This window comes from Rhododendron vialii, chromosome 5a (assembly GCF_030253575.1).
Source record: "Rhododendron vialii isolate Sample 1 chromosome 5a, ASM3025357v1".
Lineage (NCBI taxonomy): Eukaryota > Viridiplantae > Streptophyta > Magnoliopsida > Ericales > Ericaceae > Rhododendron > Rhododendron vialii.
The window spans coordinates 8,292,813-8,425,501 of NC_080561.1; the positions used below are offsets into that span (position 1 = coordinate 8,292,813).

Below are 132,689 nucleotides of genomic sequence, written 5' to 3' on the forward strand. Positions count from 1 at the left end.
TCATTTTCTTTACTTTATTGATAATGCAATAAACCTAGCATAAAAGTTGCTATATTTACTTTTTTTCACGTTTTCTTTACTTTATGGAGTCATAGACACAACTAACATTCAATTAAGCATTACGTGCACATCAACAAAATAAAGATTATAAAAATGTACTATGATGGTTGACGAAATTATTCTATCAACGTAGTTATTTGCATATGCTGTCCTCCTTAAATTTTCAATTGACAAAGGTCAAGCTCATCCATCAAAAGACTTTTGAGAGCATCTTCAATGAAAGATATCAAAAGTAACGTGGAGCAAGCAACGGTTCCTTTTGACAGCTAGAACCCATCCAAACCAGCGAAACAAAGTCGCATTTGTTTCGTTTGAAATTAATACTATTATGACCAGCTAAACCAGTTCTTAATTAATTTGTCGTAGAGAAAGGCCATTCACGCCGATCAAAAAATAAAAGCCACTCACTTCATAATCGCAACGTAGAATACAGATAAGCACACACATACATAGTTGAAGTTATGAGATAAACTCGAATTCCTGATACAATTAAGTGGAATTCACATGTATTAAACAATTGTTGTATATTCACACGTAGAGTATTAAAAAATTAGTTTCGTCCGAAGCATTTTGTCAAATCTATATCTCATCATAGTACTATTACGCAATCAAGATCTCCACTTGGCTGTATAGGATGTTACGTATGTTATTTTGGGCACATAGCGTGTGTATTCCGTTCCGCCTGCACAAGGAGTAATTAGGTCCCTTTCAATTTTAAGTTTGTTAACTTATACATTACAATTTTTTGGTTTTGTTCTTATTCAATTTTTTTTGGCGTTTGCTGTTAGTGTTACGCTAAATTTTTTATTTGATATGGGTGAGTAAGGATAAGAGGCATCAGAAAAGTAAAAAATTTAAACTTTTACACAAGTATTTTGAAAAAATTCAAAAGAGAAGCTCAAAAAGTCAGTTTTTGGACTTTTCTCTCGTCATTGTTTATCCATATCACATAAAAGTTTGACGTAAAATTAATAAATGCAATTTTTTTTGAATAAAGACAAAATCATAAAATTATTCTGCATAAGTTAATCACAAGCGTAAACAATAGTTCAGGAGTACCGCCACGTGATATTCCGGATCACTTTACAACCATACGTTTTTGTGGAATCCATACAATTAGGGATAGACCCCATACAATATGAAGTGCTCCGAAATACCATGTGAGAGCAGTCCCGGACTATTGCACAATTTCACTCAAGTGAGACATGAGTGTTTGACTTTAAAAAAGGGTCGATTTTATGTGTCGTCAAGGTGAAGATTTTTTCGAGGTGGCTTTAAATGCAATTGGGAAAAATCAATTGCTCGATGCAAATTTCTACTTTAGGACCATCAAAGCATCCACATCTGAGGAGGCAAAAACCCCAGTGCGCTACTTTTTAATGAGGAAAATGCTGAAAAGTCAGCAACATGCAAAATTTTTATTTTTGCTACAGTTGCTCGCAGCTTTACACGAGCAACTGTTCACAAGTTACATTATATTTTACAGTACTATTTTGTTACGATGTTGTCCCCACCTTCCCTTCTTTTTTTTATTGGTTTGCTGCCTCTCTTTTTTTTTTTCCCCCTAAGAATAAAGAAGTAATATTTTTAATTGAATAATTTTAATATAAAGAGTTTGATGCAGTAGATATTTTGAAAGTTAGTAGCTAAAATAATAATGTGACTTTTTAAGGTGTAATTTGGTCCAAAATATAAAGAGGGTGATGCGAATGCTCTCATGAGTGCAATGTCAATAATCTGAGCCATTCATTTGAAGAGCTCGTCAATGAAGTAAAATTTGTCTACTCTATTTTATTGTGGACCGAATTTTCCGAGGCAAATATTTATGATGGCTAGGCTAGGCATTATCCGATTTACTTTCTAGCCCTAGGTGATTTCTAATGGAGGTCATCAGAAAGGCATTAGAAAACAGACCAAATTCTCTGAATGTAACTCCACAGAATATATAAATGCAGTTCAATTTTTGGGTACCCTACTGACAAGGGCACAGTCCTACCTTCATTTGAAATTCCTTTTTTATTCGGAATCTCGAATGAGAGGGACTGCCTGTCTATCATTAGGACTGTGTCTGTAGTTCATGGAAGAGCCCCGAAATAAAGAAAGATCCACACAATTCTTTCAAAACTACCAGCTGATTCGGGTTGCCAAGTCGTTGGATTCAGATCAACAGCAAAAAAAAAAAAAAAATTGGATCAGGCTCGTACGATAATTGGGCATGTCATGGGTTGGGTTGGGTAGGCCTGATTGTCTAGGGCCAGAGCAGTCACGTGACAAGATTCAGAGGCAACCAAGCTCGAGCTCAAGCCCAAACCACCAGGTATCTATTGATAAATGCGCAAAGAACAAGATATTGTTCAAATATGTTCTGCACTACGAGGCCTACAAGATATCAGGTTCGAATCGATGCTGAATAGCAGTAGTTTGGAGGGTTATTGAGTGATTTTTGGGGAGAGGAGTTGATCCCATCTCCTCATTTTGTTTCTATAAGTAGTTCCACATGTACTGGAGCAATGGATAAGTGATTGAGACTGGATTACGTACACTTGTAAACAAGGAAAAACTTAAATCTTGAAAAACAAAACAGATTACCACAACATATTTAAACCAACTTAGTCCAAGATAAGTAGTTTAAACTCGTGTACTTATTGATATCCAATCAACATCGTTAATGTTTTCGACAAGGTCTGAAAAAGTAACGGTTCCGATCAAAGTGGGCCAGGAAAAGACGCATATGGACCAACTGGATGGCTCAGTCCGATGGTGCCTGACCTACACTGGCACTGGAATAGCCCATCAAGCATCATAGAAGAAAGTAGAAACACTGCACAAACAAGGATGAAGGATGCTTCCATCCATGATCAAAAAACACCAGCAAGTATCATAGTGGGAGTCCGCCTCAATAATCAAACCAAAACCTGCTATGGAAATTCAGATCTGTGGCCTCAAGATCAAACAAACAAGACATACAATCAATATACAGAAACCATCCAATTCACTGGAAGTAGTAGATTCTAATGCCCGGGCAACTTTCAAGCTTACCGAAAGTATATACAGAGTAATAGTCAGACAATTTCAGAACTTCATGGAAAAACAAATCAATGCATCATTTCATTTTGAGTCAATCAGGCAACATATTCTGATTCTGCAAAAAAGAGATGGGATTACTTCTCACAAGCAACCACAAAAGATTGGCCCAATTCATGTCGTTCATGAAGCTTTCCTTTAACTGCTGTCAACTACAATTTTACAAGAAAAAGAAATGATATAATCACCGCCTTTTGTTATGCATTCCTTATCGCAGGTATTCAAAAACGAAATGACACAATATTGTCACACTGAAGCATGGAAATGGTGCAACCATCTATCAGATACATGAAATAAGCAACAATTACTTTGAAAAGGTATGTATTTACGGCAAATTGAAACAGCTGTTTCCTGTACAAAGACAAATACCCTAAACTGGCAGATCCAGAACTAGTCAAGAGTCATTTCTTCGCCACTTTCACAAAGCTTAATGAACATCAAAAGGGACTTTTGCAGTTTTCTGGCAATGCAAAACGGCCAAAACCTTACATATGATCAGTTCAAATACCAACGCATCTACAAGAAATATTGTTGCAAAATGACCACACTAAGCTGCCTGTTAGAATCCAATGGTCAAAACCTACGCCTATAACCCCATACCTCGGCCCAATGTCCCATATTACCTGAAAAAAGGAAAAAGGTAGAATAATTCAGGGATAGATCACGGTTAAAAAAAATTCACTCATAAGTGGGTAAATTTTGACCAACCTTTTGAACAGAGCTTTCACGTCTTCACTCAACTTCGACGACCCCAAGAAATCATCCCCACAGTCTCTCACGTCCACAGTCTCCATTTCAAACTCGTTTTGACCACAATACTCATTCCATTCGAACCACATCTTCGCAATGGACTCTTTTCTGAAACAAGTGGCATGGTCTTCCTCTTCAGGTGACTCTGCGGCAACCAATCTATATGTATAGACTTTCCTCACTTGACCAGGTCGGAATGCACGACCTATTGCTTGGCGGGTAACTGATGGATTCAAGTGGACATCCAGTATAATGATCCGAGAAGCACCCACAAGAGATATTCCCTCCCCACAAGCTTTTATGGACCCAAAAAAGACCCTAGCATCAGGTGAAGTATTGAAGTGATCCATGGACCATTCCCTATTCTCAGAAGTGGAATCACCGGTGATTACGAAAATCTCTTTTCCAGGACTCCATCCCTTGACTTTCACTGCTAGCCTTTCCAAGAACTTTAGTGGCTGTAAATACGGGCTGAAAACTAGTAGCTTCTCACCACCTGATTCACACAACGCTAACAAATTTAGAAAGAATTTTGCCTTCACTCCTTCTTTAACATCCAAATTTTCCAAAATTTTATCCATTTTTGCATCGTCGATTCCGTCTCTTTCTCTAGACCCATTATTCTTCAAGTTATATCTCAACTGCGGGTGCACATAAAGCGCACTCCCATCGGAACTAATTTTGAACTTCCTGTTTAACAGCTTCAACTGTTCAACTTCACGCTTCTGTGTAGAGCTGAGATTGAGAAACACTGTGAAATCAACGAGTCCCGGCAGTTCATCCAGAAAATCCCCTTTGTAAAAATGGAGGACTTTTCCAGTCATTTCGCGTAAATCCTGGATCACAGTCACCTTTCTCTTGAAGTTCTCATCTTTCTGTAGAGTGAGCTCAACTGATTCGTAAAAAACGTTGTCTAAACCCTTTGCCCTCACATGTTTCCTCATAAAAGGCACTCTGCTCAATATCCGCCTGATAATGGCGCGTGAAGTATCCATCTTAAGGAATTTCGGACGAACAAGATCAAAAATATTGAACACTTCTTTCACATGATTCTGGTAAAGGGTTCCAGAAAGTACAACTTTCCTAGGTGTCTGGACTTTCTTGAGGGAGTTGAGGACATCGGTCTCCTCATTTCTGGGAGTGTGGCCTTCATCCAAAATGAGAATGGATGGGTATGTCAGAAGTATCTCTTGGCAAGCAACTGCAGCCTTGTTCGTTTCATTATCACATACTATGGACGAAAACTGCTTATACCCCAAAAATAGAATGCTTCTGTGGTCCGCCCACTTTTTTAGCACTTCAAGCTGTTGGGTTCGACTATCTGCTTTTACAGTGTAAAAGTCATACAGCGGAATGTCCTCCACTTGCCATCTTCGAAATTCCTTTTTCCAAGTAGCAAGGATACCTCTTGGCAGTACCACCAGTGGTTTAGCCTGGGGATACTTGGCAAGAAAACTCTGCATGAAACTGATTATCATGAAAGTTTTGCCCGACCCTGGGGCATGGGCAAGGATGCAGCCACCTGGATTGTCTGACACCAAATTGCTTAGAAGAAAATTAAAGCCCTCAACTTGATGGGGCTTCATTTGCTTCATGTGCCTGGGATGAGCCGCGATGTCAGTGATTATGAAATCCTGTCCAGATGATTTAGCACCGTCAAAGATTTCAGTGGGGTCCTTGTCCTTTGCATTACGGGCTTCAGAACTGTATGTTCGTATGTTCCTTGTGCTCTGAATCAAACAGAAAAAGAGACAATTGGTCGAAGAAATAGCAATAGGCAAAATGTTGTAGATCCTACTTACAACTACACTCTGAAAAATAAGAGACTAATATCTCCAATACACAGAACAAATATGTAAGGAAAACTTGGATAACGCAAACACAGAAAACATAAAATATAGCAATAAAGGGATAGACATCGATAACAGTATATATATATATATAAGCTTCTGTAGATTTTTCCGCAAAAGCTAGCTACTTAAAAGTGCCGATTGCTTATCTTCTTAACTTATCAAACTTTTGGGATATATAGTCATTGGTCATATATACATAGATAAATCTCATCCGATTAACCTCAAATATTAGAGCCACAATGAAGCTACAAGAGGGTGTATTCCAAAGCCTGCACAAACAGATGCTTCAATTACATTCTACAGCAAATGTAGTTAAGAGACTAATGACATAAGACCCAAAATGGATCTTGGAAACAAGACAGTATGGAATGTGGTGAATGTTCAAGTCAGAATTACTTAGAATATTACATGACAGTTTTAAGAAAGTTGGAGATATTTTCTATGGCCTAGAGAAGATGAAGGCTCTTCAATTTGGTTGAGGGCTGGAAAACAATCCAACCTCCTTGGAAATGGCAAGAATATTCAGAAGAAGAGGAATATTCATTCTCATCTAAAGAAAATAGTAGAGCTTATTTAAGAAAACCATGTCATGGATACAAAACTTTGAGCTAGGGATATTGGGAAAAATTTCTGATGATTATATACTGTTTAGCAATCCATGTGGGCCTCTGGGTAGCCTGGTCATACATGTCGATATGCAAATATGGATTATGGTCTTGATAAACTTTGCCGGTTACGGATTTCTAATAGCGGTCTGGATATGAAACATGGATTCCTGGACCATCGTACATACCTTAGCATACTGGTACTCGATAATGGTTTCGATTCCTCTTTGGATAACTCCACAAATCCGACAAACATAACCTAGATCGTCTTTCAAGACAAAACTATGGTCACATTCATCTTCTCCTTCATGTTCCTCAGGCGAATCTTCAACATTATCCTGAGAGAGTATAAAATTGAAATGAATACAGGAATGTGAAAAGAAAGCAAAACTTGATCATCGTCAATAAGATGTGAAACTGATATGCATAATTCCAAAGTGAGGGATGATTTTTGTTAACCAAACTATCAGGCAAAGCAACCCTTAAAAACATTTATTTAGCATCAACAGATCTCAAACCTTAAAATAGTGAAAAAGTCTAACATACATACTAACCAAAAAAAAAAAAAAGAGAAGAAGAAACACTCCAAAACCTTTCCTTTGACCGCACGGTTCAACGATTACCACACTGGTGAATTCATTTCAAGTACAACATGCAACATGTATGCCCATCAAAAGTCTATATAAACAGTAGAGTTGAATAAAATTAAATTATAGCACTGATATTGGAAGCTGAAGCGTCATGAAGCACCTAACTTAAAAATAGACTTTGCACAGACCAGCCAATCACCCACTATTTCAGGCGCTACGACAGAGGATGACATAAACACGAAGTACCTTGGAACATTCCATTGCAAAATTCATCTCCTTCCAAATATCAGCCAGACCATCAAATTCAGAATCAGTTTCCATCTCATCTTCAACGCCAACGTAAACTCCTTTATCTTTTGGGGTTTCACTTTCTTTTGGGGTTTCACTTTCTTCTGGAAGCTTTGCATTATTTTTTCCCGAACTTCGTTTAGGAGTACAATCTCTATCCTGTATCTTTCAATGACGTGAAACAATTAGCAGATAGCATAAAAAATACTAAAGAAACTATGGACTCGTGAAGGACAGAGGCACATGGCAAAATGTTGGTCCAATCCCAAATCATCTAATAAAAACGTTGAATGCAAGGAGAACTTTCCCAGGTCCAAATGACTCTCTAATAAGCATATTTCCTGATACATTAATTTTATTCTGTACGTGTAATTTTTTTTGGAAAGGTTTCCTAGAGCCTTTCATGTGTACTGGCATAGTTCTAGGAAAGTTTGATGATAGTTTTTCCTCTATCTTTTGGTAACTATAGTCTAAAAATGCTAATGAAATTTAGGAGTGGTACCACTGATAGTTAAAGCTTTGTGATGTCTTGTGACCAGAGTTTAATATAATAGATTGTTCAAAAGTTGAAAGTGCTAATCACTTTCAGTTTTCATTTACTCTACTATTTAGCCTTTTGTACCAACATGATTCTTTGGCAGGACTAAATCAATAGATTGGTAGCTTTGTCCATCTCATTGTTGTTGACTTCATACGTTTTCAATGACTAAGGAGAAAGGCAAACGGGATGTTCGTCCTTATGCTTTGTATTGGTTCAACCCAAACATGAAAATTAGGGAATAGTCCACAACACAGATTATAAGATCCTTTTCTTCAAGGGCAATCATACAACACCCCTTTTAAAGGTTGTTTCTCTTTCGAACAATTGTTTAAGGTTTCCATTCTTTGCGAATAACTTCTGTTAAAAGCAGGGTGGTACCTTCTCATCACATGCAACTGTGTAGGGGGGGTACTCACTAGGTAAGTCAATACTCAATACGATTACTGTGAAATTTTCCCTTGCTGGTTATGTCAAGTACTTGGTACCACTCAAACTCAAAGTTCAGAAGTATAAAATGCAATTACCAGGAAATCCTTCATTAGAAAATCCTTCATGAGAAACTCTCCAGGTGGCTTGGGCAAGATAATCTGCTGATATGAATTAAAGGGTTTGCGATCTTCTGTATCTTCATCCTCTGAATCAAGAACTACAACCGGCGATCTATGAACTACAACTGCCAATCTTTCTGCTGAAACATCATCGGTATCATCATCATCCAATTCAATCACATCCCGGCAAGCCAAAGGAGTAGCCGGCTGCTGGTTCACCTTTGCAGCCTCTTTCACCAGGTTCACTTCCAAATCTACAAGTGTAGGATGCATTGCAAAATAAGGATTCAGCATCTGCCTCTTCCGAGCAAGAAGATCATTTATTTCTTTTGTTACGCTCCCGTATTTGCCACAGTCAAGATCCTCCAACAAGTTCCGCACTGCGAATGGATTGGAATAGTCAATAATTTGCAGAGAAGTTCTTGCTTTCTTCTGCTCACGTTCATCACTCGTATATCCAGATGAAGTCAAATTGGCATGATGATTTTCTTCGCTAGATGATCTCATCCTCTTGCGTCCCTTCTGATGCAAATCTGTTTGAAAATTCCCGGGGAGGGGGAATGAAATATAAATAAGAAAGAAAAAAGACATGTTTTACTGTAAACAGTAGAGACCTGCGGGGGCTACTTTCCCACCAAAACAATACACATTCCTTACTTACAGTTCTACACTTCTATGATATACCAAAAAATCACGTTTCAATAAAATGCAAGGACCCAATTCACTACGAGTGAACTTAAGCTTGAATTTATCCCCTACTTCGCATCTTGAGTAAGTTAACTAGAATTATTAATCTAGTTATCTTAAGATTCATAACCAAGTTGGTGATTCTGAAAGACTGAAACTGGAGTAAGATCTGCCAGAGAAGTGATGTCACATCCCACAAAAAGTGATATCACATCATCATTGATATGTCGTATAAACATGCAAAGGTAAACAGGGAAGAGTGAATGATATCATCGCAATATCGAATTATAAAACAGCGCGTGGTTGGTGACGTGGTATCAACAATCTCCCGAGATTTTTTCTCCAATTTCTGAAATTCAGGTAGAACCTTAGAGAACTGAAATCTAACTTCGAAAATCATACTTGAAAAAAAGTTACCTAAAACCTCAAAAGACTGAATTTAATTTTTCAAAATTATACTTACAAAATTTCTACAAGCTAGTTTGGTCACCCTTGAGTCCAAATCCTGGTATTTATTTGAACAATTCGTAACATTGTAATTCTCACTGCATACAAACACATAGGGTCTGTTTGTCTGTTTATTTGACCGGATATGAGCATCAAATTGGACCATATATCCAAATGTGACTAAATATTCAGTATTTGGTTAAAATATTTACTATTCAAATTAAACATGCGATGAATACACAATCCGACAAAGTGTGAGCATGTGATATATACAATATCAGGCATGCGGTATTATCAATCGGGTCCGCTCACAATTAATCTATACAATGTGATTATATCTACAATATTAGTCCCGTCAAACATACACTCAACCAACATGAAACGAAAATATAAGGGCGAGAGAGAGAGAGAGAGAGAGAGAGAGAGAGAGAGTACCAGTAGGGCTACAAGGTGGAAACTTGGCTGCAAGCGGGAAAGCATAACTGTTTGGCCAACCTTCCACTGTCGACTCCATGATCACTACATTTGCCACAAAACCATTGAGAACAGGATAATCGGAGAAATTAAAATCAAGTAATCAACCCTTACAGACAAACAAACACAGATATACAAAAAGCAACAATTCTCTAAAGCAGCAATTGCATGACCGGCTCTGAGTTTTCGAGGCCAATGCGACTTTTTAAACTGGCCCTCTGATAAAGTAAAAAACAAACAAACTTGACAACCCATATATCATTAGTTCGAAAATCTTACTCCAACAACATTCTTCTGGCATTTTTAGCGCGCAAAAGTAGTAATTAAACCCTCGTATTGATCTTGTAAACGGGCACAATATAAGAGTAGACAATTTGGGGGCTGATGCAGCCGTAGCCTCAGCGTATGCCAATTTTTAGCAGCAAAAGTAGTAATTAAACTCCAATAGTCTTGTACATAGCTATGTAAGAGAAGACAAAATTTGGGGGGCCCACATGCTCGGCGTGTGCCCAAAGCCGGTCTGAGTAATTGCTAGAATTAGAACGAGAAAATAAATCCCGAGAATTTGAAAACAAAGAAAAAGGGTGCCGTAATTCGCCAGGGGATGAGCCCAAGGTGGGAAATGAAACTGGCTAAATTCAACACTGAGGAGGGTCGGATCCCAACTAAACCTAAATTCGACAGAAAGGAAAGGTCAACTAAGAGTGAAAATGACTCACATTGTCGACCACGGCGCTTTAACTCTCTCTCTCCCCTACTCCGCAACGAAGGCGATTGAAGTGAGGTGTGTAGTTTTAGAGAGAGAGAGCAGAGGGATTGACAAGACAGCTGCTGGAAAAGCCCTTCGGCCTTCACAGGTGCCGCTCTGTTTTACTTGAGCCCGAATCGTATAAAACCAACCAAGACCATCAAACTCAACTAATGTAAAGTATACTCAATCTAGTCTCCAAGCAAAAGAATATTCAAAAACACTAGCGTGTACGTAGCAAGTATCTAAAGTCCACAAATCAAGAACTTCTTTCCACCGACTTTCTCAACGCAGAAGGAATAAAAAATATTATACCAGGTATTCTAAAATGCCCATCTAAGTTTACTCGCATTTCCCCAAACGCATAGTGAGCAAAATAGTAACTAGTTCATGCTCTACTATAACTTAATTTCCGAATTTTCACACTGTAAGAAAACCCACACAATGAAGATCGAGAATATCAAAACTGAATAACTTCTATCACAATCATGAATAACTATACAAATCTTCAAGCCAAAACTCATGCGTACCAAGCATATCCAAACAAATCAATTAGGGCTTACTCTATCCTTGGATTAACTCTAACCAAAGCTCAAATTAAATGCACACCAAGGCATATACACACCCATATTTATCATTTAGCATAAATCCTACCTCAAAGAGTGAAATCCCCAAAATGCAAGAATCTCGAATTTTGACCGATTGAGATTTTGTTCGGATAGATGTGTAGCCCTCTGTCCGTAGATCACGCTTTCTACTTGCCTTTTTGCGAGATTCACGAGCCTTGACCTTCGATTTTGGTGTTGAAGCATGAGGGTTTATTGAATAGAGTTGGAGAGAGAGAATGAGAGAGGGAGGGAGTGAACGGAAAAGAAAAATAAGGTAAAACAGAGAACTCGTGAGTTCTCTCTGGGAGCTTGCACATTTTAAGTGCAAAATTGCACTATGGCCGTTCAAGAATCAAGTTATTGCTCCATCTTCTAAAATGTTTTGAGTCATTACACTAATGCCCATAAGCTAACAATTAATAATAATAACTCTAAAAGCTTATATATATAAAAAATAAAAAATAAAAAAACTCCATCTCATATGAGTCCCATGCACTCGGTCCATAGCACACAACTCATACCCGATCAACTAAACACACATGGACAAGTATATGCACGTCTATATAAAAAAAATCCATGCATTACTTACTAAATATAGTTACACGCGGTCACATTAATAAAATAAATTAATATTTGGGACGGATCACTACAGTTGCACTACGAGGGTGTAGAACGTCTCAGTGTGTCCAATTGAATTCTTTTTGTTATGATCTGAATTGTTCAGTTTGCAAAATTTGTTGAACACTACAATTTAGGGCAAAAATGAAATTTATCGGACATTGATATCTGCATAATCCAATTAAATTTGTATCATATTACATGATTAAAATTAGACTAACCATTCATTTTTGTATACCTAATATTATCCAACTAAGAAGCTAATGATATTCGATTAAGATCGCAATGACAAATTTTTTATTTTTATTTTATCAAACCACAAACATATCATATATGTAAGAAATGTTTGTGGGTTTGATAAAAAAAATAAAAAATTTGATTGGACACAATGAGGTGCTCTACAACCACGTAGTGCATTGGCACACAACAAGATCCCCTTATCCAAATTACACTTACCTTCCCAATGTTCTCTTCGATTACATTAGTATCCTTACGAGCTATTTGGATGGGGGATTAGCCCCTGGATATACCAAGCGGCCGGATTACAAATCCTTCCCTTCCTCTTCTCCGGTCTTCAGCTGGCAAAAACGGAAGTCAGATTAGAGGTGACTCTGGATTACATATCCACCCGCGGGGTGGATGCGGGTGGATTACCAACGACAAGGGTACCCCCCATCGTTGTTGAAAGACGAGGTTGCCCTTTTCCATTCCTATTCCTCATGCCTTTTGCTCACTTTTCTTCATCCCACAAACCAGATCAAGAAGAAGAGAGAGAGGAGAGGAGGAGGTCGCCGATTCAAACTCTAGTGACTCCCCCGCCGTACGTCGACGGTTCCAGTTCTCTACCTCGTCTTCCTTCTTCTTCCTCAGGTATTGTTAAGCTCCATTGTTGTAAGGTTTGAACTGTTGGTAGTTTCGCGATCTGAACTCATTCTAGTTTGGCGATTTGAATTTCTATTTATGAAAATTTTTGTATATGTTGGTTTGTTGAACCTACTACCCACATGGTTAAACTACCATTTACATGATCCAACAATCATCTACCTCCCATTCAACTATGAAGATTTAAAAAAAAAAAACGATATCTGTTTTTTCATATAAGTTTCATAATAATTGAATTATTTTACAAATATGTTATCTTTTAATCCGTTTTTCTTTAAAAAAAATATTAAGGTTTAAACATTAATTACCTAAATTGATTTATTTTTATCCAATTTTTTTGGATAATTATGTATTTATTTTTGTTTTAATTAAATTAACCTATATTACCCATTAAATTAATAAAATGAGGGCAATAAAGTCATTTCACATCTTATCCCATCATATCCACCCTCCAAATCCCTCTTCCGAAAAAACCATCCAAATATTGGATTACAAATCTACCTTTCTTAGGAGGTGGGTCCACCCTTCTTACATATTCATCCTCCTTCTATATCCACTCAAAATCATATCCTCCATCCAAACGGCCCGTTAGGGTTTGTTTGAAACCTGTAGAAAATGAGAAAAATTTCAAAAACGAGTTATCATCTATTGTTTTGGTTTGAGAGGAAAGTGAAGAGAAACTAGCAAAATCAAGTTTTGAGCGCACTGAATTTTGCTCTACGTTTTCCTTCTTGATTCTTTCCTTTTCTTTTCTCTTTGCTCCCCTTCTCTCCTCTTCCACAAGTTCCAGACAAAATGTTAAGGTCACATCCATTTGCTTGAAGTTTTTAGCGACCATTCAACGGTAGTACAGTACACCGTTAAAAATCAACTAGTAATAAAATAGTTGTTTCTATCATCAATGAATGTTTTAAAAGTGCCGAGTTTAATGTCTTAACATGCTTCATTTTTTATGCACATGGCTAGCGATTGATTTTATTTCAAAGTGATAACCAAAGTTTGTCTCACAATTTACTCATTTTATAATGTCTTCGATCTAAGGTATGCATCAAACACGCAAATTTTATCCTCAATTGTTATTCTTCCCGTCAAAAATAATATCGAAAGAAGATAGGGCAGAGTATCTGTGGTTGCGATGGCAAAATGGTAACTTTTTGTGTCGTTTGGGGTGGGTAATCAAATGTTGATTTTGGTTACAGAAAGTCTACTGGCACAGCAAATCTTTGCACAGATTTCTAAATGGGGTCCACCACGGGTCTCACACAAGTGATTCGAGCCGTTCATTATATTTAAAATATTTTTTCAAGGGCCCTTGCGATAAATGGGCTCAATCCGATACCTATAAGTACTTGATCTAATCGTCTAACTTTTCATTCTCTAAAAATCCGAATGAAAAGTTAGATGATTATCAAGCACTTATAGGTATCGGATTGAGCTGAATTTTATGTGGGGACCCTTGAAAAAATGTTTTAAACATAATGAACTGCTCGGATCACTTGTGTGGGACCCGTAGTGGGCCTCACATAAAAATTTGTGTACAATCTGTGCATAGATTTGCTGTGCCTGAAGACTGGTTCTTTTGGTTAACAGGTTGAAAAGGATGTCGGACCATGGGCTTGGGTAACATGGTAATTTATCTTCTCTGGTAGTTCATTTTAAAGATAAATTTTGGCCAAAAATAAAAACTTTAGCGGAACGGGACAAGATACATGTACATTTATTGCCCCATGTACATTTCGAGCTCGGCTCGTTTAGACTTGAGAGCCAAGCCCTTAACGAGCCGAACTTAATCATTTACTAAACATGTTTCTCTTAAAGAGCCGAGCTTTTGTCAAACGGGCCGAGCTCCACTCAGCTCGTTTACTAAACGAGCCGAAAACTCGAACCCGAGCTAAGCTCGTTTACCAAACGAGCGTTAACGAGTCGAGCCGAGCACGCGAGCTGCTCAATTCATTTAGGGAAAATGACGGCCAAGGACGTGTTGTAATAATAATACTCGCCAAGGACACTTTCAGCAATAACAAATGTTCTTAACTTATCCTTAGCGGGTATTAATTATCAAAATACGTCCTGAACTGTCATTTTTCCATTCATTTACAGCATTCCCTTGTTACCCCCCTTCGATCGGTCCGGATCAAAGGAGACTTGGCCTATAAACCAATCCCTCAAAGAATTGTTCATGGAATTATTATTGATGAGATTGTCCAGACCATATTTCCGATTATCATCCCGAATGTTCATTATTATGAGAAAAACATTTTTACGGCAGAGCTATGAAAATAATTTGCCGCGCTTAATCGCGCGCATTCAAATGTCTTTTGGATGGTCCGGATTTTGAAAAAACTATTTACTAGACGAATTTAACTCTTCGCACAATTTTTTTTTTTAAAATTCGGACTATTAATTGCCGAAACAGACGTCTGAAATTGCGTGGAGCCGTAAATAAGTTATTATGTGCCCTGTTATACTCAATGTACGAGGTACGTACGTAGTAGTAGATCCACGAACTTAATTAACATTTTCAAAACGTTAAGTGCCAAGATCTGCAATCAACAAGAATATTTGATTCTGCTTCTAGTTAATTTTAAATTCTTCAATTATGTACAAAATCTCCGAAAAATTCGTCCTGGAAAAAAGGAAAACAAAACAACAAAATTGGAATTTACAGGTAGCAAACAAAATCAAAATCGCTATTTACACTCCAAAAATAGGTGAAGCACATTGGGTTCTACTTGACACGCCACGACACGACAATGGTGATGAATGCTTCTTCCTCTTCTTCGGGCGTTCTTCTTTTTCCAGATCTTCCACAAATTCAACGTCGGCCAATCTCTTAAATGATCTTGATTTCCCAGAATAATATCTCGACAATCCTCTCCTGCGCTCAACAGCGAAGAGAGAGATTAGGGGCCGAACAGAGAGAGATTCATGTTGTTGCTTGCAATCATCATTAACAATAATTGTTACGAAGATCCAATGAAACAAATAGAGGGAAAATGCTAAAATTAATAAGTTGAAAATTATGATTTATTTTCATTTTTAGTGCTCTTTTACCAAAGTGAGCGTATATATTTTTCCGATTCAAAACTGCATTTTGTTGTTTGCGATCAATTATTACCAGTGTGTTCGGAATTGTCCTATGAAACAAATAACGGAAAAAGATGCTAAAAAACGTTGAAAATTTTGGTCCATTTTTTTCATTTCTATTACCCTTTCATCAAATTGAGTTTATATTTTCGCGATCTTCCTCGGTTTGAAAGGATAAAAACAATTCAACCAAAACTCAAAAAAAAGCACACAAAAAAAAAAAAAAATTGAAACCAAAGGAAAAGTGTCCGAAAGGGAGACAAATACAAAGAAGAAAATATCTTACTTCTGTGGTAGATTGATCTTCAGTGTATCCATGTCAAAGGTCCTCATGTTATCGGTTTCTTTCTCCATATGCTTTGAGAGAGAGAGAGAGAGAGAGAGAGAGAGAGAGAGAGAGAGAGAGAGAGAGAGGGGCTAGATGTTGATGGTGAGAGTTGAGAGAAAGAGAGAGAGAGAGAGAGATATGAGGAGTGAGGAGGATAATGCATGTGGAGAAGATATATATAGAGGGTTGGTTATGAATGGGTAAGAGAGCTTGTGGAAGTAACGGTTGGATATAATGGGGGCAATGAGGATAAGTGTTCACACGTCATGGGCAGAATGTTAAGCACAAGAATTTGGAAACGTGAACCCCAAGTTGTGAAATTATTCACGATAGTCTGGAGCACCATCACGTGTTACATTTTCGAATTCACAACTAAGTGTATGAACCCTACATAAATGTGTGGTTCTAAGGGGGTCTGAACTATTGAATAATAATTACTTAGTAGTGCTCCTAAACTACTGAATACTTACTCCCAAGGATAAGAATGGGGCAGAGGGAATTAAGGCCGGGGTCACGTGCTCCCTGGATTTTTATTTTCACCTACAACCTTTTTTTTTATACAACCTACTCAAAAAATGTTGGAGGAAATTGAAAATTTTGGGTGTTGGGCTTATTGTCTATTGTGTTGTCGTGGATTTCTAATGAAATCAATAGACCCTTTCAAGAATTAAATGCTTATTTCATCGAAGCAAATGGCGAATTGGCATGTTTTGAATCCATCCAACTTATTTTCTAGCTTTTTGAAGTAAAAATTGAACAATCGAATGCGAAACCAAATGAAAGATGGTTGAGCAATGACTTGGTGAAATACATAGAGCGAGATGTTTTTAATGGGTTTGGTAAGACGAAGCCATCATTCAGAACTTCTAAAAGATGAAAACTCACCGGGTCAGTTGTAAAGAAATTTAGCGACGAATATTTACTCTTTTGCTTATGTTGGAAGCTTTTGTGCCTAATGGAGAATGTTTGTACTTTTGTGTTTAGTACTCCGTATTTCTTTATTATATTTTACGATAATTTTTTTTATTTACTGTAAAAAGGTGTTCCTCTTAATGAAATTCCTTATAAACTTAGGAGTGGTTAAAGTTTCAGACTTATGAGTTCGTTTCCTTATAAACTCTCAGGTGATATTAATTTCTTGGACCAACTTATACAGAGCTTTGGTTTGCTTTTAATTTGGACCCTGAAAAGTCTTGGCCGGTGAAATTAGTCCATCCAAATTAAGTCGAGGTGCATGTAGTTGACCCGAACACCTAAATGGTAAAGAAAAGAATTTTGCAACGTTTTAATCGGGGGTAGACAAATCGCATGTCTTTTTTTAATTTTTTTACCTTTTTCGGATTTGGATGAATGAAGACACACACATCCACATCCTTATCTAAACTACACTCACTCTTGTTCGTTGATCTATAACTCACCCTTTTTACCCTTTTTGAAGCCTTCTCTTTCCAAAGTCCTCTCTCTCTCTCTCTCTCTCTCTCTCTCTCTCTCTCCTCACAATATGGGACGTTGGTTCTCTTCTTTCATTGGTGGTTGACAACAAAAGGTGCCAAACACCGTCCATGTGGAATTGGTTTGGACCCATCTCTCCGAGTTCTTATTCTTATTTGTTTCTAATCCTGCCATGCTTTTGAAAATTAAATAAGTCTAGAAAAGAAGATATCTGTTTAATTTTTTCTTTTTTTATCATCGGCAAAGGAAAATTTTAGCATCTTAGTATAGAAATATGGCATCAGAGTAGGTAGGAATTATGGAGATTTGAATCTAAGTATTGAGCGAGGAACTCTGAGTACTTACCCATTGAAACCAATCACTTGGTGGTAGAGATCCTTCTCATATGTAATTGGAGGAGTTCTGGTTGGTGCTTTGCAGTGAGGTTCACTGCACAGCCCTATGTTGCGCACCTCCGAGCTGTCGGATCGTGTATCCGACGGCTCGTATCTCATCTCGGCAACCAATGATCGAGAGCCATTTATTGCTGAGATGAGATCCGAGCCATCGGATGCACGATCCAACGGCTTAAAGGTACTCAGCACGGTGCTGCACACACCACTACACAGCACCATCCCCAATTCGATGGGTGCTTCCCAACAAGTTCAGCACCGACAATGTAAATGGCACATTGAGTGTCCATGCATATAGCCAGAGCACGTTGATGAATCAAAGAAAGAAAAGGAAAAAACGAGAAGGAGAGCAAGAACGGAAGCAGCTTCACAGACGGAGAAAGACGAGCTGTGCACGATTTGGATACGCGTAAACCCTTATGTATATGCTGCACGCGTATAGAATTCAATCTCTTATCTAAATCCATGGGAAGAGAGAGAACAATTTACTGTATAAGCAAAATAACGGTTACGACCTCCGCTTACTTTGATACAACCTCCGTCTACTGCTCTCTCTATTCCTTATTGTGTTCTAACAGCCTCGGCCTTCCGCTTCCGTGAGAAGGCCCTATTCAATAACTTTGGGAGATTAACAGTACATACAAGACGTCTCAAAACACTTACTTTGTCGCTGAACAGAAAGAGAGGAGAAGCACAGTCCAGGAAATCAAGTACACGAAAACAAATGAACCGTGTGAATCTGGACGGTTCATTTGTTTCCGTGGACAATTTCATGTACTGGATTTCCTGCATCCCAACACTTTTGGAACAAAATAGATAAACTGTTCTCCCTATGTTCAAGTACCAAACACCAACACATAACCATAAACCACCAAGCAATAGAGAAATATGTAGCAGAGAAAATGAAAGAGAGAAATTGGGTTGGGTTTCCTGTTTTGGGTTTTGGTGAGTGAAAACCTTTTGTAATTTCCCCATAGTAAAATCCGCTACCCGGGGAGTAGGCGATTGCCTAACCACGTAACTGTGGTTGTCTTACCATCAGGGGTGATAGCCTAGTTGGTCAAGGCCTACTCCTGTTGGGTTTGGGTGAGGTAGGAGGTACCAAGTTCAAGTTATGCCAGCGGTGCCCCTCAAATTTGGTCATTCTCCTCTGTCCGGCTTTGGCCCGCTAGCCCTTGGTGGGACGGTAGTTGCTATGACTCTCTGGTCCCTCTTGGGATCCGCTGCTGGTCTAGAGTCCCTATGGTCACGCCCAGGGGAGAGTTGCTATGCCCGGTTTAGCTTAGCAAAAAAAAAACTGTGGTTGTCTCTATGTTTGGGTGTCTGCGTGCGTATGTTTCTGGGTGTCCTTGGGCATCGCACGCATAACATAGAGAGACAGAGAAAAAAATTAACCTACAATAGGAGAACTGTGCTTTTCATTACATAGAAAATGCTGTTCTAGGAACCTTTGATTTTGTCACAGTGAAAGCAACCACCACCACCTCACTCAAAGTGGAAGAAACACAAAAAACCAATGCCCCCACCACATGAAGTTTTTAAGTATGTATATACATCTATATATGTCTCTATATAGTTATGTCATGATTTATCGCGAAGTCGTAGAAGAAGTAAATCAAGTCGAGAATTCAGGACTTCATCTCCCGTTAATGGCAGCGAAGTGGGCAAACATCGCCGTCCCGGAGTGCTCATCGATGACCGGAACCTCAGCCGGGGGAACAACGGCGCCAGTGGCACTTGCTGTGTTTGCCTTGTTATCAACCGGGGCAACAACAGCGGCAGCGGCACTTGCTGCGTTTGCTTTGTTGTTCTCGTCCTCCTCGGCTGCCTTGCCCTCTAAGGAGGCCTCTTGCAATTGCAAAGCATGCTCCAGATTCCACAGCACGTCGCCCATGGTTGGCCTATCGACACCGTATTCTGCCAAACACTTCTCTGCTGCCTCGGCAAACTTGTTCATCGATTCCGGGTTGATGGCCCCGGCGAGGCTCGGGTCCATGATCTTTTCCAGCAACCCCTTTCGCTTCCACTGCATCGCCCACTCTGCTAAGTTCACCTGTCAAAGACGGACGCAGAACTTTATTCGAAGCATACGATATATAGGCGCAAACCGATATAATTTAAGGGCGAGTTTAGACTAAAGGTGCATCTTTTCGCTTTTCGTCAAAAGTTTTGGGATCAATGATTCTTATCGTTCGGAAAGTATCATACAGGTATTGAATATGAATCGAAGTTGAAAAAAGTTTAGAGACGAACAAAGAGAGTACTAGACAGTTACCTGTTCTCTTGGCAGGGCGGGATTGAGAGCGGGTCGAGCGCACAAAACCTCCAACAACACCACTCCGAACGAGTATACGTCCGACTTGTCCGTCAGTTGTTGCTTCCTGAAGTACTCCGGGTCGAGGTACCCGAAACTCCCCTTGACCGCGGTGCTGACGTGAGTTTGCCCCGAGCCGTTAGCAGCCCCGTCCTTGGACAACCCGAAATCGGCCATTTTGGCAACGAAGTTGTCGTCCAGCAGAATGTTTGTGGTCTTCACATCGCGGTGGATGATCCCCTGCGCTGACCCCGTGTGGAGGTAATGCAGCCCCCGAGCCGACCCGATGCATATTTCCAACCTTTTTTTCCAGGACATTGGAGGGAGGTTTTTGCCGTATAGGTGGTCCCTGAGTGGCCCGTTCGACATGAACTCGTAAACGAGGATCATTTCCTCATTTTCGTCACAGTAACCAATTAAGGACACCAAATGACGGTGCCTCAGCTTCGATAGCATCTGAATCTCCGTTTGGAACTCGTTTATACCTTGTTCTGACTGTGGGTTTCCGCGCTTGACAGCGACTTGTATTCCATCGTCAATCTCCCCGATATAAACGTTGCCAAATCCACCAACGCCTATCACCGCGTTGGGGTCCCAGTTCTTTGTCGCCTCGCTTAATTCTGCGAAAGAGAAGTACCGGCCTAGCCCCGTTGTCGATGAAAAGAATTGGCTCTTTTTAGACCCCATTGAGTTCTTGCTGTTCATGAAACTATTGTCGCCGGCGTGGAGTGGAAGTAGCCACGACGAGAACGAATTCCTCTTTTGCCAGTCATGAGGCCTTTTCTGCCACTTGACAGCGACGGCACCCAGCCCCACAAAGGCTCCGAACATCATCGCGAACCCTACCGCAGCCACCGTGACTTTGTTAACGCCACCCCTGGCAGTCTTCCCGTCCACGCCAAACTCGCCATCAAGACTATTAACCGAGTTGTTCATTTTCAAAACCTCAATGCCATTAAGAAGCGCGTTTATCGCTCCTGTCCCTTGTGTCCACGGGCCAATCTGGATACTCAGGGGGGTAGAAACCATGGTGGAGTTCACAACGAAATCTTTGTAATACGCAGTTGCCAAACCACCGGTGAGGGTGGACAAATCAATCCCAGAAATGGCCGTCTTTCCATTGATGAACACGTTGAAGTAAAGGTCGTTGAGCGAATCGGATATTATGTCGCAGAAATGGAGACGGACCAAGTACTGGTACGACAAATCAATGTCCAAATTCCATGTTACATTGAAGTTGGGGCTTTTGGTGTTTGCATTGGCCATCTCCACGGCGGAAGCATACACAGATTGCGGTGCTATCAGCCGTGAACCACCTGTTGGGTATTTAGCAGTAAAACTCTTAAGCATTAAACCAGCACAATCACAACGAATCGACGAAACAAATGAACTGCAGGAATGAAGAAATTTTTTGCAGTACCGTACTACCGTGCATATCAAATAGCGTAGGGATAGAAAAATAAGGTCTTTGACACCGATGTGAGGATCAAGGAGATGGTATTCTAAAGCCGTATCCGTTCCCTTCATACAAATTGAATAATGCTTCAACGTGAAACTTATGAATCCACAATTCTCGTGCTTCACAATCGGTCCATCTTCCACCGATTGTGAACCACGAGAATAGCTTGGACCAATTGTGAAGCACGAGAATAGCTTGTGAGAGGTCATGTATTTGCACACAAAAAAATGCCCTTTGATAGTTTGTTTGGAGTTTCCCAAGCAGTGCTAAAACAACAAAAGCCAACCAATCCAACCCCAACCACCATACTTTAAACTTAAAATCCATACCCCCCTATTGAGTGTGTAAATCTTGATTCGCTTCGGATTGCGACGAGAATCAGTTTGACAACGCCTTCCAAAACCTAAATACGAGTATTCCGGTTTTTGGTGATGTAAAACCTATGATAACAATATGCTATATGCAGTCGATGTAACCGTACATACAAGGTAAAAACGGGGGGTGAGCCGTGCAGGTATCCAATTACCCAGTTAGAGAACCACGTAAATTTTTTCGCGCATTCTTTGTGAATCCTAGAATGATTTATTCTTTGTGCAATTAGTGTGTTGGTTTGGGTGGAATCCTCAGCAAACCACAAGATCTTGGAATACAAATTCTTAGTTTTGATAAAAGGAAAAAACACATGACTATTCCTTGAAAACAATCTAACTTTTGCAACTTTATTTTACACACCTTCGGGATACTTGATGGCAGAAGGATCAACAGACACATTCTGACACATCTGCTTGGGCGCTTGGTACTGCAAATCGGGCATCCACGTCCTGCCCAACGAGTCGTTTCGCGACGTGATTTCAGGGCCACCAACGTTCAACCTATACACGGTTTCGTAAGATTGAATCCCCATGTCATTGTATTGGGCAACGGGAAACAGAGTCGAACCCGTTTCGGTTATCAACAAATCAGGTGCAGAAACCACCTCAATCCCATTGATAAACGCCGGAGCCCCCTTCACAGGTTGAAATTTCAACGAAAAACGCTCAGTCGTCACGTTGATGAGGTACTCTTTGAAGAACCAACTTGTGTTACTACCCACATTGAATTCGTGGAGGAGGACTAGATTATCGGTTGTTAACGTGAACTTTGCGTCAAAGAGATTGTAATCTGTGGTTTTGAAGGGGTAGAAATGGAGGCGAATCCAATGCCAACCAGGTCGAGAAATGTGGAAGCTGTAGGTAGCCGTTTCGGTGAAAATCCTAGCTGAGAGATAAACAGGAGAGGGGACATCTGCCGAGGGGACAGAGACGAGAATGTCTTTGCCTTGTGAGGAGAAGTATTTTCCGGAGCTTTGGTCCGACAAGAACTGCCTGCCGTCAGAATGTGTGGTTTGGGCATTTGAGCCGCAGTCGATCAGGTAGTTGTCCTGTGGGGTATAGGAAACCGCGGCCGAGGAGGCCGTCGCAGCCGAGACAGCGGTGATTGCGGCGGAGACGAAGGAAAAAACCAGGAGGAGGGTTGCCATTGGTGAGGAGAAAAATGAGGAGGAAAAAAGAGAGAGAATTGGGTTGGTTTGGAATAATCCTCTTGGTTTGTTTTCCATCTCCCAGCCCTCATCTATGAGGGGGAAGAACTGTTTGAGAAAAGGGTTTGGTTATGGAGTCATTTGGGATATCGAAGAGGAAGGAGGAGACACCAGAATGCAGTATATTTTGGGATGGCCAATATTATCGCCATGTTTCAGAAATTCTGGGTTGTTTTGGTGCTCTATTTTTGGAACTTGGCAACAGAAATAACAGGGACCATTGGTTTGCAATAGCATTCTTTTGAAATGGTCAAACAGTGGCTGCCCTGTTTGTTTAAACATTTTAAGAAAAAAACTGTTTCCAGATGATTGATTTACGCGAAATGCGTTTTCGGCTTTTTGAAGATGAAAAATGATTTCTGGTTTTGGCACACTACTAAAACAACCACCGCCCTGCCACCACAAACTCAGCAGGTGCGGTGACCAGGAACATCACTTTCAGGGTTGCAAGAAAGACAACTTTTACGACTTAACGTCTCGTCGCATTGTTATCAGAAATGATAATTGAATACTACAAATTTCTGTCAAACAGAGTGTTAATGTTATGAGCAAACAAGAAAAGAGAGAAACCGAAAGGAAACGTGAGGTAAAGCAACCGTACAAGGAAAGGTATCCGGTAACAAGGATAATTAACTTGCGCCAACAGCACTGTCTAGGTATTTGAGTAAGAACAAATACAGGAATTGAACAGAAACTCGTGAAGAGAAGCAATCCAGTGTTCCTTCCATACCCAAACCCCAATGTGGATGCTCATTTTGTAGTTAAGAACTGCATTATCGGCCCCACGCATTGTTCCCGGATTAAGAAGATATTGCATTCGTAATCATCCACGAGTTACAAAGCTTAATCCTTCCCGAAATCAGTATTATAATGGGCACTTGATTCGAGCTTCTTCGCTTCAGTCAGTTTGCGGACAGCCTGAAACAAAACAAAACAAAGAACAATAAAGGGACAGAATGCTTAACTTAGATGATGCTTGAAGTTGGAACCGCTAAGATAAACAAACCGTTGCCATGTTTGAAGTTCAAACTTTTAGTAATGTTCTGACCAATCCATGTAGCACGATTATTTTGTTTCAATGCAAGGAGTAAATTGAGATAAAGAAGATAACAATCCACCTTAATAGATATCGAGTTTTAGATTTGTTCGATAATTACACCCTGGAGGCTAAATAGTATTATCTTGCATGGACTCGGTTTTGGATCAAGGATAGATACTAGATACGTGTCCAAGCACCGGATTCATGTTTTTTCCATCTCAAGCACACAGGGACGCGAAATTACTCAAAACAATGATAGCTTGGTATATCAGTTCATTTATCTTGGCGCATGGTATTAAAAAGGTGCATAGAGGCATTTCATTCATAATACAGGAGTTTTATGCTTGGTTAGTTGGTTTATGATAAATAAGTAGAGTACAGGATATGCTTGTAAGGTTCTAGCTAAATATATTGGACACATACCTCATACCCTTATTCCAGAGTCCACGGTGTTTTACGCATGGAAGAGTCCATAGTATCAGGGACATTGCTAGAGCTAAACAATGATAGCTGTGATCTAAAACTGGCACAATTTTTTTCTTTTTGAACACGTCCCTTTCAGAAGTTTGAGTCATAACAGAAGTCAGTTTCTAGTAATGCTCTCTGTCGAGCAAAAGATACAAAGAAGCAAAAAAACAATGTGCATCCAAACATACTCCCTTCAACACAACTGGCTACGACTAACATCCAAGATATAGATTACCAGGGCAATGGAACTGTATAACACTCATTGATGAAGTGATTAGCCATGTAACCCATAATGTCGACGCATCAATACAAGGACAGCAACCATCCCGTAAATCTCTATACAACATGAAAATCAGAAGGCAAAGCATATTCTTAAAAGCAAAAAGCTTTACCTTCATGAAATCTTCATGGATGACATAATCACGTTCTGCACGGATAGCCGACATACCAGCTTCAGTGCACACGTTACGAAGATCAGCCCCATTAAAACCCTGCAGAAAAGACACGACTGACTAAACCTTTTGCCAGAAAATTGATAATATATTAATATGACAAACTCTCGGTTACTACAGCCGGTCCACCTACCTCGGCAAGTTTAACAACTGCCTCATAATCAATGTCGCCATGTTTGGCAATTCCAGCAGCATGGATTTTGAGAATTTCCATTCTTGACTGTTCATTAGGTAATGGAATTTCAATTTTCCGGTCTAGACGCCCAGGACGAAGAAGTGCAGGGTCCAGAACATCAGGCCTGTTTGTTGCCATAATCATTTTCACCTGAGAAAAAAGTTTGTACTAAATCAATAAAAAAAGCAGAAAAGTAACCAGGCAGTACTGCATAATGTAAATCCAGTGCCACCCATTAATACCATCATATTCACACTATGAAAGGAGAATGGTGTAATGAATTTAGTAACTAGTTCACTAAAGTCCACATGAAAAAGAAAAACCAATATAAACCTTCCCAAGCTGGTCAAATCCATCTAGCTGGTTGAGCAACTCCATGAGAGTTCTTTGAATTTCCCGATCAGCACTTGTTCCCTCACTAAAACGGCGTCCACCAATTGCATCGATCTCATCCATGAAAATGATACAAGGCTAAACAAGAAGAAACCAAACATAAGAACTAATTTCGATGTTTTTGTCGGGAAGACTTTGCTGAGTTGAGAAGATACAAAAGTGAACACATAAGATGTACGTTTCGTTCTAACCTGGTGATCACGAGCGTAACCAAACATTTCCCTGATCAATCTAGCACTCTCACCTATGTACTTGTCAATAATGGCACTTGATACAACCTGCATGTATTAGCAACATAGAAAGTATCAAATGCATGCCAACAGCCTAAAACAGAAGTTACAAGCATCAATGGCTTCACCAGTTCACCTTTAGGAAGTTAGCGTCTATATTGCTGGCTATTGCTCTGGCTAATAGTGTCTTGCCAGTGCCAGGCGGTCCATAGAGAAGAACACCCTGACAAAATTAAAAATTTCCCTTCTGTATTAGTTGATATAACCATGCTATTAACTGCCATGCTGCATAAAATGCACAACTTCCATAAAACACCACCTCCCATAAATTACCTTGGGAGGTTTAATGCCAACTCTTAGGAAGAGCTCAGGATTCATTAAAGGCAATTCTATTGATTCCCTAAGCTCCCGGATTTGATCAGACAACCCGCCAACAGCAGAATAGCTAATATTCCCAGGATCTTCATGAAGCATATTGTACACAACTGGATCAACCTACAAGCAAATGGGGCAACAATTAATGCCAAAAAACCAATTGATATGAAGATTTGGGAGTGGAAAATAATCAACTTCATAAACACCAATGCCAATCCAGTAATAATTTTCCCAAGGCACGTCAGAGAAAGTACTAACTTCACGGGGAAGAGCGCGCATAATTGTGAGAGTTGTCATATCAAGAACCACTCTAGTGCCTGATGTTAGTTTTTCCTTGTCCACTTTACTGCGGCAACCAACCACATACCTTGGGCCGCTACTTGCTTTAACTATCACTGTTACAATACAGAGTACAATACATCAGCTACAAGATTGTACGATTGTTTCCTACCACACTCTGAGCTATGATGAAAGGAAGGCAGAGGAGAAGAAGGACAAACATCAGTAGGCGGTGAAGTGAAAAATACTTTTACTTTACCAAGTTGGCGATATGCAGAAACAGAATGAAGGATACAAAATTCATGAATAAAGAGCTCCACACCCATGATTTTCAGCTAGAAATAGATGAGCAAATAGAATATTTACACAAGAGTAATTACATCTTTCGTTGTCAAGAGGCCTAAGAACTTCGCCTATGATCTGTCCAACACTTTGAAGTGACTTTAGATCATCTTCAGTTTTAGCATATTCCTTTTTTGTAGCCCGCAGATTCTCTCTCACTGTGTACATTACAAGTCAAACAGATGTTAGTAGAAACCATGGCACGTACAGTAAAAACATGAATTTGCTAATAACAAGAGTAAATTGAACTAATTGGCTCCTTGCACAAACCGCAAACAACAAAAACGAAAATCATGATAACTTCACTTTTGGATAGATTCAGAAGTTTTCTATATCGGGTAACTGTTTGTCAATCTCACCTCATTTCTCTCCCATGAGGTTGTTCAAACAGTTCAGGGCAGGGGGGAGGAGGAGGGGAGGGGAGGATCATTTTCCTCTCATCTCCCCAAACCATCCAATCCATGTTTTGTAGCACATAACCTATAACAAGATCCTTTTTCCAAATTAGGTTACATTAATCATTCATCTAACAAATTTTATTATGCTCCATCATGTTTTGGGAAAACAAGATTCGGGAAAACTCGTGCTCTAAAAATTAAGGCCAACTCCTCCCTGAATGTCACAAACTGCTACAGCTTAGAGATCACGTTCAGAATTCAGTACAGGGGTCTGAGTTATTACGGTTTGGACCCATTTCGAAAACAGAAGGCACCGAGCCTATAGCAAGGGAAAAGTTAATCTTGCACTTTCGATTAGGCAGCAACCCTTAATCTCCCAGTTTTTTGTCGAAAACACAAACCAGAAATAGTAGTGCTTAAAAGGATACAAAGAAAAATTTAGAACTTGGAATATATTCACTTGGACAAACCTTCCCAAACAACTCTGGCCCGAACACTGGAGTTCAATCAGATTACTCAAAGGATACCTATGAACCCAAAAGAATGCCCTTTTGGATACTAATATAACAAAGGGAAAAACTGCACTTTGAAGATCTAATTGTCATCTTCCACTCACTCTCTCAATGATATTACTTCTTACGAATCTTACCCTGCTTGTTTACAAACAAAACAAATTCAAACACAATATAAGTTCAAATTTTCGGAACAAATATTTCATTTTTCACCTCAAGAAACTACATCTTTCCCTCTACAACACCTAACACAGCCCTTACTACTAGTTTAGCCTACCTTTACAAACAATAAATAACAAAGGGAGCTTAATTCCTATATTCTTCTTTCTCCTCAGCCAAACAGATAAATTAAAAACGCCCTAGACATTACAACAACGAAGAAGTAACAAAAAATCGCATACTTCACATGCTGTATCAATGCATATATCAGTGCAAACGCCTCTAAAGGATAGAAGATAAAAAAGCCCTAGAATCAGATCGAGAAAGGGAATTCATTCAAAGATTTTGGACGGAATCAGAAACTAGGGTTTAGTCGGTTAAATCTGACCTCCACGGACTCTGGACTCGAGCTCCTTGTGCTGGAGGAGCTTTTTCCGATACTCGGCCACCGATGTACGGCGGCGGACGGCGTCTTCTGTCTCGCTCGACATCGGCGACGCAATGAGCCGGTGGAGAGTGATTTGGTCTGAATCGAAGAGAGAGAGAGAGAGAGAGAGAGAGGTCTCAACTTGTCTTTCAAGCAAGGGACAACAGCAATAGAGCTCTGGTTTTTATTTGTAAATTATTACACATTGGTACTTAAAGTTGTGATTTATTACATTGGGCTTTCGTGGTTTTTATTTGCTCACTTTGACTATCGATTATTTTTGCTACCCGTACAGATTTTTGTGCACAGATTGTGCACAGATTTCGTTGTGGAGCCCACCACGGGTCCCACACAAATCATCCAAGCCGTTCATTAAATGTAAAACATTTTTTTAAGGGTCCCCGTACAAAATAAACTCAATCCAATACCTATAGGTGCTTCATCCAACCATCTAACTTTTCATTCAGATTTTCGGATAATGAAAAGTTATACGATTGGATCGAGCATCTATAGGTATCGGATTGAGATTATTTTTTACGGGGACCCTTGAAAAAATATTTTACATTTAATGAACGGCTCGGATGATTTGTGTGAGACCCGTGGTGGGCCCCACAACAAAATCTGTGCACAATCTGTGCACAGATTGTATGTGTGTGTAGCATTTCTGTATTTAACTCTTCCCAATTTGGCTGTTCATCCATATTTATGCTAGATATTCACTTTTACATCTATATTCTTACATCCTATCTCATATGTAATGATTTTTTTTTTTTGCAAGTATCTCATAGGTAATGGTGGGTCCACATCATTGTTTAAATGATTCTATGCGACAAAAAATATATATTATTAGTTGGTGGATTTACTCCTCGCACAATTGACCAGAATTTGATTCTTAGCGCTAGGCCGCAAGAAAGTAATTTCATGTGAATTTCTTAGTCTCAGCGTAGATGGCCTACCTTTGATCAAACTAGAGAGGGAATTAGTTGAAGTGTACATAAACTTACTCATCCGAGCATCGAAAAAAAAGAAGAAAAAGTGTACCTATCATTTGTCAGACCCAAATGGAACTCATCCCAATCAAAAGTAGTTTTTCAAATGGGAAAATGGAATTATTGTGGAAGCAGGGAGTGTGTCAATATGCTTATTAAGGATGGAAAAATAAGAGAGAAGTCGTAGGGAGAATGTTATATTTTTCTTCGTTTGATTATATGAAAGAGAAACAAATGTTGAAGGAAATCAAGCAAGGAGGAAGAGAAAAAATGATTACTCTCTTCCATTCCCCAAGTTCCAAAAAAATCATTAATTTCGCACGCAATTATCGTCAAACGAGGCAATTATCGTCGTCAAACGAGGCACTGACGGCGCCAATTTCACGAACTTTCTTGAACACTTCATTCATCCAGGTCTGGCTGAAAAAGATGAACTGCAAAATGACCATAGTTGCAAACTTTCTTTCTGCCACAAGAATGTAAACTTCACAGGTAAAACCCACCGATTTGGAGGATTTGATGAATCTACTATTGCAGAAGATAATCCTCCATGTCTCTAGCCATGTCTACATCAAAGGCATACTTTCGACAAAATATGATTCACACCAGAACCATCATATACAAAACTCATGAATAACGCGACAGTACTATATTTAAATCATATAAAATGCAGAATCGAATCAATTTTTACATGGACTCTATGACCATTACTTTCGATCAAAATTTCATCAAAGCAACTAGGGGACAAGCTCCTATAACTACTGTCCTGCTCCATAATCCACCAGACCTCACTCTATACACTGCCACGCCGTCCTCCATTTGATCCAACAGCCCACATCATGTCTTGACATTCACTTTGGACAGTTAAACTTATTGTTAGTCCATCTACTATCAGTATCTGGTTTCCAAAGACCAGAGTGATTCTAAAATGTTAAGCCTAAAGCCATTTAGAAGTTGAACAATTCTATCTAAACTGCTTCAATGAAAATGCAAACTTCTATGTCCACTGTAATGAATCCACAGCTTGTTGGTGAAGCTCTTTATCTCCAGCTGCCAATACAGTAAAACCTTCGGCTGAAACAAGAAACACAGGTAAGGCACGGCTTAAAGCTGTATTGTTATCAACATGGTTTTACCAGAATGTCACCAGACACACAACTCAAACAAGATAGAGAGTTAAAAATAATCATACGTGTTGGACATGAATGTGAAGTAGGATCCCATTGAAGTTGATGTCCTTTCCAATCAGCGATAACTCCACCGGCACCTTCTACCACCGGTATCAATGCAAGAAAATCAAACGGCTGAAGGAAAAAGCGCTACCTCATTAATTCATAAGTCAAAAGCTCATACAGCACATAACTGAATGTTTTACGGGAAAATATAAAGCACCTAGTATAAAGATGTAGAAGTAAGGTTTTCAAGTCAGCATCACAAAAGCTCCACCATTAAGGTACTGTCAAGATGCAACACAGAATTTCCATCTCTCTAAATGGTTCCCTCTGGAAATAAAATGATTCGCTTATTCCTTCGCGCAAGCGCTTGGTTGGACCCTCAATTTGTCCGATAAACTAAGCGGGGCTCCCCATGGTTTAGAAAAAGGGATGCATCTTTCCTATTCTTCTGGGGGTTAATTTCATTCATTATGAACTCAAAAGTGTAAGGCTGATTAGTGAGGTCTTAAAAACTTAAAACCATGAATGATCGACCATTCCATTTGTGCTTTCAGCAAGGAGGTGACTCAAATCTATGCTTTCTATGTTTCAATCAGATACCAATTGCTTGGATGCACTAGTAGATTCGATGGCAGTACGCCAGGGAAAGGGCCAAGCTGTACAAGAATACCCCCATTAAAGTATCAAACAAAGGGTTCCACAAGCAAGCTCTTTGGAGGCAAGATAGATATAGAATAAAATGAAGAAAGCCAAATATAAGCCTGTATTTCAAAGCGGATCAGTCAGTCACGAGCCTAATTAACCTAATGAAAAAGAATAAATTGTTGGATCCCATTTTAGTAGTTTTGCCCGAGCTTGCCCCCTTTGGGCGTTCATAACTAGTTTCTGGGATGGGAAGACGGGACAGAAAGACGTGGAACTCCTCAATTCCTCAACTTCTGAGCAGTGTATACCAAAGATAAAATTGTTGTTAGACAAACCCTGAATGTTCTATGAGTCCTCGGCAATGAATACTAATGGTGCCCCTTTTACTCTTGGTAGCAGCTAGCAACAGGTGTAAAGACTCCACTGTGTAAGAGGTTGAGTAGTCCACAGTTTGGAGTGCTACGTCTGGATGAGGACTTGCAGTCCATCATCTTCAGTGCTACTGTGTCCAAGCAAAATATTGTATTATTAGGAAGGCATTTCATGCAAGGTATCCAACAGTTATCAGTTACCCATTATTTTGTAAGAAAGCCCATTTACTATATAATCTTCGGGGAATGGTTTTTACAACTAGGGGCCCTTTGTATGTTCTAGGTTCATATAAATCCATTTGTGTAGAATATCTGCACACATAAGTCCTCATAGAAATTCAAACTAGAGAATTCCCCCTAATAAATTTATTTTCCTCTAGCAAATCCTGCCATAATATTTTTCCTGAAATACTCCATATGGAGCAGGGTTTCCCACAGTACCCACAGTTGACTGTGACCAGCAGTAAATCTCATACAAAGAAGAAACAAGAGTAAGCTCACCTCCAGGCCAAAATCCATCACGATATCCACACAACCCAAGGCAAGAAGCGCATAAGCGTAGCAGTCGCAACCGTATAGCTGCGCTTTCACCTGCAACCATGAAATACAGGGGGAAAAGATTAGCAACAAATAGACCAAAAGTTGTTTTTACGTCAAAATAGGATTCCCATGTATCAACCTAGGGCGCAGTCTCAACAAATAATCACATCTGAACACAAAAAACTACCACTTCTCATAGAGAAACTGTCATATGCAACAACAACAAATGAAAATATAAATGAAGTACAGTCTAGGATGCAAAACTTCATTACCATACCGGATACAGTAAGGAATAGCTATTAACTTATTGAATTTGAATACGTGAGAAACATGTATGATCTTTGTTTTGATTGTACACACCCTCTCTTCCTAAGGAAATAATTGGTTCACAACTCAAAAGTTAATATCTTGAAGTAACCTAGCATGTTAAATGTTGCAAACGCACCCATAATACCTTCCATAAGAATCTTTTTAACTCCCTACTAGAAAATAGATTTGAGGACAAAACCCAACAAAACATAGATCTAACAAATCAAGAGTGGCAGGACAATCTATAGAATCAATAAAAGGAAGGGGGGGGGGGGGGGGGGGGAATCTTGAAAGATTGGCACGGACCCGGACCCCGGTTCATTTTGGCATGGATATTATAGTACTTTGACAAAACATACCACAAAACATAAATTTAGCCAAGAGATTATTGAAGGCTTGAAGCACCTATTATAGCATTCACATTATCTTGCAATGTAAAAAAAAAAACTAGAAATGGTCAAACCTTAAAGCCAACTCTTGCAAATGCAACTTCAGCATCTTCGCTGAAATGGTGTGGGCTTGTCGTATACCTAAAACCAGAAAAGAACAAAGATAAGGAGACAAAATATAGACCTACTACTAGTAAGAACTAAATAGACACTCGTGAAAATAGAAAAAAACAAAGGGCAAACTTGTAACATAGATAAAAGGTTTTGCTTCTAGCACCTAACTTTTTTCCTTTTGTTTGTTTATTTGGTCCAAAACAATCAACATATATACAACACATACAAATATGCTTGTGAAAGCTTTGAACAGCTGCGTGTGGAGACTTCTTGACCGTTCATCACGGTTCTTTTTCCACTAATCCCAATCCATCTTTCTCTTAAAATAGGTTGATCAACTATTCCCAAAACCTGGAAACAACAAAGAATAAGCATAATAATAAAACTTTACGTCAAAATTGAGCCAGCATCCACCTAGACTGAGTCCGCAATTTCCATTGAGAATCAGAACCAACTAATGTACTTTGTTTTCAGTAAGAAAATGAATGCTGCTCTCTTTATTCTCCCCAGGAGAGCCCAACGGAATTGGCAGTTACGAAATTGCTTGTGAATGTACATAAACCGGATGCATTAGTGCCAAATTTATTGCAAAAAGACACAATTAAAAGGATCTCATCCAACTTGTTTGAACCTGACAAAACTGACTCAATCTAAACAGTTCAATTGATAAATTGTACGCATTTGAATATTGAAATCGCATCTTATGCGCCAATAAAGCAAATTATTCCCCTATTTCCTGCTGAGAATAAGGAGAAGTTAATCTATGCTCGTAGAGCAATACCTCAACACCCCTCTTTCACATGGAACCCAAACCTAAATGCAATTGCTCACATAATTGCAGGGGGGCAGTGGAGGAGCATAGCTACCACATACTTTTCAATCAAATGGTGCGTAAGTCTTACCGGTTTTCCTTTGTGAAGCAAAGCGATGAGAGTGCCAAACAAAGGTTTTCCTGGAACACAACATGAGCAAAAACCACACAAATTAGATATTTCAGAGTTCGAACCAAGAAATATATACAAGTGCAGAAGAAATAAGATGAGGAAATACCCGTAATAAAACTTTCTGTTCCATCAATAGGATCTAAAACCCAAACATAGTCGGCAAATTCTTCTTTACACCTCCAACCACCCTCCTCTCCGAGACTGCAATTTCCATTATGTTTATTTTCAGCAAGAGGAAAAAAATAAGGTTTTTTGATACCTTCCCCATGGAAGACTACGAAAAAAGGATTTGCACCCTAAAAGAATAAATGGAACAACTAGCCCCTAAATGAATTCATAGCAATGTGGCCCCTTTGACAGGCATGGTCTCACAATTGCACGTTATGCGGCGGCTCCAGCGACTACGACATTTGTCTAAGGGTGCACATTGCATAATATTATGAAAACTTTCCAACATTTCTCATTAGGGGACAAATTGTCCTTTAATATAATTCTCATGGCAGCTAAAATACCAAAAACAGTAGAATTACACAGCCTTAGAGTGAAAACAAGCCATGTCATTCATCTCAGCTACATTGCATGGGAAGGAAAGCACTCTTGTATAACCGAAACCATTGCTTCCTCCGTCTCTCGATCAGCAATCGTAACAGCAGCTAAACCAAAATGAAGATGAAATCAATTCAGAAGCATTTTTCACTAAATATTAGTAAGACAAGTAAAGATACATCGACCAGGGCAGACCGACTTGGACACAAGTGGAGTCATCATATAAACTGCACTAGCTTTGTTTTACTATTTTGACTCTACTAAAACACAAACTGCAGCAAGTCACAGTAGATTGAGTATCTCCACTAACTAAGATTGTGAAGAAACCGCATATATATTGATACGCACATTTTTCAATACAACCAGTGCTACAATTCCTAGTCTTCAAAATATGAAAAAGTTCCATGTTCAATCGTTAGATCAAAAATAAAAATCTGCAACATGTATATATATAAATTTTTTGTAATGCAAGGTATCCCACACCAACATATGTGCATCTCAGACTAATCCCGGCAACCCCTCTCACAGCCGTTTGAAATAGTTGGGTCTTAGGTGACGTGGCTAAGAAAAGTTGCACTTGCGACCTAGCGAAACCCTAGGTTTTAATAATACTTTGGAATTAGCATTTAGATTTATTATTTTCCTTAATTATCAAATAGGAAACAAACCACATTGTTCTAGGTTGTTTTTGCCTCTCCACCATCCAAAAACCATGGCTCTGTCCCCTATATCTAAAACAAAAATAACAAAACAAAAATTCCTCTGAAAAATCTGAAACTTACTCGAGTCCTCCTTATCGATAATGTCGAAGGGTTTTCGGAAGTACTTGCGAATTGCTACCCCGGCTGCATCGGCGGCCTTGTTGGCAACTGCAGCGAAACGATCTAACTCGGATTGATCGGGGAATGAGCTAATGGCTTCAATTTGATTCGAAGGGCTTGAGTTCAAAGCCATTGCAGATTTCCTTCTACTTTCTTACACTCTATCTGGTTTACTCCACACTGTACACAGAGCGACATGCCTTTAAAGAGAGAGAATAATTATAAAAATTGGTTACGGGTAACTTGGGAAACATTCAAAACCATCCAAACAAGTACTTAAGAGATTCAAACATCAAAACAACTACCTAAACTTTTCTGAGCAACTTTTATGATGAATAGTTAAAAATTTCCTCAAAGAAGAATTCACAATAAAACCATCTTTCTCGTCACAGCGCCGAGTTTGGACTAAATTAATTTCTCGTAGATACTGTGGTTATAGAAGTTCAGTGGTTTTTTATTTAACTTTTGGTTGGTCAAATCCCTGAAAGCGAAAGTGAGCCCACACCCCCGGCAGGGACAAAGAAACGGAGGAGAATTCTCCTTCTTAGCACTCTCCCAGCAAGTCAAAAGGATGAGGTTGTCTCAAGGGGATCATCTGGTCCTTGCCTTCGATAAAAGGTTTCAAAAAAGTCGGAACAACGGTAGGCAAAACCTAGCTGTTCTTGGCGACACGGCCCACCGCAGGTGTAGTACTCGACTTGATTACGGAGTAGGAGAGGATGATCAGGATGACAGGGGCTGTGCTCGACAACGATAAGCAAATCGGCACATCAGCCGTGGAGTAAGCCCTAGGATTCGAAGCATATACATTCACCGCGCTCTCATCAATGGGAAACCCACAGCAAGTGCAAGGATAGACAAATTTTCGGTTTCGGTTTCGCCCAAACTCAGCCTTAATACTAGTTAAGAGCAATGACAAGTAACGCATACAAGCATAGTAAAGGGAGGAAAACAATGCACAGAGAAAGAGAGGGATTACCTAGCCGACGAGGGGAGAGAGAGAGAGAGCATCGTCGTTTTCGGCTACGTATGGGAGAGAGAGAGAGAGAGAAGGGTTGCTTTTTTCTGTGTTTCTTTCCTTCTTTCCGAGTCGTTCCCTTGTTCTGTTGTAGGTTTGGAAAACAATTCTGCTATGAGTAGAGACACTGGCAGGGATTCTGGTAGAGACAAATCTAATTAATTACACTTTATACCTTTAACTTTAAACTATTATGGTTTAGTTCTAATTCTGGAATGGTTTTGCTCTGTGATACTGGAGTTTTGCTTCTGCTAGCTGATTTTCTAATTCTTTAAGTTTATCCTGTTCTTTTCTTATAAATCTGGTAAGAGTGGTGCTATATCTAGGTCTGTGAATATATATGGGTGTCTTTAAAAGTGTACCTATTAAGAAATTCTGGAAATATATTTCTTCTCTTAATCTATGAATATGAATTAAAATAAGTTCTTTCTTGTTCATGTATGTAAAGGTTTGTGATCAAATATTTGTAAATCCTACTCGGTACTTACCACCATATGATCCAGATGAACTGTTTAAAATAACTTGAATACTGTTAAAATTATATATCATATTACCCATTGATTAATCTTTCTTTTCATTATCATTTTTTCCTTATGTGTCAAAAATTTTGTTTAGAGAAATTTCTTATTTTCCTTCTTAACCTACCTCCGAATACTACTCCCTCAACGCCTCCCTGGGCTAAACGGGTACAAGACTCAAGAAGGCTTTACGGTTTAAAGGCCTGAAGTCATTACTCCTTAAAAATTTTAAATTTTAAGGTATCATGATAAGAAAACTGGATTAAAAATCTTTGGGTAATACAAGCATATAATTTATACAGTATACATGTTGTTTATAATCATAGGGGTGTTCCCTTTCGGGAGTCCCTAGAGAACAATAGAGAACTGAAAACTTACAATATTACTGCAAACTGCTGATTACAAAGGCTCAATTGCTGAGAATTGACTCGACCTAATTGCAACAAATGCTTACAGATAGCAAGTGTTCAAGTACTAGGAGAGTCGTGTTTACAAATGAAAGACTCGACTCTATTTATAGACCATCCTAGAGTTACATGACTGGCAACCTAATAAGAAAAGTGATCCGGTTTTTCAAAGAGAATAGTAGATGCCGCGTGATCGCTGGCCCGCATCGACACATCTTTCAACTTTCTTTTTGAAAAAGAAGACCGTCCTTCTATTATTACAAAGACTAGTGACCAAAAGTAGCTGAACTGTTTATGTCTGGCTTGGTGAAAAGTAGTTGAAACAGTAAAAGCTGTCTGGCTGGTGGAGTGTGGTTGGAATAGTGAAAGTAATTTTTGCTTTCGGCAAATACTTCCAATTTACATAAAGTATCGTCCCATGTGATGACAGGGTTGCTGTCTATCATGGTGGATACCTATCTTCTTATCCTTCCATAGTATTGTTGAGATTATGGATGGCTTCATCATCGAAATCATAATCTTCTTCTTCTTCATTATTAGATGGAATAGATGGATCTTCATTTGTTGTCATGGCTCTTTGCTGGTCTTTCTGCTCCAAGTAATACCTGACTAATTTATCATGTCCTGTTTCAAAATGAAATTTTAATTCTGGAATGTGATCGTTGGACCTAATTTTTTGAAATAGGTCTTCACATATTAATGGTGCCTTTCCGTAGTCATATAGACTGTCATAATGGAATCCTTCTGCTATGGAGAAGGCAATAGCATGTCTGATCTGTTTTCTTATTGAATTTGCCTCGCAAATCCATGGGGCATCATTTTCGCAATGATAAATGCGTCTGAGGATTGTATTGGCTGGATTGGTGTTGATATGGATGTTGTGGTAGGCTGGAATGAGTTGTCCTGTAGACGTCCATTCTGGAAGTTTTGATTCCACTACCGCTTCTACTGCTGTACCCTGTTCTGCCATGGAATTAAGAACACAAGCTGCAATCTTTCTTCCAAATCTGTTAGTATCTTCTGGGTCATGGAATATAATTTGTTGAATATATCCAAAATCCAAAAGAGTTGCTTCTGTAATTTCTACCATTTTATCCTTGAATTTAAGATAAAAGGGTTTGAAATTCTTCATGTCTATGTTGGCCATGGGAATGCTGTAAATGAGTTGACAAGTACAGGTCATCCTTTCCAATGGTATTTGAATGCAAGTTGGTTTGATCTCTGGGCATGGAACAACATCTTTTTCTTGTAAATAAAGGGTTTTCCAGGAAATCGTGAGACCCGGAATACATCCTTCATTCTGGTTGATCTTGATTAGCTCTGAGAATAGGAATTCTTGGAAATGAGCTCTTTCTTGTCTGGCTAAATGCTGAATATGGTTGATAACATCTGGAGGGAATTTTGAAAGAAAAGTAAATGCTTTTGGTTGTAAAAGCTCAATTGGATCATGTTCCTTACTCCACTCACTCTTTTCTTCATCTTCCAGTGGGGAAGACTGCTTTCTCACTTTTACCAGTGGGGTAAAAGGGCTTCTAGTCTTCTTGAGCTCCTTCTCTGATTCTAACAACTTCTTTTTGAGAGTTGCTATTTCTTCTTCAAGCCTTCTCTGGTTATTGATCAACTGTTGATTGGTTTGCTCAAAATCTTGGTTTTTCTTATTTAAAAGTCTAAAATTTCTAGTCATTGTTTCGCAATGACTGCAAAATCTTATTTGCTGAGCAAATGGCTGGTTAGAAGGTGGTTGGTTGAAGACCTGGTTATTTTCAAAACCTGCAATCTCAAGGGCTGCTTGAGTATTTATCCTTCTGGAAGATTCTGAAATATAAAAATTATTTCCAATGGTGCGATTTGCCCATTGATTTGCTTCAGAGAAAGTATGAAAACCTTTCCATGTTGAGGAAGGGATTCCGTCAATCTGTTTTAAAACTTCTGGCCAATAGGAATAAATTCCTGGAACACGGCCTATAGCTACACAATAAAATGAAAATCTTTTTGTTGGGTTTGACCCATTTTGTTGATTAAAGAAAATGTTTAAAGCGTTTAGACAACCTAAAAATCTAGGAACATCTTTGTGAGAGTCCCAGAGATTATCTAAAAGACACTTCTGTTCCTCACTGATATTGTGGATGAGGTACCTGAATTTAGATCTGGATTGTTCAGAGAAAACTCTGAGAGTTACATTCCCAAAAGTTAAAAACTTCTGATCTATTCTGGTTGAACTGGTTATACTGCTGGAAGATGCCATCTGAAAAATCAGAAATATTAGTCCTTATTTCCCTAGATAAGTAATCTGCTAAAGTGTTTTCTTTTCCTTTAATATGTTCAAATTCTACTGTATATCCGTTCCCTGTTATTGTATCTACAAAGTTAAGCCATCTACGAGTACTAATCTTTTTCTCATTGAGAAGCTTATGAAATTTAACAATTGCTTCACAATCTGTTCTGACTGTAAAAGGTTTGAATAGCCATAACTTGAAGCTATTAATGGCGTTAATAACTCCTAATATTTCACAATCTATGCTGGCTAAATTTCCTTTTTCTTTATATTTTCCGCTAGAGTATTTACAAATCTTTTCTGTTGATTTTGCTGAATACTTAGTAGGTTTACTGAGGAGTATTGCTCCCCATCCCTTTTCACTGGCATCTACCTCTATTACTATGTAATCAGATTCTAATGGTAAATCTAGTTCTGGTAGATTTCTACAGATCTCTTTAATTTTTCTGACAAGATCAACATCTTGCTGGTTGAAGTACTTTTGGCCCGTTGGGGTCGTTTTACTGTACAAAGGCCCTATGATTTTGCTAAGATCCTTTATATAGGGTCTAGCATAATTCAAGGTTCCTAAGAATGACTGGAGTTTTTTCTTATCTTCTATTTTATCAGGAAATTCTAATATCTTCTGTGCAATGTGTGGTTGTAACTGGATCTTTCCTTTTCCTATTCTTACTCCTAAATATTCTATATATTCTTTATTTAATTCCATTTTCTTTTTACTAATGATTAAACCATTATCTAAGAATAATTGAAAAACAATTCTAAGATGCCTATAATGTTCATCTTGTGTCTTACTGAAAACAAGAATATCATCAATATAAACAAGAATAAAAGAATTGTAATTTTTAAATATACTATCCATTTTTCTTTGAAAAATACTAGGGGCTGTTTTTAAGCCAAAGGGCATGACTATCCATTCATAACATCCTTGAGGACATGTGAATGCTGTCCATGGTCTGCTGGTCTGATCTATCATGATCTGCCAAAATCCTGATTTACAATCAAATTTACTAAAAATTATTGCATCTTGAATGCTATTAATAAGCTGTTCTTTGCTGGGTATATCATAACTATCTATCTGAATATTATCATTAAGGCGTTTGTAGTTTATGACCATTCGCGCCTTTCCTCTCTTAATTTCTGCATGATTTCTTACCATAAAGGCTGCACTTCTGTGAGGACTGGTACTTTCTGTTATTACCTTAAGATCTAGTAGTTCTTTAATCTGTTTTTCAAATTCTTCTATGTCTAAAGGACTGTATGCTATTTTCTGAGTACTGATCTTAAAATCTGGGTTTATGATTTCTAGATGTGCTAAGGTCTTGGTTTTATTCCAATGTTTAATTGAATTTTCTCCTAATATCTGGGTTTTTTCTGCTAATCTGATTAATTCATCTAACAGATCTTTATCTGTTCTTTTTCTCTTTTTGCGATCAAGAACTGACAAAGAATGTTCTATTTGACAAAAATCTATTATATCATAGTCTATCTGGATTAACTGTTCTTCTAGCTGTTCTTCCATTAACCATTCTAATTCTGTTTCAACGATGTCATCTATGGTTTCTTTATATGAATCTAACTGTGTGTCTGGAGATGGTATTTCTCTTAACTTTTCTGCTATTTTCTCTTTTACTATCCTATTTTCTTCTGCTATTTTTTCTGTTTTATCTATGGTTCCACCACGCTTCGCTGACAACTCTGATTCTATATTCTGGGCATGAAGTGTTTCTACCTGTAAACTACGTTTGTGAAATGTCACAAAGTGTTTGCTAAATGTGATGCTTCCATTCATACTGTCTATAAAGTTTAATCCTAAGATAAACTTATAGCTGTGATTAATATCGCCTATCCATACCATGGGTAATGGGTATGTATGCTGCTGTTGAAGTCTGTTGGTAAATCTAATGCTGCTATTCATAAGGCATGTATCGTAAATAATACTGGTATTATTCATAAGATCTGCGCGAGCTATATAACCTGGTTTAGTAAAATATTCTATTGGTATAAGATCACGGCTAATGTGACTCTTACTGGCTCCTGTATCTACCATAGCTTTGGTTTCTATGATTTTACCTGGATTCTTTCCTTTAGCTGGTAATAAGATCTCACAATTTATCTCTATAAGACTATTTTCTCCTATTCTGTTAACCGATTCAACAATGTTGCAGTGGTCTTCTAATACTTCAACTGATTTGAAGGGCTGGTTTTTCTCATGTAACTGATTTCTTAATCTGCTGTTTTCTATTCTATATGTTTCTATTTCTATGGATAAAATTTCTATTTTCTTTTCTAGTTCATCTACCTGTTTTTCAAACTGAAATTTGGTTCTATCTAAATCTAACTTGACTGTGGCTGCTTCTAGCTTGGCTTCCTGAAGTGCTAATTTAGAATTCTGATTTAACACTGGTTGCTGTATGCTACCACTTAAATCTATCAAATCTCTATCTATCTGATAGTTTTTCTTGAGACAAAATTTGCAAACATTTTTCTTACAATGTTCACAGACACTTCTAAATAATCTGAAAGGATAACCATTGCATTCTGAGCAAGGTTCACTGTCTTGGCCTATATTATGCTGCCACTGGTGTATACATTCTGTACTACTTTTAATCATAAAAGTATATTCTGGTAGATAACTGGGAAGCTCATCTTCTGAACTACTACTGTAACTATCACTTTCTTCTAAGAAATTTATCTCTTCTGGTTCTGTACTGATCAAGCTATATATTGATTCAGTATCACTATCTTCTAGTTTTATTTCTATAAACTCTATATTATCAAAATCTCCTAATTCTGCCATAAGATTGGCCTTTTCTGCACTTCTCTGATTTTTCCCTTTATTAGGGCATTTATTGGCTAAATGATCTTCTGAGTCGCATATAAAGCATTTACATTTTCTGTTCTGAGTCGTCTGAACTTTCCTCCTAAAATGTTTCTTAGGCCTGGGTTTAAACTGTCTTTTACTGGATGCTTGTTCGTAGGATTGACTTTTCCTATATCTCTTTCTGGGATAATAACCATGTTTCTGGTATTTATAATTATATTTTCCTGTCTGTGCTATTTTCTTATGGTATTTACTGGCTTTCTTCTGATATTTATAAAATTTATTTTTCTTTTTCTTTCTTTTATCTTTGTCATATCCATACTGTTGTGGAGTATATATGACTTGGCTACAAAAATTTAACTTATTTTTCTTTATGCCTTTCTGGATTTCAAGTGTTGTACACTTGTCTCTTAAGACTGTAAAAACAAACTGAATTCTAGGACCTATACCTAAATGTTGATTTTCATCTCCATTAGTAACTTTCCATTTTTCCCATATTTCTTCTCCTAATGGGCCTGGAAGTTTTCTGAAGAATTTATCACTGATTTCTGGATCTAGTGCTCTGCCTGTCTGGGATGCAAGGGCTATAAAGTCATTGCAAAAACTGACTATATATTTCCATTTATGTAACTTAAGCTGTTCTAACTGTCTTATAGCTACATTCTGGTAGGTGGTGTTTCCTCTATTAGGATCCGCTCCTATAATTAGGGTTTTAACTAAACTGGTGAAATTGTAGACATTTGGTCCTTGGGCTATTAAAGCCGCATATTGAATTTCAAAATCTCTTTTGTATGCCTCTACAATTCCTTTCGCTGTTTCTCCTAGAAATGATTCGCAATACGACCACATCTCTGCTGAAGAGTGCCAATTGGTCATTTCTAAAAGTTTTCTAACTAGGGCTTGTTCCCATCTGTCTATTACTGCTTTGTGAAACTGAGGATCAAATGCTGCAATGTCTAGCATCAATCCCGTGCCTGCTTGTGCCATAAGGGTTATATTTCTATCTGCTAGTAATCTTTTCCCATAGGTTCTAAATTCTAGTTCTTGAGCTGATGGCTCAATTCTGGATCTGCTAATTGGAATGTTTCCCATTTCATATACCTGATTTGGGAGTACTGGTGGAGTACTATCGTATGTTTCCATCTTAACTTCTACCATATGACTTTCTGTGTTTTTAACTGGTGGTTGATAATATTTAGATCTAGGGTCTGAGTGGCAAAACATATCTTCGACTGAGAGATTGTTTTCCCTGCTGGTGTCATATTCTAAAAATTCTTCTTCTAAGACAAATATATTATTTTCTATTAAATATTGTCTTTGAAAACTATCTTCTATTTCTGGATGTTCGTACTCAAGTTTTTGAGTATAATATCCTTCTAGGATCTGGTAATCATAATAATCTAAATCTGGTCTATAAATTGTTTCTAGGAGTTCCTTTAACCTGATTATGTCAGATTCACTAAATTTAAATAACTGATCAAAAGTAAACTGAGGCTGTTCGTATGCCATATAGATGTGTTCTGTTTCTATTTCCGATTGAATAGAACTGCTAACATCTGAATGTCTACCTACAGAAGTATAATCGCTGAATCTGAGATTAACTTCTCCTGAACTAGTGGTATAAAAACTATTATTACTGGGTTTAAGCTGTGTTTTTGGAACTAAATTCGTGACTTTCCATTCAAGTCCGGCTAACATTTCTTAGTCTCGTTTTTTGGCTTCTATTACCTGAATTCCTCTAGTTCCTAAAGCTTTCAAATATTGATCTGTTCTAAGCTTGTATTTGGTGCTACTGTGGTTACTCAATTTTCCTATAAAACTTACGCATGCTAAAAGGTTCTGAGCATTAGGGATCATATGATATCCTTTTGTTTTAATTCCTATTCTTATATGCTGGTAAAATTCATCTAAGGTTACCTGGAAACCTGGTGTGCAGTAAACAATCTGGCAGTTGTTGTTCATGTCTAATTCCATGCTTCCTATCAATGCTTGCTCTTGATTTGTAAATCTATTGTCAAAGATCATGACCAATACTTTGGTTCCTAGATCTTGTCTAGCTAATCCCTTGATTCCTATGGTAATTAATCCTAGGTGTATAAGACCTAATCTTAACCTTTTGAGCTTGTTGAAGCTCTCCTGGGTAATTATTTCTAAGACTTCTGTCTGATCTTCTGTTACCACGCTGATTGGCTTTTCTTGGTAACTGGTGTAAGTTCTAACCCCTCTGTTGAAGAAATTTTGTGATTTGTATAAAACCTCTGGATCTAAAATTTCTAAACTGTGATTTCTAAATCTTTCTAATTGCATCTCTGGATCTAAGATTCCTTCAATTCTATTTTCTTCTATTGGCTGTTTTCCAAATACTCTGTTAAATAAAGGAATTCCACTGACCTTGGTCTTACTGCTAGATGCCATTATTGAGTTTCTGAGGATTGAGAAACTTCTAGTTTCTTTCCTTTGTTTGGATCTGGGGTACCAAATATATTGTAATAAAAGGTATTGTTTTGTAAGGTTTTACTGAATTTTCTGGGTTCTAAGTGTCCGGTTGAGGACGAGATACTGATCTGGTTTATTTTAGAGGTTAAAGCCTCTAAAGCTTTTTCTTCTTGAAGCTTATCTATTCTAGTAGATAACTGATCTATCTTTTCTGATGTCTCTGCTAGTCTATGACTAAGACTAATTAGAAGTTCTATGATAGTATTATTTTGCTTAATGACAACTTCATCTGTTTTTCCTGTTGGTTTGAAACTAGATAATCCGATAGGATCTGGTTGAATCTTTCCTGAATTTTCTAATGCTATTCTATAAAATAAACTATCAAGACTATTCTCCATTTGATAATTTCTTTACTTCTTCCAAAAGAATCTCCATCTTCTGGAGTTTCTCGTCAATTTCTCTTCTGATTTCAACTGAGTTCTGTTTTATTCTATCTACTTCAACTCTAAGGTCTTTAACTAAATTTCTGATTTCTGTCTCAATATCTTTTGGCTGAGTAGTATCTAATTTACTGGTTAAATCTATTATATCCTGCTTGCAAGGCAATTTTCCTGATATAACTAGCTGTTTTTCTTCTAATTTATTTATTCTTTTTAGTATTTCTGAATGTAAATCCTTAAAGTAATCTAAATTTTCTAATTTCTCGTGAATCTTTGATCTACTAATTTTTTCTAAAATCTGGGTAGTTTGGTCAAGAGATTTTTTCGAAAACTCTTCAAACTGATTTCTGGTTATTATATTCTTTTTAAATTCTAAGCTGATTTTCTTATCTAAGCCACAACTGAGCTGTTCTATTAACTGAAAACCTGTTTTAATCTGATGGTACTGTCTGGACTGTTGAGATCTGATTTCACTTAAACTAGGACTAAGGGCTTTTAAGAATTCTTCAATCATAAAACTAAACTAATCAAGAATACTACTTAATCTTAACTAAACAATAATAATCTGGCTACTTGAATTAACAAATAGTACTGTAGGCTCTGATACCAAATTGGGCTGGGTACTGTGTAAACATAAATGCGGAATAAATTGCGGTAAAAAATTAAAAATGCAGAATAACCTAGAGGGTCTTTTCTGTGAATAACTAAAGATTCTGGGGAATTGTATATATGGTACTGTTATTATTGGTTGGTAATGTAATTATTACTCTACTTTACACGTAGGATCGGGACGAGTATCGGGTTTTTGGTCATTACTGATAGCATTTCTGTTTGGAAAACAAGAGCCCTCCTATTCGGAAGAACGATTTGCACAGAGACACGCAAGAAAAAATGTGTTTGTGTCTATTTTAAATTCCAAAAAAAATTAAAAAAATATTCATAAATTTTTTAATATTATTTTATGAAATTCTGTAAAAAAATCAACTCCAACGGACATCGGTAAGTATTACTTTTGGATTCACAAGGAACTGAGCGGTTTTGCCTCTACGGATTCACAAGGAACTGAGAACAAATCCAAAAGTAATACTTACCGATGTCCGTTGGAGGCTTGGAGCTGATTTTTTACATGACCACATAAAATAATATTTAAAAATTTATTGATATTTTTCTAGATTTTTGTGAGATCCGGAATGGGCCCAAATACATTTTTTCTTGTGTGGTTCCCTACAAATCTTTCTTGCTATTAAAATTTCTGAAAAAAAAAGGAAAAAAATTTCTAAACGCAAATTCACTCATTACCTATATTTTTAATCATTACTTTCATTTCTCTCTCCACTCATTATCTTTATATTTAATAATTAATCTCATTTCTCCCTCTTCACTCATTACCCATATCTCCAATTATTATCTTATTTTCTCTTCTCACTCATTACCCAAAATCCAAACCCAAATTTTTTTCAAACCCACGACCGAACAAGGGTTTGTGAGTGGATTGGGAGAAATTTCGGCCTAGACCCAAAAATTTCTCATGGATTGGATATGCCCTCGGAAATAACTTCAGACCAAGCGATGTAGAACATATGGAGGTCTAATTTCATGATCAATTGGACCGATCGAAACCTCGGAAGTCCAAACGATGCTTAATTACTCAATTTGGCAAAATTTGGACAAGCTCCGATCAGGCCAAAACTGGTGGATTGACTTATTTTCGCGCTACGATCAATACTCATCACCCTAAGCGCCGATAGTGTTTTCAGCTTAATTCATTCGTTTAGGCCTTCAATTTGTGTTTTTGCCATTTTAGAAAAATTTAATTCATTAATAACTTTTATACTGTAATTCCTTATTAGTTGGTTCTTTTGGGGAAAGTCCTATTTTTCTTTCCCGTTTGGAGTGCAATTTTGTTCACCCTCCTTAAAATAGAGTGAATATTACCCTCTCTCTTATTGATTAAAAATGTGGATTACACCACAAAATGATGCCATGCTTACCAAAAAGCGTATGGTAAGCATACATCACTTTGTGGTGGGATCCACATCATTTCAGCTAATAAGAATGAGGGTAATGTTCACCCTCTTAAGTGAAGGGTGAACAAAACTCAACTCTGCCGTTTGCAATTTTAGGAGTTTCTCTAATTTTTGGAACTTTTTATTTTTCCAACTTATTTATTAAAATTTCGGGTTACGCCTTATAAAAAAGGTTGTAATCTAATATTTTGAGCAGTTTTTAGAGTTTCTTTCTCTTCTTGTGCATAAGAAGAACTCGTGGATTCAAATACCTATCTCGTTTGGATTAGTGTGCTAACAAATACTCTCTTTGTGAATTCCGCATTAGTGCACTAACAAGTACTCGATCTCTTTTGTGAATTCCGTTGCGTCATCAAATTAGGGAAACAACAAATTTAAATGTCTACAAATTGAATTTCTGCTAGCCTTTTATTCTTTTTCTATTTTAAGACAAATATTGTTAGATTGACTTATGTGGTTCTTGCATGTGCCTTTACCACGTAAAAAAAAAAACTTAGATAAAAAATCAACTTAACTGGACATTGAAAGATATAATTAAATTTACTTTTATTTATAAAATGCAATCTAACTCAAATGAATAGTCATGAACATTTTTAACTTAAATTTAAAAACAGAATTAGACCGTCAATTTTATAACCCAAAATCTAAAATTTAAGTCTATTTTATAAAATATCTATCGATGTCCGTTTAAAATAATTTTTTAATCGTAGTTTAAATTTAAGTCTATTTTATAAAATATCTATCGATGTCCGTTTAAAATAATTTTTTAATCGTGGATAAACTACTCAGCAATCCCGACAAGATATATGGCTTATGTTTACTACAATCAACGTAAGGTAGAACCACCACCGTGGCAGTGGCGAAAGCCCGCCGGCATACAGAATTAATTTGAACACCCCCATGCATCCTCCTTATACATATCCTTCGAATTACGTCCTCCCAACAAGCCAATGAATAAAGATATATAACTAGACATGGAATGTGCCATCGAGACATACAAAATTAAAGTGCACCAAACCAATTGGAAACAAAAAAAAAAAAACCTCAAAATAGACAACATTCACACAATTTATTACAATTGAGTCCTCAAAACAAACTTCAAACAAGTGCCACGGTTTATACCTAGCTAGTACCACAAGTATGATAAAAACATAGTACATCACTTCACTCACATACATCAAGAACCATCCATACAATGATGCTTTTCCTCTAGTGGTTGTGGTGGTGGGTGCCAGGTAGTTTCTCCTTGATCTTCTCCAGTATACCCTTCTTCTCGTGCTCGTGCGGGTGGTGCCCCGGAGGAGCAGCAGCAGCGCTGCTGAGGGGAACCGGGTAAGAGCCGGTTTGAGGGGCATGCTCGTCTTTGTGCTTTCCAGGCAATATCTCCTTCAGTTTCTCTTTCAGTCCCTTCTTCTTCTTCCTCCTCCCACCTTGCCCATCATCCTCAGACTACAAATCAAGGAAGGAGTTCAAAAAAATGACGACGAAAACGACGGAAACCATGCATCGAACATAGTTGTGGACTGTCAAGAGTGAGTTGAACAAACCTTGTGTATTACAACTTTGGACTTTAATTGGACTCGCTGTCAGGACGGTTCTGATCTAGATTAGTCAGCCCGACACCGAATTATCATAAAAGAGAATAAATTATATACATAAGCGGTGCAAACATTTGTTTCTTCAAATCAATTCAATTACCCTACGTCGTCATGTTCTATTAATGTTTGGAGGAAACAAATAATTTATTTGAAATAAATAAATATTTACACCGCCGGTGTATAGTATAATTTAATCTCATCATAAAAGCCATGCCGTTATGTTAACTTCATGATTAATTTATGGCATGTGGAGTGTGAACATATAGCTCACCGAGCTAGAGCTCGAACTGCTGGAACCGCGTAGCTGCTCCCCCAGCGGCCGGTGCTCACCTCTGGTAGCTCCAACCCCCGTTACACCACCGTGCACAGCCGCCTCAGTAGGCGGTACTGCACCACCATGCGGGTGGGTTCCGGTGAGCGGTACACCTTCGACGACAGTCTCAGCCACCACCACATCACCCGTGTCGGTTGTTTCCACGCCTTCGACGATGGTGGCGGCAACCCCGGTCAGGTGCATGGGGTGGCCGTGCTCGTCGGTCAGCTGAACCGGGTTTCCATGTTCGTCGGTCAGCTGTATAGGGTTGCCCTGTTCATCATAAATATCAGCCATGTTTTTAGAGTTGAAAGGGATCTGGATACAAAGTAGAAGATAGAAACAGAGTGTGAGATTAGGAAGAGTTTGGAAACCAGATATATAGCCAAAACTGAAGGAAACGGTGAAGGGTTAATCTCTCTCTCTCTCTCTCTAGATCTCTTCTTCCTTTGCATGAAACCATGGTTTCCACACGTGTAGATTGGAGTGCAAGGATGTCGCCACATCAGGAAAAAGCTAAGCCACGTGTCCTCTCTACGGACAAATTGGATATACATATACTTTGACTTCGGGTCTTCGAAAAGAGTGATTAGGGTGAGTTTGGATTAAAAAATTAAGTTAACTTATTTTTTGTTTTTATTTGAATTTTTTTTTCATTTGTATGTTTTGCGTTAAACTTTTGTGACTTAATAGTGATTCGTCTCGGTGAGAGAAATAGAAAAAGTATAAAATTTTGATTGAAACTCATAATTTTTTTAAAAAAGACAAAAATGATCGAAACTTGTAATTTTTAAAAAAATTTGTCTTTATTTGATTTTTTTTGCATTTGTTTATTTTGCGTCAAACTTTTGTGACTTATTGATTCGTCTCGGCGAAAAGAATCATAAAAGTATAAAATTTTGATCGAAACTCATAATTTTTTAAAAAGACAAAAATAAGTTTTAAAAAAATTACATTTCCGATTCCTCTCACCGAGACGAATCAGTAAGTCACAAAAGTTTGACGCAAAACAAACAAATACTAAATTTTTTTGAATAAAAAAAGAAGTTACTATTCCTCTTATAAAGCCAAATCAGGTTTTATTAGGCCCGTTCAGCTAAGAAAAATAAGTAATTATTTTTTAAATTAAAGGTGATTGTAAGAGAATGAACTCTCTTATAAAGTGGAAAATAAGTACTTAAAAAAATAAGAATCTTAACAGAACAAAAGCTTATTTCATGTTCCCGAAGTACTACACAGCATTGCTTACGTGGTACTCCCAACCATTCACGTAGTGATAAACTATGACAATATTGCATGGTACTTTAGGGTATCCGGTACGTAATTGGCGTTTTTCAGAAAGTCTACGCACACAATTATAAAACACAATTCCACACACAAAGTGATGTTTGAACGGCCCCAAACACATTTGTGTGGCGGGTTATGTTTTAAAGTTGTGTACTCAAACCAAAACATTTTTTTTTTAAGGAGAAGCAGAGTAATACTACACGAATCACATTATTGCAAATCTACACGACTATATTTGGAGTACCATGACACTGCATCTTTATATTAGTAGCAGATAGAGAGACATTTCGAAATCAAACCGCATTTTGATTTATTGGATTTTCAGGGAGACTTTTGAGAATCATAAGTGAAAAAAGATAAATAAAGAAAATTTATTGAAGATCATGCTTGAGAATTTTGAGATCTCAAAACGAACGAGACGATATCTAATTATTCATAGTGAATTTTAAACGGCATTTTTAAGCAGAGGACCACAGTACAATAGTACATCCTCAATCAATGAGGGCATGGCCGCATGGGGAATGAAAAATGTAGAAAGACATAATATTTGACAATGTAAGTAAAGAGCGGTTGCTTTCAAAAAAAAAAAAATTTTGGTAGAAGCTTTCAAAGAAATTTAAGTAGCACTGAAACAACAGCCCCAAATACCTCCAACAAAATCCGTGAAAAAAAAAAAAATACCTCCAACAAACCAATAATGTTTGTGGACGTTATGCCGTGGAACCATGTCCCAAAACATGCTGCAGACAGCATTTGTTTATGTTACAAGCTCAAATCAACAATCATCTACGAAAAAGAGCATACAAGTCATAGAGAGACATTCTAAGTAGATATGATGAACCCAAAAAACAAAAGCCCTTCAAAAAGAATGGCAAGGGCACCTTCTTGTATTCTCAGTTCATACAAGTCATAGAGAGACATTCTTTAGGAAAATTTCATGAACTTTTTTTTTTCTCTTACTGTTTTTCTAATGAACTAAGATGCAAAAGAACAAAATTTTAGAAGTGTACAAAAGTAAGATGACTAACATCATCCATTCCCCTATACTATCAATTCTTCTTCTCTATTTGTTGATGATTCGATCTTTTCTTCGCCTTTCTTTACACTGTAACTCCAGAAGCAAAGGTATTCCTGCTTGAATTGCAGATAATGAATGCAGAAGCTTACTAATGAAATCCAGATGGGATCCTGCTTCTTTTGCAGCTAACTTATCCAATAAAATTGTGCAGAAAGAGCAACCGTGGAACCTGTTGCAAATGCGAAAGTACACATCCACTATTAAGCATGAAGAGTTTGGAAAAAATGCTTAACTTCAGAAGAACATGTAAGAAACGCTACATCTAGATATTCATAGTTTTCCACACAAAACTCACCCCAAACCCAAATTCTCAGCACTGACGAATTTATTTGAACGGAAAAATGAGTAGTCGGAAAGTGTAAATAGAGTGTTGTTCGGACAATCCAGCTCAAAAAATAAGTTACTTTATTATCAATACTTTGTACCTAAACACCAAATAAATGCAATAACAGTATTTACATGAATTGGAGCACCCCAATATGAAAGTTCCCAAAACATAAGTATGAAACTCCTCCAGGTTGATTAATCTTCTTTGAAGCCAATATATTACGTTAGTTCATCAACCCTGAATTTACCGCACCTTTGGATGGAGGGATGTGGTAAGAAAGAGAAAGGATAGCCTTTTCTCAAACAAATCTCACAGATTTGGTGATAATGCTGAGAAACAAAATGGACCTTATATACATCACCATTTTTCTTCATTTTTGTAACATCTCCCCCCTTTTACACGTCAAAACAAGAGATAGGATTCTCATTTCTTTTTCTTTCTCTCACCTAATCCCCCAGACAACGGAACTTTAATTCTTTACACGAGATCTTAAATTTTTTTTTACTAAATATACAAAATTAAATTGGCATTTTAACGGACATGCATTCGTGGTTTTTACATTTAGATTTAAAAGCACACGTATTTCGGGTACTTGCCACTTACTTTAAAGGTGGATCTTCTCCAAAAGTACACAAGTATCAACTAACTAGGACGAATTGACATATGCAAGGGACAGATGCTCACCTCTTGAGAGTGAGAAATCGGGTCACTCCTTCCTGGATTTTGACCAGAAAAATCCCTTCTTCCGAGTAGAGTGATTCTCCGATAAGGATCTAGTTCCCTTTGACCCAAATGAAAAATGCCGCTTCAAGAAAGGCTTATTTGTGGAGCTCTTTATGCTTTTCTGGCCATCAAGGGCAACGGAATCACCATCAAGATCACTACTCACAACCCGGTTCCTAGATCTCTTTTTCCTACCCTTCAAATCCGTTACCACTTTTAATGCTTTTTCTGACAACTTCATGGGGGTCCGCTTCTCCCCAAAGGTACAAACCGGGCAAGCAGGGTCGTACTTGTTGATTTCAGCCGTAATGTTCTCCAAGCAATCATAATGGTAAACGTGACCACAAGTTAGAACAGAAACCACAGCTAACTCGTACGAATGCCACGAAGATCTTTCAGCCACCAGTTTTGAGCAAACCCCACATGTTTGCGCATCTGAGGGAGAAGCTGAACTACGGCTACTAGGAGGAGTTAACTTCTCATGGTAAAATCCCAAAGATTCACTGTCAAAAGACCACCTTTCTCCTCTATGAGAAGCTTCCATGAACTCAGGGAAGGCAGGAAAAGATGTTTCGTCAGAAATTGAGTTGTTTGACCGCTTACGAATTCGGCTATCAGATGCTTGTCGTAACAAAGGGCGCGCTGGAGAAGGATGGGCCCACTGTGATGAAGTTGAGCTGGTGTGAAGGAGAGGGCTTTGGGATGACAAAGGGGATGTAGAGAGTGATGAAACTGAAAGCAACGACGGTGACATTTTCAAGGGGGATGGATTTGGAACTGCCGGTGATTCGGGTAACTCCTTAACCTAAATGTAAACACAAAAAAGGACAATGTGAGATCTAAGGAAAGGGAGATTAGTGACGCACAATGATGGATGGCACCAAAAGGGAGTATTTTTACAAGTCCAGTTGTTATTGAAGTACCTCTGTGGGAACATTCCTAGAGCTTGATAGATCTGCATCACACAAGCAGAAATTAATAAGCAAAACACCACATAAGGAGCTGCACATGCATTGGACATGCAAAGACAAACAATCTTAGCGTGCGAAAAGCAAAAGATCTTCGACAGGCCACCATTAAGGCTTGTACACAAGACACCCAGGGTCCCAATCCTATATCAATAATCTGCAACCAAAACACTGACTATAATACTTAAGAGTTCAGGGTGTCAATGTCTGTCTTTTGTCATTCTCTTTATTTCGCCTCTCACAAAACCCAAGAAGCATGGATATGGCTATGGGCATGGACACAGCACATGGCAATTAGGAAAAAATAACACGGAGAGGAAACTGCCAACAAATAATATATGAATATGTCTACTTATATGTAGTTGCTAAGCATAAGAATTTAACATTACACAGCAATAACATTTTCTTAAAACGAATTCCAATGAAAAAAAACTTCAAGACCTTGAAAAATTAAATAGCCTGAACACAAAACCAGTTGAGTTCGCCCACAAAGCTTTTATTGTGGGAAGAGATTCCCTTTATTCCAATTTACATGTGTGACCCCACTCCTCAACAAATCCTATGCACAACGTAAGGGTAAAAACATCAGCCAGGCCACATGGCTAGTCTGACACAGGGAGACGTGTGACACATATAAGTGGCCAAAATGAAGCTTCCATGCTTCATAGCATAACACCCCTGGTGAGAGATGAGACTATTAATGTGACACCCCGCTTTCCGGTGGCCGGCAGTACTGCAGGAAGCGTCCGGATTGGAAGGGGGCAAGTCATGGTTTATAAGAAAAGATCCATCCTACTTGTACAAGGCCTTTTAAAGCCGTGAGGGCGGGCCAAAGCGCATAAGAACTTCACAGTTAAGCGTGCTCATCCTGGAGCAATCCAAGGATGGGTGACCCCACTGGGAAGTCTATGGGCTTTGGGCGTCCAAAGCGGACAATATTGTACAAAGATGGAGCGGGTCGTTACAATTAATCCAACTTCCAAGGCAGATGAGAGTTAAGCACAATTAAGGAGGCAATGCATTGCTATCAGAAGACACCATAGTGGTTAAGTAGGGAAAAAAAACCATAGCAGTTCACATGACACACTAGAAAGTAGAAGTATTGATGGGTTGAATACAAGAATAAAAGCGAGAAAGTAAGGATTAGTGTCTGCAAGCAACTAGCATGGACCTCCATGCCACTGTGCCTCCAGAAAAAGAAACCCAAGGGTTTCAAATACAGTAACTGCAAGAACGATGCTGCGGTGGGATATTGATTCCTGTCTCCTCGTAGTTTACTATTATTTAAGTCAGTCGTAATGGAGAAGGGCTTGGCCGTTATTGCCATATCCACATTTTAGATTCCACTTCAACTCAAGAATGAAGAATTGGTCTTTGTTCGAAAGGCCAAACAGCCCATCTACCTTAGGTCTCTTCATAGACTTCAGTTGGCCAATGGTGGAATTTGAGGGCTTTAGGTTTCAAACTAAAGACACAGCATAAAGATCCTTCACTTTGCTAGGAACAGAAAATGAAATGCTTCAAATAGTGCATTGACTACAAAACGTGTCTGATGAAGCTATTAGATGCATTTTTCAGTCTTTAAGACAATAAAAATGACTACAACAGCCTACTAAAAATCAGCACCAAATACGATACTGATTTTCATACAACTATTAATTGTCAAAGACTCAAAGCAGCAAGATTAGAACAAATTGTAAATACCAACATCACACCACCTCGAAGAGGACTTTCATAGAACAAACAATCACTTTGATGGGCACAAAAACACAATCTATGGCAAGATATCCACTACAACCACTTTAAGTTCCATGGTCTAAAACTTGAACCAAACATCTTACAAAGATTTAGCATAAATATGATGTGACATAAACTACTTCTGTCTTGAGGGAAAAAATAAGGAAAAGGGCCAGGTTGATCTTTTGGATAACGGAAACATATGTAGAAAATGGAGGACGCTACCTTAAAGTAATGATTCATAACGAAGACAACACGAAAGTACAAAGTCTATTCTTGCATTTCACTTCTTACTTCTCGTTGTTCTCAACAACTGATCATTTCAGACACTTTATTTGCTGATCGACTAACTAATTGCTTGCTTTTCCTAATTCAAGATGATATCTTTCTAATTACACCCTTCATCCCAAATTGTTGTTCCTGTTTCACTATTTGGGACCTCTCAAAAAATTGACTGTCTTGTAATTTATAATATTTTTTATATTCAATATGAATCTTGTTTGATAGCTCTCAATTCATTTTGTTAAACAAAGATTTCGAAATCCTAAAAAAACAGTATAGATTGTCGAATATAGACAAGCTAAAAAGGAACAACAATTTGGGGCGGCGGGAGTAAGACAATAAAACAGTTCTTTCATTGATTTGACCAGCTTTTCCTAAAAATCAAATCTTCCACACACGAAATCCTCCAGATCCACTTTACAGTTTAAAAGGTATACTTATTTGACAATTGTTAACTATTCTATGGAATACCATATTTTGATTATGATGATGAAAGATGATATGTATGTTGCAAACTGTCACAACAAGATTCTTTAGTCACCGATCAATTCCATATTACGGGCTAAAATGAAAGTATCTCATGCATCATGTTTATGTCATATAAAATGTAGTAATCTATGTCGGAATACCTCGGAATCAAGCTGAGCATCAATAGGGTCTAGAAATTTTTTTTTTTTTGGCCTTTCGGCCTAACCGAATGACAAACCAGCAGCATTACCAGAAGACAGAGACTACCGGGTGACAACGGCTAGTAGCCTTGACAACCAGTCAAGGAAAACGAAAAGCCGATCATCCGTCAGGACGAATGGGCAGTCGACCGGTGTTTGCATTGAATGCTCTGCTCAACTACCCCCAAAAGGACATATCTTGAAATGCTCTATGCATACATGGACAGAATGGACTTCTACACATCACTCACTCATCCAAAAGATCCATACTCAAGCATACAAAGATCAAACGCCTAGAAATCAAGTTCTCCAATATTTCCGCTTTCATACACACTCATTTGAGGAGTTCTTTGTATTTGCGATTGTATCACCATTTCTTCAATCTTCTTGTTAGATTTGTAATACTGTAGATGATTCTAAGTGAGTGTGTAAACACTTGAGAGCTTAAACAAATAAGGATTATTTTAGTGAGGTTTCTTGTAAAGATTTTGGTATAAATCTTACCGGTTTGCTAGCTCCTTGGGAAAGCTAGTGTGACATCCACATTTGATGAATAGTGGAAACTCAAGTCGAAGCTTGAGAAGTGGAGTAGCCGAGTAGGCATCACTTTGCTGAACCACTATATCTTGTGTTTGATCTCTCTATCCCTACTCCTTATGTTCCGCATTCAATTTCCTCACCTAGTTGGTCTTGTTAATTGATTCCCTAATATCTCTTATTGCTTTACTCAGTTGCTTAGCAAGTAATCATTAAATGGGCATTATTGTTACCAACTCTATTCACCCCCTCCCCATGTTGCTGGGTAACAAACCTGTATTCTGAACTGGCGTAGGAACCATGCCCAAGAGTAACGCCATAAAGAGAGTTAACTGGTCTTGATTTGCAGAGCTGGAATGTCAGCGATATTGGTCAAGACGAGCATGACAGAGACTCCACAAAGCAGTTATACTAGATCAGGTACCTTCTCTTAAATTGTAACAAAAGACCGACTACTCTAACAATTGTCCGGGCATGATGAGATAAATGGAGAGTTCCTTGCATTTATGCATTCTGCCTATTAATTTGTTTTAAGCTTCGGAATTTTTATGGTCAAGGCAAGATGAACATGTAATAGCAATCACTCATGGTTGGACACAGATCTTTAGAGAAAAGGTGGACGACGTCTTTAGAGAAAACTAATGCAATCCGACATCCTTCCAGTCTTCTTGATATTTAAGTAACTGAAGTTTGTTATCTTGCCTATTCAGATCTTTCTCCAAGTTGGACGATATACACATCCTCTTCTTCTAATCCTCCTATCATGCCTCAATGAGTCTTTTCCAGATTTTCTATAGTGACACTCGGCTCCTATGATGCACCGACACGGACACCGACACTAACACGGACACCGACACTGGGACACGGGAATTCTAAAAAAATGGGGACACGGACACGGCGGGGGACACGCCACGTGTATATTTATTTATTTATATAAATAAATAATTATAGTTTGACACCCAGAAATTTTTTTTAAAATTACAATTTTGCCCCAATTTTTTTTTAAAAATCACAGTTTGACCCCCATTTTTAAAAATTACAGTTTGGCCCCAGCCGTGTCCCCCTAAAAAATTTATATTAAATTATGGGACACGCCAATGTCCCCGCTGTGTCCCCGTGTCCGACACTGCGATACTTCGACCTCTAGAGGTGTCGGTGCTTCATAGCTCAGCTCTCTTTCATAATCTAGTCAGCTATACCTGTTCAGTTTCTGCCTATCGTTCAAAGAGTAATCACTAATTGTCACTTTGAAGGGCAAAAGTACCGCTTGGCATGTTTTACAATAAATCCAGTGGCCCAAAACTTCCTGCAGTTTTTCATTTTGACCAAATTAAATCCATCATCATAAGAGAATAAAAATTTGTGGAGATTTACCTGATGAAGGAAGCCTAAAAATTCCAGCATTCCTCTCTGAAACGGGGGACTTTTGCCCTATCGTTGTCTGTTCCAATTGACTTTCTTCTCCAGATCCATGTGCAGTTTCTACTACTCTTCTTCCAGATTTAATCTCCAACCTGTCATTCCGGCTAACTCCATCAGCCAACCGGTCCACAGAAGTCTCTTCCCCAGCGACTCGCCCACGGTGGTCCCACCGAACACTCCATGATGGTGAACATATAGCATTCCGTTGTAAAACGTCACTGTTGGATCGATTGCTTATTGTTCTGTCTTTAGCAGCCACACAACAAGCAGCACCCATACTCACCCAATACAGAACATAAAACAACTAATGCATCAACTGTAACTTGCACTAGTTCTTCCACTCAAGTATTCCGAGAGGACATTCCAAAAACTTTTTTTACTCTGCAATTAAATTAAAGAAATTATCATGCAACAATTTTGGACAATATTACACAGTGTAATGAGTTCCAAATAATAAGCAGCCTATCAATGATAATCCTAAGGTAGAGAACCATTCAAAACAGAATAAACAGCCAAACAACTAATCCAGTGTTTAGCCTAAAAACCAAATCACAATAGACCCGTAAACATAGATTATTCTCGGTAAAAACGTGATTTCCCTTTGTCAACATAGCATTCACCCGTCCCTGGTTCCTTAGCAGGATGAAGGAGGCGGCAAGAAAATTCTTATTGTGTTTCTACGGAAGTTTTTTAAGTCCAGAAAGCTGCATTCTAAACGGGTTCTAAGCTAAGAAGATCATTCCCATGGAAGAATCAAACCAAATAAGGATACAAATAACACGCTGGACACAACAAATTCATTAACTGAAACATGACGAGTTGACACTACTGTTCCATAACAAAAGAACATCCGCTAGCAACAGAATGCCTTCCCCAAACCTAATTAAATTTAGGGCTTCAAACTATGCCTTACTACAATAACACTACATATGCAACAGAACAGTTGGCACAATATTCTTGAAGCCAAAAACATTAATGACAGGCAAATCAACAAACTAAAGTTCAACAAAAGATTGCTCAAACCAAACAAAACAGAGCGTTAAGTCCCAATCAATTTAGCGTCTGCTACATGAATCCCTTTTTCGCATTGATAAATCATTTCCATGTCCCGCAATTCACTTCTAACATCCACTAGTAGTATTCGCAGACACCAAACAGAAAACAAAACCAACAAAAAAAAAAAAAAGGAAAAAGAAAAACCTGAAAAAAAAAAACAGAAAAATCGAAATAAATTGGCCAAAAAACACACCACCTTTAGTCAATTTCATTGTTCGATAAAACAGTTCCATGTGAACCAATCACAATCACTTCTGACATCTACTAGTAGTATTCATACTCATAGACACCAAACAGGGACACGAACTTTGAACAGACAAACAAAAACAAACGAAATATATTGGCCAATAACCAAACCACCTTTGATAAAACAGTTCCATGTCCGGCAATCACAATCACTTCCCACACCTTCTAATAGTATTCATAGACACCAAACAGACCATAGACTATGAGCAGAAAACAAAAAAAAAAAATCAACGGATAAAAACAGAAACAATCGCAATATATTGGCCAAAAAACACACGACCATGAGTCGATTTCACGTGCTATTTTGCAGGAAGGGTTGGACCGAGTCTAGCTCCAAACAAAACCCTAAAAATAACACGATTCACACACTACAGGTGTCAGACAGATCCGAAATGACAGACGAGAAAACAGTAATTTACAGTGAAGGGAAAAACGAAAACACCGAGTAACACTCGAGAACCTTGCGATTTCCATATTTGTCTCTACTGAATCGAACAATCTGTTTGTAGAAGAAAAATCGTAGTATTTGATAGATGGATAGTTTGCGTGGTCGAACAACCGTACCTGTTTATCGCAGAGGCCGCCAGAGAGTAGAGAGAGAGAGAGCGGAGAGGAGAGAGAGAGATCAGTGATTGTGTTGAGTTTAGTTGTGGAAATCAGTTTGAGAGTTCGCAGTTTGGGCATAATGATTTCACTCCTTATTTATCACTTTTTTGTTGGAATAGCTTTTGGCAAATTTTACTTTGATTGGAACTTGTGGAAAAGAACAGAATGCAAGAGAATTTAAAAATAAATAAAATAAAATGCTACTATTACTATATCTTTATCTTGTTAATTATATTTCTACTTTCGTCCTAAAACTATAAAAATCACATATTTCATTCCTAAACTTTTTAACTAAAACCAATTAATTGGTCTAACGTTAACGGATTTCCCTTTCTTTTGGAATTTTTTTTTCAATGCAATGGTTATTTGTAACGTCTTTTCACATGATGTGGGCTACACGTATGTGTAGGTTACACATCATGTGAGAGAAGAGTTACAAATAACTGTTATATTGAAAATTTTCTCCGTTTCTTGGATGGAAAAGTTAACGGATTCTCCAATTTGGTCTAAAGGTTCATCTCTAAATTATGACCCTTTTGTCTACTCCGTCCTTAAACTATGATCCGTTTATCTATTCCGTCGACGATTAGATCAAATTGGTTCCGATCAGGAAGTTGAATGATGAAATAGGTCATTTTTATAGTTTAAGGACGAAGTAGAAAAAAGGAACATAGTTTATGAGATAAAAACATTAAAAAAAACTCGCAAAAAAATTATCTCCCATTGCTTGATTCGGAGAGAAAGAGCAGAGAACTCTTTCATTTTCCTCTCATTTTTCACCCATTTTCCTCTTTTTTTTCCTCTCTCCCCTTTTCTTCAAGTTTTGAACAGAGCATAATTTTTGTCCTTCGATGTTTAAAACTCAAAGACACACGTATTAAAAACAAATTTTAGAGTGCAAATATAAGAAAGTGGAGCGCCAAAATATTTTTTATTATAAAAGTAAAAAAACTATAGGCAAAACAATATAGAAAATATGTTCAAAATGAAACAAACTCCAAAACACGTTTTTTCTTTTTTCTTTTTTTGAAAATTTTAAACTCTGGTCTATTTTTTTAAAATTGTTTTTAATTCCTCTTATTGATATGAAGGATTAGTCTCCAAAAGTACGAAAAAAATTATAAGAAAAGTTACTAAATGGCAATAATGAGCATCCGCAATGGGAATAATCAAAATCGATAACCAAAATGTGTCACGTCAGCATTTGATTATCCATTTAGTTCATAATCAAACTTAACAAATTTGACCTCCACATTGGTTATTTTTGTATCCCTATAAACCCCCCCCCCCCCCCCCCACAATACGCAATGCACCTATGTCCAATTGCAAACGAGTTCCAATCACGCATCCGGCACACCAAATTATTCGTCTCGACGAGACGATTCTAATGTGAGGTGTTTTTTAATTTTTTTAGTTTTGAATTTGGTTATTAGGTTTGGTTATTGAGTTTTGGTTATTGATAAAAGTTGTTAAGTTTGGTTATGGAATGGGTGGAATTTGGTTATCTGCTAAAAGACTTGTAACTTTGCTTATTACAATGTGAGGTATTTTTTTAGCATTGTTGTTAAGTTTGCTTATCCATACCAATTTGCTTATTAAAATGTGGATGCTCAACAACTGTCTTTGAAAATTATTTAGTCAAAAACAATTCTTTCTTCTTCTTCTTTTTTTTGTAAATAAAACTTGTTCTGTGTTACATTTTCTTTCCCATCCTTGTGTGTGGTTTTTTCAACTGAATGTACAAATAACACTTTGGTCCTGCTTGCCTTCTTTTTCCTAGTCCATGCTTGCATGTAACGAGTTAAAAAATATAAATTAACGTAATTTTAAATATTTATTACCAATATTTTCCATTTCGTAAAAACTTCGTCCTTGTCCGACACCGGAGATTTTTTTTTTCGACGGCTTTTAACTTGTGTTTTTCTCTTCATATTTTTGGATTTTTTCTTTTCTTTTTCCCTTTTGTGTTGTCATCGTCGTTGTATGTTTTAGTTTGTTTTAGTATATATATTGAAGTTCTTACTCTTCTACTAAAAAAGGTAAAAATAATTAGTTTTGCCGTTCGGTGAGGATTGCCTCTTTGACTTACAAATTAAAAGAGAGGAATTGTGGTTAAGGGACTATCTAAGTCGTTGTGAACTAAAACTTGCCTTATTTTAAACTTCAACTCGAATTTACAGGAATTCTAATCGGATCAATCGCGATCAATTGATTTAGTGTTCTACTTTTTAAACTTTTAACTCAAAAAATTTACATCAATTCTAATTGGATCGATCGCCATCAATTGATTTAGTGTTCTTTTTGTTTCACGGATGATGTAGCCGCGGGCTTTTAAACAAAATAAAGAAGAATAAAATACTATAATTGAAGGTTTATTTCCTAAAAAGTATAAGAGATAATTCCCTTTTGCACGAGTGACTCACCGTTGAGGCAAGAAACAAGTGTGCAGATCTTTTAAGCGCAAGATGCAAGATCACATCTTTTTCTTTATTTAGTGTATCTTGCAATCCAATGTGTGGCAATCCAATGTGTGGATAAAGAGATCCATTAAGGGCCCGTTTGGGAGTGCTCAAATTCTACATTTTTGAATGCATTTTGAGGAGGGTTTGCATTCTTGCTGTTTTGCAACATGTACATACTTGTGTTTTTCATTATTAAACGCTATTTAGCTTCTAACCTGCACACACCCAAATATTCTATAGTTTCATAATTTATTTTAACCATAATTCTAAACAACTAGAATTTACATACCAAAATGCAAAATGTAAAAAAAAAAATTAAAAAAAATAGAGCCCCCAAACATGCCCTAATCACATTTTTTGGGTTAGATTTGGATGAGTGGTCCCAGCAAAGGCAGCCCACGGCCCAATTACTTTTGAACTGGATTTGGAGGGGTGGGCCAGGCCAAGGCAGTAGTGCAACGCCAAGGCGACCTACGAGTGATCCCAGTAGCAAGCTACTGTGACGGACCACTCCCCCAAAAAAAATTAATTTAATATCATGTGAGCCGATGGCTCACGTATCAGATATTAAACTGATAAGAACAGATACTACACTTGATCTTAGCCAAAAGGCCGAGAAAGGTATGAATTGTTCAGCAGCAGGGCCATCTGTTTTATATGCCAAGTTCTCCACACTTTCTCTCTCTTTAGCAATGTGGGATTCCAACCAAACACTGCCTGCTTTGTACGCACTTCCAACACCTTTGCACTTTATTTTGCCAAACATGCCTTCCAACTTAATAGACTCTTTTGAGATTAATACATACGGTGGTGGGCTATTTTACTCGACAAGCTATAAATAATTTCATAAAATGTGTATAGGAAAATAGTGATGCAATTGATAATATCACAACCTCATGGTAATATAAATTCCACAATTTCTGTCAGTGCGGGCTCGTTTGTTTGACAGAACTAATAGTTTAGGGAATATGTAGTCCCATCGAATTAATATTGACAAGGTTAATATTACCAAATCCTTGTGATATTATGTAACCCTCATGTTGTACAATTATTAATATGATGCATGTTTAATCCAGTAATTAAGTACTCCGTATTTAACTGAACAATGCATACGTAGTCTCTTGAATACATAGTCTAATTTGATGCTCATGTTGAATCAAACAAACGGGGCCTATATATATGATGGATGCTTAATTCAGGTCAAAATTTTTTAAATGAAACGACAAATATGTAATCTTTGATTATATAACCAAATCTGATAATCATATGCGGTCAAATAAACAGTCATGAGTGTACTAAAAAATCAATCTCGGATAATATTTTGCCGTTCCCACCTTAACAACAATTGGTTTGGTTTGGTTTGTCTTTAGATATTGAATTTGTGAACGAATTTACGAGATTCGTACCTTCCTTTCCTTCTTTGCCTCCACAAATCCAAGGTTCCAAAACCCAATCATAACCTTGGTCACCATTGCTATGTTCTCTAGAGTATCCCCGGCCCCTGTGTCATTATTAGTTAATTAGGTGTCCAAACTAGTTTACGTGCATCTCGACTAATTCTAGAGGACCAATCTCGCCATTCACTAATGGGGCCTTCATATATGGGGACTTAGAAAACCTCTTTTAACCAATTGACGTGAAACATACTATTTGCCCACAAGATCCGCATTCGGGTCTATTTAGTGGCTTGGTTGTAGAGCTGTTCTTCCGTTTAAAAAAAAAAAGAAGGAGGAGGAGGATCTTTTGGGAGACATAATTGTGTTCCACATATTCCCAACTTCTGTTCTACAAGTACACAACCAAATGATCTGTTGCGATTTTGGTTCCGATTCCCATTTATACAACACAAAGGAAATTTGCAGTGTGCAATTTTGTTCACCCTCTTAACATTACCCTCCTTCCTATTGGTTGAAATGATGTGGATCCCATCACTAAGTGATGTCATGTGTACCATGCAATACACTTTTTGGTAAGCATGACATCACTTTGTGATGAGATCCACACTATTTCAATCAATAGAAAAGAGAGTAACGTTCACCTTAGTGAAGGGTGAACAAAACTCAACTCTACGCAGATAGGCAAAGACCTGTTGGGTTCCCTCCTTTAGTGGAAGCCCAATATTTTTGTTAGCCCAATAATAATTTGTTTGGCCCAAAAGAGTATTGATTTGTGTGGGCTAAGTTTTGGTGGAACATTCTACACTTTGAAGAACATGACTTGCACATGTGTTTTACTTAGCTTCTCTTGGAAGCCTTATCTTTTGGTCATCTGGAAAAAGAAAAGGCAGTGGGTTTGGTTCCTCTCTGGAAGAAGAAAAAACGTAGTGTGCATGTGTGTATTCGGTGGAGGAAGAAAAAGCTCTTGTGCATCCACTTTGTTCTCCTACTATGCGGCAGATTATTCGGATCTTTGGGACAGATTACTTCCAGTTGGTAGCTCTCCATTTCAGCTCCGTTTTGGAGGATTTTGTTCATCTAATTTGGTGAGGTCTTCTCCTCTTGGTTGTTGTATTTGTTGGATACACCTTAGGGTGTGTGAGATCTTGTATCTCTTGTAAACCCATTTGTAAGAACCTTCGTTCATAGTGGAATCGGACTCCGGTCCCGTGGATGTACCTCACACTTTGGGGGAACCACGTAAAAATTCCTTGTGTTCGTTTGGTTTGTGGTTTGTGCATTTTGATTACGTTCGCTGCATTTATTCTATTTCCTTCGTGATTTACTTGTGGGAAATTCCGCATATTTTTCCCAACAAGACCAAACACAGAGAAACTTAAAACGCTCAAGAATACGTGGGTAAACACTTTCGGACGTAGTCTAGTTATAATGTACCGATGGTTGTATTACAATTTACAACAAAATGCGATAAAACTGCTAGACCAAACGCATTTGAAACTGGAGTAACACATTTGAAACAAAAATGCAGCAAGAGTACGTAGAGTATTGATCTGCTACCTGCCTACCTCCTCTCTCAGACCCTTCTGCAAATTCAGATACCACTCCGACTGCAAACCAAAAAGCATGCATATATGACTAGACCAATATATCAGTTGGGTATGCGTTTGAAAGGAGGCTTTTCGAATTCCGGGGCTGGATCATAGGTTCCATAGTCTTTGGTGTTAACTCTGAGTAGCCTTTCATGGACTGTATAGGCTTCCTTGTGCTGCAGTTGCATTTCTGCAGATAATTCCTACAAAAAAAGGAAAATGCAAAATGAAATTAGTTAGCAAAAGGGAAAGATCAGAACATATTTGTGACTGATATCAGTGGCGGAGCCAAGAATCGCTATTAGTGGGGGACACCTTTTTACCACACCTCATCAGAAAAAAAGTCGTAATAAGCAATGCTAGACAATTTAAAAAAACTTTTGTGCCAAGAATAAGAAAAACCTGACATATTCATTAAGAAAAGTTGCTTACATAAATTATTAAAAGAAACCAATTGCGGGTCAGGTCTAAGAGAATCGCTCACTCGTGTATGCGTCTATGGAAAAGTGTGTAGTGAGAAATCTTTCGTTGTAATCTGTATTTACTCAATCCACAATAATTAAGATGTCAATATTTGGCAATGTTGCTTCATAGTACAGAATATATTTGTTCATATTTCGTCCAAAATCTCCAAATTCAAATTGCATTGTGGGTTCTATCAACACTGAGAAGGAAACATGACCATTGTTAAAATTATGAACATTTGATAAAGTATAACACAAGTATTCCATAGTTGAGCCACTTTTGAATTTTGAACATTATGCAATGGAGGGTTTCAAATAGAAATTGGTGGCCATTTTTTGCATTAGACATCTCATTTTGAAATTGTTCTAATACATGTTTAAAAGTTATAGTTCCGCCACTGACTGATATTGCTAATTTTTTTTAAATTTCCATATCCCTTGATACTGAAGCTATAGTTAGAAATGAGAACTGGATTACAAAACAATGCCACTTTGATAGAGAGATTATATATAGGTTAGACAACCAATTTGACAGATATGGGACATACAACTATGTTACAAGATGGGGTAGGGTACTCCCCTATATGTTACCTGAAACGCATATCGTTCTGGACCTTCTAGTACAACGAATAGGTACCGGAGCGTGGTATCTGTAGGCTATATATTATGGTAGGGTAAGCTTCTATAAATTATGATATAAAGTTGAATTATAAATTAGAGTCGAAGGGGATCAATGATCCTAACGACATTATACACCGTCATTAGTAGTGTTACCAATCAAACATGATCTAAGATTCTTGCACCCTTGGTGGTAAAGCCGCAGGGGCGTTAGTATGAGACAGAGAGAGCGTGAGAGTAGTGATCAATTACATACCTCACGAGCTGTAACAATGTCTTTGATCAAGTTGTTCACCAGTTCTCTACCTGCAAATTAAAGCCAACTTATTTCAAGCTAATTATGATTTATGAAGGACAAACTATTTGCCAGATTCTTCGATATAGAGTATCTGGAAAAGGTGTTCAACACGAGGCTTAATAATCAGACCACATGCCATGTTTCTTATGGAAGCAAACAAGATCAGAACCATATTCGCTAAAACTTTGATTAGCAGATTACATAAGAAAGAGATTTGGCAGTCTTGGAAATAACCAGAAAAGACTTTAGCAATGCTGCATTTTTTTTGCCACACAAAAGCCGGTTGATTTTACTTGACCATGTTTGCCGTCTCTCCTTTCTATTTGATCGATGATTAGAAGACCAACCTGAAGATGAAGTAGATATAATCGAGACTGAAACGAGGAGGAGGAGACCAATTTTCTTGAGCATCATGAACCCCCCTATGCTCATCAACCTTTCTCTTTTTCTGTTTTCTAAGAAAGTTTTTTTCTGCTTTCAAAAGAGAATAGAACAAACTACTCATGCTTCTTCTCCATATTGTACAGACTACAGAGCCTCAAATCAAGCCTCAAATCAATTAACAGTGGCAGTTTAGAGATAGAATTCAACCTTTTATGCTTCGTAGTTTTCTATATTCTCCAAATCAAAAAAGTGAGGTAGACCACTTTTCTGATGTTGGGGCACTAAGTCTAAGGAGTAAGTGGACTAACCAAATCTAATCAAGCAGACAGTGAGATTATGCACCTTAATGAAAATTATCACGAAGCCCCTTGATTTACAGAAGTTTCCAAGGATTTGGAGTATTTACTTCCACATTTCCCTAAAGCCCTCCACCATAACAACCTTAAAATGTGTTTGGTACCCCTGAATAATTAGAGGTCCTCTAGCTGCTTGGAGCTAGGTGACCGCCAAAATGAATTTGCCAAAAATGGAATTGGATTTAAGCTTTTTTAAAGAGGGATTCTAAACTCAAAAAGGGCTGCAGTGGACAATGCTTGGTGAGTAGGGTTTTGTTTGTTTGTCCTTCTGTGTGCTTAGTTGGTATGTTAAAAGTAGGCATAACAAAGCCTTTGTGGATAATCAGTGCTTTCAATTATCCACAAAGATAATGATGCACTACCTTTGATAGGACAATGGTGGACAATAAAGAGAAGCACTAAGAGCTTAAAGAATCTTCAATAGGTTCTCTCTTTTTCTAATCAAGTGGCCGTGGGACCCTGAATTGGGTAAATCTCTACTTGATAAGTTACTAAGTTTAAAAATAGTTTTCCGATGAATCTGATTTTATCCTTGATAGGCGCATAAATATTCACATAAGCGCTCACTAATTTACACTTGTTAAGTCCATTTATATTGTTACTCAGAACTTAACACTTGATTTCTGTGTTTTAGGTATCCGAAGGTTTGAACATTTAAATGGGCTTTATTATAGTTGCTCGTACTGTGCGGGAATTGGTTACAGAGAAACACAATTTGCGTACATGTCTTGATGGGCCCAAGGACTAGGGTTTCTTATTCTTATTTTGGCTAGACTTGGAGTAAGAAAAGAAAAGAATTGGACCTAAGCCAATTCTCGGCAACTAGGATGGCCCACAGCCTTGAGGAAAAAGAAAGAAAATAGGGTTGTCCCTTGGCAGCTTATAAAAGGATCATCACACACATTACAGAATACCTAGGTGAGTTCGTATGTAAAGTTATCATCTTGCTCTCCTTAAAAAAAAACACATTACAGAAGGGGCGGAGAACGGGGTTTCGAAATTGGAGGCCATCAGAGGCTGCGAAGACAACTTTCCGATGTCTGGCTAATTCCTTTTCTAGGGTGTAGATGAAACTCGAACTCCTAATAATATTGTTTATATTTTGATTTAGATTTGTATTCGAATCATGATTGTATGACTCTCAAGGATTTATTTAGAATATTAATTATTTCCATCACATCTTGTGTATGAATTCCTAGGTTTTTACGCACGTTCATACAAAGGTTCTTAATTAGTTTGTGATAACCGAGTAAGATGGGTTATGCTCCATAAGAGGGCCGTGCTATTAAACGATCCGTGTCATAGAGACAAGTCGTACTAGTAAGACAGTTCGTGTTAGACGGCAATACCACATGCTATTTGGTGATGCATAAATATCTTTAGGCGATACTATGAGGGCCCACGAACCCTAGCGATATCCAGATTGATTCGAGTAATTAACCTTTATCATCGCATAAATATTGTTACAACGAGTGGAGTGGATTCGAAACCCTAGATCTTTTCTCTCGTAAACTCTCTCTACTTATTAATTGCTTTAATTTAATTTAGCTTTTAATATTTTCGAAATCCAACAATCAAATCTCGTTCTGAATTAATTTAGAAATTAATTGAAATAGCCACATTTAACCTTCGTAATTCCTGAAGACGATACTCGGAGTACTTACCGCTATCTCTTAGATAGTAGTAATTATTTTATTTTATAAATTATTTTTGATACGGAAACGACATGATCAAATTTTGGCGCCGTTGCCGGGGATTACAAGCACGGTTGCGTTGTTTTAGTTGATTTTTATTTTAATTCCTAGTTTAGGTATTTTTAGTTTTTTTATATTATTCCTCATAGTTGTTTAATTGCATTCTTTCTTTGTTAGCATTTTATTGTGTCAAGCACAGGAATCGAAAAGTTGTAGCGCACAGGAGCAAGAAGTAAACGGCAACACTGCAACTTTTTCTTGGCTTTGTGAGTTTTCTTATTTTTTTGGGTTTTAGTGTTTTGTTTGTTTGTTTTTTTATTTTTCTTTGAGTTAGGGACATTTTGCATTATATGTTTGGTCGTCAATCGTTGGACCCATTCCGTGATAATTTTGACCCAGAGATCGAACGGACCCTTAGAGCTAATTGAGCAGCTTGTCGTAACCCTTGGCCTTCACCCACTTCACTTGTTACAATGACTGAAAGAATAGAGGCTGAGGATCCACCTGAGATCGGGGAGTGTTTTCTCCCATCCGCCTACAGCTCACCATCATGCATAACATTGCCTACCAGGCTACCAATACCTAACACAATTTGAAATCAAGTCCAGCTTGTTACAAACACTCCCTCTGGACTTGATAACTAGGACCCATATCTGCAAGTATTCAATGATGGCCAGAGTAATATTTGCTGTTATTCAATGCCAAATTACTTCCCAGAATCAACATAGTTTTTGGTCTGTTAACAGAAACTCTTTCAAAATTTTACCTTGAGGCTTGAGGGAATCAGCCAATGACAAAGACAACCCGGAGATACAAGCTGGGACATATTTGCCATTTGAGAATCTCATTTCAACTTTACCAACACAAACACCGGATTTACAGTTTCTCCACCCTTTCATACGCTAAGCAATATCTCAAGGGTTTCATTTCCTACCCATATCACATGGATTCAATATCAATCCGTTCATCTCCAGGCAAACAAATGAGCCCTAAAAGAATAACAAAGAGCCTTGTCGGACCGCTTTTCCATCATCTCTCCTAAAACTAATTGGTGATAGGAAGGGTTTCAATTAAGTCTTTTATGGCATTCGACATCGCACCCGCAAATCTGTTTTTAGAGCGGTCGCAGGGAGTGTCATTGTATAACCAAATCCATGGGGGCACTCCGGGCCCAACAACCTCTCCCTCACGATGACGCTCCCGCGACTCGAACCCACGACTTCCTGACTCTGATACCACTTGTCGGACTGCTTTTCCACCAAGCATGTGCATTACCATCCGCACCAGAAAATGAAAGTGCAGGCTTACCTAGATGTAGTAAGCCATTTTAAATCTCTGCTGAACTTGCATTCACACTAACTCCCCATAAGTTGTAGTACACTGTTTCTTTCACCATAGCATTATAGAATCTAGTCCACAGTGACAGATTTTTCCCTCAATGCCTTGGACAAAACTAGACTATGAAGAAACATTAATGTTGGGCCACACGAGACGAATCCATAGGTACAAAGCAAGATATGTGAATACTACCCGACCTGGTACCTAATCCACAAAAACGAATTGGGCGTGCAAACCACACGGAAAGATTCGGAAAGATAGATAATGCTGTGGAAACTTTATATCCATCTCAAAACTAATTGGCAATGAGTGGAGAGGTCCTAGATGTTATTAAGTAATCACTCATTCCACTACCAAGCAATGTAGAATTCTATTTCCTTAACAAATGTAGACCATATCAAACAATTCATAGTTGAACCAACAAAACACAAAAGTAAACTACGGATTGGTACGTACTTGTCTAAGGACACAGTGACACACACAAATACTACCTATTCCCATATGGGTATAGACAGAGACACGTGTGTACGTACTTTTTTATAGCCCGGTCCGGCATAATGGACATATTAGTCCGGTATCAATCTCACAGTCTGCTAGCGGGGCTCATTTAAAAGCTGGGCAAAGCCCAACACAAGGAGTTGAATCGATATCTCGCAGTAGGAGAGTCGAACCCTACACCGAAGGCTTCCTGAGACCCCGGGTTGCCAGTTGAACCCATGGAGTTCACGTGCGAGACTACTACTGCGCAAACCCATTGCGTTCGCATGCGTACAATGTTAAAAGAATGTTAAAACACCAACACCGTGAGTGAAAAATGTCAAATTCCAGAACATAGAAATAAATGAATCGGAAAGCTTGAGTGTGCCGGAAAACCTGACTGGAATCTGAAACCTCGCCGGAATGCCCTGATTTAAATTACTAGGGTTTTGTTCGGATGTTCTGGAGAGAGAGAGAGAGAGAGAGGGAGGGGTCCGACCACAGAGAGATGACGGAGGAGAGAGAGTGTGAACGGGGTGAGATCAACCGAGAGAGAGGGAGAGAGCAGCAATGAACGGCTCTTTTAGTTTTTCTTTTTCAAATGATCAACGGCTCTTTTATTTTCAACCGCTGAATAGGTAAAAATTACTCCGCACCAATTTTTATTCTTTTCCACCATCACCCTCCAAATCAAAAAATTAGTCTACCAATTATGGGGTTGAGAAAGTAGAAAAAATGAGGTGGAAGAAAAGTTTGTCGAACCAAACGTTGGACACTGGGGTGCAAAAATTTGGCACAGAAGCACATTTTGGTGTCAAACTACACAAATGGCTGAGCTATGTTGGGGCCAGAGGGCTCCCGGTTCCGGCGCTCCAAGCGTCCGAGTTTTAAAATTTTTATTTTGTATATACCTGAATTTGAATATTATTGATAATTATCAATATATAACTATTTATTTTGGTTTGTTTTGATAAAAAAATCGGTTATTTTACATTTTTATTTCCTAATTTTTTCGTAAATAAAAAAATAAGTGCGTGACAGTTGAAGTAGCGTGAGAAAAAAATAAAATGATTGGTATACTTTAACTGCTTTAGACTAAAATCATTTTAATGTATAAATGTAATGTATTAAAAAACAAAAATCTTATAATGTAATAAGTATCTTGACGGTTCAAGGAATACTCAAAAAAAACACCACAAATCTCAATCTCATAGTTTCCCATCAAATTTTTATGATCCGAATCATTCAATATGTGCAGAATGTGATTTCAAGAGTGCCCGCGAGAAATTAACAAAAAATATGACCAAAAAGTGCTTGTTTTGTATAGTTTTTAATTGAACCGTTCATCAAATCTGAGCTAAAAACTGCTCAGATCAAGCCCTTCCAAGTCTCTTTTTTTTTTGTTGATTTCTCGCGAGTACCCTTAAAATCACGTTCTTATCATATTAAACGGCTCGGATCATCAAAATTTGATCGGAAACTATGAGGTGTTTTTTTAGGTGTCTAATTAGTTGTCCCCGGAATCGCCTCGAATAAGTATATATTCCTATAAAAAATATATGTCTATTAAGCCGCCTCCCGGGTTCAAAATCTTGGCTCCGCCACGGCAACTATAGTCATTATCCAATCACCAATAGACTTGCTCTGGAGTATTCAAATTTCTCTCACATGCAGCTCTTAATTTCACCGCACGCGCACGCGCGCACACACACAAACTCTCTCTCTCACAAACATACACATCACAGCCACTCGACCACCACCACCACTGAGCAAAGCTGCCGCCGCCACCAACTATGACCCCTACCTCCCACAAAATGTCATACAACCTCGCCAAGATGGGTTTTTTATGGAGATAGGCATCCATGTACACAAATACGAACATAGGTGCATTAATTGCCCGATGCACGTGAGTCCACATGAAAATATGGTACTAACACGGACAGTTGCGAACACATCTGTGGCACAGATGCTGTGTCCTTCCGTAACATTCATGGCTTCACGATTTGTGTTCCCATGGAACTTGAACCAAAAGTTTCACATTAGTTTTTGCAGGACATTTTTTTGGGTATGTAGATTCACCACTTTGGGCCAATTTAGGTGGGCCTAGAACCATTGTGTTATGGGTAGGCCTAAAACCCAAACTAATTGTCTTCAACCCCATATGGCCATATCAAGACAATTCCAACCCACTTGACAGAGAATTTGTAGGGACATCTATAATACAAAAATTTTAAAATTATGAAAAAAAAATATACTCCCTCCGTCCCAATACCTTTGGACATTTATAATACAATGTTTTCAAAATTATGAAAAAAATCATAAATTGGGAGATATAATAGTTTAAAGAATAGCGCGAATATCGAAAAAGTTCAAAGATTTTGGAACGGAGGAAGTATGTATGTAATATTCTTCTTGAGAGCCGTGAACAAGATTTTGGATGGCCGCGATCAGCGCCGTGAAAAAAAATTTCTCATTCTTCTCTACCCAACATTAAATTATAAAGAAGACCTCTTTGACCAATTACTCTGAAAAAATAGCAGAATACCAATTTCCAAAGTCTATAAAATAAAATGAGAACTACCCAATGAACTCAGATATAAGCCTAAAACATAGGTCTTATTACTGGAAATAATGTGTAAATCATCTTATTTAAACCCATCCCAATGAACTCCGGCCCATTTTATAAATGTCATTATCCTTGTTATTTTTATTCACTAGCAGAGCTGTAGCCTAAAACAATTTTGCTACAAACACACTCACATCACATGCGGGTCCACACACAGTCCACACCTTCAATGTGTGTGGAGGCTCGCGTGTGATGTGAACAAGTTTGTGTGATTGTTTTGTGTATTTGTGCGTGATTTTAGAATAATTGAACCTAAAAAGGATATAACAAACGGAGTATGAAATAAAAATAACTATGATGATTTTATGTTATATTTCTTATTTTGTCTACTCCCCAAAAGTATTGGAACGACATATTCCTAAATAATTGCTTGGTTTAACACTAGGGGTTGGCCTTCTGGTCAATATATCTGACTTAAGAATTTGCTACATCCTAAGTCTCAAATTCTAAACTTTTCAATTACTATTAGGGCTATAAATGAATCGAGCAGGTTGTGAGCTTGGCTCATTAAAGCTCGATTTGACTCGGCTTGTTTAGTAAAAGAGCCGGGCTCTAGTATTTGACTTGTTTAATAAATGAGCCGAAGCTTTTCAATTACTATTAGGGCTGTAAATGAACCGAGCAGGTTGTGAGCTTGGTTCGTTAAGGCTCAGCTTGACTCGGCTCATTTAGTAAACGAGCCGAGCTCGAGTATTCGGCTCGTTTACCAAACAAGCCGAGTGGAGCTCGGCTGGTTCAGCAAAAGCTCGGCTCATTAAGGGAGGCTCGACTAGATTAAAGATGGTCGTTTAGTAAATGACTAATCTCGGTTCGTTAAGGCTCGAGCCGAGCTTGAGTTTTTGACTCGTTAAGTAAACGAGCCGAGCTCGAGCTCGCCAAAGCTCGGTTCTGCTTGGCTCGTTTACACCCCTAATAAACTCTTTTCGGGTCAATTCATATAGAGTTTTGTTCTGGCTCTAATTAGAATCTTCAAATGCGGGCAGCAAAATTGGGCTCTCAGGAATTGTCAAAAATGTGCGTATGCTGATCCGAACACCTAAATTATCAAAAAAATAATTAAAAAAATTGCTTGGTTTACATCCTTAGGAACTTTACTTTATACTACTACAAAGAATTTAATAAAAGGAAATTGATATTCGCGTTCCACTTTTTATTGATGGCGCTTCACTTTGTTCATAAAATTATTAATAATTTTATTTTAAAATTATAGCGCCATCAATAAAAAGTTAAATGCGACAATCAGATCCCTTAATAAAAATAAAAATAAAAACCAACTTTTTTCAGAATTCAATGTGAACCATTCAATAGCATCGGCTGGCCGCATGTTCTCGAGAATGGTTATCATGTACTCCAAAGGAAAAAAGTGGAGTACTTAAAATTCTTTTTTCCAATAATAAGTACTCCGTCGGATCAAAAAATAATAATAAGTACTCCGAAATCAACAAATCCAAAAGCAAAAGATATGGGTACAGATGTCACAAGTTTAGAAGTAGACCATTGTAGCTTTAGTTCCCCCACTTTTGTACTATCTGCAATTTTCTACCCATAGAGAAACTTTATTCACGTTTCAGCCGCCGTGAATAAATTCTTTATAGCAACAACCAATTATAATTGTACAAAAGTGTTGTGGATGGTTAGGATTTTAATAAAAAAAATTCGGAGAAAATTTTAATTCTTTTCCGAAAAAAATTCATTAACATTCGAACAGTCCAAAACAATTTTGGATGATCGCGATTGGCTCTATAAATAATTTTTCACAACTCCGCGTAAAAAAAGATTTTCTCTTTCTAAAATTCTAGTATTACCTTTTCCCAGGCCCGATTGGATCCTAAAAAAATAGTAAGTACTTATATGCAATTTTCAAGCTTAAAAATAATAGATTTATTGAAATAAAAAAATAAACAGTATAGATCTTGTTTGATAAATTTCGATGAGATTTATCAAAACCTGCAAAAAAAAATTATTTTTGTAATTCTATTATTTTTAAGTTTGAAAATAAATTTTTATTTTTTAAGTACTTATTTAAAAAAATGAATGTTTGATGCATTTCGTTAAAAAAAAAAAGAAAAGACAGAAAGAAAGAGACATGCTGTTACAAAATTCATAACTTCTTGTCATACCAATTACCAATAGAAATCGCTTGCTACTTGGAAATAAATGATTGGTTAAGAACTTTAAAAGTCATATACCTAATAATAACTAAAGATTATGATGAGGCAAAGGGGGCACGTGGCCCCACTCCAAAAGGAAAAAAAATTTCCACTAGTTGCCTTAATATTTATCCTTATTATGGTACGTAGCATCCCCATGAATTAAATTGAATTTTCTTTATCCTACAATTTAAAAGCGAAACTAAGTTGTTCTCACAAAAAATATCTACTGATTCTGGTCGAGAGGCCTTAATCCAATCGCATTAGAGGTGCACTCAGGTGCTAGAAATAAAAAGGTCAAGAGTTCAACTTAGTAATAATTTAGCTCCATTTAAGAACCATTGTTTTCTTATTAACTTAGTACGGGGATGATAAGATTTTTGAGTGTAATATTTGTGGGTCAAAAGTTATGACTTTCATAATCATGTTATGGAAAGAAAATTACAAGATTATGATCATTAAGTGCTCGTAGAAATTTTGAATTCCTCATTTGGCAATCGGTATCCCCACTAAGGGAAATTCCTAGGTCCCCTTCACACGCAAAATGATAACATTACGAGATCATATAAATATAGACCCAAAAAAAATGTATGTGCAATTAGACAGGAGTGTGAAAATTAATCAAACCAAATTTTAAGAATATGACATGAGATGCCAGTGTTCTTTCCATACTCCTCTCCTCTTATTGAGACAGGAGATCCAATATTTTAAGGGGGAGTAATCTAGCCCTATACGCTATAGCCCTTCGGGTCTCGTGATCTCGTTCGTTTTGGGATTTTGAATTTGGATTTTTAGTTAATGAGTGTAGAGAGAAATATAATAATAATTAAAAATATGGATAATAATTGAAGAGAGATAAAGAGAAAAATAAAAGTAATTATTAAAAATAAATAAGATAATGATTAGAATCCAAAATCCAAAACTTTTAACCGAGTGTTTACAGTCAATTCTTCACCTTTCCTAGCTATAGCCAGAAAACAAAGGGCCCTAGAAATTTTCGTTAGAGTGTTCATTAAAAATTGACCTTGTTCGTTTGGAGGTTTTAAAACTCCTGCGTATGGTCTTCAATAAATTTTATCTATCTATCTCTCTCTATTCATTATTCTTAAAAACCTCTCTTAAAACTCAAACCGAACAAGAATTCTACGAGACTGACAAAAGTGATTTTCAAATGCACAAAGTATTACGGTACCCTTGTCATTAATGTCATTATCAATATAGTAGTTGCTTCTATACACTGGAAACGTGTGTAGTTTTTTCGTGATGGTTGATTTTATTGTGGACAATGGGCCAGCATGGAATTTGAAATTCTGTAGTGCAACCCGCATTATATGAGTTATAGGGCGGCTGATTCGGCCGGGTTTTTTCAACGCGAACAGTTTGAATTTAATCGGAGCTCTTATTGACTTGGACCGTTCATTGCCCGAATTAAAATCCCAACTGTTCATTACCGAAATAGATAATGGACGACCGGATGGGTTGCCTTACAGGATCCCCCGATCCGGGCCCGCATGGGTGTGGAGATACGGAAAAATGGATGTGCAAATGAGATGAGTTTTCAAAACTGGTGGATTATGTGTTGATACAATGGATTGAACCTACAAACTTTTGCTATTATACCCATATTAATAGGAGGAGTGATTTTGACAATTCTTAAATTGTTAACAGCACTTTTTAGGAGAGTGTCAAAATCAACTCATATTGATTTTGTCACTCCTCAAAAGTTATCAATTTGGTAACAAAATCAACCCATATTGATTTTGGCCAATTAACAATTTTGAGTGTAGCAAAATCGTTCCCCTATAATAGAGTAGTAGTAATTTTTTCCCTCCGTGGGAAAAAAAAAAAAGAAATTTCCTTCAAGTGCACACGCTTTGTTGGCAGTAGAGCCGCCTGTGTGGAGAAGTTTTTGGGTCGCGGGCGGGTAGCACACGTGGTATTCTATCTGCGATTTCAGTCGTCCAAACATGTTCTAGACAGTCCAAATTTTAGAAAGAAAAAAGAGGAGAGAGAGTGGTTGGGCGAGGGAGAGAGAAGAAATAAATTTGGACCGTCTAAAATACGTTTAGACGGCTGAAATTGCCTGCAAGTACCTTCTCGTGGTGCCAAGTTGGGACCCAAACATTTCTCGCCTTTGTGAGATGCCAATAACTAAATTAAGGCTTCGTTTGTTTGGGCGTAAAATATTTTTACTTATTTTCTGGTGTTTGATTGTGTAAAAAATGAGTAAAATATTTTTCATTAATTGAATGAAAATGACTTACCCTTAAATCTTTCGTAAATTATTTTCCGAAATGAACCCGCTGCTTTCTACTGCAATTTTCACTGTTCAGTTTTTTCGATCGTCAGTCCTGACCCACGTTCAATTCCAATATTCTCAGATCTCTCCAATGTTAACCCCCATCTCTATCTCTCTACACTATTTTTTCGATTTTTGAAAATATTTTCAAGTGCCAATGATGCAGTAGCCAAGGAGGAAGAGTATCATCTTAAACATGATTTCTACTAAGCGGCATTTTCGTAATATAACTGACCGTGGATTTAGGCAACGGGCCCACCTGGGTTCAATCCGAAATGGTCCAACGGTCAGAACACATGGCCTGTGGCCATGTGCCGTGAAGATTTTAGCCTTCCGAGGCCATTTAGGCCTCTCAATGGGCCTTCGTTCCGTTTTGGGCATTTCTTTACGCTCTTATAACTTTCCATAGGCATTTTCGTTTCAGCCCGTTCTTTTTTCTAAAGTCTTGTTTTTCCTTCTATTTTATGGGTCATTAATAATTTCGGTATTGTTCCGTATGTTTTCTAGGGTTAGGTTTGCTACCTTTATATTCGGTTTTATGCCTTTTGGCTGAACAGTTGATTAATTTGATAAAGAAAAGAGTCAGAGAGAGTTTCTCTAAATATTGTGTTTGTGATTGTCCTTGTCGCTTCGATCATCATCCTTCTTAATCGCTTCCCTGCATCAGCCAACCAAATACCAAAAAATAAAAATTTAAAATTTATTTTGTGAAAAAACATCTTACATGTAATTTGTAAAACATTTTACATCGAAACAAACGGAACCTACAGGTGAAGAAAGTCTTTACCGAGGCTGGGGACCTCATACTTTTTCCTTTATTTGATGGTTAACATAGCTTGCTTACATGTAATTTGCAAATTTTTATGTGACCCCAAAATTATTTAAGGTAAACCTTTATGTGGCCCCAAAGTTATTTAGCCTCTATAAAATTCAGATATGCGACTCTTAGAAGGATAAATATTTATTGCTTTCTCCGGTCTACTATCCAAAACCTGCTGGCACTTACTTTCTCTTTACGCCTTTTTCTTTTTCCTAATTCAATCAATTTTGCACTATCAATCTGTTTTTATAGGTTCACAATAGCTCACTTTATTGCTTTTCAGCTTTTCTCTTGCCCTAGTACATTGTAGGATGAACCTTCAAAGAAAGATCGTATTGAGCATATTGTTCCCATATATCATTCATCTTTGTTTCCCTCTCCAAATTATTCATCCTGTGGTACTCATCACAGCCGTCGAAACATGCTTTCAACGGTTCGGATTTAAAAATAAACTCTTTGCAGAGAGTTTATTTTTAAATCCAGATTGTTGAAAAACACACTTGGACGACTGTGATTTGCACTGGCAGCACTGCAGCCCCTGTAGTGCACCTCTACATTACGGGGTTTCCGAGTCCGTTTCATCTTATTTTGTCATAACTTTTGGGCTATGGGAAATTAATTAAAGGACAATTTGGTAATACCGACTGGTGATAGACTTGCTCGTGTCTTGTGATGATTGGCTCCCGGAGAGCATCACCACCGATTGGGCGAAACCCTTGGGCGCCATTGCCGGAATTTGGCAAGAGTGGACTAAAGGCATTAGGCAACCCTCTTGCCAAATTCTAATAATATATGCTAATACATATTATGTTACATTTGACACCGATTCTGTTGAACTTATAACGAAGAGAAAGTTGTACTAGTACTAACATTGGATATCGAATTGGTGGAGCAGCCCTTCGGGCGTTTTTGTGGATCAAAAAAAGAAAACAAATTTGGTGGAGCAACATTACAAGATGATGGAATTAACACAAATTCAAGTGTTAGGTACATGAAGAGTCTAAGTATGTTCGATGTAAGTTCGAGTCGAACGTGTATTATTATGTATCTTGGTGTGCGTGTGCGGAGGTTCACGTATGTTGTTAATTAGTAGGAGTCTAGAAATATGTAAACCCACCATATAAAGTGTCGTAGGTCGCTGTTCAAAAAAAAAGAGGTGTCATAGGTCATTTGTATGGAACAAAGTAGTTAAACCCCGAAAAACATAAAAAGTTTATATTATTGAGTGTTTAACGTTCGTGTGCTCCTTGGGAGCTTTGTACAACCCGATGGTTGTGATGTTCTTTGTTTTCTCTCCCACATATATTGCGTTTGAGTGTCCAGCATATTTCGCGGTGTTCCTCCGCTATAGGAAAAACATCATTAATTTGTTCTAATTTTTATTATTTTTATATATAGCACAAGAAAACATTTGACGGCAACATCCGTGGAGATGCTCTTGTTAGGTACTCTATGAAATAAGTTTTAAGGAGAGAAGACAAAACCATCATTTCGAACATTTTTGATTGTGGCAAAAACGTGAGTCTTTGTCTCACCGCAATGTTTGGTCGATTATAGGATTTGCTCCCAATAGGTCGCAAGTTCAAGTCCCACGAAGATCGAACATTTCAAATCAAAGAGTCATTGAAAGTTTGTCCAGTCGTTAATTTAATGACCTCAGTATTAGTCGAAATGTGCGCAAACTAGTCCGAACATCTGATTGTTCTTGTTTTGGTTAACCAACAAACATCACAAAACAAAAGTTAGTTGATTGAGAGTTTCACAATAGTCTACTACTACAGTATAATTATTTTGCGAGTGCTGCTATTTGCACCGACAGGTTCCCTATCGACGGTGTACCGACGGCTGCGGCCGTCTCCGGCCACCGGAAGGCCAATCCGAGCCGTCCAAAAATTTAAAAAAAAAAAACCGAGGGGCCTACGCGGGAATCAACGGTATCCGATGTGTGTAGGGTGCTTGATCTAAATACCCTATTTTTCTTGTATATATGTATATCCCCCTCGGTTTTTTTTTTTAAATTTTTTGGACGACTTGGATCGGCCGTTCGGTGGCCGGAGACTGCCGCGCGTGACCGTCGGTATGATTTTCCTACATTTTGGTCGGTACATATAGGATTTCTGATTTTTAAGTACTGGTATAATAAAGAAAACAGGGAACGCAAAATAACAGAAATTCTATATATACCGACCAAAATATAGGATTTCTGATTTTTAAGTACTGGTATAATAAAGAAAACAGGGAACGCAAAATAACAGAAATTCTATATATACCGACCAAAATGTAGGAAAATCGTATCGACGGCCTTAAAAATATAAGAGATCCAAAAGTTTTTGGAACCAAAAAGAAAACCAAAGCCCCTGTATTGTACTTTCTTTGCACTATCAATCAAGTTGCACCGAGTTGCCAATATCTTCTTTTTTGTACTTTCTTCGCACGTGAAAAAAGTGTTGAAGAGACTGTCTTGTACCTTTGCTTGGGCCACGCTTTTTTTTTCCTCTTTTTTCCCGCTGTGTTAGATAAGTTAACTGACTTATTTTTTTGTCATTAATTAAAAAAAATTGTTTTTTTTGTTAATTTTTCATCAATTTTTTTTGATGATTATTGCATTTCATGATGAGAAAAATCTAAAAAGTAAAAAATTATGATCGAAATTCAATTTTTTTTGAATAAATACTAAAAAAGGCTTATTTTTATATTTATTCAAAAAAATTAAATTTCAATCATAATTTTTTACTTTTTGATTCCTCTTGTCATGATGATGCAATAATTTCTAAAAAATTAACAAATACGGAAAAAAATTGAATAAGAATAAAAAAATAAGCCAATTAACTTATTTAGCCGAATGAGGCCTAATTCACAGGGGGTCGAAGGTTGTCCATATATCTGAATCACAAACACTCCTGACGGAGCTCAAAATCTAGCCTCCCATAAGAAAAGGACCGAGAAATACAGTAACATTGGGCTACATGCCCTTTTAGATTGTGTTCGGTCATGGTAGAAATGTTATTATTCCATCAATTTGGAAAAATGGGATTTTCTCATAGAAATTGATATTCGCGCTTCAAAAATTACTGATGACGCTCTACTCATAACGTGAAGTTACTAATAACTTCATGAACAAAGTAGAGTACCATCAGTAATTTTGGGAGCACGAATATCAATTTCCTTTTCTCATAAATCCCACCACCTAAATGTTATCCCATTGAAGATCTAGTTAAATCAGACTATAACCATTGTTTGCTGATTCATCAACTTTTTATATTGTAATTTTTACTGAATTTATTCCTGATTGTGGACTTGTATATATGATTTCATGTTTTTAGTATCCCAATCTACAAAATAAAATTTTCCAATCTACTAAATAAATTTTTTGTCACACTTAGCACCTTATAATGTAATACTAACATGGTTCCCTTGCAATATGGAGTAGCATTGTAGCTTTTTAACATATTTTGGTTTAGGGGCACTGGCATTCTACACCTTCAAGTTTTTTAGTGTCTGCACTTCACCACCTACAAAATCAAACTCGGCACATTGCACTTGGGATCTGCCAAAGCTATTGCAAAGTTTCCCAATTTCAATTCTACCTTGCTTAGCTGATCGATACCAAGAAGAAACATCAAATAATGTTAGAATATTGCACAACTTAAGCAGCCTATGGCTGAATTACCATACTGCAATGCATATATATGTAAATTTCGACGTATGAATTAGATGAGAGGAACATTGCAAGAGTTTTGATAAGTTTAAGGTGCAATTTGTCATTTTTTATTTTTCTTAGTACTAATGTAGAGTTCTTTAAAATGTCCCCCAGCGAATGGGGTCACGGGGGCATTTAGCAGCGTATTTTCATCATCAAAAAGTGTTTGGGAAAATGATGGCCAATGACGTGTTTTGATAATTAATATCTGCCAAGAACATTTTCAGCATTAACAAATATTCTTAGCATATTTTTGGTGGGTATTAATTATCAAAACGCGTCCTGAGCCGTTATTTTCCCACCGGATTTTAAAAAAACTCTTCCAAACCAGGGAGTATGTCTAGGCAATCAATTTTTCAGATTTTAAAAGAACTCTTCCAGACCAAGGACTTGATTGCCTAGATAGACGGTGAAATTGAACGTTGTTGAATGCTGCAGCCCCAAGTCTCTTGGAGAGAGAGAGAGAGAGAGAGAGAGAGAGAGAGACAGAGACAGACAGCTTAAAAAGTCTTGTACACTTTCTAATATCGAGTATCAAATTTTTTAACAGCCGTTAAATAAGGTTAAAAGTATCTTAACGTCGTCTTCGACCATTGTTTAACTTCGTCAATAGTATTTTCTTATGGTTTCAAATCAATCAACCTCAATAATAAATAATCAAAAAACCTTTCAAGTCGATATTGTTATTTTTGCATAAGTAGGACTATAAATTACATTAAACTCATAAAACCCCCCCAATTCCAATTCCAATCAAAAGAAACCCCATAACAACTCCCCTACTTTTTCCTTGATATCTTCTCCAAGAGTTCAAATCCTCCGCCCAAAAGTGCTTGTACACCATGGCGGTGGTTTTTCGGCCATTAATCATATCACAATTTATACATCTTCCAAGATTCTCAATTGATTTTATTCAAAAAGTCTACCCCACTGTTCTCATTCATCTCTTATCCCACTGTTCTCATTCATCACTCTCAATCTCACCATTTTAAAGTGTTTTAGACGGTCCGAATTTTATAATTTTGACTATTAATTGCCGAGACGAATGATGAGATTGAGCGCTGCGGTGAAAAGAGCGAAGAAACAGAACAGTGGAATAGACTTGCTGGATTTTATTATTATTGATAATAAACCACAACACACCTATACAAACATTTTAGATAGAAAAGAGCGGAGAAACAAAATAGTGGAATAGACTTGCTGGATTTTACTATTATTGATAATAAACCACAACACACCGATACAAACATTTTAGATAAAGGACTTGAGGGGCATTTCTCGGAGATGCGCTACACGTGTGTAATGCACTATCCGACACGTTCATCTCTATAATCTAATAGTTCAGAACTAATAATCCAGAAAATTCTGCAAATCTAATAATTAAAAATACTTTTAAATGACTTAATTATGCACGACACGTCCAGCTCCTCTCTCTCTCTCTCTCTCTCTCTCTCTCTCTCTCATCAATAATGCAGCATCCCTGCAGGGGCCATAACGGGCTGATTCCAGTACAAATAATTCCGAGGGTCATCAACAGCAAACCCATTCATACTCCCCTCGGCACCAAAACAACCACTCCCAGCACTCAGGCAACCAATGATCTGCTCCAGACCCTCCAGCCTATAGCTAAGCTCAATCACCTGAGCTCTCAAAACCGAATTTTCGCCCTCAATTTTCAAACAGAGCCGAGTGGTGCACTCAACCCCCGTCGCCAACCGATTGTTCTCTCTCGTCAGCCGAGCCGCCTCCGCCGTCAGATCGTCCAGGTGCTTCTGTTTCTTCACCCGGGACCGCCTCGCCGATTCCCGATTCGACTCGGTCCTCTTCCTCTTCCTCTGTTCCATTAGTTTATGAAGGTTTTCGTCGGAAACAGAGTTCTGAAGCAGAGATGATCCCGATGATGTTCCACTTGAAGAACCCATTTATAATTAAACCTCAAAACGTGCAAATTTTTTAGTTTTTTTTAATACTAATTTAAGTGGGATCTATTCGAAACCAAGCAGGACCCAGATTTTGTACTACACTAATACAGCTATATATTTGTATATATTGGTAACTGTTATTATGAAATGTAATAGAACCAGTAGAGGAAGACAACTGAGAAGGATTGAACGAGGTGGGTCCTGTGTCTGTACGTGGAATTTATCATACACCCGAAAAGCAAGAGCTCACTGATGATTGGAGACATGAAATTCAAACATCAAGAACAGGGGATTGAGCATTTATGGTTAAATTAATAAATTAATGGAAGATTCCAGCAAAGTAGGAGAATTCTACTGAAGGTTGGGATTTTTGGGATTTTTCGAAGGAAAAGAGGGAATTTGTCGAGAAACTTGAAATGGGTTGCTTGTTTTGGGGCAAAACATTTGATCTTTTACAGTGGAGAAGTATGAGGTGCAACTGGGTTCTTGATTTTGGATCGAAAAGAAGAGAAGAGCTTCAGTTTCTTCAATGGTGAGAAATCTCAGTCACTGGAAACTAGAAGCAGCAGAGTGGTGTTAAAGATTGATGAGAGAGAGGGAGAGAGGGGAGGGGGAAGAGGTTCGTGAGGCAAAGGCGTGGGATTTATAGAACAGAGAAATGGTGAGGATTAGTTGTTTCTAGAATTTATTTATTTTTTTAAATGAAAAAAAAAAGTAGGGAAAATGGAAAGAGATTCTACCAAGAAAAGTTGGTTTGGGTGTCAAAAAAGAAAAGCCAAGAAAGTTGTTCCCACGATATGGAGTACTAGACTACTGGGACTGGAGTCTGAAAAGGATCTACTTTTGCAAAATACTCCTAAGTTTTCGTAAACTATAGATTCGCCCTCAATTTGGAAAATTACAAATTCCCCATGTTACATTACAAATTACTTTTCTTGTCATAATGTAACCGCTAGGAAATTCGATGGAATCTATCTGGCACCATAAAAATCCTAATTACAATGGACCACACAGACATTGTTCCTTTGTAGCTTGTGAAAGGTTACAAATTTGTAAAAACAACCTTTCACAGTCTACGAAGACAGTTTGATCTATTGCAATTGTGATCAGATGACGTCAGACAGTTTCCGTCTAACTTTCTAGCAGCTACATCACGACAGTGGAGTAATCCGTTATGCTACAGGGTGTAGTAATATTCCAAACCCGATGAGGCACTCTGTAATTTTTAGAAACCTTGAGGGTGATTTTTGTCATTTACCCGAAGAATGAATATTCTAGGAGACGATTCGATTTATGATGATACCCTTATTTCTATACGTAAAAAAGTTGAAAAAAAGAAAGAAGGAATAAAAAGGCAAAACAAAGACTTTGGCCAATTGAAGTGTCAAAAAAGTTTGTTCCACCAGAAAAAAAGTCACACAAAAAAAAGTGCACACTGCCTAGCTTACTTTTGATGGATTGTAGGCCACATAGGTGTTTTCATTTTTATGCATTATTTTACTAGTTTTTCTTTCTGATTTGTTTCCCCTTCTGGATCATGTGTTTTGGATTTTGTAATGCATAATACGAATCCACACAATACCCTTCAAGAAGATATATTCTGCACATTATTACTCAAATAACTTTACAAAAATAAATAAATAAATAAATAAGCCACTTATCTTATTTCTGCCAAAATAGACCTAAAATCACTTATGCTTCAGATTTTCAATATTAACAAAGGCGACTCCTTCCTAAAGGGCGATCTTATTCAGCAAAATGCGGATCTCCCCTTTTTTGATTAAATTTCAATGATCCGACTGGTTCAATGTGATCAGAACGTGATTTTAAGGGTTTTCACGCAAAATCAACAAAAAATATGATCGGAAAGTGCTTCATCTGAGCAGTTTTTATTGAATGGTTTAATAAAAAAACTGCTCAAATCAAGCCCTTTCCGATCATATTTTTTGCCAATTTCTCGGGACGGACATTTAAAATCACGTTCTGAACACATTGAACGGCGTGGATCAACAAAATTTGCTCGAGAAAGGGGAGGTTAGCATTTTAACAAGTTAAGAGTGCCCTAATGTGAAGGCTGGGGTTAACAAAGGAATCTAAATAACCTAAGGGGTTTAGCCAAGTGAAAACAACTGTAGGGGTTGCTCCCAAGAGTTGCTCTCATGAGGCTATAAGTTCGAATCTCGCGAAAGCTAAATATTCAAAACTCTGTAGTCACTGGAGGTTTGTTCGACCATTAATTTCAGTGATCCGGAATCGAAGTATGCGCAAGCTTCTCGAACATTCAATAGTTATAAACTAGGAATTTACCGGTGACTTTAATGCTGTGAGCCTGTGACATGATTGAACTTCGTCGAATTTAGTTTACTCTATTGCAAGTTTCCAACCTGATGAAAAATGTGGGAAATTCAAGAATGGGAGCGGTGAAAAACGGTTGACCGCTCATCTCGATAATTAATGGCTCAAATCATAATCGATTAAGAGACGTTTCATATTTCTATTCGTTCAAATTCGATTCAAGTCATGTGACATGATTGAACTTCGTTGAACTTTTTATTTTAATCTATTGCAAGTTTGCAACCTGATGAAAAATGTGGGAAATTCAAGAATGGGAGCGGTGGAGAACGGTTAGCCGCTCATCTCGACTATTGATGGCTCAAATTATAATCGATCAAGAGTCAGTTCATATTTCTATGTGTTCAAATTCGATTCAAGTCATCTATGCTGAGATGAACGATCGAATTGGCCGCTCTGCATCGGCTCAGTTTGAAGCTGCTTGACAGCATCTCCCGTCCATAAATTCAAGTGGAGAAAATGAATTTGGAATCTACTACTACTGCGAAATTTCGTAGGAGGAAAAGTGTATAGTTGGGTGAAAAAGAAAGATGATGGCTGGATGGGACATTTGCGGTAGGGGGCAGAAACCTTTTCCACCGTCCATTCTAGCTTTGGCAGCGACAATCAATGACAATCAATGATTCCAACTGGAAAAATAAAGAGCCGACAATCGAAATCTTGATCGTTCAATTCTGTAATTAATTGTTTCGGATTTATTCAGAGATATTTGTCAAAGAGTCTGTGAATAGATTTGAATCATTGATTTTTCCGATATGTGTGGGCCAGATTAGGACAGTTTCATCTAGTGCAAAATTTGAACCAGATAGAATCCGGACCCAAAAATTATTTAAAGGATTCTTTTTGACATTTTTGGACTTTTATTGAACTCGTTACAATGATGGGACCATTTTTGTTCGTGCCTAGTCGAGAATTTGGCCATGTAGAAATTCCTTGTTTCACTACTTTTTTTTTTTTTTTTAAGGATTTTTGGGTTTTTGTTTTCGTCCATATTAAAAAAAATTGCATTTCGTAGTTTTGCGTTAAAATTTTTAAATTTATTAGTTTGTCTCAGGAATCGAAAAAGTAAAAACTTATGACTTTTTCCCAAATATTTTGAGAGATCCAATACTTTTTGGGCTTTGTCTTAGATATATTCTAAAATATTTGGATAAAAATTACTATAAAATTTTTTTTTTTTTGACGAGACGAAATAATTATTCACACAAATTTGACTCAAAACTAACAAATGTGAATTAATTTTTAATAAAGACGAAAAACCAAAAAGCCTAAAAGGCTAAGTGAAACTGAAACAAGATTAGTGTCTTTTTAGAAAACTGAGCTTAGAAAACATTCTTACAAGATCAAAGCTTATTTTTGCAAGAGCAATGTGTGATTGAAATTATCAAACGACATCCGACTAATATAATATTTTTGTATGACTACTGTTCCCGATAAATTCTTAAAAATAGGCATGGCAATTGGGTTTGATAATTTTGCAAGAGCGGATTTTCCACCTCATTTTTGGGTATAGAGTCGGGGTTGAAATCCTAAAATCCGATCGGGTTTGGGGTGAAAGTACCCCGCCCCTAAACTGGCCCCGATATTACCCGCCCTGAAATATGTTTATATATAAAATTATACTTTTATCCTAATCTAATTATCATTATACTTAAAAAAAAACTTATAATCTTATCTTTATATTTCACCATTATACTAAACTACCACTTTATTTATAACTATTTTCTTTTATTTTACTTTCAGATTAACAATTTTTTTAATTTCTCTTGGAGCGGGGGCGGGGCGGGAACGGGGTACCCAAAAAAATACCCGATCGGATAATAATTTTCAGGTCGGGTTACACCAAAACCTGCCCCGTCCCCATTGTCATCCCTACTTAAAAATGAGTGATCCCAACCATTAAAATGCCCAAAAAAAGGTCCAAAAATATTCGGAACGAACCGTGGAGTGCCTCGGGAACCGAAAGAGGATCCATCGCAAAAATACTACTCATACGGCTTTAAAAGATGGATTCCAAAATATAAAAATACGTGAACGTGTATTGTAATTTACTTATGATATATGTACGACAATTTCTACATTTCTTCCCTTTAATCGTAAGAAGTTATTGAGTGCTTTCGGAGCAATACTCCACACCAATCTCAACACCCCTCATGTTATTTTGTTTCGTAATTTACTAACACAAAATCACAAGTCGCGTGATTTTTAGCATCAGAATACAAGGTAAAATATCACGTGGCCTTTCTCTCATAGCAACGAATAATTTATCTGTAATAATAGACAATGTGGATTGTGGAGCCACATGTGACACGTCTCATACTCCCTACTTCCAATTATTATTCTCATAATTTTTTTTTCAAAAACTCATCTAAACACAGCATGAATTTCCCACAACTACCCTGCAATTCAAATTTGTAAATGTCCCTTCAAATCAAGAAAGAAGGGTAAAATGGTAGTATTTTAAAATGGATTCTTTTTATACCTTTTCAAAATGGACAAATAATTTGAGACAATGAAAAGGGAACCAACAAAATAGAATGGTATCCCCAGATGGGTTGATGTCTCACCTAGGGAATCCCTAGCCAAAAAGGTTAATGGCTTTGAGTTGAATTCGGATGGAGCTTCCAGACTGAATTCTTCTAAAGCTACCTCGAGAGGCCTTAAAAGGGCATCTGCATTAAGCTCGCCTCACACCTTGTGCCGCTAGACTAGCGAGGGAAAATGGACAAAATCCAGGGCATCAGCCTAGCTATTGATTGGACCAAATTAATTCTTGCTACAGTCACTCTCTTAAAGAAGAGAGGCACTATTCATTGGTTACTTAATATTTTATTAATTTTTACACCTAATCTATCCGAAACATTAACACCTGTCACAGGTAGCATTATTTTTTTATTATTTTCAAATATTTTTAAGTAGAGGGGAAATATTTAATTGAAAAGAGAGTGAGAGTGGAGAGTCTGATGCAGTAGACATTTTAAAAGTGAATAGCTAAAGTAATAAAGTGACTTTTTAAGGTGTAATTTGGTCCAAAATATAGAGAAGCTGATGCGGATGCTCTAAGAGATCACCATGGAAATAGGTGGTTGGTTATTGCCGTAACATTGGAGCTGCAACAAGTCTGGCGGCGGGGCTTTGGGGCTTAAGAGACGACCTTCAATTTAGTGGATAGATTAGGTCTTTCGAATATTGAAATTGAGACGGATTCAATGGTTATGGTCAATTTACTTGCTAAACTATGTGAAGATACACGTCAACTTAGTGCACTATTGAACGATTGCAGGTACCTCTTGCGAAAATTGGGAGTCATGGTGGTGGTGCATAGCTATCGCGAAGGCAATGGATGTGCGGACAAATTGGCCTATTTGGGATTCCAAATGGATGTTGGTTTTCATCTATTAGATGTTATGCCTACTGTTGTTTCTTTTCAATTAAGGGCGGATGCCAAGGGGTTTTTTACCCTAGACTATTGTATTCAATTTCTAGTTAATGCTAATTCCTTTCCAGTTAAAAAAAAGAAAAGGAGTGATACCTAGGGGTGTGCAAAAAAACCGAGACCCGACGAACCCGACCCGAAGGGTTTCAGGCGGGGCCGAACACGTGGTTCGGTCGGGTACGGGTACGATTTTCCAAAAAAAAACAGTTTTTCGATTCGGAGCTTGGGGTGCTGTTTTTCCTTATCCGACCCGACCAAAAAGCAAAGGAATTCATATAGTTTACTTCGGTTTTGGTCGGACCCGACCAACCCGACCAAAACCCGACCCGACCCGACCAAAAAAATCGGTCACACGGACGGGTATCCCCCCTCCTTCGGTTCGGGTTCGGGTCCCGAAAAAGTGATAACCGACTGGTCGGGTCGGGTTCGGGGCCGAACCCGTCCCCACCCCTAGTGATACCTTAGCATCCCCATTGTGCCATTTTCTCTTTAGATTTTTGGTCTCTAAGAATATCTCCAGCCTTGACCCATTTTAAGACTCAAATTTAAAAATGAGGCAAAAATTACAAAAATCTCTCTCCAATCTTTGACCCAAACCCTTTCCCATTTTGGGTTTTACCCATTTTTTTACCCAAATCTGAGACAACTTTTGCCTTGACCCATTTCTCCAACGGCTAGTTAGAGAGAGAGAGAAAGAGGGAGATGTGTAAAATTTGGGTTTGATGATTGGAGATGTGTCTACCCAAAATGGGTTTTTACCAAAATTTGACTCAAATTTGAGGAAAAATATGGGTGAAGGTTGGAGATGCTCTAAGGCATTTTGTCTGTATTTAAAAAAAATTCGCATTTGGCAATTTTGTGCCAAATTTTTGTGAATAATTGATTCATTTCGACGAAAGGAATCTGAAAAATCAAAAATTTTTTTTTTTGTACTTTTACCCAAGATAAAGCCTCAAAAATTGACTTTTAAGCATGACATTAATTATAAGAATGCATGACAAATGATCACGAATGGCACGACAAAAAACACAAATTAAATAAATTACTCTAGTATAAATTCTAGATACGTGCATTTAATGATCACTTGCAACCCGACAACAAGTATCGAACACACTAATAAGGACCTATTGCCAACAAATATGTAGCTTAATGGCACTTCCACATGGAACGTTAAGGTTCTATTCCCGCAAGGAGTATGAATGCTTGCCCCATCCGTATGTCACTTAGCAGTACTTCTTCCCCATCTTGTTAGGAGTAGGCCAAAAATTTATCGAGTAACAAAAAAAAAAAGCCCTTGTTTGAGGTTTTGAGCGCTTCATTATTAGATTACAACTTAAGCAATTTTCAATTAATTTTGAGTGTTTGGGAGCTACTTGTATAATTCGTTACGTCAAAATAGATTTTTAAAAGTGAACTGGAGATCCAAAAGTCATTTATAGGAAGTCTTTTGAATTCTGATGATACTTTTTACTCACAAATTTCTTCTTGTAAAATCTACTTTATACATCGCCATGAATGGAAACAGGCGTCTATGACAATCGTTTATCAGCACAAATTTGCAACCCCCCCATCTCCACCCCCCCCCCCCAATCTCTCTCTCTCTCTCTTATCAGCACAAATTTGCAACCCCCCAATCTCTCTCTCTCTTGTCAGCACAAATTTGCAACCCCCCATTCTCTCTCTCCCTCTTAGTGGCGAAGTAAGGATTTTGACTCGAAGGAGCTGGATTAATAGACATATATATTTTTATCGAAACGTATACTTATTATATCATAATTTTTTTTCAGCACATTACATTTGTATATTAAAATGAATGTAACCTAATACAGTTAAAATATACCAATTATTTTTTTTAGACAACTTCAACAGTCACATGATTATATGATTATTTTTTTATTTATGAAGAAATTGAGAGATGAGAATGTAAAATAACCAGTTTTTAATCAAATCAAGCCAAAATTATTGAAATTGTAAATAGCGATACACAAATAATTACCAATAATATTCAAGACTAGATATATACAAAATAAAAATTTTAAAACTCGGAAGCTCGGAGGAGGGCCGGGGCCACCCTGAACCCCAACATATCTCCGCCACTGCGCGCTTTCTCTCTCCTCGTGCGCTCTCTCTCTCTCTGGTAGGTACAATGTATAAATAACTTACCTTTGTTGTGAAGTAAACGTGGGGTAAAAAGAAAAGGGTTTGATTAATTTGGCAATGACGTACTAGTTGCATGGAACGGGGGAAGCTGCTGTGCAGCTTTGTGCTGCACAGCGTGCTGTGCACCCGCTGGCGACGCCTTGCCGGCATCGGTCCGGCGATCGGAGACGTTCACCACGTAGAGCTCGTCGAGTTCTTCGCGAGCATCACAAATCAGCTCGATAAAATATCGTTAAGTGCCTCATCCGAATGCATATAACTTGAAAAAAAAATCCTAATGGATACAAAACACTATATCAAAACCACTGGATCCATTTTTTTCAAGTTATATGTGTTCGGATGAGGCACTTAACGATATTTGATCGAGCTGATTTTTGGCGCACATATAGACTCGACGAGCTCTACGCGGTGAACGTCTCCGATCGCCGGACCAATGCCGGCAAGGTGTCGCCGGCGGGTGCATAGCACGCTGTGCAGCACGAAGCTGCACAGCAGCTTCCCCCGTTCCAGTTGCATTGCACTGGGAAACATCGTTTCTTTACAATTGACTGCTTTATTGAAGAAATTTTAAAGCGAGAAATTTTTGGTTGCAAATGCGTCCAAAACCAAAAATTCATCCCTAAATAAAATAGTATTGATAATAATCGGTTCGTCTAAACTTGTACTATGTGATAGCCACAAAACGAGTGAAAGTTCAAATGCTAACCATCCCGTCTACCGTTTAAGGTTCAAGATCGTAATCTTCCAAATAATAGTCGTATGATCCGACGCACGAATTAATTTGTCACAACTGATTTAACACTTAAATATCTTTTGTCGTGCGGACGTGAGGATGTTCCACAAAACAGTAAAAGTGATCATAGACAGGTGTTAGGTATTCCAACTCTTGTACCTAACAATAAAATTTGAAGTGTACATTATAGAGAGCTTATGAACTAGAAGAAAGAATAATGATCACGAGTTACATTCAGCGGGTCTGCGGGTGGGTTTACTTGTATTGATTCTTGCCCCTTATTACCATTTCCAAAAGGCCAATGTTACTGCACAGATTAGGACACAAAATTTTTCAAATTCACGCAAGCTTTGCAATAATGAAGGGTTCATGTGTATTGAACGATTTTGGTTACATCTGTATCTGGATTGTCCATGAAAGCTTGTGCACGGAAACTTTCTCGTTACTAAGAGATTACAAAATATATTTCAAAAAGTATACACACAACTACATATATAATTGCGTTGAGAACCGTTCAATACATGTGGATCCATTTTCATTGAATGGTCCCGATGTGGTTGTGATCAGAGTTGTGTTTAAAGTTGTGTGTAATAACATTGACCTAAAATATTTTCCCAATATGTTCCAACTAATATTGTTTGAGCCCAACAATCAAAACAAATTAGGGAAAATGACGGCTCAGGACGTGTTTTGATAATTAATACCTGTCTTTTGATAATTAATACCTGTCAAGGACATTTTCAACAGTAACCAATGTTCTTAGCGAGTATTAATTATCAAAATATGTCCTGGACCGTCATTTTCCCAACAAACTACAGTAAATCATCTTCAAGTGCCTTAGCGGGTTGGGCCAAAGAGTCCAATTAAGAAGCCCACAGGAAAGGGATGGTTTTGTTATGAAAAATACTCTGGCTTCAAATAACCAACTCAACATGAATCAATCAGGTCTCATTCTGTTAACTAAAATAAGTACTTATTTTTTAAATTTAAGATGATGTATTGTGAGAGAATGATCTTATCTCGTAAAGCGAAAAATAAATACTTAAAAAATAAGAACCTTAATTGAACGGGGCCAATGTTCTAACACATGCAAAAAAAAAGAAAAAAAACATGAATCAATCAAGGATCGAAAGATGCATCTTATATGATCCGAAAAAATGGTTAAAGGGACAAAAATAAGCGAAAAGAAGATCGTCTAAAGCCCGCAAGAAATCGTTCATATAGTAAACCTTTTCGCGCGAGACCATCAATACTTCGGCAAATCATTTTCTCAACAATATCGAAACCATCGACAACCGCGACCATCAAGGAATTCTACTTCTTTAGAAAAACCTGAACTTTGGAGCATAGAACTCTCAAAAGAGAACTGTAGACACCCCATTCTGGACTGTCCAGAGAACGCTATTTTCCGATGTTTTATTTCCGTAATGATGATTGTGGTCGAAAACAGTCTGAGGACGATGGTGTGTTTGAGTTTTGAGCGTCCCGAACCTCTTTCAAACCCCCTTCAAACCAGAGCCAAACAGCCCCAGCAAAACCCAAACTAGCTTACGCCAGTACCTTGATGACGTACGCCAGTTAACTGCCACGTGTCGGTCATCGACCGTTGACTCAGTTATCACTGGCGCACGCTTGTCCGTATGTGGCGCACGCCAGTCAAGCCTAGTCAAATCAACTTTATTTAGCCACATGGACGAGACTTTTGTGCCACCCTGACGTCGGCCACAGTCTCCCTGATGATTGCGTTCGGCAGGGACGTCCCCCTTCTCTCCTACACCCCCCATCAAGGCAAGTCCCATACATTTAATGCATGGGAGGCTCCCTCTCAAGGCCAAACAGCCCTTAGCCCCAACTGATCTCAGTCTCTCTTCAGTCCCTCTCTCCTCTATAAATACCCCATTGCATTCATTTGCAAGGGGTTAGCCACATTAAAAAGTGCAATCTCTTTTCTTCTCTCCTCTTGCTCTCTATCTCTCCTCTCCCATTGAAAGAGAAAGGAGGGCAGCTCACTTCCATACACCCCACTGATGTCCAGTCACCATCCAACCTCCATCTTCAACCTTTAAGCTCAATACCACCTTCAAATCTCAATACAAAAAGGTATACCACCTTTGTGTTCCTTTCTGTTTTCATCTCCTGAGGGGAACCAGTAAGGCCCAGGCTAGTAAGTAATGCTAGTCCTGGCCTTAAACTGGTGAAATACAACAGTCGCGTGAGATGAGACATGGCGCACGCCAGCACACTTATGCCGTACGCCAATCATGGTAGTACGAGCACTACTGGCGTGGGGATCATTGATCATCATTTTTGTTAGCTTACATTTCTGTCAATCACCTAAGCATGCTAATAACGAGTTTACTGCTTTCTGTATACTTAGAGCTGCTTAGCTGTAGTAGTTATTGCTTGCTCCTTCATTTGTTCAAAAGGCCTCTGGGATCCTTCTGGTCGTGTCCCAGAACCCAGATGATGCAAAGCCAAGCACTGGATTAAGGACAAACTGGCGTATGGTCTTCTATGACTGGCGTACGACAGTGTTGCCCAGGACCCAGTGGCTGGCTCTTGCATCTTAGCTTAGTTTTGGCCTCTTTTCTGTCCCCACACTGTTTTTGGGGCATTCAGTTGTCTTTCATGGCTCTAAGCCATCTCATCTGTCTGTAACTATATATATCCTGCTCTGATTAATTGCGTGGTTTGCCTTGGGTGTGCGCTGGTCCCTTTCCAGAGCCCAGAGGATTGCAAACAAGGATTGTGAGACCAGATGAGTGGAGTACGCCAGTGTGGTTGTGGCGTGCGCAGGTCGTATCAGCATGCAGTGGTTCGGCCGGTGCATGCTGATGCGGAGCCTGTTCACGTCCCTTCAGGGCAGCGTACTCCAACTTATTCGGGTTGCTCAGTGCTTGTTCTCAATCTATATTTATCATTGCAAGCAAGTCATCCATAAAACATTTTGTCACACAATCACAACTTGTTACAGTTTTAACCCCCATTAATTGTTTTCCCTCCCTAACTGGCTAAAAAATGACTAAATGAGAGAAAAATGCAAATGCTTTTTAAAAAAAAAACGCCCGAGTAAAGACTAATCTCCGGATTGGGCGAGAGGGGTACCATAAAACCCTTCCCCTTTCGTAACCTGGCTCCTGAACCTCAGATATTGAAGATGACGACGGACCAGTCTATGCCTTTTTCAAAACCAAACAAACGTGGCAAACGTTTTCGAGTTCGGTTCCTTGGGTGTTTTAACCGCTAAAACCCGAGTGGCGACTCTGAATCGAGGCGTTTCGCCGCGCTTTTCTGAAAAAGGGCCGCACCCGATTTTTTATAAATGAAAAAATCTCCCTGGGGCACGTGCCCACAGTGGCAACTCTGCTAGGGATCTCATTGCGTTGATCGGTATTTGGCGATTAATACATAATTGAACAATTTTCAAAAAGCCTATCAAAACAGTATGCTTCGCGCTGTTGAAGAACGGAATGGTAACGTAACAGGATCTCAGCATCTGACCAATCTGAACTGGGGCTTTTACTATTGTTCTCTCGTGTAATTTTCTCCAAGTATCAATTAACAAAAGTGAGCCAAACTTCAAAGGGCATTTATTTCAAAAGCGTTGCATTTTCTCTCGTCGAATCATTCTTCGGCATTCTCTGTTCGCATCGATGGTTGGTCAGCCCCGTTGAGGTGTTTTAGGTAACCGGCACAATTTATTGGAGCCCGGGGTCCTCGAACGCCCAACAACCTTGGACGATGATGAGTCGTACTACCGTTCGACTGTTGCTTTGTTCTACGCGTTGCAATGGGAGGTATATTGCGGCTCTAGTCAGAAGAACCCCTTTAAGCCAAAACCGACCTCTACAGTGCTTACAAAGCACTAGAACCTTTCAACCTAAGACAGGAACCCGCAGGGTAGGATTATTTGCATCTAACCCCCATATCCTATCTATGTGTTACTGCTTTTCTTATCGCATGCCTGTACATACATTCATGACCGTTTTGCGTAGGAGCATGCTAGGGCAGCTTTTAGGATGTCTTTCGTCGAGTCTGTTTTGCGCCCATTCGACTTTTGCCTTGGACCGATGACGAGTCGTGCATCTCGATGTTGCGCGTTACCAAAAATTTTCAAGTCCTTAATCAATGAGACTTCGGGAAATCAACACTTTCTAAGTCTTTGTCCAAATACCCCATCGAGGTTTCAAACTGAAAAACTAGGAACAACGGAGAAAATGACGTGATGCTTACACCACTCAGGTTAAAAGTGCTAAACACTTACACCGCTCAGGCTCCCGCACAGTGCTGCTTACGCCATTTCGGTTACGGTATCACGCCATCTACACCGAGTTGTTCCAAAATCAAATTTTGAAACTTCGAGGAGGGTGAAAGTCAAAGACTTAGGTTGTTTTGGCATCTCTTAGTGACATTCGATTCAATCAAGGATACATCGTCGAAAAGAAGATCCGAGGATTCTATGGTAAATGTTTGAGTGTCGTGAGGCAGACTCCCTCTAGCTCTAGAGTCTAGGAGGACACCGACGACGTTGGCATGATCATTTTTCATTCTTGTCGATTCTTTCAAATAAAATGATTGCAGGTTGTCACTGAGTTCTTGTACTTTGCTGCAAAGCCATGCCGATGTCAAAACAGGTTTTCGAAATCAAGGGCCAAACCTACTTGAGATCGTCCGTCCGGTTCGTCTGAAGATTTGATTTGGGGTTTGTCTCTCAGTCGATCACAACGGAAACTCTGGCCTGCACTGTGTCACGGGAGGATTCACCACCGACCACTCCGCACGAGTCCCCTCCATCTACTCCGTCTCCGCCCACATCTCCAAAGCTTGTTAAGACAGAAGTTCTAGCCATGGCAGATGTTCCACCTCCGAACCTCGCTACCGTATTGGCAGATCTACAGCACAACCTGGCCATCATGCAGCAAAGGGTCGACCAGGCCGACGCCTCTATGGCCAATCTCCGAACCCTAATGGAAGAGCGACTTCCTTTCGCAGCAGGAGGGGAAGGCGGTGAAAGGCGAGAACGGAAAATCGTGGCCGAAGAGGACCCTCTGGTCGAAAATTCTGCTCCAAACCCAGAAATGGCAGATTTGATCGCCAAAATGGCGAAATTAGAAGAAGCGGTCGCTAAGTCTGAAAGGAAAGGGGCAGGAGTGTTAGACATGGATCGCCTTTGCCCATTCCCGAACGCCAGGCTGCCCGATCGGTTTAAGATGCCCGACTTCGCGAAGTTCGACGAGACCGGAGATCCGAAAACTCACCTGTTGGCCTATCATGGTGCAATGAAGCTACATGTTGTTGGGGAAGACGCGATGGCTCAGCTATTTCCACAAACCCTTGCCGGCCCCGTCTTCCAGTGGTTTTTATCACTCGACATCTCCAAGAGACGGACATGGGAAGACATTGGCACAGCCTTCAATGCTCAGTATAGCTACAACACCCAGCTCAAGATGACCACCTGGGAGTTGGAATCCACTAAGATGAATGCGAATGAGTCTTTCGCAGATTTTATCTAGAGGTGGAGGGCCAAGGCTGCTCTCATGCCCGATCGCTCGAGCGAAAAGGACCAGATCCGCATCATTTCCCGCAATTTGCAGCTGGACTTTGCCAAAAACTTTGTGTTGGTTGAGGGAGCAAACTTCGAAACTTTCTATGACTCTGGGCTGGCCATCGAAGAAGCCCTCCAAACTGGTGTTCTACCCAGAAGTGACAATTCCTCCTCTACCTCAGCCTCAAAATCAAAGCCCCGAGCGTACACCGGAAACAACACTGCTCTGTTCGGTGGCAACAGCTATGCCAACACAACCTCTGCCAACAATGCCTCTGCCCAAAGCTCCAATCACATTACCGATGTCAACCAAGTTCAAACCTCTTAAAGACCTCGAAACCGCAACCAACCTCGTAACTTTGCCAATTTCGAGGCACCACTTTCCTCGGTGTTGGAGAAGTTAGTCAAAACCGGACACCTTAGGCCTCTAGCCCCCACTCCACTTCCTCAAAATCCACCCCCCAGCCATAACCCCAATGCTTTCTGTGCATACCACCAGATGCCCGGCCATTACACTGACTCTTGCTATCGCCTTCGTCATGCGATACAGGATTTGGTGGATAATGGTACCCTTCCAACTCCACCTACTAAGCCCAACGTCATTACCAATTCCTTGCCTAAACACGACCCTAACCCTTAAGTAAACCAGATAACCCTCAGCTCCACCATATTCAACCCCACCGACCATATTACCTCAACCAACAACCCTAGACCAGTCATACCCTTTCCTTCTGAGCCAAACGTTAACATGATGGCAGCCGGTTGGGCCATGGAAGACAAAGCTAAGGAATGGGAGGAGCTTTGCAATGATTGGATCGAGCAGTACAACATGGGGTTCCCCGCACACCCTCAAGTCAATCAGATATGGCTAGACCAGTGGGAAGGAGAGTGGAATGCGGCACAGGCTGACCCTCTGGACGGACTCTCTTTGTTCGCGCTCTTTTACTAGCCTGAGCTGAACCAAGTCGAGGAAGAGGCCGAGGAATACGTGTGGGATCCGCAACCTGATCAATGGCAAATAGGTCAAGGTCTCAAGGCTGATTTGGACCAAAATGACATCAGGGAGGAATACTGGGATTATTATCAAGAAGGGGAAATTGTGTCTGATGTCCGCCGTCCGCGTGGCGCCATGCTACCTTTGGTGAATACAATCGCCGGCATGGTTGGCCGCTGCGCCCATGAGGTTGACCCTACTCTCGACATTGTCTCTGTGGAACAGCCTCGCCCTATTGTCCCCACTCCCGGAGATGACTGCTCGATCATGGTCTTGGATGCACATCCTGCCGACCTTTGGGATGTAGAGGAAACCGTAAAAACTCCACCGCCTGCTGATATTTGGGATGTGGACAACATTGTCGATCTGAACATGGGGAACGAAGTATGGACTGTCAACACTGCCCTTATCGACGGAGGATTTTAGGACGTTCCATTTGTCACTAACCCGGGGGCACCCTTTGAGAAAGATGCTGCGCAGGACCCTGCTTTTTGGGAGGGATTAGTGATGGAGGATTTGGAATGGGACTCGGCTCTGGGGCCAGACTCGACCGCAACAGTCGCATCAACATGTAGGGAGGTATTCCCGAGCACATACATTTAGTTGCCGAACATGTGATATTTGGGAGCACGTGGTAAGTAAGACAGGACTTATCGCCGGGCAGTATGGTGAAACAGCGATATGGACCAATGATGTGGGAAGTCATTAATCTATGCAGTCTGTTCGGCTAATTAAAAGGCCAATGACAAGAAAAGTCAGTGGTGTAAACTAAACTGTTCGGCAGATAAAGACATTCTGATTATGTTTGGTTCAAGTTACATGTGAAGTAGCTGGTCCAGGAAATCTGTTCGTCAACGAGTTGGCCGAACAAGGAAAGAACTCCAGTCGAGTATTAGAGCATAGGCAACATTCTGGAAGAATCCAGAATGTGTGGTATTCCGTTAAGGAATAAGATCCCGAGAATATAGGATCTGAGAAAGATACCCAATGAGAGTGGGATGTTCGGCCAGTAATGGAAAAGAATCCCAAAGGGACTCTTTTCTAATGAACTGATAAAGGAAACGAGAATCCTTGATATCCTGGGTTTCCTATACGAGTTGGGAATCCTATAGCAATAGGGATGCTTGGGCGCCAAGCATACGAATGTCTATATAAACAGAGTAAACCTAAAGGTAAAAGGTAGGCAATACATTGCTTTCTGATTACTTTCCTACTGATAATTAGGGTTTAATTGCTAGTACGTGATACTAACTTTGGCATCGGAGGGCCTTTGCCACAAGAGGCAAAGGTGCACTCACCTCTTGTCTATTTTGCAGATTAGGGTTTCCGACGACGAATTAGGGTTCCGGTGAAAAGGCACGAATAAGCCGTTGCAATCCAAGGTGATCCGAAGCATCAATTGTTTTCATCCCCTTACACAACAGACAAAGGAAAGCGCAAGATGGAAGAGGTGCCAGCCGACCTGTGGGATTTTGTGGACTCGTCTTCTTGGTGGGATGTTGCCAACGTCACTAGGAGCGGCCGAGTATTCCAGCCATCTAATCTCCAGGCTGGAAGCTTGTCCAATCCACTTGCTCAGAAGACCACCGTTCCCGCCGCTCAGAGGAATGATCCGGTCTTCCCAAGTGGGGTTTCCGAAGAAGATGCTATTCTGAAACAGCTCGAATGAATTCCGGCCGCCGTGTCTATCTAGGGTTTGATATCGTTATCAAAGAAGCATCGTGAAAAGCTGTCCTCCGCATTGGCCCGGCTCACGGTACCAATTGACATTACTCCCGAGGCCATGATTGCTCTTGTACTGCCGCTCCTCTCTAAGCACTCTATCACGTTCACCGAGAGGAATCTGCCCGTCGAAAGAACCGCTTATAACCGCCCGTTGCACATCACCGTCAAGTGCCGGGGACATTGGGTGCCAACTGTGCTGATCGACAATGGTTCTGCCATCAAAGTTTGCCCGATGAGAGTTGGCTATCGCTTGGGGCTCACAAAAAGCGACTTAGCACCTTCTAATCTGACTGTCAAAGCGTACGACAGCACTCGCCGTGTGGTGGAAGGAACTCTGATTCTGAAACTGGATGCTGAGGGCTTTGAGATGGACGTAGAATTCCACGTAGTCGATGTCCTTGCTACCTTTAACCTGCTGCTGGCAGGCCTTGGCTTCATAAGGCTGACATCATGGCGGTGCCTTCAACTCTGCATCAGAAGGTCATGCTGGGGCTCCCTACCGGGACTTTGACAATCTGCGGGGACTCCGTGATCCGCCCGCTCACAGATGATGGAACGTCTGTTTTGGGCATTATGCACGGGGAAGAAGACTCAGACTTTGGAGGATTCTCTTTTGACACATCTGGCTCAGTCCTCGCCATCGCCATGGATGATGATTTCACCATAAGCTCAACTGTCCTCGAAATGATGAAGAAAATGTCATTCATGCCTGGCCTAGGACTCGGGATCAACCAACAAGGGATCGCTGAGTTCCCTGTCTTTCCTTTCACCGAAGGCCGCTTTGGTCTGGGCTACACTCCGCCGACCAAAGGGGCCAAAAAGAGGAAAGACACGGGAAAACCTCAGACCCTTTTTGGTAACCCCGACAGCTATTTTGTTTGGGAAGGAGGAGACTCTGTTTACTCGGGACAGATAGAGCCGTTTTGGGATCCAGAGACTTGCACCTGGCTGCCGGGATTCGAAATCTTTGCTGCGGACACCTGGTCCGACGGTGAAAATGAGATAGCCGAAGAAGAGCTTGCTAAAGGGGAATTCGAGAAACAGCTCGGTCGGACCAAGGAGAAGTTTGACTGGCTGAAGGCTTTCGATCAAGGGAATCTGGAGATGCTATTCTCCCAAGTAGGTTTGGTTGGCAAGGGTGAGGAAGCTGAAGTGCTGATGCTTGGGCCCGACTCATCAGATGCTCTTGAGGATCCCATCTCCCTCATCGTGAAGGCGCAGGGAAGTATTAATAACTGCATTTTCACTCCACGTCTGACATGCATTGACGATGTATCTGAATCTGACATAGAGTCTGTCGAGTCTAAGTCTAGCTCAGAGTCGGAGTTTGTGCCTCTCGGCCCTCCACGTCGTAGCTTTTACTTTGAGTTCGAGTTGTTTGTACTTGGTAACCCTGTTGGGTTTTATGAAATGCATGATCCTGCTTCTGACTACTTTGCTAACTTCTATATAAACAGTGTCGACCCTGACAATGAAGGCACAAGCTTCGACGGGAGTATCCCCGCTGAGTTGCGTTCCCTCATCGAAAAGGAAGACGAAAGGCGTGCTCAGCCTCTAAAAGAAGAAGTAATTTTTATAAATTTGAAAGACGAGGATGACCCCCGCATGATGCAAATTGGTGCGAATCTGTCCCCGGAAAATCATGCTGGAACAATCGAGCTCCTCAAGGAATTCCCCGAGGTTTTCGCATGGTCTCACAAGGATATGCATGGCATTGATCCTGAAATAGTGCAGCATCGAATCCCGTTGGAGCCTGGGGCTGTCCCTGTCAAACAGAAACTCCGCAGGATGAGGCCGGATTAGGTTCAGAAAATCAAGGAGGAGGTTACTAAGCAGATTGACGCAGGATTCATAAGGGTTGCAGAGTACCCCAAATGGGTTGCCAACATCGTGCGTGTCCCTAAGAAGGATGGAAGGATCCGAGTTTGCGTCGACTTCAGGGACTTAAACAAGGCAAGCCCCAAAGATAGTTTTCCCTTGCCACACATTGACGTGCTTGTGGACAACATGGCGGGGCATGCCTTGCTCTCTTTTGTCGACGGATTCTCCAGATACAACCAAATCTCTATAGCACCCGAGGACAAAGAGAAAACGACGTTTGTCACGGAATGGGGCACTTACTGCTATGTGAAGATGCCATTTGGGCTGAAGAACGCCGAATGTACTTTCCACCGTGCCCAGACGACCTTATTTCATGATTTTATCCATAAGACCGTTGAGATATACGTCGACGACATGATTGTGAAGGCAAAGGAGGAAAAGGACTATCTTCCTTCACTCAGGCAGTTTCTTGAGAGGCTTCGCAAGTATAACGTGCGTCTGAACCCATAAAAGTGCACATTTGGAGTCACGGCAAGCAAGATGTTGGGGTTTCTGATCACCGCAAGGGGAATTGAAGTAGACCCTTCCAAAATCAAGGCGATTCTCGAAATGGAGCCACCAAAGTCTGAGAAAGGCGTGCGAAGCTTTCTAGGGAAGGTCCAGTTTATCAGTAGGTTCATCTCTAAGCTAACTCTAACCTGCGAGCCATTATTCCGTCTGCTCAAAAAGGGGGTCCCGTTCGAATGGACAGAGAAATGCCAGGCCGCCTTCGAGTCTATTCGGAGGTATTTGCAGAACCCGCCTGTACTAATGCCGCCTGCGCCAGGCCGACCGTTGATTCTTTATCTGTCTGTCTCTCCAATAGCCATGGGATGTCTACTAGCACAGGAAGAAAGCAATGGAGTCAAGAAAGCTGTTTACTATCTGAGCAAGAATATGGTGGGGTCCGAGGAGCGCTATACCCCTCTGAAGAAGACATGTTGGGCGCTGGTTTGAGCTACCAGAAAGCTTAGACACTACATGCTAGCCTATTCGGTGAGACTGATTTCTCGGATGGATCTTATCAAGTATCTGTTCGAGAAGCCCGCGCCCACCCATAAGCTAGCACGTTGGTTGCTTCTGCTGGCTGAGTTCGAACTCCAACACGTCATGAGAAAGTCTGTAAAAGGGCGTGTCGTGGCCGAATTTTTGGCCGATCACCCGATCGACGGCCCAGAAGACGTGGATTTCACTTTTTCCTCGACAAAGAGGTGTTAACAGTGGTCGAAGAAGTATGGATGCTCTATTTTGATGGAGCTGCTAACCAAAAGGGGTTTGGGATAGGAGTGTTGCTGATGACGCCCGCCGGCGCTCACATTCCACTCGCTTTCAAGCTGAATTTCGATGTTACCAACAATCAAGCTGAGTACGAGGCCTGCATCGTCGGAATGGAAGCTGCTATGGCTTTAGGGGTCGAGAAACTCGAAGTAATCGGGGATTCAAATTTGGTGGTCTCCCAAGCCAATGGAGATTGGAAAGTTCGTGAGGAAAAGCTGAAGCCTTATCACCAAGATTTGGAAGAACTGATTCATCGCTTCAATAAGGTGACTTTCACCCATGTCCCACGCTTGAAGAATCAGTTCGCCGATGCTTTGGCGACTTTGGCTTCAATGATCGAACTTCCAATAGGCGTTAAGCTGCGACCGATTGTGATTGAACAGAGGGACTTGCTTGCTTATGAGTATGTCAACGCCATTGATGATGTCGATGATGACCTACCCTGGTACCATGACATTTGGAACTTTGTGGAGCGCGGGGAATTTCCAGCCGAGGCCATGAAAAAGGATCGGATTGCTTTACAGAGGTTAGCTTCTCAGTACATCATCTGCGGAGGGAAATTGTATCGAAGGTCTCACTGTGGGATGCACAAGCTCTATGTCAACGGTGTTGAAGCAACAAGGATAATGGAAGAGGTTCACGAGGGAGTCTGCGGGCCTCACATGAGCGGTGTCATGCTCGCTAGGAAGATCCTCAGGCAGGGTTATTACTGGTCTACAATGGAATCGCAATGCATCGATTACGTACGGCGCTGTTACAAATGCCAAATCCACGCGAACCTGCAACATGTCCCTTCATCTAAACTGTATGGCATGACTTCACCGTGGCTCTTCTCTATTTGGGGCATCGATGTTATTAGGATGATCAGGCCGTCTGCTTCGAATGGCCACAAGTTCATACTAGTGGCAATAGACTACTTCACCAAATGGGTCGAGGCCGAATCCTACAAGACACTGACAACGGTTCAGGTTGCTCAGTTCATTCGAAAGAACATCATCTATCGGTACGGAGTCCTTCAGGTGTTTGTTTTGGATAACGGGAGTCATTTCAAAGGAAGGGTTCTGGAGCTCTTTGAGGAATTCTGTATCGAGATCCACCATTCGACGACCTATCGCCCACAAACAAATGGAGCGGTCGAAGCTGTAAACAAGAATGTCGAGATGATTATCAAGAAAATTGCCGAGTCTGCAAAGGATTGGCATGAGCAGCTGCCTCTCGCCCTCTGGGGGTATCGAACGTCAATCTGCACTTCAACTGGTGCAACTCCTTTCTTCTTGGTCTATGGGATGGAGGCAGTGCTTCCTATCGAGCTTGAGGTCCCGTCATTGAGAATCATGGTTGAAAGTGGTCTCGAGGAGTCTGAATGGCTAAGCGGGAGGTTTGTCGAGCTGATGTTGTTTGATGAGAGAAGGCTCCGGGCCTTGTATCATGTTCAGGGGTATCAGCGTCGAATTGCTCGCGCATTCAACAAAAAGGTGAAGTCCAGGGGTTTGGTCGAAGGGGACATTGTTACAAAGGAAATCCGCGCCCCAGTGTTTGATCCCTGCGGGAAGTTCAGGCCGAAGCGATCCGGGCCTTACATCATCAAGATCATCCTATCCGGGGGCGCTGCTAAGCTCATCGACCTCGACGACAACGAATTCAACACCCTGGTCAACCTGGATCAACTCAAGCGTTACTATCCCTGAGAGATGCTCGTTGGGTCAAAAACCACAAGGGTGGACGATTCCAAGCAAAAGTTAGAGCAGCCTGCTACACCGAAAACCTAAGGAGGCGGTTCTAGGCAAAAATAAATAGGCAAGAGTCAAAGCTCGCTAGGCCGAAAACCTGAAAAGGCGGTTCTAGGCAAAAGTTAGATTGTAAAAGGAGAGGTAAAATACACGAGTGAACCTTGGCCTGAACTACGTTCTGACCTGATTCCTTGAAAAGGGATACGTAAGCAATCTCACCTTGAGATTCGGTCATACTCTATCAAAGCTTTGATCCAGGGGTGACATCTTTAGGTCCACGTCGCAGTTTGAGAAGGTCGAGCGTAAGTCAAAGCCGCATTGAGGAGGATCAGAAAAGGGGAAACCCATCGTCTTTTAACTTTATTGCAAATCACTATTTTTAATACATAAGCTGAGCATAAAAGCCTTAAAATAGTTAAAGCATGAAAAACAGAATAAAATGCTTAAAGAAGCCTAGCGGCTCACAGTTTATTCTAAGCATAGCAAAGTGGCCCGGAGTCAGTTAATGTTTTCCCTTGTGTTCACATCCGCTCTCAGCCACTGTCTGTAGGGATTCCTTAGCCCTGTGGCAAAGTCTGGCATCTCGGCCTGAAGGGCTCTAAGGCCCCAGCGCCTCTGGTAACCATTGAGTGTTTGGGCGCTGAAATTCGGGACACGGAAATCCCTAATGCTAATACGGTGATTCTCCTGAGAGGCGCCCAGCTGTCGAAGGACACGACCGGGAATGTAGAAGGTAAAGTTCGTCAGTCCTGCAATCACCATCCTGTCGAATCCATCGGAGTGAATAGCCATATCCGGGAGGTCCAGCCAAGGGCACCTCCAGGCGATCTCATCAGGTTGCATTTGCTGCATGAACTCGTACCAGCCTTCTATATCCATGTCAGGATACCGCATCTCCCTTTGATGAATCCTCTTCGGAAAGAGATTCCAACCTGCCACTGGTGGGTGTAGTAGACTCAGTTTGTCAGACAACCACAACCACAACTGCATGTGCGAAAAGACAAGTAAGAAGTCAAATAAAACCTGAGCGAAAAAACAAGTAAGGAGCTAGGAAGCAGCTTAAGCCGAGCGTTGAGGTAAAACGAGAACATGTGAAAAGCCGGAAAAAGGTGAGCTGAGTGAGGTTACTTGAAGCAAAAGCGGGCTCCCGCTGAAAACGGCCAACTGGTCTGTAAATACCAGATCCAAACCCAAGAGCGTCTCAGCCAGGACCAAAGGAATCACGTTCCTTCGTGCCCACATCTGGGCAGCAACGTTCACAATCGAAGGGCTGACCTGCCCGTGGGCCGGAATGAGCAGGTAGGCGGCAAGCAGGTAGATTACTAAGGCAAAGCGACGACGCGCTTGAACCTCATTGCTGTCCAAATCGCCGTCTGGACTGTACACCTCAATCAGCCGCATGATGTTCATTTGGCTGCCCTTAAGGATAGTGTTCGCCAAACCCCGGGAGATGTCGAGCGAGCTGGCTAGCAGTTTGGACATGCTCGCTTGATAAGGCGGAACAACAAGCATAGGGGACGAGAAGGTCCGGAGGTACGCCTGGAATTCCTTAACGGTCGGGCACATCTCGTCATTGCCAAAGCGAAAGACATGGACGTTAGGATCCCAGAATCTGAGGGTAGCCCGCAGGAGCGCCGGGCGGAGCAGCACGTGTCGAAGAAAACGGAATGAAGCGAGGCTGTGATATTGGAAATTGAGCCAGTCAACACTTTGAAATTGTGCCAACCAGGGCCTAAGTAAAGTTGGGAGGGGGTTATCCATGAAAATTGCCGGAATATACTGAAGAAAAGGGGAAGCAATGCAGCCGTGAAGGCCACAATGCATATGTCCCAGCTTTATAGGCCTTGGCCATCCTTCCCATTACCAATGATTCATTCAAACATCATGCTAGCTTCCAAACCACACCCCTGCAAAGGACATTGCCTTCTGGAAGCTCAGAAACCGTGTGCAAACCGTGTGAGGGTAAAAACAAAGTGGCCCCTAGAAAAGGACAGTTGGTCAGTCAAGTGGATCTGGCACTCAGAAACCTGGCATACGCCAGTTTATGACTGGCGTATGCGTGTCCCCCACCTACTGGCGTACGGGGCGAAATTTCTGGCGTACGCCAGTAAGGTTCACCAGAAACCAGTTTGCAGCAGCTACTGCCTCCGCATGGTCGTTTTCAATTCCGGGGCTGGCTTTGGCTATTTGTTGGTTCCTATAGGTCACAAATGTCATTTGGGACTATGGCAAGGCGTCGGATTCCAAAAGCCACGCCCGATGAAGATCTCGGACTCTCAGTGGCCCGTTTCGAGCTAAAATCAAAGATACGGGCGGTCAAATCTCGTTTCAAGGGCGTTTGCCAAATTTTGTCATACCATACAGGTTACATAGGACTTATGTGACTATATGGGGGTGTCGGTTTCAGTCCGGGACCATATCGAGTCATCTTTTGCGTCTTATGTTCATTTTTGTGGCATTTTTAGTTTTTCTTCGGTATTTTCCTCGCATCGGGACAATTGTACCAGTTTTGGTGGTTCGTACAAGTCGTTATACATCTATGTTGTCTTTTCATAGGGTCAGTTTCCTTCGTTTAGGAGAATGTCGGGTTTTGGCCTGCTAATGCCCAAATTTCCCGTATCCTCCGCGTGTCTGGGATATGTGTTGTATCCTAGGACTTCTCTGTCCTTCTTTTCTTAGAGCTAAGTCAATCGTGTACATGTGCAAGTGTCTTTGGTCAATTCAGAGCATTCATCAATGCATGTTAGCTATTAGTGGAGGGTTTATTCTTTTCCTTTACAAAATCCTATCAAAGCAAGGGAAAATGATAAACAGTGAATGCAGAAATTTTATACTACTATGCCAGAATGAAAAGGTGGAAATGTATCAAGTATCGAAGCGGCACAACGGCCCAGGCAGAACTAAAAGTATCAGGGCACACTCGCCCAAAGGTCAAAAGGCACGCAGGCCTTATCCAAAGTGTCAAAGTATCCATCTCAAAAGTGTCAAGGTAGCAGCAGAATAAACCGAGGCTCGGTGATAGCCCTCAGTCATCAAAAAGATCCTCGTCGTCGTCGTCCTCCTCGCTCTCCTCCATCTCTCGAGGGTTCATTCGGAACCTAGGATCGCTCGCCGAGTCAGAGCCGCTGCTGAGGGACGTCTGCTCTTCTTCTTCTTCTTCTTCTTCTTCCTCCTCTCTCCTCCTCTTTTGCGAGGGTCCCTTGGCAAGCCTCTTCTCTGCAGGCCTCTTCCTCAGCTCTCGGCGGAACTGGAGCTCTTCGCTAGCCGGAGTGATCTGCACTCCCCGTTGTACCCTCGTCGCTGGCCGAGAGGAGCTCGGTGCTATCTTCTTTGTTGGAGGAGCCCGCACGCTTTTCCTTCTAGGAGCCGCCCTAGCATGTCCCTGCATGGTCATTCAAGTCATTTAGCATGCATCGTGCATATTGTATATATTCAAATGCTAAGTGCAGGAAACTTTGAAAGCAATCCTATCCAAAAGCAGAATGGAAAGTTATACCTGAGGCTATACGGCAGGAGCTGGAGCTGGTGGTGGGTAGTGCAACTGCAAAGAGGCGCCGCCGGCTATCTTGTGAAACTCCTTCTCCATGGCCTTCATCAAGCGAGCCGCCTCATGTACCCACTCCATCGGGGCCTGTATTACAATTTTGGGCAAAAATCAGAATACAAGCCAGATATACATGCCGAAAGTAAAGTACGGAAACTATAAAGGGATGAAGAATATCATACCGGCCCTGTGATCTCTGCTAGCTCTGTCCTGGCAGGCTTAAACCGAACTGTGGCCTCTTCGCCTTGCGTGTCCCGCACTGCTAGAGTCCAAGAAAGCCGAGGCAGCCCAGTCGCCATGGCATAGTCGCTCCTCTCTCTCGGCCGAGCTGCCCTGCTCTCCCGGCTCCGCCTCTCTTCGCCAGCCTCCAGCACATCGCCGTCACCTCGCCCTGCACGGCGATGTGCTCCAAAACTCCAAGCGGCCTTGCCAGGCGTTGCCTCCGGTAGGCGGCATAGTCACACTCGGGCCTCAGGAAGGCAGCAAGGCCAGCCGGAACAGTGAAGCGCTGCAACTCAGCCAAGGTGTACCTATCTGTGTGAGAAGCGTGAGGTGGAAGTGGCCCAGGAACCTGGTACTCGAGGAAGCCCAGTGACTGCCAGTGGCTGCCGTGTCACCCGGTCACCCAAGTACCACCGCCACCCGAAGGCTGACTCCAGCAGCACCCGACTCGCCGTCACCACCCTGCTCCTCGCCAAGTACTCAAGCTCTGGCTCGGCATTGCTCCATGGGTTCCACTCTACCTGTAAGACAATTACACATATTCAAAGTCATCAGCGACAGCATTAAAGCAATTCTAAGGGCAGAATGATCAATTTGACATGTTGCTTACCTGAGTACCTGACAGCTCGTCAGGGTACGACCTGAAGGCTAGGAGGCTTTCTCTCGACTTCTTCTTGCCGCTGTACATGGGACCCCAGATCATGGCACGTGGGAGCATCCTCAGGTTCGGGCACTTGTTCTCCGGTGGGTACATCTTCAGCACCTCGTAAGCCCACAGCTACAATGTTTAGACAATTAAAGCATCAAAATATAGTTCACATGCAAATCAAAGACAAGTGCAAGAAAAGGAAAATGGGAAATAAATTGCAAGTTTTTTTTCCTTACCTCCCACACCCTCCAATAGCCGGCAGTCGCTTTCTTCCCGCGAGAGAACTTTCCCATGAAGCCGTAGCATGTGCCCAGAGCTGCTCCTCCCCAGTCAAACCGTGAAGCTGTGCGCAAGTCATAGAGGGCCGGCAAGTAAGACAGGTGTACCATGGATCGCTTGTTCGGGTACAACGTAGTCCCGAACAAGTACAACAAATAGGCCCTTGCCATCTGCTCCGCCTCCAACTCAGAATCCGGCTCCCTCCCGTGCAAATAACGCTTGAACTGGTCATAATGGACGGTCTCTACCTCGCCTGCTGGTGCTTAACCTCCAACCCCGCCTTCCAATAAGGTTGAAACACCCCAAGCGTAGGGCTAGGTCGTCGATAGCATAATATCCGGAAGTCTGGGATCGTACCCACAGAGAATCGAAATATAGCTAGTTTGGATTGTAGGTTTATATGGTAGAGTGCGGCGTTCAAGACGGCCAACTTGATTTTGCTTTAAAAGTGAAAACTAAGGAAAAGACTAGAAATGAACTTAATTAACTTAAAAGAGGCAAGTCTAGGGATCGTCCATCCCTTGACAAAGGCCGCTACCGGTTCTCGATTATAACTCAAGCGAGAGTCACGACCGCGTGCTCACGCCCGGAAGATTTAACTTTAATGACTACGTTTATCAAAAGATGTGATTAAACGAAACTAAACAAACCTATTTTTGCTAATGTATCTAACACGTAGGAGGCCACGAGCCCTCGGTACGTCGCTTGCCAAGACTGCTTGACTAAACTTCATACCAAGGAGTTAACACCCCTCGCTTAGACCAAAATGGCTAGGTTAATCCAATTCCGAAAACCATGATTTTAAGCCCGAAGTTTCGAGAACCAAATAACAAACTAAGTCATTGGGAAAGATTAGCCCAAGACTTAGCCAAAAGACTACTCAAACATATTGAAAAGACTAGAAAACATGCTTAAGAAAGGAAACATGATTAACCGATAAAAACGGAAATAAACTTTATTTATGCAAAGATCCGAAGCGTAGCTACAACATTAATAAACGAGAAATTAACATAAGACAAATACTTACTTGAGTTCTTGAAGAAATTAACACAAAAGCTTGAAGAACAACAATGGAGTTCTCTAGGAAAAAAGAAAAAGACTTAGGCCTAAATCTAACTAAAATGGCCATCCTTCCATATATGGCATATAAGCCTATTTATAGGGCCCTAAAGTTAAGTTACAAATGACTAAAAAGTCCCCAAAATATCCCAAAAACATTCCATAAGTGGAAACTTTCCATAAATGAAAGATTGAAAAAGTAGCAAAAACGTGGATATTTCTCCAGTATGAACCGGTACTGGGATTTGCCCAGTACCGGAACAAGGCCTTCAAAAATACTGGAAAAACTGATCTCTGGACTTTATGAACCGGTACTGGGAATTGGCCAGTACCGGTTCATACTTGACAGATTTTTTGGGCAACTTCGCGGACTCGCTCCGGACACTCCCGAACTCGGATTTAGGCGTTCTTTGAACCGTTGGAAAGCTCGTCGAGTCTACTTTCTAACCCAAGTGGTTTGGATCAAAAGTAATTTGTACATCAAAAGTTATGACAATTCTACCCTCAGCACGTCGGAAGATGAGTAGCTTTAGTAAAATCCTCACTTCTTCTTCAATTCCCTTGACTCTTGGGCGACCCGAGCAACCTCCAAACCATCTCTCGAGCACCACAATGGGGTGGCACATAGCCTTGGGTACTTGGTTGCACCCGGAGCATTCCTTGACGATCAAACGCACCTTATTTATACAAATTGCCTGAAATACACAAAAACACACCTTACGTGCAATATCGCATAAAAACGACAACATATATGTACAAACACAACATACTAGAGGACTTAAGCACCAAGAATATGCATTATTGGGTGCTTATCAGCTGGCGCCTTCCCCAAGAACCACTCTAAAGCCCTGGGATCCCTGTGAATCTCCGAGTCAAACGGGATAGGTTCTCCTCCTACCCTCAAGCCGGTGAGAGCTGCAAAGTCAGACAGTGTCACCGTCATCTCCCCGATTGGCAAGTGAAAGGTGTTTAAGGAATCCCACCACCTCTCAGCCAGCGCAGTAAGCAGGGCGTGATCGCTCTTCACGGCCGTCAACGTAAGGATGAACGGCCGGAACCCTGCAGCATCCACCAAAGCCTTGACTCGCTCGGGCAACCCTCGGTACAACTCAAGCGAGCTCGCGGGACCTCCATGGCCCCGAGTGCTGGCTGCTCCTCTCTGCATACAAAGACAGACAACAAAAAGAGTCTCATCAGCAATTGCAATTCAAACAGTCAGCCAAATTCAGAATTTCAAAAGTAACTCTACGGTTGAAACAGGTATCATAAAGGTCAAACAAAGCTACCGGGCACTCGTATTACTCTATCCAGTTCTGCTATCGGTCGAATCCACTCAAAGGCATTTCTCAGTCAAGTTCTAGGCCACGGGGCCTTATTTCTCTCAAGGTACACCTCTCAGTCGATTTCAAAAGGTTTTCTGTTTGTCAAGCTGGTCAATTCAAACTATTGGATACGCCATTCGGTCGTTCAACATGTCATGGTAATCTACCTAGTCGCATTCAAGTTCAAGGGACTATCTTGTCAGTCGAGGCAGCTTGTGATTGATTCAAGCTTGGCACTAACGGTTTTTATCAAAATTATGGGCGTTCTGCAAGTCGATTCAGCAGTGTCAAGTGTTCTATCGTTTAAGTCAAGTTTCAAAGTCGAGGCATACCATACCATTTTCTATCTTCTCAGTCAAGCTACAGTTCAAGGTTCTGGCCTACGTACGTTACAAGCCGAGCTACGACAGTTCAAACTACGTAAGGTTATAAATGACAAAGCATGCATATCGAAGTAAGTTCCGAAGTATACTTGCGCCCAATCCACGGACAGGTGTCTCTGAGGGTCTCTCAGTATAAGCTCTACGTCATAGCTCTCCCGCAAAGGTGCAAGGCTCTCAACCCCGGATGGAATGAACAAGTGTGGCTCAGGCAAAACATATGTGGCCGCGTCGAACCTAGCACGGGGTGCCAACCGTATGGACTCAGCGAGTGTCACTGTCCGCTCAAAGGACCACACCTCCCCCTGAGCCTCCTCGGCTGCCCCGGTCTCGCACACAAAGGCCTTCTCTTCGGCCCTGGCCCTCTCGGCCTCCTCTCTCAAGCGCTCCTCTTCCCGAGCCCTCTCAACTTGCCGGAGCCTATCCTCTCGCGCTGCCAGCACCGTAGCCACCACCCCCGGGTTCTCTCGGAGCAAGCGACCGAGCTCCTCCTCGGACACAAACTCCGCAAAATCCCCCCGTGTGATAGGAACGTGCGCCGAAGACCCCACTGCCGGCCTAAACTCCACCTCCTCCATGGGCACCTCCTCGGATACCCCCTTCTCAACCACGGGACCCTTGCCCCTCGCCGGATCCTTCGGTGGTGTCCCTGGCTGGCCACTATCACCATCATCACCACTGCTGCCGCCGACCCCAGCCGAGCCCAAACCGGTGATCACCAACCCCTCTACACCGCTCCTTGCATCCAGACGACGGACCCGTGGACCCACTGGTCCAGCAATCGCTGGCGTACGCCCCTCTACCTCTGGCGTACGCCGCCCGTTGACGCCACCTGCCTCCGCTGCATGGCCACCATTGTCGTCGTCGCTGCCTGTACCCTCTGCACCAACACTCGACGGGGCCCTTACTGCCGATTGATCGTCGATTTGCCCCCCCAAAGTTTTGATTTTCTCCAGAGTTTGTTTCTCCTCTTCTCCGGCACCACCATTGCCGCCGCCTCCACAGGATTCGGCCATGGATGGACTGGTTTGAGTGTGTAATGGAAGGGAGTGAAGGGTTTTGAGAGAGATTGAAGTTTAGAGAGGGATGTGAGAGAGTTGGGAGTTTTGGAGTTCGAAAAAATGAAAGGATGGCAGTTTCAAACATTCTGCAGAAGTTATACGACGTGGGGCCGTGCTGGGCATGGCCTGGGCCGGATCTGGGCCGGTTCGACCAAGTTTTCTGGCGTATGCCAGTGTATTGATGCCGTACGCCACTATTATTTGGGCCTCGAGCCCAACTTTCTTATAAAAGTTCACATTTGCTTCCGCCTCCAAGCCCAAGATGGCCCGGCTTCACATTAGCTCATGTGGACCCATCCCCAAGCATAGGCTCGTCCAAAATCAACTCAACGACGATCCGCTCGTCCACTTTCAAATCAACGACGATCCGTTCGTTCACTTTCAAATCAACGATGATCCGCTCGTCCACTTTCGAATCACCGACGATCCACCCGTCTCAACTTCGAATCAAACAGGTTCTTTGAAATTTACGTATTCTGAATAGCCGCAAAGAGGGTGTCTGGGAAACCTTTGACGTTACTTGTCTCCAGTCAATGGTACCCCAAGTGCCGTCAAAGGGGGGCTACTGTAGACACCCCATTCTGGACTGTCCAAAGAACGCTATTTTCTGATGTTTTATTTCCCCAATGATGATTGTGGTCGAGAACAGTCTGAGGACGATGGTGTGTTTGAGCTTTGAGCATCCCGAACCTCTTTCAAACCCCTTTCAAACCAGAGCCAAACAGCCCCAGCAAAACCCAAACTGGCTTACGCCAGTACCTTGATGACGTACGCCAGTTAACTGCCACGTGTCGGTCATCGACCGTTGACTCAGTTATCACTGGCGCACGCTTGTTCGTATGTGGTGCACGCCAGTCAAGCCCAGTCAAATCAACTTTATTCAGCCACATGGACGAGACTTTTGTGCCACCCTGACGTCGGCCACAGTTTCCTTGATTATTACGTTTGGCAGGGATGTCCCCCTTCTCTTCTACACCTCCCATCAAGGCAAGTCCCATGCATTTAATGCATGGGAGGCTCCCTCTCAAGGCCAAACAGTCCTTAGCCCCAACTGATCTCAGTCTCTCTTCAGTCCCTCTCTCCTCTATAAATACCCCCCTTGCATTCATTTGCAAGGGGTTAGCCACATTAAAGAGTGCAATCTCTCTTCTTCTCTCCTCTTGCTCTCTATCTCTCCTCTCCTATTGAAAGAGAAAGGAGGGCAGCTCACTTCCATACACCCCACTGATGTCCAGTCACCATCCAACCTCCATCTTCATCCTTTAAGCTCAATACCACCTTCAAATCTCAATACAAAAAGGTATACCACCTTTGTGTTCCTTTCTGTTTTCATCTCCTGAGGGGAACCAGTAAGGCCCAGGCTAGTAAGTAATGCTAGTCCTGGCCTTAAACTGGTGAAATACAACAGTCGCGTGAGATGAGACATGGCGCACGCCAGCACACTTATGCCGTACGCCAGTCATGGTAGTACGAGCACTACTGGCGTGGGGATCATTGATCATCATTTCTGTTAGCTTACATTTCTGTCAATCACCTAAGCATGCTAATAACCAGTTTACTGCTTTCTGTATACTTAGAGTTGCTTACCTGTAGTAGTTATTGCTTGCTCCTTCATTTGTTCAAAAGGCCTCTGGGATCCTTCTGGTTGTGTTCCAGAACCCAGATGATGCAAAGCCAAGCACTGGATTAAGGACAAACTAGCGTACGGTCTTTTATGACTGGCGTACGGCAGTGTTGCCTAGGACCCAGTGGCTGGCCCTTGCATCTTAGCTTAGTTTTGGCTTCTTTTCTGTCCCCACACTGTTTTTGGGGCATTATGTTGTCTTTCATGGCTCTAAGCCATCTCATCTGTCTGTAACTATATATATCCTGCTCTGATTAATTGTGTGGTTTGCCCTGGGTGTGCGTTGGTCCCTTTCCAGAGCCCAGAGGATTGCAAACAAGGATTGTGAGACCAGATGAGTGGAGTACGCTAGTGTGATTGTGGCGTGCACAGGTCGTATCAGCATGCAGTGGTTCGGCCGGTGCATGCTGATGCGGAGCCTGTTCACGTCCCTTCAGGGCAGCGTACTCCAACTTATTCGGGTTGCTCAGTGCTTGTTCTCAATCTATATTTATCATTGCAAGCAAGTCATCCATAAAGCATTTTGTCACACAATCACAACTTGTTACAGTTTTAACCCCCATTAACTGTTTTCCCTCCCTAACTGGCTAAAAAATGACTTAATGAGAGAAAAATGCAAATGCTTTTTTAAAAAAAAAACGCCCGAGTAGAGACAAATCTCCGGATTGGGCGAGAGGGGTGCCATAAAACCCTTCCCCTCTCGTAACCTGGCTCCCGAACCTCAGATATCGAAGGTGACGACGGACCAGTCTATGCCTTTTTCAAAACCAAACAAATGTGGCAAATGTTTTCGAGTTCGGTTCCTTGGGTGTTTTAACCGCTAAAACCCGAGTGACGACTCTGAATCGAGGCGTTTCGCCGCGCTTTTCCGAAAAAGGACCACACCCGATTTTTTATAAATGAAAAAATCTCCCGGGGGCGCGTGCCCACAAGAAAATCTTTTTAACGGGCTCCTTCGTGAATAGTTATTTACGGAGCCAATTGCGGATGTTAATGAAACTTTTTCGGGAAGGAGTTAAAACATTTCCGGGGAAAAATTTCATTAAAGGACCATTCAAAAAGTTGTTCATGGCTGAGCTGTGAATAAGTTTCTTTCCTCCCAAAATACACAATTGTTTGAATCAAAGCAGAACCCAAAAAAGGGCTAGCTCTAGACTAGAACCGTGCCATGCAACCACTCTTTCAGGACTTGCATAGGATTCTGACAGGCCAAAAATGCAAATGAAAAAAAAATAAAATCCAATAAAACTAAGGAAATCGAATGTCATAAATTCCAATAAATAATATAAATAATATTACAGAATAGAGCAACACCGTGGGACGTCACTACTGTTGCTCATCATCTCCTTACCAAAAGTGTTCTTCCTCTTGTTAGCAGCCTCTCGACGACTCCGGCGTATAGGCTCGGTCTTGAGGTTTTTTTTCTCCCGCATTAGAACGTTCGCATCCTTCTTAATGTTCTTCTTCATCTTCTTCATTTCTTCGTCTGTAAATGGTCCGATCTCCGCCTCCAGCTGATTTCGATTCGTGTTCTCCAGGTATTTAACAATATCAACTTTTTCCGTTAGAATTCCAACAATTTCACTGGTCCGTTGGGAACTACTATCCTCCATTGCCAATGTTTTTTTTTGAGGGTTTTAATTTCTTCTTTCTAACATTGCTAGTGTTTATATTTCTGTACCTTCGTATGAAAAACGAGAGTTGTTACTTGTTAGCATAATATTACGAAATATTATGTTGCCACGTGATCTAGATTTTATTTGCTTCCTATTTAGTCTCGGTAATTATTCACGTTTCCTAATTATTCTTGATTTCTTTATTTTGCATGCTTTCTCGTTGGTTTAGGTTTTCTTAGTCACCAAGTCTTGTAGTCTATATTAAGGCATGCTAGGGTTATGTTTTTGTTAATTCAGTGAACATAAATGAGATTATTTCATGGCATGGGTTGATAATAGGGAGGCTTATTTATTCGTCCTAGAAGGCTAGCAGATTTAAGAATTCGTCCTGCTGTTTTGAACTAATTATGATTTCGTCCTCGTACTAGTTTATATTCCATTATTGCCCTATTGTGTTGTTAGTTAGTTAGTTATATATATATATATAGCGTTGGAAAAGGGGACGAAGTCTTAATCCCTTTTGTCCTCGAGAGAACCACGTTCCATCCTGCTACCAGTTTTGGGAATTTCTTGCGTCCACATCCCGGATACCAGTTTTGCGAATTTCTCGCGTCCACATCCCGGATTTCTCGTTGGTGATATTATTCGACAATATCCATCTTCAACGGAACCCATCCATTCAATTTTGGAGCTCAAAATTTCAACAAACCCTAGTCGGTACAAACCCAAACCAGTCGAAAACCCAATCTCGTCTGTCCTCCATTTTTTCCAATACAGGCGACGAACTACGTTGAATGCATTCCCCTGTCCTTTCGGAATGGGGTTTTCTGCGGAAAACTTCGCGACGTCGAAAAACAATCAAGCCTTTCGTGGTTGAAGCCAGCGGCGGAGAAGAAGGTGAGGAAACCGACATGCCCAGATCTCGTAAGTATATCCCTTAAACCCCCTTTTGTTCTTCGGTGGTTTTGTTGGGATTTGCCGGTTGGACCTATGTTACGCTTGTAAATCTGATTTGTTTATGCCCATTGTGCAAAATATGTTATAGTGTGTCGCAATGGCATGAATCAGTAGGATAATCGGCTGGATGTTATGAATCAATGAGGTTTAACCCGATATTCATCAATTCGTGATTTGGGGTTCCTAAATCATGAATTAAAATTAAGATTGTTGCCGAAATTCATGATTTCATGATTTCGTCATGAAGTAGATATGTCAAGTTTTCCTAAAAATAACGATTCCTTAAATTGTCTGTGTTTCATTCCATGATTTCATTGTTATATTGTTTATGTCATGTTTTTTTAAATTTTGCTCGAAACTAGCTTAGGAACGGTAATGTAACGTCGTAATCATCATGGTAATGTAACCATAGAATGTCATGCTAATTTAACCATCTAACCATGTAACGGTTTGAGTAACTCCTTTTTTTTTTGTGGTAATTTAGCCATGATTTTGTCATTTTTTGTTGACCAACCAGAACATTGAAAAAAAAGCAAGTATGTGTTAAAATGATCATGTAATTGTCCTAAAATTATCGTTTTTAAATGCTATATTGTTTATGTCATGTTTTTTTAAAATTGGTTCGAAGGTAGATTGGGAATGGTAATGTAACTTTGTAATCGTTATGATAATGTTACCATGTAATCCCATGGTAATTTAACCATGTTACGTTTTGATGGTAATGTAGACATGTTCATTGAAACAAGATTAGTGGGACATATGAATTTTTGTCATTTGGTTGACCAACTTGATCAACGAATAAGGCATGCAACCACGGGGTCAAGATAATGGTCAACTGTGGAATTAATTTGACAACCTGAATTCATTGTCAAGAGATGCTAGTAGGTGATAAATTTGCCATTTAATAATGGCCAAGACCAATCTACTTGAAACTAGCCAATAATTATTTGTTAGTGTTTCCTTAAACATGGTCACTTTACCATGCACACTTTTAACATGGTCAGTGTATCATGTCTGGTTGGCCATGTTGCATGACATAAGTTTGGACAATACCAGTTTTGAGTGTTAAAAATCCATGTTTCATACATTATCCAGTCTTGTGTGGTAATGAAAGTTTCATGAATAGTCTCCAAATTTACGTCCCTTTTTATGACCTAATGGAATGTCCAACATTATTTCAGGACTTAAGACTACTAATGTGGAAGGGGGAGCTAGGTTGAAACAAAAAGAAGTTGGTTTAGATGATGCAGTAGTCGAAGATACGCCACCTTCAAAGATAAAAGGTATGAGACCAAAAGAAAATTATGATTTGGAAGGGTCCTCGAAGCTTCGCACAAGATTTGGGAGTGTAGCACGAGGGAGCCTACTAAACCTACACCAAAGATACAGTAATCTAACCATGCAGTACTTTTGTTCACGATTCATGGTGACGGTGCAATTGATTACGCATCAGATGGAATGACCAAACAAACTCGTTTCATGGTAAATGGTGTTATTAATTAACCATGAAAAAACTTAAACAAATTAAAGGGTATCTGTTAAGCCTACACCAAATATACAATAATCTAATCTTTCACACGATTGAAACAATGGAAACAATATGGCAGTAAGTTTGTTCACGATTCATGGTGACTGTGAAAATTGATTAAGCATTAGATGGATTGAACAACCAAACCAGTTTCATGGTAAATGATGCAAATAATTAACCATGCAAAAACACAAAACCAGGGGGAGACTGCTTAGACTACACCATTGTTACTTTAATCTAATTTTCTGCATAACTCAAACAATATGGCATGACGTGAACTAGATTTACATGGTGATGGCGCAAATGATATACCAAGAGATGGAAATAACAGTAAAACTTGCTTCATGGTAAATGATATAAATAAATTACCATGAAACTAATAATTAAATGGACAATGGCCATGAGCATACCTGGTTGCGGAAAATATGACGAAGAAGGACGAGGATGAAGAATGACGAGGATGAGGATGAAGAAGGAACAGACGTGGGAGTTAAATAAGGAAAAAACCGTCCTCTCCAATCCGAAAATAAAGGAACTGAGCAATTAGAGGGATTTGTGGGAAGTTTGAAAGTTTGAATATAGGGACCTCTTCCTTCCCCCTGTTAAATCTTATTTTTGTTTGAAACAATATTGAGCCTTAACTGTAGGGATCATCTGTCCCTCTCTCTCTCTCTCTCTCTCTCTCTCTCTCTCTCTCTCTCTCTCTCTCTCTCTCTCTCTCATATGTTTAATATCTATATCTATATCTATATATAAAATAAAATCTATCTACTAAAATAGAATAAAGGGTACTATAGGTAATTTACATATTGCAAGGATGAAAACATAAGCATGAAAAAAAGGGAGGGATGAATCCTTATATAACATGGAAAAAGAAGATGGATATTTAAATATTCCTTGATATTAATGCTGTAATTCCTTCTCAAATTATACGATCCATCGTGTGATAATAATTTTGAGATTTTATCATCATATTTAGGCAATATAGCTAGCGTGCGTGCGTGCGTGCTTCAGCCTTCAACCACATGCAGTACCACCATTTGCATGCACTAATGAGGATTTGAAATTGCGAAAGGAATTCACAAAAAAGAAGAAGAAGTGATTAAAAGATTAATTGTTAACTCCATCTTTTTATTAATTTAATTAATTCGGTTTTTAAAGAGATATAGTGGTATACACGTACGTAACCAAATCAGCCATATGCAAAAGCAAAAACTTTGAGTCACTTGAGATTAGATAATAAACTAGTACTATAGACATTAGTCTACCATTTAAAGGTTCAAGCTCATAATCTTTCAAATAATAGTTTTAGGATTTGATGAATTGATTTGTCACAACTAGTAAACAATAAATTATCTTTGTCGTGCGAATATGGTGGGAAATTAATTGGGAATGTTCCCAACAAATGAAAACGATAATAGACGGGGCATTCCAACTGTTATATATACAAGTAAATTCAGGCTATGTTAAAATAAAATTGGCCCAAAAAGAAAAGAAAATAACTCTTAAGCCAATTTATTTTAATCAAAGCCCGAGACTGAGCGGCGGTTCCTTCCATACCGAATGACCAATAATATTCACAACCTTGATCTCAATGACATACCCGCTCCAAAAAGAACTACAATTTCAATGATACTTGGGCTTCAAACAAACCACGTGCAACGCAAGTGGCAAAACGACTAGTAACAATAAAAATGTGAAGTGGACATTATAGAGAGCTTATGAACTACTAGAAGAAAGAATAATGATCACGAGTTACATTCAGCAAGTGGGGTTTGATTGTCTTGATTTTTGCACCCTATTACCATTCCCAATGGCAAATGTTACGTGCACAGATTTAGATACAAAACTGTACAATACACGTGAGCTCTGCAATTACGAAAGGTTCACGCTTATAATGTGTCAGGTACAATTTTGGTCACTTCTGTGTCTAAGTTTGTGTCTGAAAATATGTGCATACAATTAAACTTTGTTATTCTAAAGACACTACAAAATTATTTCCCCAAAATTCCTTATGAAATGCTGGACCAACTTATTGTTTGAGCCCAACTACCAAAACAAGCTAATCATCAAGAGAGTTAGCGGTTTGGTCAGTCCATTTATTCACACTAGTGAATAAGCTGTGCAACACAATTTATTCATCCATAATCACAAGTTGTTTACACTAATAAATAAGTTGTTCATTAGTGTGAACAATATACAAATTTTGCGCAACTTATTCACCAAAAACATTAGCATAAACACCCATTTTCCACAAGACGAAGTTGGTTTTGTTGTGAAAATGCTATACCCAACTCTCAACCAGAATCAATCAAGGATCGGGAAAAAAAACCTTGAATTTATAAGGGTAAAAAGGACCAAAATAAACTAAGAGAATCCTCTCCGGTCCGAACAGCCTTTGGACTCCTTGTGGACTAACTTGCTAACTCCCGCTAATGTATACCGCTTGGAAAAAAAACCCCTCATTGAGACCATGATCTAAAATTAAGTGCCCCAATTTTCAATCCGTTTGAATTAGTGTGAAAATATTATTTTTTTGATCATTTTATCTTAAAGGGTTAAAATTTTAATTTTTTTTAAGGTTCTCATAATCAAGTATTTGCTCTACATGGTCCCAAACAAGGCCTTATTGGCTAATTTCATCCAAATTTCTAAGTTAAAAAAAAGTGCATAGTTTAGGGCATTAAAAAAAAAAAAAAAACTCGTAGAGCAAAGGGAGAAAATTTTGTGGACATTTTTTTTTCCAATGGTGCTACAGATTTAATATCGGTATCAGTGCATACAAATGCCTTTTTGTGTCTAAAAAATGATTGAAGTCGCTCATTTTGTTTAAAATACTTTGTTTATAGTTCTTGCAAAAAATAAGCTTAATTCGGTATTGGTAAGGGTGTTTATAAAACATCCAACTTTGTCCCAGAATTCAGACCTGAATTCTAAAGAAAAGTTAGATGTTTTGTAAACGTCTTTACCAATACCGTATTGAGTTTATTTTTTGCAAAGACCGTAATGAAAGTATTTAAAACAAAATGTGCGGCTCCGATCATTTTTTTGAGACCTAAAACAAGCTCAAAAAGGCGTTTGTAAGTGCTGGTTGCGGATCAAAAAAAAAGAGAAAGTGCTGGTACAAATTTTATGTATGTACCGGTATCATTTTTGTTTTTGAGTTGAGCGGCTCGAATTTTTTTTCTTTGAATTCAGCGGTTGGAAAAATCTTTAGCCCCTGAACGGTATTTTTCCCCCCAACGGTCTGATGCCAGCCCAACTTTACTCTCTCTCTCTCACACACACACACACAGAGGCGTGAAACCCTCTCTCTCTGTCTCACGCCGGCGAACCTCGATCCCCCTCCGGCAAACAAATCTCTCTCACACGAGTGTACAACCCAACCGTGAAACCCTCTCTCTCTCTCTCTCTCGCTCGCCGTATGGTACCCTATTTGAAACCCTCTCCCCCATTGGACCTTGCTCTTAACCCTAGAAAAATCCGGCTTCCCCGCCTCTGAAACTTCTCAACCCGTGTATTGTTCCTGATGAAGCCAAGAGGGTTGTTCTTAAAAATGGTTTTGTCCCGGAAAAGCCAAAGGGGGAAATTGTAAATGTAATTGGCGTTTTCCGTGTTTGTCAAACCCTTTTGTCTTCTTGTAATTGGGTTTGGGTGGTAGTTTAATTTTGATCAAGTCTAGTGTTAGAAATAACATATTTTGATTATGTTTTATGATAAAATTGATTTCTTAAAATGCATGATTAAAATCCTTTTATAAAATCTCTATTGAAAGGGTAAAAATAGATGTTCACCCACAAAAAGAAAGAAATCCTTGTTTGTGTGTGGCCAAAATAATATGTGTACAACTCATGTACAAATTCTTTTTGAAAGAAAAGTCTCCTGGCCCCATTTTTTTTATCTTGCTCATAATAAAAGAACTCCTTTTAAAATCAGTTTTTGGCCTATGTGCATACATGTAATCAAAACCCATTTGCCCCAAAAGTAAAAACTTGTATGCACATAATCAAAACCCATTTGCCCCAAAAGTAAAAACTTGTACAGTGGACATCTTTAATATGGTCGACCAGTTTCTTCATTTTAGTTTGAAGAGTTTTCTTCCATTGTTGACTTGAGAGCTTGGGAGTTAATACTCGACGTTGAAAAATATGGCTCAACATTTCTCTATTGCAGTCAAGGAAAGACAATATCTCTGCATGTGTAGATTTTATGGCTCAGCGATCACTAGCAATGAATGAAGATCAAAATCAGCAGAAATGAGATTTGCATCTCAACAGACAAATTTCAACGGTCCAAATATTCAAGCTATATAATGGAAGAGGTTCATTATCTGCGAGTGACTGCACCTCCAAGCTACAAACAGAGAAAATACATAGAGCATTACAAGAGCAATTTTCACCCTCTCCTACACTTCATTTTTCATACAATTACTTTGAGAGATTCGCGAGCAAATTGTTATATCTACTCCTTGAGGAAGAGTGTTGTAATTGTGAGCTACAAATTCTATTATCTTTTGAGGGATTAAGTGTTTGAGAAATTAAACACTGGTTTTGTAATTCCAAAAACAGGGGTTTTGTTTTTGGAAGGGGTTTTTGAGGATTTTGTACTTTAAATCCTTGCGGTTGTCTAGCTCCTCTGGAAAGCTAGGAGCGTAGGTAATTGTAAGCCCCCGCAAGGCTTACTGGTGTAATTCCATTTTTATTAGTGGAACCTTCAAGCGATTGCCTTGGAGAGAAGTGGAGTAGGCTGGACTGTGGACAAATTCAGACCGAACCACTATAAACTGGTTTTGCGCTTCTTAACTCTCTCTATATTTGTTAATTAGTTATTTGCCTTTGTAGTCTTTTATTGGTAATTTTTTAATTAGCAACCCTATTCACCGCCCCCTCTAGGTTGCTGTCTGGGTAACATCTAGAATCTCCATCCGGTGTTTGAAGATGTGCCAATCAAGCTTATGCAATGCTCGAAGTGCTTGGATTATGAATCGGAAAGGTATACATGCATACACTTCATTTTGCATTTAGTCTAAACTCCATGTGAAGTTTGTGTCTAGCTTTTAATTGAACCATGTTGTTTAAGAAAGCTTAGGCATTTATTTACTTGGTATTTTTGAGTTTTAAAATGCATGATACTGTAATGAAAGAGAGAAGAATTTTTCTTTCATAAGCCTCGAGTTTGAGGCTTTGGAATAGGAAGTAGCGTTCCGTAAGTGCTCCTAGCGCTTTCTGGTGCTTCGTCTCTTAGAGCTTTCGTGATAATTTTTCTAAGGCATGGGTGTTATGTGTTTGTCCAGAGAGTTGGGTTTCCTTAGCGCTTTTGCAGCACTTCGGAAGAGCTGTGAGGAAAGGAGAAGAGCCTCCGTGGCGCCTCAATGCTTCTCCAGCCCTTTAAAAAGTGCTATTCAATCCTTGAGTGGCGCCTTGGCTCTTCTCCAATGCGTTTAAATGCTTGCTTGGCGCCCCGGCGCTTTTCTGACACTTACGCCTTTTTAGCCTACGTGTCTCTCTCTCATTGGTCCATTGTAGGGTTCCTGTTTATACCCTATTTAAACACATTTTTCACCCATTTAGGGTAGGTTTTTGCATTAGCCCACTTCCAGAGATAGAAAACCCTTTTACTAATTTGCTCTGTGTTTTGATGCATTAGAATGATCTAAACCTTGTGTTTGATCATTTTACTTGTCAATCCAGTGTTATCTCTATTATAAAACACAATGGTGTAGGGACAAGTTGATGCAATGGTTGAGATTGAATTGATCCAATAGTTGAGGTGAAATTTCCCTTTTATTAAATTGTCCAGCCTCTTTCGTTTAATTACATAATTGCCACCGATCAAAATTACACCCACTTTCAAATTTGAAACCCTACTTCAAAAGAGTTCTCCTTCTCTCTCTTTGATCCCACACAAACACTACCTCACCCAGACCATCTCTCTTCTTCTCATGCGCCCTTTTTCTCCTTCACCGTCCTCCACCACTCACGACGACACTGACCCGCCTTTCAAGCTATCCACAATCGAGACCCCCTCGCCCCTCGCTAGCTTTTGCTCATGGTTCGAATCTAGCGGAAGGGTACAAATCAATTTCAATCAGGGTGGGTAGTGCCGTAGGCACGGGCAAGCACTAGTTCTCTAATACTCCATGAATACACTCTAGATTGATTCTTTTTACTAAAAATCTTCATCATAATCATTTCAATGGTGCCTTCCTATCTACTTGGCCAGATGATGCTGGAGCCGTTCTAGAGTGGAGATCAAGATGATATTGCTCGAGGAGTCCATGGAATCAAGAAGGTGCATGGGGTGCTAGGCAAGAAGTGGAGTTAGGTGTGATTTGGGGCAAAAGTCGGTAATTCCTAACCTGTAGTCTTTTTGCTTAACCTTTTGATTTATGAAAATTTGAGTAGATTAGGCCGTGGTTTTATTTTTAGGGTGTGTTGATGATGCCGTAGCCAAAGAGGGGAGTTCCACTTTAGGCATTCCAGAGCCTATTTCCACTAGTCGGTATTTTCATAGATAACTGACCGAGGAATTTGGCTTTGGGTATGCTTGGGTTTGATCCGAAATGGCCCGATGGTCAGGACACAAGCCTATGGCCTTGTGCCGCTTGTTTTTTAGCCTTCTGAGGCCGTTCAGGCCTCCAAACGGGCCTTCGATCGTTTTGGGCTATTTTTTATTTCTCTTATAACTTTTCGTAGGAGCGTCCATTTCAGCTCGTTCTTTTTTCATAATTCTTATTTGTCGCTCTATTTTATGGGTCTGAAATAATATTAGTATGGTGGCTTTACGTTTTCTAGGGTTAGGGTTGCGTCCTATTTATTGAGTTGTTCGCCTATTGGGTTGAGGTAGTTGAATGTTGATAAAGAAAAGAGTCAGAGAGAGTTTTCTCTAAACTAATGCATTTGTGATTGTCCTTGCTGCTCCGTTTTCAATTTTTCATACATAAGTTGACCATACGTAGTTTCCACGCATATCTCAATGTTTGTGTTCTTAGTTTTATTGCTCTTTACTTATATTGGTGAATTGAATTGCATGTCATGGAGTTTGGATAGTTGTTTGAGTTATTGGTTGATTTAAATTTAAAATCGTTGTCCCATTCACCCCCCTCTAGGACTTCATATCAGACCTATAAAAAGACGTAGGATGGTTGGCCGCCTTATGTCCCTCCAACGAGCAAGTAAAAATAGGTGGAGAGATAAGTGTACTTTAGCAAGGTGTTATTGTGTACCTTTCTTGGGTTTACGCTCTTAGGCGTGTGTGGCACATGCCCATGATGTCCGGCCAATAGATAATCTCAACTCGGAATTGTTCCAGAAGTCTCTGGAATCACCTAGAGGAATCTCCTTGCGTGTGTGGCACATGCGCATCGGTTCGGGTCGACCCATAATGACTGACCGACCCGTCATAAGCGGGATCCTAGGTTCAAACCTGGGCCGCCCGACAGGTGGGTCGTTCAGCTCGGCCCACCATCACTTGGCCCATCTCACACGCCTCGTGGGCTTGCTTCTATTTCAGGCCCAAACAAAACATGTGGGCTTGGTCCAAACGCTCTTCCCAACTTGCCCATGCTGTCCAACCAACCAGTTCAGCTTACTTGGATTCAGCCCAATAGGGCAATCGGTTTCGGCCCACCAAAAAGAGTCCTAAAATTGAAGTTTTCCAGCTCTACACTATTTCCATGAGCAATGCGCGCGCGCACGCACATTCTCTCTCAGGGTGATACATTGTAATCATTTCCCCCACTTCAAATGTCAAACTACACGACATTACCAGGCATAACTCGTGCCTGTGTTCGCCCAGGTGAACACTACGCCGAGAGTGTAGCAATCGAAATTGAAGAGTGCATAATCATATCAGTAGATCCTAATGTCGAGAGCGTATTAATGGTGTTAGAATTGGCAACCAAAGGGGTCCACCGTTTCCCTAAAGGGCGAGTCAAGGGAATTGGGACACGTGAGGAACGTGAAGAAGCAATTCACAACATGATGTGTTGGGATGAAAATGAAAGGGTGCCTCACCTTCGAACCGTAGATACTAAGTGCATACTCATTTACATTTGTGACTCTTGAATGACAAATGTGTACGTTGGTTGGATTGTGTAATTTCGACTTCATATTGGTATCGGAGGCGAAAGACGACATTGAAGCTCATCGCCAATTTTGTAAGAACTTAGGATTCTATAGAATAAATAAGTGGGTTCCCACTCTACCGGTGCCGTGTGGGTGATCGATAGGGGCTTCTTACTTGACATGAATCTGACCTTCATAGAGAATGAAGGGCTTGGTGTCTGAAATGGCTTTTAGACGTGTGTTGTCAACAGACAGGGCAAAGAGTTAATTTTAGTAAATCTGAATTGTTTGTTAGCCCTAATATGGCTTCAGAGGATAAAAATAACTTAAAAAAGGTTTCTGGGGTTAAGTGTGTCGATAGAGGCCTGGCATTTATCTGGGAACGAGTACGGATTTCACGACAAAAAAGGGTAGTATTTTTGCAAGGGCGTTAAATAAAATTGAGGTCAGGTTGGGTTTGTGGAAGGCTCCCTTGTTAACCTTTGCATCGCGTCTCATTTTGGTTAAGCATGTTTTGTTGACAATTCCTATTTATCTTCTCTCGATTTTTAGAGCCCCTGCATATTTTCTTAATAAGGTGCGTGCTGTGGCTTCACGTTTTCTTTGGTTGGGAGAGAAGGATAAAGGTTTAGTGTGGAAAAACTGGGCTTCTTGTTGTCTGCCTAAGAGAGGAGGGGGGCTGGGTCTCCGTGATTTGGGTTGTCTTAATCAAGCTCTTTTGGCAAAAGTGGCTTGGAGAGTTCAATCCGATCTGAATTCTCTGCTTTCTAAGGTTTTATTAGGCAAATATTGTCAGCATAGCAGTTTTCTGGATGCTAAGGTGGTGTCGTATGCTTCTTGGGGTTGGAGGAGTATTTTATGGGGCAAAGAGTTATTATGTGAGGGTTTAAAGTGGAGGATTGGTAATGGGGAAACCATTGATGTGTTCCAAGATGAGTGGCTTCCAAATTCTGCTAATCCTTTCACGAGTCAGAACATGCAATCAGCGACGAGAATGGCACGAGCCCTACTGTCTGTTTTCCCAAAAGAAATGGTGCAGAGTATTAAGTCTTTGTATTTTCCTTTGCAAAGTCAGGATGATTGCATTTTTTGGGAACACTCAAAAGATGGGCTTTTTACGGTCAAATCAGCTTATTTGCTCAGTTTTACAAATAAATTTGCAGAGGTTTTTAGAGGGGAACAATGTCGGTTCCAGCTTTGGGGTAAGGTGTGGAGTTTATGAAACGCCTTCAAAATTTCAGCTTTTTATTTGGTGAGTTATTCATCGAATTATTGCTGTTAAGGATGCTGTTAGGCCCGGTGTTGCTATTTCTCCTGAGTGTCCTCATTATGGTCAAGTGGGTGAATCAGTAGATCATCTCTTGTTTGAGTGTGAGTTTGCCAAAAGAGTGCGAGGGCTTCTTATTTTGGTTTAATTTTGATCATGGGAATCCGGTGGGCTTTGTGGATTGGTTTTCTGAGTGGATCAAATCTGCTCCTTTTAAGGATGCAATTCGTGATTCAATTTTATTAATGTGGTCCATCTGGTGTATGCGTAATGAGGCTGTTTTTAATAATGTTCCTGGCTCTATTGATAAAGCTTTGCATCTCTTTTCAGGAACAGCTAGTATTTGGAGGTCCGTTGGGCGTGGTTTGGTATGGAAGTTAGGGAAAGAGAATATGGGTTCTAGGGGAAAGAGGTTTGAAGAAGATTTGGAAGATTACTTTTTGTATGCCAGGGCTGGTATAAGAGTGGAGGTTTCATCCTTGGCTTATTTTGTTATAGACGGCGCTTGGGATAAGGATTCACGTAGGGGAGCAGCTGCTTGGGTTCAGGACAGAGTGCCAGGAGAGGCTTTGTACCAGACTGCTGTTTGTGATGCTTCGTCGGCAACAATGGTGGAAATTAGAGTAGGGCTGTTGCTCCTTGAATGGGCTGTTAATAGGCAGCTAGTTAATGTTTGTATTAGAACTGATTGTCTAGTCTTTGACTCTTTGTTCGTGGTCTTTTGAAGCCGGAGAAGGTGAATCCTTCTCTCTTTGTGTGATTTCCGTATTTTATGTTCTTTTCTTAATGTTGTTAAGGTGGTTAAAGTGTCGCGTCAGGTTGTCAAGGTGGCTCATGTTAGAGCCAAACTTGCCTTGAAGTAATTTGTATGTTTGCTCTAAGCACTTATATATATGGGATGATCTTTTCAGAAGAAAAAAAAAGGTGTAGGAACACAACTATGTTTAGAGCCGTTCGATGTATGTGAGGTCACGTGCATCGAATGGTTTTGGACACAATTGTGTCTGGAATTGTGTTTTAAAGTTGTGTTCCTAGCATTGCTCTTTTTCGCCAACGAAATAGAGGATCAATATCCCATATAGCTTTCACATTCATGGCTCCCACCTAATTACACTACGAAGAAGAAACATACTTGTTTTCCCTCACCATCCCTTAAATTTCTCTTCCCCTTTCTTGAAATTATTAACTAAATAAAAAGCATTGCAGAATAAGCAATACCAGATCATTTCGTATGAAAAATTGACAACTCAAATCTTCTGGACTTTTCTAGAATTCCGCAGTCTGTGCATAATTATTGAAATTATTGAATGACTCTGATCATTTGTTTAAAACTCCAAAGTGGGCCCATGCACCCATGCACAAGCTATACTCATAGTATTTATGAAAAAAAAAAAGGGTTCCGTTTAGAATTTCCCAATATTCTGACATGGAGATTGAAGTGTGAGTTTGAATCTTTTACATGCTATGAACTCTTGAGGACGGAGTGGTCCATACGGGATTTTATTTAGGCTTGGGCCTCTCGTCAATAGATGTTGGGGTTGGACTTCAAATATTAGTCAATGTGCGTGTAAGCAGGGACAGAGGTATGTGGAGGGGCGAGGTGGCACATGCCAACCCCGATTCCAAAACAAAAATTTATTTCACACCAAGGGAAGTCGATCAAGCACTTATTGGTATTCGAATAACTTGATTTTTTACACAAATATTTGGAAAATAGATATGTACAAATAAATGGTTCAAATGAAAAAAATGTCATTTCAGTGACAATCACTAGTGAGTAGCAACAGTTGCCATCAAACAACCTTGTCACAACCTAGGTCACATCTGCTACGCTCTTTATTCTCGCACTACAGTCTCGCACTCAACCCTCACCGTTTGAAATTTTAATAGTTTGAGATGTTTTCGAATGATGTTTTCATATTTCAATTACGCACATGTTTCATATATGTTACTACTAATTAGGTCACAATTGATGTAATGAAAAAGAAGAAGAATGTCAACTCTCATAGCATCATACTACATAGCACTATTGGATAAGAAAGAGGGTGAGAAGTCACAATCTTCGTACGTAGCAACCTCTCTGGTCACCAAGTTACCAAGTACCAACTTTCACATCTGAACGTTAAGTCAACAGATACCAGATAGGTTTGTTTGGGCTAGGGTTTAGGTCTGGGTGTGTGGGCTTTTGCCCACCTGTTTGGGCCGGGTACTCTCTCGGTGTGTTGGTGTCTTACCAACTTAGGTGTTTCGTATCTTTTATTTTTTTAAAAATGTGACGTAAATCGTAGTGATAGGTTGAGCTTGTTGTCTTTTGATGACGCTCCCTGGTGTGTCACTACGGAGTTTCTCTTTTGTATCATTTTTCGTAATATGGAAACTCATTTTTTTGCAGATAAAAAAAACAGATACCACAATAGTACAATACATTACA

At 39.7% G+C, this 132,689-nt stretch overlaps 8 protein-coding genes, 1 long non-coding RNA gene and 1 other non-coding gene across 17 annotated transcripts; all 10 read right to left on the minus strand.

Moving 5' to 3' along the window:
- Positions 1-3,448: 3,448 nt before the first annotated feature.
- Positions 3,449-11,564, minus strand: LOC131325171 (protein CHROMATIN REMODELING 35). Of its 4 annotated transcripts, none has more exons than XM_058357270.1 (7): positions 11,330-11,564; positions 9,889-9,972; positions 8,296-8,852; positions 7,189-7,395; positions 6,541-6,690; positions 3,853-5,624; positions 3,449-3,767 (listed from the first exon to the last, which is right to left on the minus strand). In XM_058357270.1, exons 2-7 carry the CDS (start codon positions 9,965-9,967, stop codon positions 3,764-3,766), a joined length of 2,769 nt encoding a protein of 922 aa, XP_058213253.1. In that variant the 5' UTR covers positions 9,968-9,972; positions 11,330-11,564; the 3' UTR covers positions 3,449-3,763. The 4 variants fall into 4 exon arrangements, with proteins under 4 accessions (XP_058213253.1, XP_058213252.1, XP_058213251.1 ...); XM_058357269.1 differs by lacking the exon at positions 11,330-11,564 and adding an exon at positions 10,647-10,802; XM_058357268.1 differs by lacking the exon at positions 11,330-11,564 and adding an exon at positions 10,207-10,243 and having other exon boundaries at positions 7,189-7,389.
- Positions 11,565-15,423: 3,859 nt separating this feature from the next.
- Positions 15,424-16,495, minus strand: LOC131325172 (uncharacterized). Its single transcript, XR_009199606.1, has 2 exons — positions 16,157-16,495; positions 15,424-15,661 (listed from the first exon to the last, which is right to left on the minus strand). It is a non-coding gene; the product is annotated as an uncharacterized LOC131325172 (long non-coding RNA).
- A 3,090-nt stretch (positions 16,496-19,585) lies between these two features.
- Positions 19,586-23,623, minus strand: LOC131325173 (probable receptor-like protein kinase At4g39110). Its single transcript, XM_058357271.1, has 3 exons — positions 22,548-23,623; positions 20,318-21,672; positions 19,586-20,095 (listed from the first exon to the last, which is right to left on the minus strand). Exons 1-3 carry the CDS (start codon positions 23,410-23,412, stop codon positions 19,679-19,681), a joined length of 2,637 nt encoding a protein of 878 aa, XP_058213254.1. The 5' UTR covers positions 23,413-23,623; the 3' UTR covers positions 19,586-19,678.
- A 231-nt stretch (positions 23,624-23,854) lies between these two features.
- On the minus strand, positions 23,855-28,812 carry LOC131325176 (26S proteasome regulatory subunit 10B homolog A-like). Of its 2 annotated transcripts, XM_058357280.1 has the most exons (10): positions 28,605-28,812; positions 27,186-27,305; positions 26,785-26,921; positions 26,485-26,646; positions 26,288-26,374; positions 26,113-26,199; positions 25,862-25,999; positions 25,487-25,678; positions 25,294-25,392; positions 23,855-24,312 (listed from the first exon to the last, which is right to left on the minus strand). In XM_058357280.1, the coding sequence occupies exons 1-10, from the start codon at positions 28,705-28,707 to the stop codon at positions 24,238-24,240; spliced, it is 1,200 nt and encodes a 399-aa protein (XP_058213263.1). In that variant the 5' UTR covers positions 28,708-28,812; the 3' UTR covers positions 23,855-24,237. The 2 variants fall into 2 exon arrangements, with proteins under 2 accessions (XP_058213263.1, XP_058213262.1); XM_058357279.1 differs by having other exon boundaries at positions 23,855-25,392.
- A 1,450-nt stretch (positions 28,813-30,262) lies between these two features.
- LOC131325178 (bifunctional phosphatase IMPL2, chloroplastic-like) lies at positions 30,263-36,593 on the minus strand. 2 transcript variants are annotated; one of them, XM_058357284.1, is made up of 10 exons: positions 36,466-36,591; positions 35,448-35,666; positions 34,694-34,772; positions 34,226-34,320; positions 34,078-34,127; positions 33,402-33,526; positions 33,136-33,202; positions 32,325-32,414; positions 30,825-30,936; positions 30,263-30,706 (listed from the first exon to the last, which is right to left on the minus strand). In XM_058357284.1, exons 2-10 carry the CDS (start codon positions 35,617-35,619, stop codon positions 30,630-30,632), a joined length of 867 nt encoding a protein of 288 aa, XP_058213267.1. In that variant the 5' UTR covers positions 35,620-35,666; positions 36,466-36,591; the 3' UTR covers positions 30,263-30,629. The 2 variants fall into 2 exon arrangements, with proteins under 2 accessions (XP_058213267.1, XP_058213269.1); XM_058357286.1 differs by lacking the exon at positions 30,825-30,936 and having other exon boundaries at positions 36,466-36,593.
- An 11,953-nt stretch (positions 36,594-48,546) lies between these two features.
- Positions 48,547-49,737, minus strand: LOC131325179 (late embryogenesis abundant protein-like). The gene is made up of 2 exons (XM_058357287.1): positions 49,301-49,737; positions 48,547-48,880 (listed from the first exon to the last, which is right to left on the minus strand). Exons 1-2 carry the CDS (start codon positions 49,637-49,639, stop codon positions 48,641-48,643), a joined length of 579 nt encoding a protein of 192 aa, XP_058213270.1. The 5' UTR covers positions 49,640-49,737; the 3' UTR covers positions 48,547-48,640.
- A 1,702-nt stretch (positions 49,738-51,439) lies between these two features.
- On the minus strand, positions 51,440-60,402 carry LOC131325177 (uncharacterized). 3 transcript variants are annotated; one of them, XM_058357281.1, is made up of 5 exons: positions 60,239-60,402; positions 58,325-58,753; positions 53,682-53,713; positions 52,720-53,563; positions 51,440-51,876 (listed from the first exon to the last, which is right to left on the minus strand). In XM_058357281.1, exons 2-4 carry the CDS (start codon positions 58,647-58,649, stop codon positions 52,742-52,744), a joined length of 1,179 nt encoding a protein of 392 aa, XP_058213264.1. In that variant the 5' UTR covers positions 58,650-58,753; positions 60,239-60,402; the 3' UTR covers positions 51,440-51,876; positions 52,720-52,741. The 3 variants fall into 3 exon arrangements, with proteins under 3 accessions (XP_058213264.1, XP_058213266.1, XP_058213265.1); XM_058357283.1 differs by lacking the exon at positions 60,239-60,402 and adding an exon at positions 59,955-60,016; XM_058357282.1 differs by lacking the exon at positions 60,239-60,402 and adding an exon at positions 59,789-59,903.
- A 2,767-nt stretch (positions 60,403-63,169) lies between these two features.
- Positions 63,170-63,367, minus strand: LOC131328207 (U2 spliceosomal RNA). Its single transcript, XR_009200477.1, has one exon. It is a non-coding gene; the product is annotated as a U2 spliceosomal RNA (small nuclear RNA).
- A 2,163-nt stretch (positions 63,368-65,530) lies between these two features.
- On the minus strand, positions 65,531-67,770 carry LOC131325181 (protein CASPARIAN STRIP INTEGRITY FACTOR 1-like). Its single transcript, XM_058357289.1, has 3 exons — positions 67,456-67,770; positions 67,067-67,116; positions 65,531-65,931 (listed from the first exon to the last, which is right to left on the minus strand). The coding sequence occupies exons 1-3, from the start codon at positions 67,538-67,540 to the stop codon at positions 65,788-65,790; spliced, it is 279 nt and encodes a 92-aa protein (XP_058213272.1). The 5' UTR covers positions 67,541-67,770; the 3' UTR covers positions 65,531-65,787.
- A 16,363-nt stretch (positions 67,771-84,133) lies between these two features.
- Positions 84,134-85,754, minus strand: LOC131325180 (bZIP transcription factor 44-like). Its single transcript, XM_058357288.1, has one exon. The coding sequence runs from the start codon at positions 84,869-84,871 to the stop codon at positions 84,413-84,415; it is 459 nt and encodes a 152-aa protein (XP_058213271.1). The 5' UTR covers positions 84,872-85,754; the 3' UTR covers positions 84,134-84,412.
- Between the last annotated feature and the right edge of the window lie 46,935 nt (positions 85,755-132,689).

Excerpts from the sequence above, each read along its gene's own strand:
- LOC131325171 (XM_058357266.1), bottom strand. The coding sequence starts at position 10,228 with ATGCCAGAAGAATGTTGTTGGA. Across the intron at positions 9,973-10,206 it reads GCCAGAAGAATGTTGTTGGA|TGATCATGGAGTCGACAGTG; the intron begins GTAAGATTTTCG and ends TGGCAAATGTAG. Across the intron at positions 7,396-8,295 it reads TTCTAATGAAGGATTTCCTG|ATACAGGATAGAGATTGTAC; the intron begins GTAATTGCATTT and ends CGTCATTGAAAG.
- LOC131325173 (XM_058357271.1), bottom strand. The coding sequence starts at position 23,412 with ATGGAAAACAAACCAAGAGGATTATTCCAAACCAACCCAATTCTCTCT. Across the intron at positions 21,673-22,547 it reads TGCCATCAAGTATCCCGAAG|GTGGTTCACGGCTGATAGCA; the intron begins GTGTGTAAAATA and ends AATACCCAACAG. Across the intron at positions 20,096-20,317 it reads CCGCCCTGCCAAGAGAACAG|GTGAACTTAGCAGAGTGGGC; the intron begins GTAACTGTCTAG and ends CGTCTTTGACAG.
- LOC131325176 (XM_058357279.1), bottom strand. The coding sequence starts at position 28,707 with ATGTCGAGCGAGACAGAAGACGCCGTCCGCCGCCGTACATCGGTGGCC. Across the intron at positions 26,647-26,784 it reads TGCGCGCTCTTCCCCGTGAA|GTTGATCCAGTTGTGTACAA; the intron begins GTTAGTACTTTC and ends ATTTGCTTGTAG. Across the intron at positions 26,200-26,287 it reads TAGACGCTAACTTCCTAAAG|GTTGTATCAAGTGCCATTAT; the intron begins GTGAACTGGTGA and ends TAATACATGCAG.
- LOC131325178 (XM_058357284.1), bottom strand. The coding sequence starts at position 35,619 with ATGGCTTTGAACTCAAGCCCTTCGAATCAAATTGAAGCCATTAGCTCA. Across the intron at positions 34,773-35,447 it reads TATCGATAAGGAGGACTCGA|CTGCTGTTACGATTGCTGAT; the intron begins GTAAGTTTCAGA and ends ATTTTGGTTTAG. Across the intron at positions 33,203-33,401 it reads AAGCTTTCACAAGCATATTT|GTATACGACAAGCCCACACC; the intron begins GTATGTGTTGTA and ends TTCTGGTTTTAG.
- LOC131325179 (XM_058357287.1), bottom strand. The coding sequence starts at position 49,639 with ATGGCTGATATTTATGATGAACAGGGCAACCCTATACAGCTGACCGAC. Across the intron at positions 48,881-49,300 it reads GCAGTTCGAGCTCTAGCTCG|TCTGAGGATGATGGGCAAGG; the intron begins GTGAGCTATATG and ends CTTGATTTGTAG.
- LOC131325177 (XM_058357281.1), bottom strand. The coding sequence starts at position 58,649 with ATGGGTGCTGCTTGTTGTGTGGCTGCTAAAGACAGAACAATAAGCAAT. Across the intron at positions 53,714-58,324 it reads TTTTAGGCTTCCTTCATCAG|ATCTATCAAGCTCTAGGAAT; the intron begins GTAAATCTCCAC and ends TGTGTGATGCAG. Across the intron at positions 53,564-53,681 it reads CTAGGAATGTTCCCACAGAG|GTTAAGGAGTTACCCGAATC; the intron begins GTACTTCAATAA and ends GTTTACATTTAG.
- LOC131325181 (XM_058357289.1), bottom strand. The coding sequence starts at position 67,540 with ATGAGCATAGGGGGGTTCATGATGCTCAAGAAAATTGGTCTCCTCCTC. Across the intron at positions 67,117-67,455 it reads TATATCTACTTCATCTTCAG|GTAGAGAACTGGTGAACAAC; the intron begins GTTGGTCTTCTA and ends TTTAATTTGCAG. Across the intron at positions 65,932-67,066 it reads ACATTGTTACAGCTCGTGAG|GAATTATCTGCAGAAATGCA; the intron begins GTATGTAATTGA and ends CTTTTTTTGTAG.
- LOC131325180 (XM_058357288.1), bottom strand. The coding sequence starts at position 84,871 with ATGGGTTCTTCAAGTGGAACATCATCGGGATCATCTCTGCTTCAGAAC.